General features: G+C 46.6%; 9 protein-coding genes and 1 pseudogene across 16 annotated transcripts; 5 read left to right on the top strand and 5 right to left on the bottom strand.

Annotated features, from left to right (window-relative positions):
* The first annotated feature begins 13,893 nt into the window (after window positions 1–13,893).
* Window positions 13,894–109,493, top strand: Mulk (acylglycerol kinase-like protein Mulk). Of its 2 annotated transcripts, XM_076910597.1 has the most exons (9): window positions 13,894–13,899; window positions 107,517–107,674; window positions 107,783–107,902; window positions 107,980–108,370; window positions 108,457–108,572; window positions 108,663–108,850; window positions 108,919–109,065; window positions 109,145–109,263; window positions 109,342–109,493. In XM_076910597.1, exons 2-9 carry the CDS (start codon window positions 107,565–107,567, stop codon window positions 109,453–109,455), a joined length of 1,305 nt encoding a protein of 434 aa, XP_076766712.1. In that variant the 5' UTR covers window positions 13,894–13,899; window positions 107,517–107,564; the 3' UTR covers window positions 109,456–109,493. The 2 variants fall into 2 exon arrangements, with proteins under 2 accessions (XP_076766712.1, XP_076766711.1); XM_076910596.1 differs by lacking the exon at window positions 13,894–13,899 and having other exon boundaries at window positions 107,515–107,674.
* Window positions 50,986–53,763, bottom strand: LOC143433311 (uncharacterized). The gene is made up of 4 exons (XM_076910609.1): window positions 53,039–53,763; window positions 52,896–52,977; window positions 52,317–52,695; window positions 50,986–51,341 (listed from the first exon to the last, which is right to left on the bottom strand). Exons 1-4 carry the CDS (start codon window positions 53,422–53,424, stop codon window positions 50,986–50,988), a joined length of 1,203 nt encoding a protein of 400 aa, XP_076766724.1. The 5' UTR covers window positions 53,425–53,763.
* LOC143433310 (mitochondrial pyruvate carrier 1 pseudogene) lies at window positions 95,220–96,409 on the top strand (annotated as a pseudogene). The gene is made up of 3 exons (XR_013103108.1): window positions 95,220–95,278; window positions 95,741–95,841; window positions 96,219–96,409. The product of XR_013103108.1 is annotated as a mitochondrial pyruvate carrier 1 pseudogene (transcript).
* Window positions 105,598–106,739, top strand: LOC143433304 (BOS complex subunit TMEM147). The gene is made up of 4 exons (XM_076910602.1): window positions 105,598–105,733; window positions 105,919–106,057; window positions 106,123–106,344; window positions 106,411–106,739. The coding sequence occupies exons 1-4, from the start codon at window positions 105,657–105,659 to the stop codon at window positions 106,660–106,662; spliced, it is 690 nt and encodes a 229-aa protein (XP_076766717.1). The 5' UTR covers window positions 105,598–105,656; the 3' UTR covers window positions 106,663–106,739.
* Window positions 109,494–109,591: 98 nt separating the features above from the next.
* L(2)dtl (WD40 domain-containing protein denticleless) lies at window positions 109,592–112,758 on the bottom strand. 2 transcript variants are annotated; one of them, XM_076910588.1, is made up of 8 exons: window positions 112,590–112,757; window positions 112,156–112,400; window positions 111,872–112,052; window positions 111,563–111,791; window positions 111,283–111,488; window positions 110,978–111,180; window positions 110,689–110,896; window positions 109,592–110,611 (listed from the first exon to the last, which is right to left on the bottom strand). In XM_076910588.1, exons 1-8 carry the CDS (start codon window positions 112,630–112,632, stop codon window positions 109,938–109,940), a joined length of 1,989 nt encoding a protein of 662 aa, XP_076766703.1. In that variant the 5' UTR covers window positions 112,633–112,757; the 3' UTR covers window positions 109,592–109,937. The 2 variants fall into 2 exon arrangements, with proteins under 2 accessions (XP_076766703.1, XP_076766702.1); XM_076910587.1 differs by having other exon boundaries at window positions 110,689–111,180; window positions 112,590–112,758.
* Window positions 112,759–112,915: 157 nt separating this feature from the next.
* Mtpbeta (mitochondrial trifunctional protein beta subunit) lies at window positions 112,916–115,608 on the top strand. The gene is made up of 7 exons (XM_076910594.1): window positions 112,916–113,009; window positions 113,236–113,398; window positions 113,478–113,853; window positions 113,936–114,110; window positions 114,175–114,455; window positions 114,528–114,833; window positions 114,929–115,608. The coding sequence occupies exons 1-7, from the start codon at window positions 112,955–112,957 to the stop codon at window positions 114,971–114,973; spliced, it is 1,401 nt and encodes a 466-aa protein (XP_076766709.1). The 5' UTR covers window positions 112,916–112,954; the 3' UTR covers window positions 114,974–115,608.
* Ski6 (exosome complex component Ski6) lies at window positions 115,107–116,278 on the bottom strand. Its single transcript, XM_076910601.1, has 3 exons — window positions 116,023–116,278; window positions 115,641–115,943; window positions 115,107–115,569 (listed from the first exon to the last, which is right to left on the bottom strand). The coding sequence occupies exons 1-3, from the start codon at window positions 116,194–116,196 to the stop codon at window positions 115,225–115,227; spliced, it is 822 nt and encodes a 273-aa protein (XP_076766716.1). The 5' UTR covers window positions 116,197–116,278; the 3' UTR covers window positions 115,107–115,224.
* A 206-nt stretch (window positions 116,279–116,484) lies between these two features.
* Mrps31 (mitochondrial ribosomal protein S31) lies at window positions 116,485–118,651 on the bottom strand. The gene is made up of 7 exons (XM_076910608.1): window positions 118,435–118,651; window positions 118,187–118,328; window positions 118,028–118,091; window positions 117,838–117,967; window positions 117,101–117,781; window positions 116,828–117,033; window positions 116,485–116,738 (listed from the first exon to the last, which is right to left on the bottom strand). Exons 1-7 carry the CDS (start codon window positions 118,458–118,460, stop codon window positions 116,503–116,505), a joined length of 1,485 nt encoding a protein of 494 aa, XP_076766723.1. The 5' UTR covers window positions 118,461–118,651; the 3' UTR covers window positions 116,485–116,502.
* Window positions 118,652–119,593: 942 nt separating this feature from the next.
* Window positions 119,594–124,985, bottom strand: Wapl (cohesin release factor wings apart-like). Its single transcript, XM_076910581.1, has 11 exons — window positions 124,307–124,985; window positions 122,237–124,080; window positions 121,899–122,147; window positions 121,533–121,781; window positions 121,228–121,452; window positions 120,915–121,137; window positions 120,609–120,824; window positions 120,359–120,538; window positions 120,198–120,286; window positions 120,034–120,135; window positions 119,594–119,947 (listed from the first exon to the last, which is right to left on the bottom strand). The coding sequence occupies exons 1-11, from the start codon at window positions 124,488–124,490 to the stop codon at window positions 119,798–119,800; spliced, it is 3,711 nt and encodes a 1,236-aa protein (XP_076766696.1). The 5' UTR covers window positions 124,491–124,985; the 3' UTR covers window positions 119,594–119,797.
* Window positions 124,986–125,607: 622 nt separating this feature from the next.
* Window positions 125,608–133,462, top strand: LOC143433287 (ral GTPase-activating protein subunit beta). 5 transcript variants are annotated; one of them, XM_076910574.1, is made up of 24 exons: window positions 125,608–125,906; window positions 125,988–126,408; window positions 126,600–126,626; window positions 126,733–126,947; window positions 127,038–127,221; window positions 127,322–127,582; window positions 127,811–128,002; window positions 128,184–128,288; window positions 128,363–128,503; window positions 128,567–128,805; window positions 128,899–129,129; window positions 129,216–129,369; window positions 129,429–129,536; window positions 129,910–130,011; window positions 130,251–130,391; window positions 130,484–130,498; window positions 130,575–130,735; window positions 130,814–130,987; window positions 131,069–131,478; window positions 131,547–131,958; window positions 132,041–132,353; window positions 132,440–132,700; window positions 132,782–133,031; window positions 133,099–133,462. In XM_076910574.1, exons 1-24 carry the CDS (start codon window positions 125,871–125,873, stop codon window positions 133,223–133,225), a joined length of 4,680 nt encoding a protein of 1,559 aa, XP_076766689.1. In that variant the 5' UTR covers window positions 125,608–125,870; the 3' UTR covers window positions 133,226–133,462. The 5 variants fall into 5 exon arrangements, with proteins under 5 accessions (XP_076766689.1, XP_076766691.1, XP_076766692.1 ...); XM_076910576.1 differs by lacking the exon at window positions 126,600–126,626; XM_076910577.1 differs by lacking the exon at window positions 129,910–130,011.
* Window positions 133,463–134,481: the final 1,019 nt, after the last annotated feature.

The raw sequence follows: 134,481 nt of genomic DNA, 5'->3' as shown, positions 1-134,481 counted from the left end.
GGACGTTGGCTGTCATCGGGAATTGTTGCTCGAGGCACCGACCGCTCGCAGCGCATATAATTGGCCCGCTATTCCAGCTACACCGTCGCCGATCCTACGCGTGACATCATCCACGTCGTAATTAATTATCGCGGGGAACGCGCAATTTCTTGCTGTCTTGTTTATTAATAACTTTATTATTCCGATTCCTTGCCGAGTTAACTAGAATTGATTAGTAGACGCCGGGCGGTCGAGCGACGCGCTCGAAACGCTCGCTGCTACCTCGAAACGATACTTAACGGCGTCTCTGAAGTAACGCAACTCGTCGCTCCTCGTTCGTTCCACGATCGAGAGACGTCCGTAGGTGGAGGACGCGTAGAGAAATTTCACGGGACCAACATCTGGCTGGCGCGGCGTCGACGCGGTAAGGACAGATCCTTTAGGACGCGGTGTACACGCGGCTGGTGTCCCATCGGGGACAGAGACAGGCGCGTCGTGTGGCAGGGATCGTTATCAGATTCGATCCAGCTTCCTGATAGTTAATTAACGAGTTCATTATGCACCCTTGCCCTCCGCCGGGGCCCTCTCTTCTTTTCAGGGTACCGTGCAAGCGAGCTCGTGGATCGGCCCGAAGTGAGGCATTACGGAGATCCTCGGTAGATAGCGGACGGACCCGGTGGGTGGCGCTATTTTATTGCATCACGACTCCAACGGGGACTCCGTGCCCCACTGCACCGGCCCCCAGACGCGGCGATGCGCTTTCAGAACTCTTGGCAGACGCTCGTGAATCTTCGCCGGCTCTCGCCTCGATGCGCCCCTTCTTGGTCCTCCGCTTACGAACCAAGCTGTACGCGTTCCTCCCGCGATTCGGTGTACCGTGTCGTGATCATCAAGGGTGCAAAAGTTGTCGAGGGTTTCGGTTCTCGCATCGAGCCGGTAACGTTCGACGGTGTAGTCGGAACCGATTGAAATGAACGCAAAAGTAGCAATTCACGTCAGCCAGGCTAAATTGCTCGCTAGAGAAATTGCAGCCCATTTTTAAGAGCTCCGACGGAGGCTACGGGTCATTAAACAATCATTTTACTATATCCCAAAACGGCCGCGCGCATTCGCCTTCGTTTCGAAGATTGTTCCACGGTGAAACGAAACCATGGGACCGCCCTCTCGATGCGTGTCGGCCGCCGTAAAATCTGTCAGTCCGAAGATTTAGTTAGGCGATCCGTGGAAGGGCGAAACTGGCGCGATTAACGCGGTGTTTGCGCATACCTAACCAGGCTAGAAAGAACGTTTTAAGGACTTGGTAAAAGCGCCCGTGGACGACCTCTCCGAATCTCTAACGTTCCGCAGCCCTCCGCGCGGTGGACCGTTCCTCTACCCCCGGGGGCGCGCGGCTACTCCCGATCTTCCGCCTCCATTTAATTTCCTGGAAAACGCCGTGGCGGTTGCTGGCTTGCGGAGGCATCAATCACCTCACCTGACATGGAAGCTGTAATTTGGCTAACCCGCCACGAAGCCCTTCTCTCGCCCTTTTACCGGCGCCCTTCGCACCCTGCGACCCAGTCCTCGCGTCCACTCGTTCACGACCCCTTCCACGCGATACTTCCACCCTCCGCAGGAACGCTCCGGCTAATAACCGATTCCCGATAGGTGCACCTAATACGGGATATTAGAGTCGAGATTTCTTTTTCTCCCGCTTGCGGAGTTCTATTAATGATAATTAAACCGTCGAGGCGGATTGAAGTTAAAGAGGCTAATAGAGCGCGGATGAACGACTAATAGGCGTGAAAGAGCAACAAGTTCGCGGGGCAGAGGAACAAGACCCGGATCGGAAATAACGATCGAGTGCTGGCCGAAACAATAAGGACCACACGTGTGCAACGGGGTTCTAGGCCTCGAAATCGTCCGAGCAGTTTGTCGGCGCAAATTTCACCGCGCCGGGAGATGCCCGGTCAAGGAAGCGGTAGAGTCTGGTTCCAGTGATTATAGGGGTGGCGCTAGAGAACTCCGAATGATTTACATCCCGACGAGGCCCGGCTAGCCGTGGCCTAGTCCACTTCGAAATCTCTATCCCTCTCACCCTCTCTCTCTTTTTCTCTTCCTCTCTTCTTCCTCCCTGTTTCTAAATATCGCTGCTCGGTTAGAAACGGCTAGACGCGAGCCGTCCCTCCTGGCAACATTCAAATACGCGTCTCGCCATTCATAAATTCGTCAGCATACACGCGCAGAAATTACCGACGCGCCCCTATGGAACCTCGTCGGACGGACTCTTCTCACGCGTCGCGTTTGACGAACAAAAGGACGCTCCTCCACGAGGATCGAGAACGGTGGCCGAGTCGAGTATCGAACTGGAGGCAAATTTGTTCGTGGAACTCCGTAATCTATGGCTTTGCGGCTACCTAAAGCGACTGGTTGTCTAGGAAAGGTAGTCTGACTGTTTGGTGATACAAACGTGCAATTCTATCTCAAGGCTCGAAGAAGTGGCTTCGCGAGTAGTAAACGGGGTGTAGGTTGAGCGCGATTAATTCGTTGAAAAAGCCGGTTAACGGAAGCTGACCCAAATACCTTGAATAAGCAGCAGAGATCCCATGGACGATGGGAGGGAATGGTCACGCTATGACTTACGCGGCTCGTAAAGGCCGCTAGAGGTTCCACGAACACCTGGACGGAGCCTAGCTGCGTTTTTTCCGGCCAGCGCACGAACTGGAACAGTATCGTTGAAAGTTGTAGCTGGTCGAAGCGCGAACGCAACAACGCTTCGCCAATTAAACGTACCTACCGTTTCGCTTTTGATAGTCGGCTGTCACTATTGATGGAGTTTCCCTTCGACGATCAACGTCGACTGTCGATCAACGTGAACGCTCGCGATCAATCTGCCGTGGGAAGTTCTGCATAGACGCTCGATCGACGTCGCTGATACTCTACCAACAAGCTGGTCATTAACACCGAATAACATGCAATCAATAGATGACGAGCCAATCGATCCTCTTTAATCGCGACGCTGGGGTACCTTTTTACGAGTACACCTACGTATCGCGATCTCGAATGGGACTCCTTAATTGAGGTACACGCGCAGAGGTAAACGGCACCGTCTCAAGGCCCAGCGTGCGATACCGTAGCAGTTTCGAGGAATCGAAAGGGCGGGAAGCATTGTTCACCGCGGCGGTGAACATGCAACCGAGCGGTAACGCGCGACGATGACCGATCCGATCGCGACCCTGTCGAGGGGAACGTGATATCTCGAATCTGGCGCAACCGATCCGAGGCTATTATCGGGCTGAAACTCGGGTGCGCGCGGATAAAATCACGCGGTTCGTGTCCAGATAACGCATCATCGGTGCGCCTCTTGCCGCGTACCCTGTAACTATACCTCACCTCTGAGAAATACATACGATACCAAGGGAACCGCGATGCCTTTTTACGCGTACGATCAAACTTTTCCGTACAATTTCCATACCGTTCGCTCTCCATTTTCCCCTCGAAGGAATGCGTTACGTATTCGCGTAAGGTTCGCAGGGCTCGTTACGCGGGACGGCTTCGTTTTCCATACAATCGCTTTTCCATTGACCGTCCCCGACGTTATGAAGAGATCGAATCGAGAGATGGCACGGGTATTTGCATAGAGATACGTATCTTAACGCGAGCTTCGCGGCCCTTACACGTGTACCACGCGGTCGTCGGGGGCGCGCCATGCCATTATCTCTAATTCGCCATTACCTCGAATTCAAACAACGATCGCTGTAGATGGGAGGAAACGCAGCGCGGGAGTGCAGAACAAGAATCACGCGATTTTCACCTAATAAAGGTTGTCATTCTCGCGCGAACCACGAACGTTGTGCAACACGAAAAAGATCGCTTCCCCTTTTGGGGGCGCGCGAAATTAATTCGCGTAAACGGCTGATCGTGGAATCGTGGAATTCGCGTCGCATGGAAATCGAGCGTGCCTGGAACACTCGCTGATGAAACCCGCGCGGGTCAACCTCTCGACTGTTCGCGTATAATACATAAGCAGATGCGCGGTTACGGCCGCGACACGCGATGAATATTTGCCACGCGCGCGGTTTTCACCGGTTGAACGCTGCGACTAACGCTGCGCGATGGGGCGTGAGTTTTACGATGCAACTATCGCGCGCCGATTTGCATGGCAATCGCGGCTGGATCCCGGTTCTTTCGCCGCGTCATCATATCGCCAACGGCCTACGTTTATAACCGGCAACGTCAGGTCTATATATAGAGGGAGCGGGAGCCGCGAAACGGAATATTACCCGACGAACGAACCGGCCGTTTAGCGAGCGAGAGAACCGGCGATCCTCGGTTGAGAACGGTTAACGCGATGAAACGGTCGATTTCCCGTCACGGCGGCGGCGGCGGCGGAATGGAAAGTCGAGGGGCGATCGCGCGCGACCACCGCGACTCGCCCCGTCTCGAAGGGGAAGAAATTTTTCGCGTCGACCGCCTTGGCAAGGGTCATCGTCCAACAGGCGTGTGCACACATCTCGTTGTAATACCGTGGCCGCGCGCGCACGTTGGCTACGTCGGTTCGGAGCACGAAGTAATGCAATAATAGGCGTATACTAATGATACACGGGGGCCTGGGCGGCAAGCGCGGGGCGGCCAGCCCAGGAGGATTCAGTCACGTAGTTGCATTAAACTTAATATAAATAATAGCGGTTTGTGGAGCGTTCGTCGACGAGCCACGGAGAGCGGTGCGCCCCGGCAAGCGTGTTCTACCCACCTATCTCCATCTTCTCATCCGCCACTCCGCGGGACCATAATACACCCGGCCTCTCCACGTCCGTGGACTCGCCTCCACTTAATAAGCGGGATCGTCCTGAATCACCACGGCAGCCGGGCCTCACCTCCGCGCGCTCCACTCCGATGGGTCGTTACCGTTCCACCTTGCCACGTACGATCGTCCACGCGGGGGCTATTATTGCTTTTGGATAGGAATAGAAGATTTCGGCGCGGCCAGACGCGTCTCGTCCCCCGTTCTGCACTGTCGATGGGTACCAGCGCGAAACTTTTCTGTCACTCGCAGAGATGAAACGGGGTTCGGAGCGTAACGAGGAACGTCAGAGTTGTCTCGAATCGATCGACGAGAGAGTAGAGGAGCAAGGGAACGGTTGTTAGGAAGCAGAAAAAGAGTTGGAAAGTCCTCGAGGATGACGGACGGGTGATCGATGCCAGGAACGTCGCAAGACCGACCGAGTCAAAGGCGGGTCGTCCCGTGGCAACGGAACACGCGTGCAGGCAGCGTCGTCCAGCGGGAACAAACATAATTCCTCTCTCATTGTAGTTGGTACACGTCTTGACTTAATAACAAGCCCCTCTCGCTCGCGTCGGGAGGTTACCACACCACGGACTACTACCTCGAGTGTAGCCACTCCTCTTCCGAAGGCGGATTTTTATCGTTTTCCTGACGGCCCTTCTGAAAAAAAACGCCACAGAAATGATTTGTATAGCCACGAGGACGCGTTCCTTTAACTATCACGGGCCGCGGCGAGGCGATTCGTGTAGTCGTCCGCGGGGCTGATCTCCGGGAGCGGACGCTCCTCGATCTAGGCACGGACGGGAGGAAGCATCGTAGAAAAAGGGACCGAACAGCTCGGAGCGGCGGCAGTTCGTCATAATTGGCCGGCGATGCGTACAACGTAACACGATAATTATGACGAGACAACGACGTGAAGCAAGCGCGCCTAATCGGCCTCCCCTTTTCACCCAGAAATTTGTTTGGGGAAACCATTTTTCACGGACGGACAGTAATAACAGCGCCGATCCCGATTGCGACCCGTGATTATATCGAGCCAAACCGGGGCCCCTCTATCTTTCCCCCTTTTACCCATCTGTCTGCCTCTGTTGCCGGCTCGGAATGCTTGCGTGGATTATTTTATTCCGAGGAATCCGGCCGATCTACGCTGGATCGTAATTGGGTGTGCTTGATGATCAACTGTGTTGGTAGAGACCGGTACCGTGGCGTCGGACGTCGCTGGCCGGCTTTTTCGCCGGGTGAACGATTACGAAATGTTTACATTCGCCTGGCATAAAATACTTTACGCGACGTACCAGGGTACAAATCTGACCGCGCACGCAACCCTTAATACCCGCCCTACGAAGGTTTCGCATTAAAAGCGTATTCCACGTCGGAGGAACTGACCCCGAGGTGCAGCCGTCCGGGGACACGGTATAATTTTCGTCGTAAGTCACCGCGAGGATGAAAAGCGTCTCGATTAATCGGTGCGCAAACTGGCCCCTAATTCACGGGATCGTCGCCATTATTTACATCCGGTGGATGGCATTAAATCCAGCGTTAACGCTCGCTGCCGTTGCGCGCCGCGCACATATCTCTTCGCCGTCATTTATTCCTTTATTCCCGGTGCCGCCTCTATCGGTAATTAAGTTACGTACATTATTTCTTCGTGGCTATTCGTTTCTGTCCCGCGCCGCGCCCCGCCAGGCCGGGGGCGGCCGATAAGGGCACGTCGGCGGATGCGGCCGAACTTAATGAATCGAAAGGAATAACGGTAATCAGCGAAATATAAATGAGGGACAGCGGCGAGGCGATCGTTGGCTTGCGCGTCACGCACGCACAGTGACTCACGCCGATCCCGCGCCAACTGAGAAATCGGCCTTAATTATGGGAATATTCGTTAACCGTACTTGCAGTGCTGCGTGGACAAAAGCGAGTCCGCAACCCTCGAAAAAGGATCCGCGATTATCCTCCACTGGACCACCGGATACGATAAATTCGCGGAAGAAACGGACGAATATTCCTCCAGAGCCGCGAGTAGAGATATCGCGCGACGTTTTCCGCAACCGCGGAGGAACCGGTCGAGGAAGGTCGCGGCAAGGCGGAAACCCCGAGGACAGTGCCTGCCGCAATAACTCGGCGTGGCTACGAGATGTGTTTTTAATTCCGCATAAGTCCGCACGGTCCAGCGTGACGTGGGCTGCAGGTGGTGTGGGTGGGCTTTCCCCGGGGGAGAAGACGTTATTAGCGGGGGCATTAATCAGAGCACGCCTAGCCAGGAGGAACTCGTATCAGAGGACGAAGGCAGGGACGGAAGGAGGAAGGGAGAGGAAGAAAATAGGTGCGAGGGAGAGCGCCGGCTGGGAAGAAAGAACGACGAAGGGCGGACGCGAGAGGGGTTGGGGCCGAGTTGAGATATGAAACGAAGGAAAACTTAGCGAAGCCATCCCCCTCTTTGTTCGTTGTTCAGCGGGGTGTCGTTTCTCTCCTTCCCACGCGCCCGTTCACCCTCCGTGGAGGAAGGGCAGCGCCTCGATGCGGCTCACAGATGAACCGTTTTAATGAAAAGATGGCGTCGCTGAGAGCGGGGGTGAAACGGAAGCAGCACCGTGGGTGTCGAGAGCGGGATGCCGATGCCCCCGGTGTCTCGGGCCGCGGGCGGCGGGAGAGAGGGTTGCTTCGGCTCGCTCATCAGAAACCACTGCATGAGTCGAGGCTCAAATGAAATTGCCGCTATAAAAATGATGCCCGTGTATATGCCCCGGGTATTAGGTAGCCGGAAAGGTTGCCGCTGTACGCGTCTCTTTTGGGATTCCGAAGTCAGGCCGGTGCACCGTATATCCTTTGATAAAAATTGATTTCCCGATCCCGGGTATGCTGCACGGATCCTTTATCGCGTCGTACCCGTGTCTTTGTCATCCTTGCCCCGTGTTACGTATTATATACGCCGCGATTTTATGTATGATAAAAATGAAACTTATCAAGAGCGGATAAGAGAACGGAAATACCTCCGAGATCTAGGCTTCACATAAATTATTAGAGGAGGTTTGGTTCTCTAATTGATATCAGGAACAACTGCTAACCGTTTCTGATAATTATTGATCCCGTCGTTACTGTCCAACGTCAGTGGCCACTCGAGTCACCCACGCAATCACCCACTCGCCGGTAAACAGGTGGACATCGGCGGCGTACATCGGCGTCGAGGCACGGGCCTTGGGGATGGAAGGGAGCACGTTCATTTTTCTTTTACATTCGCGGGCGCGGAAAGAAAAATCACCGGTTCTCATTACGCTCGACACGTAGGCAGCTTTATGAGTCTCTCACCCCTCCCCGTGGACGTCCAACCCACCCTGGTGTATCCTCTTCCGTTGCCAGGCTTGCAACCACGCCGCCGACCTCCCCCTTCGCGCGGAAGCCCCGCACACAAGAAGAAGATATTATTTATTTCGTAAATTAACTCCGGCCCGTGGCGAACGTGACTGGAAAATCCTTCGTAGTTTCGCGCCGTGCTTTTCCGCTTTTATTAATCGCTCGCCATTCGTCTGGCTGGGAACCGACCCGATCCCTTTTTGTCTCTCGCGCCGCCCTCCCCGCTGCCCGCCGGAAAAACCCACCCCCGCCATTGTGACGCGTAATTAGAAGGGCGGACTCGACGTCTCGCTACGCTCAGCTGATTCCGGATTCTGTGTAGCGAACGTATAAGATATCCGACTATTTTCTTGGACAGGTTCTCCATTCGCTTTCTAATCGCCCACGTATTTAGAACTGAGAAACCGATAGCAGCGAGATGGATGGAAATTTTTAATCAACCGTTGAACACCGTAAATGTTACCGTAAATTATAGCTGACTGGAATTTTTGCGACCAAACAGAGACACGAATTAATCGTCCTTCGTCACCGATTCACTTTACCCCCGCGACGCAGAGGGATGACAGTTTTAGTTCCACGCTCGCGTAACGTTTCGTGATATCCCGCGGTGACACAATGCCACACGGTTTCTTCTGCTCCGCTTCCCCGTCTTTTCTCTTCCTTCTCTCTCTCTCTCTCTTTCTCTGTCTGTTTTTTTTTTAAGAATCCACCTCTTTCACGGAACACGTGGCATTCCTTGCAAAGTGCAGCGGCCAGCCTGGGGATCTGCGAGGTATCCGAGGTAAAATCCAGAGGCGAGTGGAGCAGAAAAGAACTGTCAGACTGTCGTCACCTCCGCGACCGTCTGTCGTTGATTAATGGCAGTAATATTCCGCCGTATACGGTGACCCAGGCATCGGTGACACAAGCCTCGTTATATAGAAACGCCACGGCGGCGTGTACCCGTGGGCTGGACTGAGCGCGAGGTTTCTGCTTTTACAGCATCCGGAACCGACACGGCAAGAACTTCCTATCGTAGAATTAGCGCAAACCTTCGAGCTTCCTGGAAACCGTCGCGGCTACCGCAATTTCGCCAGCTTCCAGGCGTCGCTCGTTCACCATTCTCTTCAGGGAATATCGCTCGACGGCTCGTGACGCGCGACGCTTTCTTTAAATCGAGACGCGACAGTTCGAGCTTGGATTATCCAAATCTGAAGATCGATTGTCAAGGTTCGACGATGGAAAACTGACAGTCGCACCGGTACCACGCGATCGATACCGTAGTAATCGATATTTGAATAACCGATAACCGCGTGTCCATCGCTAATAGACGTCTCAGCGTCCAGCTAACGAGAACCGTAATTCATTCGCCGTAACAAGACGTTGCTCTCGAGCCGTTCGACGTGTTCTCATCGTCGGACAGCCGAGAGGTAACACGCGTCGAATACAAATCATCCGATGCGTTTGTCCGCGGCGCGTCTCGCGGCGCAAAACACCGGCCGGCTCCCGCCAAGGACTACCGAATCGACTCGCGGATAAATTCCCGGCAGAGCTCCCGTTTTTGTCGCAGGTCGTGGAAGCAACGACGGTGGAAAAAAAGTCGCGCGCTGGCCAGTTTCTTGGCGAACGCGCGACGGCAAAACCCGGGTCCCCCGGCAAAACATCGTCCGCGTCGAACTTGTCCGCCTCGTCCTCGATCCGCGACAGTTCTATTTTTCGCACGGAAACGTTGGATCGGGGCTACGAGGCACACGCGGACACCACGTCCAATCAAGCCCCAGAGTCCGCGCCGCGGACCACGGGACCAATAAGCGATGCAATCATGTCACCTTCGACTGCCACGACCAGTCCGCGACGAAGCTCGCAAAGGACGAAGGAGCAAAGTGGTGCGATCGGTTGCGAGACCGATGGAGGTGGTGCCGCGAGGACTATTCCCGTGTCGTTAACCAACCGGGTCATCCCGCCTCCGTTTCTCGTCGAGCTCCTGCTTCTCGTAACTCTCGAGGATGATCCCAGAGAGTCCTGGGGCGAGAGAGAGGCGCAAACCGCTATTTTTCTACCGTGGCTACTTGGTTTACGTAGTTTGCCTTTTCTAACAGGTCTGCTTACCTACCACTGCGGTATCCCGTGTGGTAAATTAATTACGAGGAAACCAATCGCGATGCTGTTCGTGCGTGCGAGGTTCGGTAATTGTTCGCGAGTCTGGTAGCATAAATTTTCTGTGTTGTCAAGCGAACAGCAAAAAGTGGCGGGGTTAGGCGCTGAGGATCTAAGGTGAAGGATCTCGTTGCCGTGGAAAAGGATGATTCCAACATCGTGTTCAGGCAGGCGTGACAGCTCGTTAGCCATAATATTCGATTGGATCTCGATCGATTAGGTATCGGCATCAACATCGTACCTGACTCTCGGATGTGTATATATATATATAGTATGAAAGCGAGATAGAAAGAGACAGGATGCACACGCCATCTCTTTTCCCTCCTTTCTTCTTCTCGATGCGCCACTTTTCTCTCCAAGCCCGATAAGTGTGGTATAGAACGTCTCTCGATTATTTCATACCTTTATCGCGAAATAATGATAATAAGCTTGCGCTCGGGAGCGATGCGGTGCTCGGAGAGGCAGAAAGAGGACGGAGGGGAAGGGTTTAGAAGGAGGATGGTGAAATAAGGAAGAGGGGTGGTGCAGCGTGATAGGTGATCGTCGGTGCAACAACAGATCGTAACGAACTCCGTTTAATTTCGGTAAAAAACCTTTATTACGCCTACAAACCTTCTATCGGTGACCGTGGACGGGCGAAATTGCATCTTCTTCTCCGTCTTCGTCCGACGATGAAATTCCTTTTCATAAAAACCAACGTAAAACGTGATAACGTTCAATTACGAGCCGAGTAAAAGTTCCTGTGGATATATGAACGTTTTTCCTTTTTTTTTTTTTTGTTTCGGCGTTTCTTTTTTTCCCCACCGCTCGTCGCGTTCACCCGCGTATCCGACCGGCTACGAAACAGGTTTATGAAATTTTTTTTCGACCACCCGTACTCGGTTGCCGATCGAACGATTTCTTTTCCACCCCTCGCGGGTGTTCGCGCGTCGACCGCGAAAACGCGCGACGCGCGTGATTAATTGTTTCGCGTCCCCCGTAAATCGATTTCAACGCCGGTGGGAATACAATTAAACGGCCTTTCCCATCGCGGTGTACCCCCACGGAAGAAAAATCCGTCGCAGCCAGCGTGGAACGAACGGCGAGATGCATATTACCCTGGAAGCGAAATCACCATCGACAGCCATCAGTGACGCGGTGGCGATAAGGAATGCGATGATATTCACGTTCGCCAGGCCGAAAATAAACGATCGTCGAGATAAATATTCCTCGACTAGGCGCGAGATACAAGCGGAGAGGATTTTTCCAGCTGCTCGCCAGGCTGCCGTGGAGCATTGCGCATGTAGAGAGCCGGGCGGACCGACGCGATCTCTATTAACCCCGCGTCGCGTCCATTCTCAGCCGTTCCTCACGGCTGATAGGCTTCAATTCTCTCGTCTGTCGGCTACCGGTCGGCTACCACCGCCAGGAGACCCCCGACGTCATTACGCGCACGTGTAATCCATTCGATCCTCGTTACGACGTCCGCCGTTGCGTTAACACCCGCTCGCCTGCATCAACCGCCGCCGATTATGATAGCTTCGGAAACCGTTCGAGACTGTGAGAAGCGATCACGCGACGATCCTCGAGATTTTCAGGCCCCCTCGAGTTCCGAGAACCGGCGTAATACGCTTTGCATGTTCGGTGTTCACCTCTCTGTTCGCCGGGTACGCGTACGGCATAGCTCGCGCACGCTACGCGAGGGGATGAAATTTACGAGCCGCGGGACATTTAAATCAACGTAAATTTTCAATCGTGATCGCGCCGCGCCATTAGAAGGCGCGGCTCGTCCGCTCGAGGAGGGACGCGTTAAAGAAGAGCTCGGGTGCGTCGGGTTTTTCACGGGTTTTTCCCGCGGCTCGCCTGCCGGGAAGTTACCTCGCGTGCCCTCCAGGGAGACGACGCTACTTCCGCGGCAGGCGAAGCGTAATCCGGTACATAAAACAAGAAGGAGCTCCTAGCATTGAACTTTGCCCGCGGGAGCGGCTTGTCAGCGAGCCGAGCGAGCAGGTTAGCCGCGCGGCTGTGCGTGCGCCCGTTGCACGGTCAATTCTCCGCGGGATTCTTTCTCGCGTTAGACGCGCGACACGGCGAGGTTTCAAATCGAGCCAGGGAGCAACGGTACCGATCGATGTCCAGGTGTCCGGGATCAGCATCCTCGACGAGACCGCGCGTCCACGTAGCGCTCGATCCGGGACGAAGGTTCTTCTTCCCAGCAGACATTTTCATTCAGCGAGAGGCGCGCGCGTTTAGTACGTTTTTCCCTGGGAAGAGTAGGTATTCAGGGATAGCCTGAGTATTCGTAAAACGCATGCACGCGTTAGTAAGGCCGCGGAATGAAACACGTGGAGGCGGGAGGGCGTAAAATCGTCGATGCACGACTCGAATGCGACAAGATCGAATCGATTAGTCGCAAGCCTGTATACCAAATAGCTCGTTCCCTGGAAAGCAGATCTATCAAGAACTTTATTGTGTCAGACGTTGTGAATACGAGAATTGATCCAGGCACGGCACTCTGTTGCGAGAAACGCGGGGTACGTCCGCGCCATAAATTTGAATAAATTTAAAATCGCGCTCGCCGCGTGAAAGCGAATCGGGGATGCTCGCTGGAGCGCGCGATTTTTTTCCAACTGGATTCGATGATACGTATATTGTATGTGTGTGTGTGTGTGCGTATTCGGGTTTGTTAAACGAGTTACGCAGACGATTTATCGAGTGCGAACGCGATAAATTCGTCGAACGGAGGTGGCACGGGAGAAGGGACGCGGAGGAATAATAAGACGGTACGCGTAAAATGAAATGAAATTAATTAACAGGCAACCACGCGGCGAATACATCGGATATTAAAGTTCATGAAGGTGCATCGCAAATAAAGTTCATTCGAGTGCATAACACTTCCTCTTAGCACCACGTTAACGCAGTATTTATCGGGTGTTCATCTGGCGCGCATAACCAGGCGGCTGCCTCCTTGATATCCTCTTTAGCCTGGTTCGAAGGAGTAACGCCCGGTTATTGTGGTAGCATCGGTTCGACGGCTCCTATTCCAATTGAAATTCACGTCGTAAGACGCGCGCCGCTGTTCATTTTCCCCATAAACGGTGCATAAATAAACATTAGCCGACGCTCGGTGGAAAAATTCAAAAACCGCTCTGCCCGCGATGAGGAAAATGATGAAGTAGAAATTTACAAATTCAAATCGGAATTTCCTTTCATAATTCATAACAGACCGCCCCGTTAAACCGGGTCAACGTTCTTGAAACTGTACGGTGATTCTGAAAAGGTATATCCGTACGCCGCGCGGCCACGGTCTCGATTCGTTTCGAAAAACGCGTGCCTTTTCTTTTTCTCCGGCAGTCGTTGATTCTCGTTTCACGGGCAACCGATCCCGTGGCGGACACGAGCGAGCCGTATTTCCATCGGTGTGAAATTCGAAGGCTGCGAGGTTGTTTCCGCGGTCACGCCGCGCGTTCGAGCCGCGCGCGATATCCGCCACCGAGGAAAGGGACGAATCGAGAGATTCCCCCGCGACATTCGTTTCCACGACGGGGATAAAGTTCGATATCGTAAATCGGGCCGGTTTGAAACGAGTCGTCATCGTTGCCCGTGGATTCTCTCTTTCTCTCTCTCTCTCTCTTTCTCGCTTGGTAAGCCAGGATTCGCGAATCGGCTGTTTAAATCGGTGTGAACCGAACGTCCCCGTATAAACAGGCTACGCGCACCGTGCACCGTGCACCGGGGTGCAGAAATCGTGTGAGATCGGGGAGAACGATAAATCGCTCTCTTACCAATAAAGTTCGTTACCTCGGAACACACGGGCCCCGTGTAACGAAGGAGAAACGTCAAATTAAGTGAATTACGTGCATAATTACGACGGCTGCGTTTATCGCGCATCGACAAACATTCGTAATATGGGGTTGCGGTTTGCGGCCGTGATACCGCACGGTGGGACCGGCACGAACTTCAGGAATGCCTTCTCTACTCTTAACCGACAGCCGACGCTGTAATTCAACGGACTGGAATTCTTTGGCTGCGCGCGAAATGCTTGTTCCATCGTCATCTACGTGTGTCACTGTCTAGTCTGTTCGTCTTCGTTGAAATTCGTCTCGATTGGAAACTCGTTTTCACCGGGCGCAAGTAGAACTACGACGAGTGGACACGATCACGTGGGAAAGCCGATGGGTTATTTCATAATGCCGTTTATAGCGAGGCGTCTTGTTGTGCGGCCGCGCGCATATCGATTGGCTGTTTCCATTTCTAAAGGCGATCGTTTCCTGAGTTTCACCGTGCTATGCGCCGCGCGGCGTCCACCGTGGCACGGCCACGCTCGTCCGTAGCGCACGCCAGGCAGGCCGATGAATATCTATGGGGTATGCAAAGTATTTCGTGTTCCCCATAACAAGCACCTCATTGACCCATTGCACGCCCGGTATTACTATTGTCTACACGACGGTGCATGCTATCGGTTTACCCGGTGGGTGGCATCGGAATCTGAGACGGTTACGACTTTCCCTGGCTCGAATGCTTCCCGGGGCTCGCGCTACTCTCGAATATTTCTCGCTCCTCCCGGGTTCCCTTTTTACTCTTAACACTCGCCACCCGACTATTATCGTACGATGGGCTCGAATTCGATCCGAGTCGCGATCTAAATTGACAAATGCCTGCACGATCGCGGGGACGGTAGGAAAAATCGGTTGCCCGAGCAGGTAGTCTAATAGAGGGTCGCGATCGATCCCGTCTATCCGCGAACGCGCGTACCGGGTGCGGCCGTGCGATCCTCGAGGCGTGTGTGTAGTCGCGGGTGCGAGGATCTCGATTCACAGGGCCCCGATAGGATCTCCGTTGGCCTCGGCCAATTACACCCGCCAGGCCGCGGAGGCATCGAGAGGAATCGAGCCTGCCTGCTCGGGTTAACGTTAGGGGCCTTACGTTGTTCCTGCATACGTTTCGCCTCCACCGTGACCCACCTCTTCCTCTCTCTCTCTCTCTTTCTCACTCTCTCTCACTCTGTCTGACCACGCGTCCTCGTTCCCCTTAACAGTCCCTCCTGACCGCCTCTCCGTTTCATTCTCCCCTTTCTTCCTCTCCTTCTTCTGCTGCCGCTGCTGCTGCTTCTTCTTCTTCTTTTGCTTCTTCTTTTTCTCTTTCTTCTTCTTCGTCGTCGTCGTCGTCTTCTTCTTCTTCTTCTTCTTCTTCTTCTTCTGGATGTTCGCGGAGGATCTTATCTACGCGTTACGTTACTCGTTCGCTCCTCGTGCAGGTCGTACGTGTACCTTAAGCAGACCGTTTACTCCCGCTGCGAAACGGTAAGCACCTCGTTGACTGCAATAGCGATTTCAGATCTGCCCGTGGCGATGTAACCGGAGGGCAGCCGCGGAACGCGCGCCCCCCCTCGAGTTTCCCAGCGGCGGCGTGGCTGATGCATCTGAGAGCGTATAATGCGAATGACAGCCAGACGTGAAGTATCCAGGGTGGTGTATCCGTTGGTGCGTGGTTGGTCCGCGAGAAGATCCGGATCGATACGGAGCTCGTGCGGCTTGCCCGCGATCGTCTCGGGACACGAACGCGCGTACTAGCGCTGCGCGGTAGACGGGATCGTCGGTAGAAAAATCGAACTTCTCCCCCACCCCCCTCCCCGCGTTGCCGCGTAATGGATTCGTAATTTCAATGATGACACGGTAATTAGTCACGATGATTTCCCAAAGTATGAGATTCGCATAAATTTTTTACTGCCACGGATCGAAAAGAAAGGAAATTCCCTCGACCCGTTCGCGAGTTACTGAACACCGTACAGTTACACTAATAAGCGGGAACGCTCGTCTGCATACGTCATAAATATTTACGGCGCGTTCATACGTAATAATTACACACTTACGCGTTCATACAAAATAATTACAGCGACGGTTCCGCGCGCGCGTCAGCTCGCACGTATCTCCCGGGCGAAATATAGCTTAACCTAGGATTTAACATCGCGAATACGGGGATACGCGTTGCGGGGGAGGTGGAGAGAGGCGAGAGCAATTTCAATTCACAAACCAGAACCAAGAGGGATACCCATTACGAGGCACCCTCTCGCGATGCGGTGAACGCTGTTTAAATATGCCTATAGGGCTCGCGTGCGCCACGAAAATTGCGCTTCCTGCTTCGTTGATGCCGATTATCTCACGGGATCCCTTCCTTCCCAACCTCGACCTCCCTCCTCGCCAGTCCCTTCTGTGCTGTGTTTCTTTTCCCTCCCCTCCTCTCTCTCTCTCTCTCTCTCTCTCTCTCTCTCTCTCTTTCTTTCTTTTTCTTTCCTTTTTTCTCTCCTCTTTCTGCTGGTTTCTTTTCTCCGAGCGTCCATTGTTGTGTCACCGTCTACGCGCGGCGGTTACTCAAGCCTTTGCCATCTTTATATTTAAGTAAATCTTCCATTTTATTCCCGGGCGTAGGGGCTCCTTGAATGCTCCGGCAGTTCCTCGAGTTTCCACAGGATGATTCTATAATTCTAATTGAATCAGCGAATGCTTCACCTTCCTAAATTCCATATTTAAGGTGGTTAGACAGTGCATCGCACCTTTAATCACGACCATAACGATTCATAATCGCCCCGGGGTCTCCGTTTTAATTAATTCAAAACGCCAGCCAGAGGCGAACATCCTTCTCGGCTCTGGTGTGTTCCGAGCCCACATGATCGCCGTTCAACCCGAAAGATCCCGCGGATCGTTCGCTGCGATAGCGTATCGAGATGCTCGGATAACTGGAATAATTATATATATTTTTATACAATCCATATAATTGCTCCGGTACTCGCGTGCGCCGTTCGAAATTCGTGCTTCCTGGCTATGCTAACGATCCACCGTATAGATTACGCAGTTCGCTCGTTACCAGTGGCCCATTGTCTGCTCGCCGGGATTATTAGGCAAATATCGTTTTCTGTCTGTACACCAGCCGTATATCGATAAGCCGCGGTAGACGTCATTTAAATATTAAATCATATCCTACGCGGTTAATTAATCCTGGTGAACGGCGAAATCATTTTCCAATCGCGTCCGCGCGATCCCCGCGTCCATCTGTCTCGCGACGGTTGCGCCCGCGAATCATCCCCCTGGGTGAACGAATTCTCAAGGACGCGCGGGTTAGCACGTCGTGACGTTAAACAGCTCGCGTGCGCTGCGAAAATTGCGCTTCCTGCCTCTCTATGCTAATGATACCCAGACGGCACCGATCTCTATCCCTGTCCCAGTCCCACGTCCAGGAGGTTAACCTTTCTCCCGGTACGGTTCGGCCTCGCGCGAACCGAAGGGAGAACATATGGAGCATCGGTGGGCTAGCGTGCGCGTTCGCAATGTATCATGGAAACGGCGCGACGGGCCAAAGGGTGGTCAGAGGGGAGGAGTGGAGAGGAGTAGAAGGGAGGAAGAAGGAGGAGGCCCCGTCGTAACCGCTCGTGCGGCGTCTCGTTCGGTGGGGCCCCTCGACTCCGCTTCCTATCGGTCCCAGAATCGACTCGCGTAATTGGCCGCCTAAGAACGTACGATATTGCACCATGCAAATGCACGGTGCGCGCATCCGCCACGCTCGCCCCGGTAAAATAAAACGTCGTCGAGCGACACCCACCACCCTGGCGACCCCTTCGCGGTAAGCTCGACGACGCACCGGGTATTCGAACCTTCGCCCGGTTCGGCTCTTCCATTCCTGGCCTTCCACTCCGAACGCGTCCGTAGGCGCGTTTATATCGAGGGCGTAGAAAATTCGAGAGAGGGTCGGGTGTTGCAGGTGCGTAAAAACCGAAGGTCGAGGCATGAAGCCGTCATTTTTACGATCGTGAAATTCAACAAAGCACGGCGGCGCGGCGAGAGAGAGAGAGAGAGGGAGAGGAGCCGCGGCTCATTAGCGGCTCGTAACCAAGCGTGCACGAATGGGGCGCAGAAAATGGGTGACGTTAACGCGGCGTGACAGTATAATTCGCGCGCGCTGGTTACCGTCCCGGGCAGCCGGTCTCGCGATTCCCGCACCTGTCTAAACGCGAGATCGTACATTAAAACGCGGTTGGCCCGCGGTTCTGCGGGGCGAAAAAAGCCCCGCGCTTACGGCCGAGCGGAGAGCGGCCCCCGGTTCTCCAACGGATCCGCCCTGTCCCCCCGGAGTTTCTCTTAATTGGTCCCTTTTTATCCCGGCTGGGACTACAAATTGTTCGCGTTGTAGGTATGCGAGCGGAGCGTAGCCTGTCGTCCCCGGGTACGAGCTCTCTCGGAACAGTTGAAACGCTACCGCGTACCGAACCTAGCGAGATGGTGATGGACGAGGGGAAATCGCGACCGAGCCATTTTTCTTCTCGCCCGCCGCGATTAGATCGCCGCTTCCGGGAAAAATCTTAATGCCCAGGCCTGTCCGACCGGTGTCATGAATCCATCGCCTGGACGACGGCTACGCCCGGCTGTCGCGTTTGCTCTCCCGCCGATCACCCGCTTTTGGCGCGTCGTTTTCAGTGGAACTGACGATTGCGATAAACAGCGGCCTATATCGTCGCGCGCCCCCCTGCAGCGTAACACCGATTCCTCGCATGCTTCTGCGTTTGTTGCAAGCCTGCGCGCACCAACTGCGCTACTTTTTGAGACGGTTATCCTCGGCCACATTTGGACGGGCTCGAGCAGCTGCCCGCGACGTATACGCTTCGAGGAAGTTCCGATTAGGCGCGAACGAATATCATTGGAAAGTTATTAGAAGAAGGATCGAGGGGGAGGGAGGGTGGGCGCAAAAAAATCGTGAAACGTTCGCGATCTCTGTATCGGCCCGCGGCGGCAATTTGCGAGAGTCATTAATAAAAATCGACGCAGCCCCGGCTCTTTCGCCGGGCAAAAACGAGCGTATCCCACATACGCGCGGTGGGACCGGAATCGCATTATCGCCGCGCGCCTCCCCCTTCTCACGGGCGTTCTCCATTCGCGATCACGAGGGACGGGCCCGAAAGATGAGGCGAGGCTCACCGAGTCCCAACGAGGATCAACCGAAAAGCGGAGCGGAGCCGTTCCACCGGCCGTTTCGACGACAATTTCGTGTTCTCGCTGCTCTTTGCCGACGCTCGCTGCTCGGGCCCGCATTATTCCGCGTGCTTTTTCCACCGGCTGGGATTTACTAAAGCAAGATCGGATTCCACGAATGGATTGGACTGCATTCCGTTCGCACCTGGGTTTCTGGGCTCGTCGCTTCTTCTGGCTCTCTCGGTCTCCAACAGACGCGACACGTCCCCTCTCCCCCTTTCCCTCTCTCTCTCTCTCTCCATCAGCCTGGTTCGACCCTTTTCATCGCGAGAAAGGGAGAGGACGGAGTGGCCACCACCGGTGGTGGTTCGTCGATCGGTCCGCGGGCAGCACGCGCGCCGCTCCGTCTCGCGCTTCTACGTACACGCGGGTAACTAGCTGCTGACGATTCGACCTGGGTCGCGCGATCTGTATCCAGAGATATATCGGGGGAAGGCTGTCGGCTAGCCCGGGAATTACGAGCGGCCCCGATACCATAACTTTCCGACTCGGGGAATGTATCGCGATCGATCGAGAACGCCTCGCAACGCCGCGCGTACCAGGAACGGTGATCCGGCGATCGGATACAAGAAATTGATGTACATTTCAAACAGGCAACGGCGATGTCGCGGGCTCGACGGGAGGAAAAATCGTTGATTGCGACGACCCACGAGCGGAGTGGGCGTGTTCCCTCGACGATTTACGTCATCGGGGATCAATGAAATCGCGACGGTCACCGCGGCGGAGATGGCCGATCGGGAGATGGAACCGGGACGAGTCGGAATAATTCACTAGGTTATCGCGAATGACGGACGTATAGCAAGATCGAACGGTGGCCTCGGATAGGTGCGGTGGGTACGGGCTGACACGGACGGGGGTTTATAACCGGGGATTTCTATTCAACGACGCGCACGCGGATCGATCGATTTTGGAATAGACGACGCCGCGCCGGATACGGATCAAAGAGCCATCGGGTATCGGGACATTACGTAGCGCGCATAAATATGTGCAATTCAAGAAGACAACGAAGCGCTCAAACTTGTCCACCGACGGCGAAGCGGCAGCTGCGTTCCCGCCAACTCGCTCGCGCGCCAGTGGTTCACATGGCTGCGACCTCCGCTTCCCTCTGGTACCGCTCGAGACGGCCATCGTTCATCGGCAGATCGTTCGAATCCTTCGACGAATCTCGATTTCTCTGCGTAATCTCTTCTGCTCTTCGTATCCAGGTGTTTCCATGGTCGTAATTTATTCGAGAATAACATGGAAGATCGTCTAACGATCCATCGAATACTGGAAGCTACCTTGCTATTCAAATTTCGAAAAAACGAATCGGTCGTTTCTCGCTCCAATTCCTCGACTCCTCGATCAGCGTCGATCCTCGAGTTTCAGCCAAGTGATAGCGATTTAAATGTCGAAGGAAGCGGTGAGCGTCACTGCCGAAGGACAGTTTCTTGCTTACTGGGTGCGCCCGTAAAAACAATCGTATCAACTCAGCTCACTCATGGCTGGCCGGTCCAGGCCGGTGCACGCGGCTAAGCGGGCCGCGTTGCAGTCGCAACGACTGCATCCTGAGACACCAGGAGAGGCCAGGACGTCGCCGCTGGCGTGCGTGGCAAGGAGGACGCTCACGGCCGCGTCCGTGGATTCGTCGCTATGCCTGGTATTTTCACGAGAAGTCTTTGATTCAGTAGCGGCAGAAATGCCCGTATCGGGTTCGCGTCGCGTAGGTTTTGCCCGCAGCGCACGCTGCCTTCTTCTTCTCTCAGACGGTGCTCCACGTCGAATCAGCCCGTTTCTGCTTTGCTACCGTTGATTTTCGCTCGCTTTCGATCTCTGCCTTCTGCCACGCCAGCTCGAGGATATCGTACCGCTTCCTCGAGCAGCACGAGCCCAGCGAGATGTAGTCGTTACCTCTCGACAATTCCGTCCTCTCGTTCGGGACAAGAATTTTGTATCGGCAATTCGCGATGCTCCCGAATAGCATCGTCGATCGGTCCCCAAATCCAGAACCTCAAAGTCCCGTCGATCATTAAAAGGTTAAACTGGCCCCGCAACTGTTGGCGGCTCGTCTCAATCCCATCGTAAGCGTCGGTCCAGAAACAGACGAGGCGCAATCAAAGGAACGGCAACGTCCCTACGAGCACCCTACCCACCCTCCTCCCCTTCTATACACCCAGACGAGTCGTCCTGTTCTTTCGAGAGCCGAATCGAGAAGCAGCGCGTATATGAATACGTATCAGGTGCACGTTGTTGCGCGGCGTTGCGCGGCAGTACGTGACCACGCATGTGCCCAGTTTTTGCGCCGATGGAATGCCGCGACGGCGGTTCGTTTGAATCGGCGGGTATCCCTCGATCGTGGACCAGGCCCGATTGTTACCGGGGCCCCGGGAACGGGGACCGTTTCGTCTGATTTCGTATGAGACGCAGCGCGACCGGTTGATCACCGTGGAATTTGTAGCTCAATTATACCGGCAGCCATTGCGAACGGATCGAACAGCGGCGGCACCAGCAACAGCAGCGTCCGCGCCGTTCGTCCTTTCAGGAATAGCGCTACGAGCTCGACGCGGACGAGGAGGATCGGTTTCTTTTCGTCGCGGGGTCCATCGTCGGCGGGACGAAACTGGCACTGCGCTCGTTACCTGGAAACTCGAGCGAGCGACTTCGACGGCCCAGTCTCTCACGCTCCTTTGATTGCCACGGCCTTTTTTGGAGGCCCCGTGGAGTGGCGTGTGTCGTTTGTCGGGTTTGATAGGATTGTTTGCGGAGGATCTTCTCTCGGGACGGTCGATGGCTTTCGGTAAATTAATAACAACCGTTGTTTGGGTCAAACTTAGAACCATTCGAATCCTTCGTTCCCGTGAAAATTCCCCAAAGACATTTCTAACGAAATCAAATATTCCTCTCGATGCTCTCGAACGAGCTCAGCCATTCGAACCGCAATTTCGCGGCTTTAGTCGAGGCAGAAAAAAAGGTTACGCGAACTCTAAGACGAACGGCTGACCGCGGAGCGAAACTGAAAAGTTTCACGGGGAGAAGGCGTATAGTATTTGCACGGGACGGTTCTCCGCGGCTGAGCGCCTCAGATGCTCGCGGCTCCTGCCGGGGTGGCGGGTTGATTTATCATTGCCGGGAATGCAGATACTTCATAAATTATATACATCGGACGTCGGACGTCGGACGTGCATGCGTTTCGACGAGACGAGACGTCGGATGGAACGCGAGGCACGAGGCCTACCGAATGCCGCCCCCTTTTCACTGCCACTCGTTCCCGTGGCTTCTTTCTCTCGCCGCCCCGCGCCACTTTCCTCCTTGTCCTCGCGAGGCACCTTAATCCACCGACAACGGAGGGAAGGAAGCGTCCGCTAGATCGAAGATAATCCCTGCCACCCAATGGTTACGTCCGACCGATTTTTCTGTTTGCCCCTAATTAATTGCCTCGCCATGGGTCACGCGTAGGTGTCTGATTCGGTACGATCGCTTCAGAGACCCCTGCGATCATCGACAGACTTTTTTTACTTACGATCTTAGCGATATCTTCCTATATTTTCTTCGTGAAATCGCTCAGACTACGAACGTTTACTCGCCACGAAGTGGTAAGCGCAAGCGATTCCAATCATATCTTTCTTAAGAATTACGAGACACCACCGATACTTTGGTGGACGACAGAATGTTTGAAAAACTGGAAACAATAAAAATCCGTACGAAAGCGGATTCAAATGGACGATAGGAGCGTACGCGGCGCGGAAGGCGAGCGCGATCGCAAGAAACGGGTCCGCGCGCGTACACGGTCGCGTAGCCGCCATCTTTAATAACCCGTGAACGCCATACTGCTGGCTAAGCTTCTCTTTTTGTCATAAATGAGAGGCGACCGCGAGGTTAAACGGGTTGTCAGGTGTCCCCTCCGCCGACGGTAGCTGCTGCATAATTTTACAATCCCGGCGAGTCCCGGCGCTCGTATAGGTTCGCCACGGAGGCTGGAGCGCGCGTGTACGGACGCGCGTTCGCCTCCGTGTGCGCGTATACACCTCGAGCCTAGTCGATCGGGAGAATAATCTCTGCGAGCGGACGCTGCGCGCCGCGACGGAGTTTATCGTGGCGATCAGTTCATGGTACTTTGCTCGGTTCCATGTTGCCGATATGTATTCCGTGGAAGTTCCGCTGGACGTTCGATCGTTTCTTTCGCATAGGGTATTTCAATTAAGTTCTTGCGCGGGTGGTCGCGGCGGTGGATCGAAGCGTTCTCGAACGTGGGAGATAGGCTTTGTAATTTTCTTTAGATTCTTAGATTTCACGGAGCACTCCGCGACGCTTTACCCCTTCCGATGTCCGCGACACGGATGCGTGCGCGACACCGTTCAGAAATGGAACGGAGGAAGGAACGATTTTTTGCCGGGATTGCGGAAGCGTAGGGGACAAAACGAGGGCGAGAACGGTTCGCAGGAGTACCCGGTCGATCGCGTAGCCATACGTCATCCTTGACGCAAGGAGTCAGCCGCTCCGCAATCCCCGTGGTCCTTCTTGCGCGAAGAAATCGGCCCTTCTTGCCCATCCCGGCTGGATACATCTTTTAGCTTGTAGCGACGACACCACCTCTCGGCTCCTCTTCGCCGACGCTGAAATCGCGTTCTCTCATCGATATGTATGGATGGACATGCCGATGGAATTTTAGTTGGTGTCGCCTCTACCTACCCCCGTGGCACGCACACACGCGCACAAGCACAAGCAAATAAGTAGATCGACGGAGGACGTGAAAGAAGAGCGACAGGGTCGATGAATGGCTCGAAGCGACGCGGCGATCTCGATCATTCTCGCGTCGGTTAATCGTGAATTCGTTCCTGTTTGTAGGCTGGATGGGTTCGAAGGAATCGTTTTTCGAGCGTCTCGGATCTCTCCAGCTCGTAAACGAGCGAAACTCGTAGCCAGCGAGTCGCTCTTGCTCTCACTTTTCACTCTCGTCGTAAAAGTATGCAGCAACGCGCGAAATTCAACATTCGCTCCTTGGCCATTCCTCATTTTCGCGACGCGAAACGGAGCGCAGAGGCGCGAAATACCCGAGCGCACGCTCGCCCTGTAACAATATGTTCGCAGCCGCCAGAAAAGCAACGGTTGACGTAATAAAACGGTGAAACCGAGGCAACCGGGGCACGTGAACAGTAAAGGCCTCTGATTTATGAACCCGTGGCGTAGCTGTGATCTGGCCTGAATATAATCCCTCTGGCACGGCGCTGCTCCCTGAAACCCGGTGATTTCGCCGCGAATTCGAAGGCATACGTTTCCGTATGACATTTAAAAGCACCCGCAAAAACCGTCTAAACCAGGAGGTGGTTATTTATGTACTTTCCCTAACAAAACCTGTTCGACGCTGCCGATAAAGGCCACGGCTCTGGCTTTTGTCCGTATCGGAGCGTAACGCTCGATCTCTGGTATCACGATTTTACAATAGTCGCTCCATAATGGAGAGGCGTTAGAATATGTCGGTTACAAGCTGGATCGGAAGAATGAAATTTCCAAAGGAACAGGACGTGACTGATCGACTGACTGGTCGACGAGCCGCTGAACGCGTTTACCGATCCGCGGGTACGATCTTCGCATCGTTCCCAAGATCGACCAGCCTGAACCGCGGCGTATCACTGGGCAATTGACTCGAATCGAGGGTAGCCAACGTCCGCGATAACGCGATCGTGACTTCATAATCGCGAATCCGGCTATCTATCATTGTCAAGGCTCACCCTGCGAGCCGGATAGGGCAAAAAGGCTTACCTGTACCTCGCTGTGTAAACGACTCGCCGACGTGTATCACCGAGCGGGGCAAAACAATTATAAATTATTTAATATATCCCGTAGACTCGTGGGTCTCCCTAATTGTAAGGCAAAGGGCCCAAGCGGCCGGGTCGTTTTTTCGACCTAGCGGTGCGCCCCGCCGCCTAACCCCTTCTCTCCTACCTTCTCTCTCTTTCTCGCTCCCTCTCGCCCCGGTAACTTCTGTCAACCATCCCGGTCCCTCCTTTGCTTTCTCTTTTTTCGTCCGCTCGTCTTATTCCTGGAGAATTACGAACCTCGACGAGGCACAGAGGAAGAGAGAGAGAGAGAGAGAGAGACGGAGAGAGAGAGAGAAAGAGGCACGAGAGGAAACGGACGTTGACCCGTCGAATAATGCGAATCGATTCGATGATACGCCCGTAATTTAACATCACGGTGGAAGATAAGCATCGAGAGGCACAGCCAGAGGGAATGCAAATATTTTAATGACGGAAAAACGGGGCTGCGATGGGAACATTTTTGTTTGCGATCCCCTGGATTTATCGACGGCTGCTCGCGCGTGGCCGATCAATACGGCGAGCATTGCGCTTTTTGATTGCTCCAACTATGCATACGAGCGGCAAGTTCCTCGTCGATCGACCGTTCGACGTCCTATAATCTGGTGGCGGGGGTTGTTTTATGACTCTATCCATCGCTAACAGCGCGCGCCGATTTTCTAATTCGAACGATCGCGTCGTGTGCAATCGAATTTGTCGTTCAGCCTGGCTCTCCTCGGGACGACTCGCGCGTCTGACGCGCGCGTAGGATACACCGGCGATAGAAGCGATCGTGGACGTATATTTTCGCTGTTTCGTTCCGCAGCGGGGGCCGCGGAGCGCCGCTTTATCGCGAGGGAAAGCGATAGATTCCAGGAGCGAATGACAAACTACAGGAAGCGATTCTAAACTCCTTAATACATCTGTGTCCGGCTCAGGATACCCTCTGCAAGCGTGCACTTAAGAGCAGCCACACGCTCGCTCGTCGTTCTTTGCTCGAAAATCGAATACAGGAGGAGGGTGCCGGACTCGTTTAGACTAACAGAACGTCCCCGATTTAAAGCGCAGCGTTAAAGCACAGGGGAAAAATCGTTCGATCGACGGATTGAACGGTAAATCCTTCTCTAATCGAAACGAATTCCAAGACCTCGAGACGGTTTTTACCCGGCGCGGAGAGGCTGCCCGGCAATTACACACACCGGACCAGGCTGCGTAAGCGCAAAATCAACGCTCGTTCCGTGGCTACGATAGGGGAAGGTTGTTGTGCGTAGCGGGGAAAACGCGTGGCGATTTGCGCGGCGGAATGCGCCGACTGCAATCGCAGAAGCAGCGACGACCGCGAGGACCAGAACGACCGTGGGAAGCAAAAAGTAGCTTGAGAACCCGTACGAGCTACGATAGGTCGGTGTATATACGGGGCTATTCCGACTCTAAGGAGGTGTCGTTCTATCCCTACCACGAGCCCGCCTACGGACCGGCCAGTTTATCATCGATTTCGTATTTATCCCGGTATCCCGCCTTCTCCGCGGCTCGGCTCGTTTCGATGACATGTTATCCGACCGGCGGCTGCCGCGATGGCCACGAACGGATCGCGAGCAAACGTGCCTCGATGTTTCGTTTCTGGAAATCATCGTCAATGCAGCGTCGCCTGATGCTCTCGATGTAAGGAGTGGTTAATTGGATTTCAGATGCTCGAGACATTTGTCGAGACAAATCGTGCGAGAGTTTCTATAGATAGATTGTATTCCAAGCAGATTGATTCCAGTCACTGTCTTAGAAACGAGCAGAAAGCGCTACCAAGATCAGAAAATACTATAACAGCGCAAAAGCGCATGTGATATCGTTTGGAGATGTGAGAGGAAGTTCGCGTCCAGAGCGCGATCGCGGAAGTAGCTTAAACCCGTCGCTAGTCAGACGGCGAGTCGCGAGTGCGCTGAAAAGACGACGAGATGCATCAAAGGGGGAGGAGAAGCTAGTGGGAGCGAAAGAGTGCGAGGAGAGCGAGGTAGGGAGATGCAGCGAGATGATTCTGGACCAATGGAGAGGCTGCACCACCGTAACCGTATGCAAACTACATCACCGCCTCCACCTCGAGTGCTCATCGAGTATGCAAAGTCCTTGGTACGCGCTCCGCCCATCCGCGGACGCTCGGTACAGATCTCTTCTACGCGCGCTCTCTCGTCTGCAACGGCACTCGCGAATGGCGTGCCGTCTCGTTACGCTGTCCAATCTCGTCTCTCCCCGGCTCGATTTCCACCCGATAAAAACTAGAAAAATGATCGACCCACCCGTGCAACCGCGATCCTATGGTGGCGCGTCGCCGCGTGCGTTGGTAATTTTCAACGTCCCTCACTGAAGGACCCGCGGACGGCCCCGCCGGTGTTCCATTTTCGATTACCATACAAAGGTGGCCGACGACGGATAGCGCATCGCATGATCGAACGGTGGCATGCGCACTCGCGACATCGACAACGTAAATCTCCACCCTCTGGGGGCGCGCGGCCGCGCATTTAGGGAAACTAATGGCAAAAAGCGGCATAATAATTCCGAATCGATTTCGCTCGCTGCTAGCCCTTATCCCGCATGTATGTATACAGCAGCTATAAGGCATCTCGCGATCACGTGACGGAGGATTCTCGTAAAGGTAAGGACGGGTTGAAAATCCATTATTAACCCGGCTCAGAGGGATCCGTAATAAACGTGCCCGGCTGCCTTCGAAACCGGGGAGATGCAACGTCCGAGGCAAAGGGAGGAAAAAAAGAGGAGCATGGGAAAAATCGTTTGCTGATCTAGCTATAAAACCATCGATTTCATATTCATCGAAAATGCCGCATTATTCTCTAGAGGGATGCTTTACAGTCTATCTCGAAGCAATAATTACTCGCTTAACTCTCGAATGTTCCATGGTAAAGAAACCGCAGTCTTGCGTAGACTTGCGTTCAACGAGGAACCACCCCTCGGTGGGTGTTGCGGTTTCTGGGCAACATTGTCGATTGGGTTCAGTCGTTGCCCGGTTGATCGAAACTGTGGTGGATCCACTTTTCACTACCGCGAGCGAAGTCACGAGCTCTGAAGCTCTGCAAAAATGAAATTATTGGCTCTCGTCTGTAGAGCCAATTGACGAATAGGAAATATTCAGCGTGCAAGCAAAGGATCGAGCCAAGCTCGGAAGAGGTCCTCCGTCACGAGGAATTGAAAGGCGAGAGGGAAAGAATACTCGCGCAGGGGTGGCAGTTCCAGGAGTGAAAGACCGAGGGTTTATGGTGGTCGGTCGGCCGTTATCGGAGTTATACGGGCTGCGGGGTGGTCGGTCACCGGTCCTCTCTCAGATATCAACCGCTCTACAGCCTCGTTCTTCCTTCCCACTCCTTTCCGGAACGATTTACACCGGCTGGCATCAGTGGTGGTTCGTTCACCCACGCGTCCACGCGCGGCGAGCCTCTCAGCCGAATCCTGTCCGCTGTTACGACGAATATCTCGCGCGAGCTTTACTATTTATTCGCAGGCGGGGATGGTAAACGCCGAAAGTTCTCGTCGGAGCGTTGAAGGATCGAAGAAGAGGAAGGCGGACGACGGGAGACGGAGAGGAAAGGGAGAAAGAGGTTGGCGTTATGCCTGCTCGTTAGAGCGGCGAGATCGGTGTCGCGATTCCGGCGATCGAGCAGATTAATGGTCATCGCTGTCACTTAGCCTCTGAAAATCGAGATTTATCTCGTTACTTTACCGGCTGTCTAATTGTTTAAGCCTGTATACGCAGGAGGCTCGCCCGACTGGTAAAACCCTCCGGTTATAAGGCGCTCGACAACGTTTTGTTGCCCCCTCGGCTTCAAGAGGCTCGTTTCCGTGTATCCCCGGTGATCGGTGATTGCTTTAAATCGAGAGGCGAAAGCGAGAGTTGCGTTCGGGGATAAAGGCGGCGGGAAGTGTTGCAATCGAACGATCCGTCTCTGCGATTTGTTGGATTATGCGGTTAGGTGTCCGGGCTTGACATTTGCCTCATTTGTTGGCCAAGATCCACCGCCTCGTACCCTCCGTCTGCGTGTAATTAGCTTCTTTTTTCGGCGCGCCTTACGTAACACGCTTCTTGCGGCAAATCAGTCGAGGAATATGCGCTTTCGCTGATGCCCACTGTGAAACGAGGAGTTTCTTGCGAGGATCCCGTTCAATCCGCGGGAGTTGCTTTTAAACGGAGTTGCGCAGTCGGTCGTTCCGAACGAATGATTCATCGCGCAACTTTGTTCAGGAAATTGCTTCATTTTTCTCTGGTCGATGCCTCGAAGAGATGGGGTTCATTTGAATTGCGAGGAGGCGAATCGAAGGGCTCGTCCAAGGGGTTTACGGTGGACGCGCTCACGTTCGTGCGTTTGCGTTAAGAGTCGAAGCGGCGGCGAGGATCAAAAGACGCCCCCACACGCGGTCGATCGTCGCAAAAATGCCACCGTCTCGTTTCAACAGCCACCGGCGTGCACGCACCGCGGACGCGGACGTGCACACGCGTTGCATTACGCCATTACGCGGTTGACGGCTGTAGCTGGAATCGATGACGATTCGCAGCTACACCGATCCGTTGTCCGGCGATTAAAAACCGGTTACAGACGCGACGATTTTCTTTCTCGAGAATGTTGACTTTGCTCGAATTCAAGGAGTCCTGAATAATAAGTAATCTGCGCGTTATTTAAGAAACAGCGAACGAAATCGAAAGGCTCGTCGATTAGATAAGAACGCGGCGTACGGAAATGACGTCGGACGTGTACGGAGATCTACGATCGAAATTCGAGGTAAAAGATGCCCGAAGATAAACGCGCGGTGTTGCACGTGCGCCGCGTGCAAACGTGAAAATTGTCGTCGTTGTATGAGCGCAGGCGTGCGTGAGGGTACGTGCAAGATGATGCGCTCGTATGCATCGAGGCCCCCCGGCTAAGTGACCTGCCCGGTGCATCTGCGTAATTCGCAGCACGTGCATCTCTCCCGTGCATTTATACGGTGGCGAGAGCGGTAATCGCTCGCGAACGGCCACTGGCCAACCGATGGAACGGGAATCGAACGGGGCCCGACGAAAACGTTTTTACCCCCGTTCGAACGCAACGCTCGGAACGATCGGGAAATGCTCGTTACCTCTTTTTCCCTTTTCGATTGTGCAATTTGGGGCAGGCGAATTTTTTCACCCGCTCGAACCGAGTCGTGAAAGGAAATTTGTAGGTCGAGCGGTCGCGGTTTCAGGAGGCGATGAGTCGTGAAAAATCGACGACTCCGCGAAACACGATTTGTTTTGCTCGGGACGCGGTTAGGGGGTGAAATTATTCGCTCCATATTAGAGGAAGGAAGCGGCTGATGCGGCGTTGCATTATAAATGCGCCACTAATTGATGAGAATTTGCTAAAGCGTCGAAGCTGGTATTATGCAACGAAACGGTACAATGTAATTCGCCCATTGTGCCCAAGGTGGAATTATATGGCGCGCAAACCTGTTTTCCCATGCTGGGCATGCATAACCAGCCGGGATAACTTTATTACGTACCGAGTCGATGTCGGCCCGATAGCTTCTTCGATCCGATAAGATCGCGATATCTCATCCGGATGTTTATTTCAAAGGCGGAATTACGAGTCTGGAGCGACGCCAGCCGTCGTAAATTTCACGTAGCGAGAAAAATGGCGTGAATTCCTCTTCCCCTCTCTCCATCTACCGCGTCCGCCTTCCTTCTCTTCGTTCGACGCCTCCCAAGCGCCGTTGACAACGCGCGACGGCCAAAAATCATCGATAATCGAAAATAGATGGATCGATGAAAAAAAAAAAATGTGCCATCCTCCTTTTAAGCGATCGAAGAGGAACAACCGAATGGGATGAAAAATGGGATAGAGTAGAATCGCACGGGGTGGGGAGAATCCTTAGCAGGGCTGTATCGCGGAACGATTCGTATTTTCACGTTCCAGGACAAATTACTGCTCGTCGCGGCACCGGGGACGATGAAAAATGAGCAAAATCCACTTCTCGAGTCATTAATGTCGCGATATCTGTTTTACGGTGCCGGGTCTGAAACATAACTTCGCATGGTCGACTTGTCCTCGTGCACGGTTCAGTAACTTTTCCTTTATCCTGCGAAACGCGGAAGTCGCCTCGAATTCCTCCGCTCCTATTAGCGGCGACGGTACCTCTTCTACCAGTGTCGTAAAGAGCGACGATTAGAAGCGGATCGCTTACCGGGAAACCCCCCCTCCTCGCGATATTTAATAAATACTACGTCAACGCGTCCCCTTTGTTCCTTTATCACTTTTTGCTTCGTTTAGATCATTAATGTCAACGTCATAATGGTAACGCGATTAATTATATCGCAACCAAAGCATAGATGGTACCGCGACTAACGTCGAGATTGACGTCGACCTCGCGAAGACACTCGCAAAAATGAAAGATTGTTACACACAACGACTGCGTGGAAGAAAATCCAGAGAAACGATAAATTTCCAAGAAGAGAGGAGGGTGAGAGTACTTCTCATTCGAAGCAACGCGGACAGTGACGTCGCGGGGGTGGCAACGAGGTGGAAGAAGGTTGCGCACCATCGTCTAGGTGGGGTGTTGTACACCTCCGCGATCCATATTTTACAATATGGCCGGGGGGGGGGGAGGGTGGCTGGCAGGTTAGGGGTGGCCTATAGGCGGCACGCTGATGTACGCAGGTCTGGCAACGATTGGTCGATAGTAACGCGACGATTCTCTCTCCGGCTTTCTCTGCCCTTCGCGACGGCCCTGTCTCTCCTCCTCGTCCCGAGATTTACACGCGGCTTGCGGGTGCGTGCGCGCGTGGCCGTATGCAGATCCACTCCAGTGGTAGCGGAGCAACCCCACCAGCGAGACCCCGTTTCAACCCTCCGCGAAACCCTTCGAAATACTCCACCTATCGCTCGCCTATCGCTCTTCGTCCTCCTCGCTGGCCGATCCTCAAGGGTGGATCTTTTTACATTCACCGCGATAAAAAAATGGCGGACGGCTGCTTTGCACCCCTTCGCGGTTGTTCGAGTGAGTCTCACCGGTTCAGCATTGGTGGCACGTTTTGGATACGCGCGATCAATTTTAGATCGAGTTACTTTCGCCGTAATCAACGTCCTCCGTGTCCCAAAAACGATCTCGCAAGAGCAAAGTTCCAGCGATCCAGTCTCAGATTTCCCGAATTTCCCTGAAATTCAGTGGAACCGTAAACTCGCCGGATTTTCCGATCGCGCGTCCCAGCGTTATCAGCAGGGGTGGGTACGCGTCGAGAAGGCGAGCCGCGAAAACTTCGCCATTCCCGTCCACGGGGATGGCCCTCTCCCGTGGAGCAACGAGAACGTCAAAGAAAGGACTCCCGTACGGGTGCATTATGTCCTCTCGAACTCATAAGAAAACGGGAGTTCGAAATAGTAATGATATTATGTTCGCGTCGGCCGTCGCCTTCCGGGGGTTGCAGCGAGAACAACGGGGTCCGGTTCGAGGGTGAGGCGAGAGGATGCGGACACGAGGATCAGAGGGTGAGAGGGAGGGACGAGTGGCGTATAACGAGAAACAGAGAGAGGGTGGACAGAGAGAGCGGTGCGGCGGGGTGGTTTGTAGACGAGGTCGGTAGGAGGATAAGGAGAGAGTGGAATCCTCCGACGTAACGGGAGGGTGAGGCGTAATATCCCGAGTAAAACTTTTCACTCAACGCGAGAATAGGGTTGGCTGGCTGCAGGCTAGGAGCTGGTGGGGGAGGTTGGCTGGACGTACGACGGAAAGAAAGGAGGCAGGGGCCAACTAAGTACAAAGAATGTAATGTCCTCCTTCTAGCGGCCGCTATACCTTTCACCGGATTTCACCCGGAGATGTCCCGTGGAATAATAAGGATAAGAATGCCGAGGAAAAAGACTGGAATGGCCAGCGTCTAGGTACGGCGGGCGTTAGTCGCGCGGTTTACGTTGCAGAATCCGCGAATCTCGGACGTCTATAGGGTAGAAGGGTGGCAAAGGGGTGGGAACGACTCGAGGTTCTTCGGAAAATCGACTTGGAACGGGGCGCAATTCTCGCTTGCCAGTGGAAATGGAAGTTAAGTCCTTCGTAGGCAAACTGTACATATATACGTGTATATATATATATGAGAATGGAATTCACCCGAGGCCTCGCGACTGATCTCTCTCACCTGAGACGACAAGAAAAACGTCCATCAACGCGGAGGGAAAAGAGGAACGCACTTTCCTCACGGTCGCATCGTTCTCTCCCTCTCCGATGGCGATCCATCTATTCATTCCAGACAACGTTGTACAAGAAACAACGCGCTTCCAGCGCAACAACATCCGCGAAACAACGGAGACAACGAACCGTACGTTAACAGAAAATAATCGCAATCGACCATCTACGAGTCGAAGCGTGTTAACAAACGAATGGTAATTGTTTAGCCGTACCTCGACGGCAACCAAGCGTTTTTTCGTCTTTTCGCTTTTTTCTGCAGCCGTCGACGAGGAGGGAAAAATAGACTAGAGGGAAGGAGAGAGGGAGAGAGAGGGAGAAAGGCGAAACGAAAACGTTCGAGGGCAGAGGGAAAGAGAGAGAGATGGAAACGGGACGGGTGGGAGTCAGCCCATGAGCGGGTTCCATAAGGGACACCGTGAGAATTGGAACTGCGTATGCGCCACGGGGACAACGGGCCGAGAGGAGCTCTCTCGACTAGGCTAGCTAGGAGAAAAACTCACCTTCATTATGCTACCGGCATCGTAATATAATGGTTAAAATCGCCGTAAATGGCCGCGACTGGCCGCCCGTCCGAGCATTATACCGCGTAAGCACGCGCTCCTATGCGTGAGACACTCTGTGCACGCGCAGGGTGTTGCAGAAATAACAGCGGCAGATTAGAGTTGCCACTTTTTGCCGGGCAATCGCCACTACGGACAGGTGCCCGCTTCACTTAGGTCCCTCTTGCCCGCCGGAGAATATTTCGGTTGTTCCACTTGAACCTCTTTGGCGTTGGGACCGGCGAACAGGGGGTGAGAGCCGATCCGTATGGAAGATAGGGCCTGGCCGTAGGATTTAATTAATTTTTTCATACGTCGTAAACTCTCCTTTAATTTCACGGTTTAGGGAGTACTCTGATTAGGAAAATGGAGGCAAGTTCGACACGCAAGATACGCGGAATGTAAATGGTGGTCGCGTTGCGAAACGGAGAAAGTTACTCGGGCGAACAATCGCGTTGATTACGGAACGTTAAGTCATCCTCGTTCGGTGGAAGACGAATCGAAACTGAGATCGTAGGGCTAATGATCGACTCGTCGATCCTCACTGTCGAGGCGACGCCAGGACCAATTTGGTTCGCCGGAGAACGATGACAAATGCTGACGGATTCCGATCGATCGGCATGCAAACGAAATGCAAACGGTTGTCAACGGTCGCGGGTATCGCAATCGTAAAAATTGCGAAAGCTGGTTGATAGCTGCGCGGCGATTGGCCGGCTGGGCTGGCACTAATGTGGGAGAGCTATGCCAGAACCGCGGCGTGCCAGATATTCCGACCGTCAAAGTCGCACAATCCGGCCTATCCGGATCATAAGCAGGTGGTTTGTCAGGAATGCCATAGGACTTGCTCGGGGACTAATAATCGAACGCGTACCGGCACGATCTCCGTCGTTTTTCGTTTAAATAAGGAGAACGCGTTCCGGTTTCGAGGGCGTTCCCTCGAAAATAATTCAACCGGCTTTTCCATTCCTCTTCTTGTCTCGCTGCTTTTTCACCCGCGTTTCAACGCGGTGGCAAAACCGCGATTTAACCGCGGTGTCGCAATCGGTGATACTTCAACAATGACCGCGTTCTTCCTCCTCTCGGTTGGAATTAACGATGTTTTCCACGAGCATATTTGGCCAACGCGCAGCCAATAATTTTATCGCTTAGAAAGGGAATAATTAGCCGAATTACCCGTGTTTCTTCGAAACACTTTCTACGAGGTTGATCACGATCGTTCGCGAATGCATATAAAAATTGTTTCTCCAACAATCTGGCTCCACGATGTTCCTAGTAATTTCTCGTCGCCTCTCGATCCGCCCTGGTGTCAAACGGATACCAGAAGCGAATAATAACGCTGGTTCGAACTCGAGCTTGCTCGAGGGAACAGGATTGTTTACCACTATTAAAACGTTTCGCACTATATAGTGGAATGATCGATGCGTGCTCCACGATGCGATCAGAGATCGACCACCGAGCAGCTCTGGCAAACGGAACGGCGTACGCATGCACGAGCACGTTCCATGGCTAATGGCGGGCATACGCGCTCGTGCATCCGTGTGGCAAGTAATTGAGTCAGCCATTGCGAAGCGTGAAATGCTCAATCGTAAGTAAATTACAAGGTCTGACTTATTGAATAACACACTGCATAAATGTAATGAATAATTATTAGGCAATTATGCCTGTTGCGCGGAACAGCCGGAGGGGTTTTCTAGCTTCGCCACCGCGTTTCCTCAGGATCTCGCGTCCGGCCGTGGTAAACCCTGCGCTCGAAACGATCCCTGGCCAAAATCCTCCCGTTCTCCTCGAACTATCTTTGCCCAGGCTAATCTCGAATCGCTCGTGGCGACGTTCGAACACCGCGCGCTGCTCCGATAAACGGAGATAAACGCGTTTGCACGAGCCTAGTACAAATAAGCAATACGTCCGATTAGAAGCGAAGTTATCTTCGATCGGCATTCCGACTCCTCTGCCACGGGCACCGGTGCGCCGGTTGCACCTGTGCATCGGGTGATCCAGGTGACACGGTCCGACCCGTTTTCTGACGGTGCCCACCTACGTCGGCGGTACCACGTGTCACGCTTCCCGCAGGAAGTGACGTCACCGTGTCACGGAGCTCGATGGAATGCGCAGCCGTGATAGCACGTCCCCGAGTTCTCCGACGATCGTGCCGTCTTTGATAATCGAAGCGATCGATACCACGGGGAACGCGCCTAGATTTCGTTTCTTCGTAGCTGCGCGAACTTCGAGGAGATGCGAGTTTCGTGAAAAATCGATCGACGATCTCGTTCGCGGTTACTGTTTTCGCGGTTTCTTTTTTTTTTTCATTCGCGACTGACGATATTAATTTTTGAAACGAGAGGTTACTATTTTTATCGATTGTTTTAAGCTGAGACGGCAAAGGGGATGATCGCACAGGTATCACGTGTTGCACCGGCCGACAGAAGAGGAAGCACCCTTCCTGCCATCTCCTGGAAAACACTCGTAACCGGGCGAGTTCCGTGACGGTTGAAAATCAATGAGCCCGACGAAGTAGCGGACTGGGAAATTTATACGGTTCCACTTTTATGAGCAAATGCGGAGAATATGATTAAATCAGAAACAGGATCTTTATGGAAAAAAAAGAGCGAATCAGACGATCTACGATCGTATCCGCTACCTGTGAGGTAATGACTATTCAAGGTATCGCGTTCGCGTTCCTACGCAACGAACGAGACCCCGAACGTTTTACCAACCAGGAGTGTTCGCGAAACGACGAGGATTTTCCAAGCTCGCGGCGGAAAAGCGGACGTTTCGCCGCGATGTTTCACGGGTACGTTGGCCGCGGATCAAGACTTCAAACGATGGAATTCACGGGGTCGAAAGATCGGTACGGAAGGATCCCACGGATCCGCAGGACGACACTGGCCTTGCAACTTCTTCGCGCAAGACACGTCGAAAAAGAAATCGGCCGGGGACTGCATAAAGAATGCAATTAAGCGAATCGTGTATTGTAATTAACGGCCATTCTCTTCTTCCGACGGATTCCCTCCTCGTCAGGTGCGTGCAAACGTGCTCAGCTGAGTGGACGTAATCCGTTCTCCACCACCACCACCACCGTCGCTTCTCTTCCCCCTCGTTTCTTTCTTCTTCTTCGCTTCTTCCAGTTGGGCTGCATTGCGTACGTTTGTCCCACTCTTCTTTTTCTTCCTGCTTTTTTACCCACCCCCTCCTCCATCTTCTTCCCCTGTCGTACACCTTCCTCGATTAGCCTCTCGAATTAGCGGCTACCGCACGAACGTGACGAACAAATTAACAAATCGAACGGGACGCGACAATGCGCTCGAAATTTCCGTGATTATCGGCCGTTCCTCGTTTCACCAGCGCGGTAATTGATCGCGGGAAACAATTATCGCGTCGTATCCTTTCTCGCCGCGGCGGATTCGTTCCCTGGCCACGGAAAATCGAGCTGTTAATAGATATTTTAATAAACGCGATAGAAAGGTCTGCGAGCCGCGATTAGCGTATTAATAATTAATTTATTATAACGTAAATCAACCCAATTACAGACTCCATTCACGTCTACTGCACTTCCGCCGCGGTCTGAGTCACTCGTTTACATAAACACCCACCCTAATGCCTGTGAACTTCTTCGCATTAAGCGCGCCATTCTTTCCCGATTAAACATTCCGGGCATTCGGCGAACTCCGTCGAACGGACGTGGAAGCAGGCGTACACGTACGTCTTCTCGGGGTATCCTGAGCTCGGGCAGGTTCGATCCTGCAGGTGAGTAATCGACTAGGACGGCCGCCAATCAGTACGAGGCTGAACGGGGCGAAAGTTGATTCGTGCCGGTCGCAAATTCAATTAAAAGTTGCGGTTATTAGGTTGGACAATGAGTCCCACGAGCCTCTCCTCTCGAAGAAACGTTCCGGTCCCAGGGTGGGATCGAAGGAGAGGGAGAACATCGCGCGCGGACGGCGCTCAGGGGTAGATAAAAAAGGACGAAACGTAAAACTAATGGGGTCCTTGCTGATTCCGCTCGGCTGCCACCTTGATTAAGCTGCTCGCGACGCTTCGAGAAAATATAATGACTTCTTTGCTCTGCAAACGCCGCTACCCTCGCTGGGAGGCTAGAGCTTCGTCTCACATTGTCCCTCCCTCTTCCTCGCTCTCTTCTCGTCCGCGTTTCTCCACCTTCCCCGTCTCGAGCAACCCTCTTACATAGCCCATAGATAAGTCGACGTCTGATATCAAAGATTAATTAACGGTAGATGCGTGTGCACGCCGGACAGAGGCGAAGAGGGAGGCAGGGGAAGGTACGTTCGCGTTTAACAACAGTCACGCGTCAAAGCGATCGCGCCACGCTGGAAATGTGTAAGTGCAACCCGGTTGGTAACCGTCTATCGTGGCATCGCATTAGCCGCGTTATCGCGGACGTTAAATCGACGCAGCCCATTAAAATTGAACAAACAACCGGCTACGGGATCCGTAATTAACGCAGACGAGGTATTAGCCCTGATTATGCATGCGTATTACGACGCAGGAGCCTCGGACGGTGCGGTGCGTTCAATGCTGAAGGTCCTTCTCAGGCTTTTTTTATCACCGTCGAGCCACTTCTTCTGCTTCGATCCGTCTCAGGAATTGAACTCGCACCTACCACCCACCACCCACGAACATCTACGAGTCTCTGTAGCGCAACGATCGTTACCAACTTTCCCATCGCTCGACGCGGATCGTGAAATCGTAAAGGTTCGATCGAACGTTAACGATTCCCTTGCATACCGCCGGAGGCTGAGCAACCGCGGTCGCCGTAATCGATTCTGAAAAGTGGCTGCCGGTCGATTCGTGGATCACGAAAATCGGGTGGCGCATCAATCATCTGGAAGTATACGGGGCCTGGCGGTACCCCGGCCGACTTATTATGATAATCGAAGGCCTTAATTAAGAGCTTACGGTATAAAGGTCGCCGTATAAAATGCGGCAGCCGGTACAATGGTCCACGGGCGAGAAACGCGGCCCGGGAGAGTGAACAGCGAGCTCTCTCTCGAGCGAGCGAGCCCGAATTGCTCGTGGCCCCCAATCACCGCCGAGTCCCGGGGGCCGAGATTAAGGGAATAAATATCCAGGCCCGATAATTGTGTTGGTAGTTTCAGTAACTAATGATCTAAAAGTCGTTAGCACCGCGGCCCGATCGTGAAGGGTGTTACGAGCCTTCTACTTTCGCTCTAGGTGGCGACCGAGCCGAATGAAACTACGACCTCGCCTACCTTCCCGCCACGACGCACGACCAATCCCACGTTTGCACGATGGTAATTCACGATCGGGTACTGCGGCGGCCACGGCGAATTGGAGGAAACGAAATCGAGATGTATCGCCCTGGAGCCTTGCCCCGTGTGATCAGCAGGAGTCGATTTCATTCCGTCTTTGGAGCGCCACTGACTTGGGCGAACCTTTCCTCAACTATTTCGTTCTACTTATGTAGATTTTTAGACAATTTTTAATTCGTTCCCTATCGACGGATAGAATAGCTTGCCTGCGAAATTTCATGGAAACCATCATTCACAGTAGCGCGCGATCGTTTAACACATTCCACGGGCGATACACAATTCAACAGCAGCTCCCAGGCACGCGGAGAAGCTATTCAAAGAAGGTCGACGTCCTGCTGGGCCAAGGATCTAGCACCGAAAGCTCGCGAAGCACCATCGTTGGACGCGTTCCTCCGGCTCGCGTTGCATAAAGGCCCTGTCGTCCGATTATATACACGCGGATATATGCAGAACCAGTCCAGCGTTATTTATCGGCCCGCGTTCGCCGCGCGGATACTCGCGTATCGAGCGCGCGTCCTCCTCCCCGTGATCGAGGATCAAGAGGTTACCACCGGACATCCCGGCGCAGTCGGCGGCTTGACACACCTCCCTCCCGCCCGCTCGTGTGTCGATATTTCTCTACCTCGAAAACACTCGATTCGAGGCAGGAACAATGCGCTCCTCCGCCAGCAGCCTCCCGCTCTTTTTCACGCTACCTCGCCTCCACCACGGTGGAAAACGAATGGACGCGGACTACGGTCACGCACCCGGAGTGCGTACCTCGCGTCGATCCTCGAGGGCGCAGAAACGCGAGTGCCCGGCACTCTCGATCGATTCTGCGGATAGCGTGTTCCCTTGACTATAAACTGTGCCTGACCTAGGATCTCTGTCGAGGGAACAAGTAGCGATGCCTGGACCTCGAAGCGTCTTCGTTCTCGTCTCTCAACCGTTTATCGTCGAGATGTCGACGGTGGTACGGAAAATTTCAGACGAGCCATCGAGGCTTCTACGTTGTCGAGGTGTTAACGCGAAATCGTGTCGCAGGCACGCGAAAGTGGTACAAACCAGCCGTGAGGCGATAAGAAACTGTACTCGTAACCCGTCTAATCCCCGGGACCGATCGATTTCGCCGTGTGGAACCGGCGGAGAAACGCCGGAAATCTTATCAGCCGCGAGCCGACACGTTCCTCCGGAGATCATCCATTAGATTCGATCGGCCATACGCTCGCTCGTATCCGTAGCAGATCTAATGCACACGTGCTCCCCACGTCCAGGAGGATCGTGGCGTGGCGCGGCGCGGTGAATGGGAAGGCGGGCGACGACAGGTGGGCCAGTCTCTTGATAAATGAAGTGAGAACTCGCGGCTACTTATCCGTCGATGCATCAAATCTGTCCGGGGCGAACGGATCGCCGGTATTAAAAGTGCATCGATGATGTACGCTTTGTCCCGGGTGCCAGTTCGCCGCGCGGCAGAAACGCCCGGGATAAATATGTCTCGCTGGGACCAGGCGCGACGACGCGCCGCGCTCTGACGTTTATCTTGCGCTGCTTGCCTTTTTTATTGGGACACGCTCGCGGTTTACGGGACGGAGCTCACGAGCGGAGAGCGTTGGACGAGCGTGCTCGGTTTGCACCGGCTGCAACGCGCGATGCGTGGAAACCCTTCTGGGACTTTCTAACGCGCGCCGCGTATCGTGCCCGTAACGGATCCTTGCCACCTCGGTGCGCGTGTAATTAGAATTTTTAAACGGTCGTACAGCGCGCTCTTAATTAAGTTTTCTTCGAGACACCCATAGAGGGGACCATAAATTCGAACGGTAATAAAAATTTGTTACCAATGCTGTTATTAAAAAAATCGGGACGGCAGTAAAGTCGACGGGACTTGGAATATAAAGCACCGGGGGCGGATGAAGTCGTCGAAAGTAGTAAATTAACCGGAACGATTTGAACGTAGTTCTGGATCCAGCCAGCAGGAATTTTTTAACTCCCCCTTCAACTCTAAATCTTAGCATCTGCTCGCCCAATAATTATCCCAAGGTGTCGGTAAACATTCCTCTCATTACGCCCGGGCGAAAACGTGTCTTCTAGCCCGGTGGATCGTCTTATGTAATATATTGCTAATATTTTGTGCTCGCGCGAGAGATTATCGGACGTATCGGCTCATGTCCGCGGTACGTAACGACCCGCGCGCGCGAACGGATATAACGAGGAGCCCTCGAGGAGTCCTGACGAGGAGGCAGCCGCTCGCCTTCCGGGACAGCGCGCGCCTCGGATCCTGGCCCGAAAACCGACTGGCCGCCGCGTAAACAGGGGTAAAAAGAACGAGCCGTGGAAAGGTGGAACGAAGAGGGACAGAGAGTGGGAACGTAGCCGACGCGCTGGCTGCGTAAATTATCTCCACGGTGTGTATTTATCCGGAGATTTACAAGCGGGCAGCGCGCGTTTGATTTACACGCCCGTAGCCCCGGTGAAACGGCTAAAAGGGTTCTCCGCCGGGTGAAATATGCAACAGGATGCGCCCGGGACCCTTCGACTGCATCCACCGGAATCGTCCACCGATGGGTAGCTCGGCTCTCGTGCGATTTCGCGAGCGCACCTGCGCTCCTCTGCCCTCGACGCGCGAGTCGAGCCTGCGCCTACTTTTCGACCTCGCACGCCTCCCCTTGTAATTTCGTTGCGCTTAGAGCACGACCATTTCCACGGTCTTCGTTCGAAAATTTGCACGTTGCGCTATGCAAAATATCGCTGCGGATATCACTAATCTTCCTAATGACCGTCGATGATCGACGATCGATCCGACGATCTCCAAGTGGGCGTGCACCCAGTCGAACCAAGGCCCAGAGGGAGGGGTGCAAAGCGAGAGTACCGCGGGAACACCAGTAAACGACGGTCGTTCGTACATCGCCGGGCTATGAATCGTCCGAGCGTGAGATCGTAAAGTCCTCCTTATCATCGTCTGCATCTTAATGCAGGCTACATACGTTACGTACTGCTCCGTCTCTTCGTTGTACACGACTACGTGCGCGCGTCTGGTTACCTGCCAACAACAAGTCAGAGAGGGAGAGAGAAGAAGGTAGGGAAAGGGAGTACTGTACGTTATGATGTTTCACGGGGCGGTAGAAAGGACGCTAGAAGAGGCGCGGAAGAGAGAGAGACGCGAGAGAAACAGTCCATATGCAGAGCCAGCAAGGCTGGGGCACAGGTGTCCGACGCCTCAAACAACATCTTTATACCCCTTTCTTAACCCTAACCAGCTCGCAAGCGCAAAGCCTTAATATATATCCCCGCGTGCGCGTAGCTACGTGCACGTCGCGCGCGTTTCACGTGTTACTCGTAGTTGCCTCGAGCTGCTTCCTGAAACCATCGAGGATCGAGGGAGTGCTGGGAGCTCCGTGGACCTTCCTGCGATCCACCAATGGTAAATGGAATGGAATTTATCGTTTTCAATGAAGCGACTTGCGAGAGTTAAGTGTGAGCTGAGGAGCGTCTGACCAGGGAGGATGATTCTACTTGCTCGAAGGCTCCTCGCTGGAAGACTTCGACGTAGACAGCGATGTAGGACAATTAAAAGATTATTATACTCCGCGGCACATTTTTCGTGGAAGATAGAACAGACATTGCTCGCAGAAAACAAATTCTCGCTGAGACGCATGCAGGTCAGACTTCGCGGAATCCCTCGCTTTCCCTTTCGACTTCCTCGGCGGGCAGTTCGCAAATCTCTAATGAAAGCTCGGGGCACGATCCTCGGGATCGTCCAACATTCCGAGTGGCCCCAGTTCCCCGGAACGATCCGTTCAACGGTCGATCGACGGCGTTCCGCGCCGCTTTACCCCGAACTGGCCGCGTCTCTCGTATCGTACTATCCGAGCGGCGTTCCACGACTGGTCGAAAAAAAGTTTCGCTCGTCATCGTCGCGCGTACCCCGACGAGACGACGATAGCGCATTCAAATAAAGGCGAGGCTGGGCGGCGAGGCGCTCTCGTAGCTGGTGACAAGGCCCTGACGCTGGGCCCTTTTGATGTCGCCGCCACGGTCGGCATCTGATTAGCATCCTCCGCCTCCTCCTCCGCCGCCACTCTGGCTACCACCCCCGTCGCTCTCCGCAAACTCTTGCCTCCCAGCCTTCTTCCTCCAGGCTGGCTCCTCGAGAGGGAACGGGCGAGGGAATAAAAGTCGCGCAGGCGGTGAACGGTCGTTGAGAGGAACGAGAGAGGACGAGAGAAACGAGGAGGATCCAGAGTCGCGGGACGTCGGAGGCTGGACCGTTGACTGAGCCTCGTCCGTCCATCTCTAACTCGTCTCTAACCTTGCGGAGGAAGAGGAGAAATCAGTCGGTGGACGCTCGCCGCTGAGTTATTCCCGCGCGGCGGCCGCTCTCCTTCTCCGTTGCCCCCCGTAGCCGCGCGGCGACATCATTTAAATGACCCTTTGCGGAGCGTCCGCGGGTTTTTAGTCCCTCATCTGAGCGGCGAGGCAACGGCCCTCGCGCTACCACGGGAATACGAGAGGAGGATACTAGAGACTCAGCTGGTATGCGACCGAATACCGGCATACTAAGCAGCCCCGGTGTTTCCCCGGCGTTTCGGGATTCTACGCCGCGCGCGATGGGGTTCGATGCTCGTCCGCTAAAAGTGGATCACGCGGAAACACCGCGAGAGTACTCGGCTACGAGAAGCTAGACCCTGTTTACAGTTCGTTCCCTTGACTCGATCGTTCCCCCGGAGGCTCGCTCGGCAGACTTTACACGCGGTACAACGACACTCGTTGCACCCAGGAATGACATCGCATTCCAAGCGTGTGGACGCGGCCGCGCGGAGGCACACAGAGGAAACGGGGCGACGGGGAGGGGTTCGAATGCGCATTTAGCAAGGATCTTCGGTAATTGTCATTTCTGACCAGCCAGACATACCTACTCCGCGCAGTAGAGGCCCGCTTCTCCTTATAATAATATGCGACCGTGGCGGTGCGGTGTCTTTTCTGTGCGCGCCGGCCACGAGAACGAAGAGGCTTCCAGTCGACGGTCCGGTCGCCTAATAAAACGATCGTCGATTATCGTGCAATTATGCCGTCTCATTAATCCACCAGCAATTATGTCCTCCCCCTCCCCGTGCACCCTGTCAACCACAGCAGCGGGGCCTCTCCTCTACCTTACGCGCCACCATTTATCCCGCCTTGGTCTACTCCTCTTTGTCGCCGTCCCTTTTCGTGCGTTCCCTCCCGCGGAGGTAGCCCGGCCAGGTCCTTATCCGCCGTTTCATAACTTATGAACGTTGACAAGCGCACGCTGCAATGTTGGGACGAGTCCCCGTCACTGCCGGGCAATTACACCCTACTTGGAACCCGAGTTGCCGCCGCGAGGCAACCGACACGCGGCATCCGCCGAACTTTTCGGTGCGTTCCTTTTTTCGAGAACGCCCGCTCGTTCCTTCTTGCTCTGTCGCTCGAGGAAGGATGGGGTGAGCCTAGACACCAGCGTCCACCTCCTTGATCGAGCGTGGATTTTTCGAGCGACATTTTTCTTTCTATAATAATTTCGCAAGCCTTCGAGGAAGGTACGAGGAGCCCCCACGGGGAATGGTATTGAAACTTCAAAAGGTTCGCGGTGATTCTCACTGGATATATTCGCTTATCTTCGCGTTCGGATCTCGGGCGCACGAAGCAAGCCCGAAAATCGAAAGAAACGCGAGAAAGTCGCCGCCAGCGTGCGTCGACCGGCCTCGACAAATCGTCAGTCCACTTAAGAGTCGCGACTGTGGGAGGAGACAGAGGAGAGACAGAGGAGAGACACCGGCGGAGACGGGAGGATCTCTCGCGATCAGAAGAACCGAGCAGGGTGGCTTCGAGGGGGAGGAGAGGAGAGGAATAAAGGATCAGCGGGGGCCGCTGCGACTCTGGCTGGGATGATTGAAAAAAATATCCGGCAGGACGTCGGAGTCGGCCGTGACGAGGTTTCGCTCCGAGGCATCGGCCGGTAGCGGAATAACGTCGGTTTCCTCTTGGCGGCGCTTTTGCCACGATGTAGATTTGTTTGCATTTAAAAATCAAATCGACCGCGGTACGTCTTGCCTTTTCCCCGTTTCCCTCCTTGCCCCCGTCCTTTTCTTCCTCCTCTCCTCCTTACCATTCCCGTAGCTCCTCGCGCAGCACAGAGGGCCGAACAGGAGCTCGCGGCACCGCGCGCCGGTTCTCTCTTCTTTTCTCGGTAGGATCGTCGATGCTGCCGCGGGAAGGTTGGTATGCATGGATCCAGGCGGTGAACATAGCTTCCTCCGGTTCTCTCGCGGTGTCTCGCTCCTTTCTCTGTCCGCGGCTTCAGCTTCGGCTCGCCTCTCGGTCGGGGACAATGCACGCCAGTTTTTGCGTCGTTTGCTTCCAGCGAACCCGCCAGGAGACGATGGATCTGCTTGGACTCCGGCTACCATCTCGTTTTCTTCCTCCCTCTTCTTCCTCCCGTTCTTTCTTCCACCTTCTCTTTTCACCTCCGCCTTTTTCTTCTCCCCCGTCTTGTTCTCTGCCTTTCTTTCTTCTTCTGCACACTCCGTCCCCTCCCCTCTACTCTTCTTCTTCGTCTCTTTCTCTTTATTCTGCTTCTTTTTTTTTTTCTTTTTCATTCACGTTTCCCTCGTCCTCCTCCGTCCTTCTCGTACCGCCTGCGTCCGTCTCGTCCGCTCTTCGACCCACCCTCGCCGTACAATGAAACCGAAAATCTTCTCCGGCACCCGGAGAATGCGGCGCATGATTACCTACATCGAACCAGCCAGGCGGACTCGCAACAAGGACCAGCGGAACGGACGATTCCCTCGCGGACTGTCCGTTCAAGGAGACGATCGATCGACGAGATCGTCGTGAGACGGCCGCCTCCACTTCTGCGCGCGTTAGGTGTTTCAATGCCCGATATGTAAACGAGGAGGACCGTTCTCCTCGCGAGGAATTTGTCGCTGAGGCTTCAGCTTCCAGGAATATTTTACGCTCGAATATAAGCTCCTTACTACTCCTGTAACGCTAGATGCTAACAATTCTTCAACGCAACTTTCTTCCAGGTCTACGAGGTACATGCTCGTCGAATCGAATCCATCCGGAATTAAGTCGGATTACGTAGCTGAACTGTTGGAGATGAAACGAGTCGCGAACAGATATATTAAGGCTGTCAGTCGAGACGGAAGGCTACACGATCGGGGACCGGCGAACAGAGAAGGCGGACGCGAAACGAGACCACGAAAACCTTCGCTTCATTCACCGGGAGACGTCGACGCCGCGACGGAGCACGCGACTGGTCTTCCTGTCTCGTGGCCGTGAACCGTTAACGTCCAGGGAGCACGATGACCGGCCGCATCCTGTCTAGGATCGTTCATCGATGCCTCGAGACACTCGGCTGGGAAAAACCGTTCGTTATCCGCGGCACAGAATGTCGTACGATCCTCTTCCACGGAATGATATCTTCTTCTTCTCGAGAAGAAGGCCTTCTGTTCCCGTCGATTCCCAGCGACAGCCAATGGACTTCGCGTCGGACGGTTGAGAAGGTAAACGCGCGTACGTAATGCAGGTTCGATCGCGATCGATCAATCGGTTGCGCAACCAGCAGTAACGTGACGCGATTCAGATTCGGAAACGCTATGCTCCAATTAATTTTCTCACGAGACGCTGGAAACAGGACGGAAAGAAAGGAGACAGCCGTGGTGGTTTTTCGCGGCGCGAGCGCGATCTATAATTGGCCACGAGATAAAGTCGACGAAATCGCCGGCAAAAATCCACCGCGGCGGGATTTGAAATTCATATCTTCCGGCTGCGCGAGAGGGTGCGTCGCACGCGCATCCGTCATCTTTTTCTGCCGGCCAGGAGAGCGCATAATTGCGGTGCTGCATAAACCGCGTCCTCCTTGGGTCGGTCGTGTCCGGGTCGATGCCACTGACCGACCAGATCGAAGAAATCTTTATCACGGTGGTTATCACGGCGACAAGACGCGGCTGAACATCTCCTCCTCGATTTGCACCGATCTCAACGAAGATACCGCTCGTTCGCCACTTTATGGCCAGTTCCTGGTGGTATCCAGGATTTTTGAAACGGTAAGAAACGTAGGAAAAAGAGAGTAATTGAATCGTCGGCATTGACGAAAGATTTACAATAAAAGCAATTATTGTAACGGAAAATAGTGGCAATTAAGACAGAAGTAGATTCTATGCCCTGAAAGTCAATCATCGGAGCAATCGACCTCCTTTTACTCTTGCTAAACGTAACCTACTCTAAAGTGTCCAACTAATTTTCAACGAAGATTAATCCGTACGGAGAGTCCCACCAAACGTCACCAATGATTATTGATGATCATTCGTTCACCCTCTCGCTTGGCATTCTAATGTTATTTAACGAGCGATACTGTTCACCTGTAACGATTTAAACGAGCGCGTAACGCTACGCAAAGACTGCCGAGGATTGTTATAATTAACGATGATTAATAATAACACCAAGTAGGCCCCCCAGTTTGATCTTAATTGCAATTAATTTCTAATTCACCTGTTTACTTGCAGCGGTACGTGAATCTGCCCCACCAGCCGTACCCGCGCTCTCTCGCGATCCCCCTTAACCCCGCCGCCTGGCTGTTTCATTTATGAATTAAATAAGCGTTAACTTTAGACGATGTTAACGATTAGAATCAGGGGTCGCGCTAATTAAAGGCGCAGCCGTCAGGTCGCTTCGCGTATAATTCCCGCGTATATTTCCCGCAAAATAAGACGTAAAGTGACGTAGCTTGTCTGCATTACTGGAATAATTATCTCGACGGAACGCGCGGACTGCCCCGAGTTATAAAACATCCGATTTCTTACGAAATATGATTTAATGAAAATTTAGCGGAACTAAATACCGGAAGATTGTTTAAAAAACCATCGAGAGGGACCTCGAACAGGCGAGTATTAATACCCGTTCGATAACAAATCGACACTGATATAGTTCCACCTACCTGTAATCTAATAATCCCCGACAACCTCGAAATTGCCGTGAAAGAGGAGCATCACGACGTGGACAGGAAATTGATATAATGGAATAATTTCTTTAATGTAATAATAGAATCGTGTTGAAAGAAGAAAACGACGCGGGAGACGGGAGAGGGTTGGGGAGGGTGCGGGGACGAAGGAGTCGGTGAAGCTCGTAGCCCCGATTTCGGCTTAGCGGGTCGTCGATTAACCAGAAGAGGCGATGAAAGAGTTCGATGAAATAATGACGGGACCAGCTCGATAAATAGTACGCCTCTGCTGGTCCCACGGGGCGGTAGTGAAGGAGGCAGGTGGAGAGGGGCTCGATCGGGGGCCCTACGGGGCCCGCGTTAATGCCAGCCGAGGGAAGACAGCTATCAAAAGCCCGTATTTAAATATTATCAGTGAAATTACAGTGCTCACTGCTCGCGAGGGCTGCTCGGTCATTACCGACTGGCAATTCGGCCTCTTTAATCGCCGTTGTCAATACTAATCGACATCGTCGTTATTTAATATTCCTCCGTCTGTATCCCCGCTTCTCGCGGGAGCCAACAGGGCCACCCTTTCCTCTTCGCCGCGCGGCGGAACGCGGTGAAACCTTCGCGGAACAAATGCTTCCAACAATGAAATTTAATTAACAGCAATTATCAAATAGCGTTGCTACCCCGTGTGCTCCGCATCGACGTTAAAACGCGTATTAACGTTAATTTTCTTCGATCTGATAACCGAGGGAATAAGTAGAGAAAGCTAGCGGTCTGAACAAAAACTAGACTATCAATTACAGAACAGCGACTGCTACCGGTTGAACCCGCCGTTCAGAATATTCATACCCGGAATGCAAACTACACGGAATCAAGGAGAATCTGGTTCATTTTCTAGCTGAATATACGCCTATCGTTAGAACGATCTTCAGCCGGCGTCGTGGAGAAGAAGCGCATTGTCTAAAATCTACAACTGTACACTCGCGTTACGCTTCTTCTCCTCGTGACGTATGGAAGCATCGGGATATTACACGGGGTACCCAAACGCGGCGCAGATTAGGTGTTTCGCCGGTTAGCGGTGTTTTCAGCGTGGCAGCCGCGTAACAACGCGGCGAGTCGCAATTAGGAATCGTCTACGGTGAAATAGTATCGACGGTGGTTATCTGCGCGGGGTCCTCGTTAGCATAGCGAATTAGCGGCGAATAGAGCAGCCGCGAAGGAGGGCGAGCATATAGGCGAAGGAAGGAAAAGAAGAAAAGAAGAAAAAAAGAAAAAAAGAGGGAAAAAGAAGAGGGGTAGAGCAGGGGTAGGAGACGCGGCGGTGGCGGTGGAGACGGTGAAATAATTAAAGCTCTACGATCGTTATCGAAATAATTAGAAGTTGGCGTGACTCTGCATAAGGCCGCGTGTATATGCGCCGTCTGAATTGTCAGATCGTAAGATTCCGGCGTGGCGGGCATAATTAGGCGAGAAATATGAACGCGAAATCAGCGTGTATTTTGAATGGCGAACCGCGCGAGGAAACGATGTGTCAAAATCCAGCCGGGGATATTTTTCCACGACCGCGGCAAATCGCGAATCGCAACGCTTCCTTAGACGGCCGTGAGTCAGCCCCGACGCGCTTTCGACTTCGTTTCGTTTTGCGCAATCCGCCGCGGCCGGAGTTCGCCGTATGGAACCGTGAAGGCGTTTGGGAGGAAGCATTGCGAAAATCTGACGCACGCTGGTTATCGAGAAGCAACGATGGAACCGATCATCGAACGAAAATTATCGGGGCTCGTCCGAATTCCGCAAGTTTGGACGCCGCGAATTCGCGGGCAGAGGCGGAAGAAGAACGCAGGTAGGAAGCGACACGTCCGGCGGCATTGTCAAAGGACTCGACCAGGGAGGCTCGCGAATCACAGATGCAATCAGATAAAAGGACGGTTCTTCTTGGATTACCGTACGCGAGCCCCCGCTGCGTCCACGCACCTTAAACTACCATTCTCACGTGCGGCGACACAACCGTGCTCGAGATACGGTTGAGACCGACCAACGGATCGGGTCTTCCTCCGTTATCAGGATCAAATTATATAATACACCCTCGACGAGGATTCCTTGGACGCGAGGTCCTCGTTAAACGCACAATTTGTTCGATTAAATCGATGCTGACCAGAAACGTTAAGCGTCTCTGGTAATTGCACAAGCCCTACTGACCTGGCTAACGCGGACGCGTGACGCGCCGTCCACTAGCGGTTGAATCTACTGCCGTCGTTTCTCACTGGACGGCCGCGCGTTTCTTCTGGGTCTACCACTGACTGAGAAACATTTTCTTTCCAAGCTGTTTCTGGGCCGTACCAAGATATTAAATGTTACTTGGTACAAAAAGAAATGAAAAATGAAATACATTGAGAAACAGTGTGTTTGGAAAATGAAATCGTTTCCTGGCGCTCCTTCGTTCGAATCAGAAGAACATGTCACAGCGAGAGAGTACCAGAAAACAATCATCCACGTAGGCGAGATTAAACAATCACTCCCGCAGACTCATCGCGAGCGAATTCGATCACGTTCCACCGATACCGAGCAACCACTATGATTACGCGAGCCACCTCGATGACGAACCTAGGTCCGTGCTAGCTTCGAGGTAGGCTGCGTACGAAGCCAATCCGAACCGAGCCGGACCAGGCTGGAATTAATCGAACTTTTGTTCCGCGGCAGAGTGCTTATTAAGGCTGATTCTTTATCGAGCTTCTATACGCATGCAAACACGAACCAAATACGGATCGCGCGCGGTATGTAGTGATTAAGGAGAAAAAGACGGCGTATTGAAGCCTCCATTAGACGCAGACGTGATCGACGGGTAGCTTACAACTCAATGGGATATCGTATTTTTCCGTAACGCTGATGAAATCGTTGCGATCGATGTGTCTCGAAGCGAGATTCGATTCCCGTGAATAAACGTTTCCATCGTTGGGGAAGAATATTATTTATATCGGACGAGGAATACTCGACGAGCGTTCCACGACGAAATATATTGTACACTTTGCAGGTCTTTCGTTTCATCGACTCGTGGCATTCGAATCGTACAAGCTGTCCGACTTGGAACAGAAGAACACGATCTGCGTGACAGAGTTCGAGAATGATCGATCGATTTTCATCCTCGAAGAGGTCCCGCATTTGTGTGCCCTCAACTGGTACCGTTCCCCGTATTGTCGACCGCAGAAATCGCACTTGTACGGCTTCTCGCCGATGTGCCCGTAAATGTGCTTGGCGAGCTTCGTCTTGACGCTGAACCTCGACTTGCAGAGGTCGCACTCGAACCGTTTCACGCCTGTGTGACGATACCTGTGCACCTTCAGACCCCAGGACCTCCTGTAGCATTTCCCGCAGTCCTCGCATTTGTACGGTCTCACTCCTGCGAACAAAACACGTCGATCGTCATCGAAATTTGTCGATCGTTTCCTTAAAGCTCTGTCTCTACTCGTAACGAGTGACGTTCTATCTATCGAAAAACTCTCGCCAAGCACGACACGACCATAATCTTCGCCCCAGATACTTGATGGTTATGCATCCCAAGTGGGATCTCGCTTTCTAATACGATCTTTACCAAACACAACGAACGACTCTCGAGACTCTGGTCGAAGTTAGTTGCAACGCTTACGGAGCATGGTTTATACCCGGAAACCTGCGGCGTGATTTCCTTAATTGACCACCGTTCCACTTGTCAGTGGTCGTAAAAATGAAACAAAGAGTTGAGGATAGAAGTAGGATAGAATAAATAATAATAGGAACGAGCTGGGCTCTTTAAAGCGATCATCCTCTGGCCCATTATATTCCAGCGTTTACAACCGAAACGTTACCGGCGTTTAAATACGCGCGTACACGGAGCACCGTGAAAACCTCTCGTGACGAGAAAGGGTTAATTGGTAGCGGGCGTAACACCCGCTGGCCCGCGGCTAGGATCCTTGATTTTCTAATTAATACGACCACTCCCCGTCCGGTTAAACGCCGTAGCGTACAACGCGCGCTTATCTCCGGCGATTTTTATATCTCAATACCGGCCTCGAATTCATATGAGAACGCAAAATGGCCACGGCGGAGGAAGTCGGCGCGGTTTTCGTGCGGAGAGGCAGTTTCACCCGCGCCGCGCGACGCTGCTTCCTTCCGCACTTATACCCGCGCGTTACGTGCTTGTGAGAATATTCACATTGCCTCTGTCTGGCTACCTTGTCCTCGTTGGCTTCCTGTCGTACCCGGTATGGTACTCCATCGATCCTGAGACCAACCGTTGCGAGTTACCACAATTCGAATTGGAACTCGCAATTCTGATCTACTGTTATCTATCTATCCGCAGTCTACGTTTCTCCTTCTTCCTCCACCTTGGTCTTACCGTAGTGCGAGAGAATGTGATGTTTCAAAGCGCCCTTCAAGTGAAAACGGTGCTTGCAGATGTCGCACTCGAACCGTCTGACAGCAGTATGCGTCAACTTGTGCGTCTTCAACACGGAGGACCGTTTGAATTTCGCGGGGCAAAGGTCGCACTCGAACGGCGAGTCCGCTGTGTGAACGATCATGTGCGCCCTGAGGCTGCTCGGGCGCAGGAACCTCTTCTTGCAGATCGAGCACTCGAACGGCTTCACGTTCGTGTGCATCAGCTTGTGGTCGCGCAGCGACTGTCGATGCAGCAGCTTCTTCTTGCACACGCCGCACTCGAACGGCCTGCGAACCGAGTGCGCCTCTACCTGGTGCGTCCTCAGCTGATCTCTCTGCTGGGATTCGAACCGGATAATTCATTACGTTCCGCTGAAAAACTAGCGTCGATCTCGTTCGACTGTCCTCCGCTTTTATACAGAATATCGGATAAATTGTACCACGATCAACAAGAAGGTGATTACTCGCTTCCTTATCGGTCGCTCTACGGTTTACCATCCTACATTAATCGCGGGAGAATGTGGACGTACGAGCATACCTGAAACCGTAGGCCGCAGTGCCTGCACACGAACGTCTGCCTCGTCTCGTGGAGTCGAAGATGATCCTTCAGGGCCGACGATCTTTAAATAAAAACAGTTTACGGTAACCAGAAATAATAGTGGAGTTACCGATTCGCGTTACCGTGAGAATTGCCTCCCGCAAAGACCGCACTGGAACAATTTTCCATGGCTGTGACCCACCATGTGCGTTTTGAACTCCGTCTCGTCAGAGAACTCTATTCTACAGACGCTGCAGATCAACCGGTTTCCGCTAGTCAGCGCCTTTATGTACTCCTCGAAATTTACATACCCCTTCAAGGTAATCCCTCTCTCAACCAACGAGAAGTTTTCCCCCATTTTCTCGTCGCGTTCATTTCGCGGTTCTCGCGTCTTCGTACCAGGCTCGAGCACACGGGGAATATCGATCAGCAACTCGTCGTCAGCCGAGAAGCTCTCGATCTCGTCCAGCACCTCGGTCTTGATTTTCACCTGCGCGAGGTGGGAAACGTCTGATACGGTGATTTTCATATCGCACGCACGGTCTCGCTCGGCGTAATCGCGCGCACCGATCTTCCCCGGTTTCGTGGACGTTGCATATGCAGGATATTAGATAATTTCGCGGCGCGTTTCCGCGAGAAATGGCGGGGTGCACCCCCCTCGTCCCCGGACTTCGCGAAAGGAGGAGCCGCGCGCGATGAGCGCATTAACGACTCGACGAAGGGGTTACGTAAAACTGCTGAAACGAAAGGGAGGAAAGGAAAAAGGAACGGGAGGCGAGCGGGAGGAGGGAGCGTAAAAACGCTAGCTTTTATGTAATCAATTATGCAATTAGTAGATCGCGAACAGATATCGCGACGAAATAATAAGGCGGCCGTTGATTGGAAAGATATTCTACCGGGCTGTTTTTATACCTGATTGCGCGCTATCATAACCTCCTAATCGGAGGCGGGCTTTCTTTTCAAGTTGCCCAACAACCTACTTCTTTGCACCGCTTGCAACGCTTCTGCGTGTCTATTATCTCCACCTCGACGTCGATCTCGGTTGCCACGATATCGATGCGAGGCCGATCGTTGTCCCCTCGAGTGTGCTCGCTCTCGTCCGACATCGCGCGTCCATGAGCGAGGAGAATGAAATTAGTCGGGAGATGAAAGTGGTTGGCACGCGAGAAACAACGAAGCGACGAGGAATGACTCGCGACCAACTTATTCGCGTACATTTCACCGGGATGAAACGGACTTAAATCTTGGATCGCGTACCGTAAAGCTTGCGACATTAACTCGTCCGTTTTTTCCGCGACGCTAAAGATACGATTCCGAGAAAAGCCAATAAAAGTTTTTCTCTCGATTAGTCACCGCTTTGCCTTCAATAGTTTACGCAAACACAGGCGCGGCAACGCGATCGACAGAAATCTAAAAAATATTTTCCGTCGATCTCTCGTTGGCCTAGAAGACGAGATCGATGCGCGTCCGACGACGAAATCGGTACTCCTGCATCGAGAGGAGAGAGAGGAGAGGAATGAACGGGAAGGTTGCAGAATCCATTGGTATCCTTGCTGAGCTGCAAGTTCGAACGCAACAAAATCGGGCATGCGCATCGTTTAAATCGTAGTCTGGGATCTGTGTTCGATAGGCGGGCATCGATGTTTGTTTTCTAACGTAATCGCGACGGCTGGCTTAATTAGACGATCAACGATCCCGGGGAATCGCGTGTAAAGTATTTGTATCCCTTAATTACGAGACTTGTTAGGGGGGGGACGGCGGCGCTCGGATACTTTATTGCCCCGTAAAAGGCAAATAAAATCTACAATGAGACGTAACTATGCTGAAAATCGAGGAAGTTTAAGCTAATACAAGCACATAATTAGCGTGCAGTGACGTGGCCGACGAGTTTCAGTGTACTAATCAGAGCGCTGCGAAAGATGCATAACGCAGCCGAGTTACACGTACGCCCGCGCAGTGTGCGTGCGCTCGCCTCGAGTGTGCGCGTGTGTCTGTGTGCTTAGCCAAAAGTGCGCAGCAGTCGCTCGTCTGTAAACTCATAAATGGTTATCTCGATATTCGTGAAACGATCTAGACCAGACGAACAAGCTAATTAATTAGAATATAACACAAAAGTATAGAAATTCAATTGCTCGCTCGATGGAATATAGCGGTTCCGTGAGGCTCTTCCCTCGTCACTCGATCATACATTTGAATATCCTTATCCTAATTATTCTAATTCGCGAATAGAAAGGCTCGCATTCATTATCCGACATAATAATGGATCGAGCGTGGAGCAGGAACGCGTAGAGTTTAAATGATCGCGCGCTGCAATAATAATATATTTTGCGAGTGTATTACAATTTTCCTCGACGCTTTATCTGCTCGTAATCTTATTCAAACATACGTTTAGAGTTTATCTATCGTAGATTGTACGAGGATAAAATCATTAAATGATAGCCGAGCGCGGGCAGGGGGTTCACCGAATTTTAAACTAATCATCGTCTTTACGATCAACGATCTTATCGGGTCTTATTAATCCCAGGAGGTTCGTTAGTTAACCCTTCCTGGGTAATCTCCGTTTCAGAACACGGAACAGCGTCGTTACGCTAAAATCAACGATGAAGATGAGATCTCGCGTGAATGTTGGAAACGAACGGGCGAAGATCTCTAGCCGGGCCCCACTTCAAGGACTGATCCGATCGGCATTATTCCCCGTAAGTACAGAAACTCCTTTACAAACAACGAACGATGGCGGGCAAAAAATCGGCGAACGGATTTCAATCGGGCACCGAACAAGCCACGCGGTTCTTCCATCGTAACGTCCCCACCAAACCCGGCATTCTCGACCACCATCGACGCCACCGTGGAACGAGAATTTCAGTGGAAACTCCTTAGCAGCGATCAGACGCGCGCGGCACGATTTCCAAGTGCCTTGAACCCGCCGTGATCGCCGCGAAACGGCGAAAGAAAATCGGCGGGGAAGGGAGGGGGGGTAAAAAAAAGAGGAAGAGACAGGGGAGGGCGCCGTGAGAAACGTGGCCTGAAATTTCGAGCCCCCGCAGGCTATGCAAACGTCGCGTTTTCCTCGCGAAATATTCCTTCCTCATGTAATATTAAAAAGGGATCGGTTAATTGTGATTCCCGGGGGCTTCTTAATTAGGGAAATTCAGATTCCCAGCTTTTGATTTGTTCCCCATTCAAACCGCTAGCTATACGGGTTTGTGTAATTAGACAATGTTGCTTCCTTCTTCCCGCACGAAACAATCCTCCATCATCCGAAAGAGAATATATTCCGCAGCCCATCAAAATTCGATTAAAACATCGCCGATGCGATGCCTCGGTTTTACATCGAAAGTAAACCAAAGCACCGGCACTCGCCTCGATCCGATCTCACCCTCTGCCCGCGTCGTTTCGACCGGTCAGCGTCCGTCCGTCCCCCTTTTATTTCCCCTCCGCGCGATCGGCGTGTTGCGAAAAAAGAAATCGCGGAGCCGCGTCGCTGGAAATAAATCCGCGACACGCAGCGTGGTCCCAGCTGATGCATGATTTCATGGAATCGCTACGAGGGCCAGCAACGCGGTCACCCGCTCGCGCGAGCACGCGTGTGGGAAACTCGCCGGATGCATTATGTATTTATTGCTTTACTTACTTAGTTGGGAATTACTTTTGCCAGCGTAATGACTTTCAGGCAAGCACGCTATCTTAGGAATGCAATAGGCCTGATTTATCGGCCCCGTCGTCGTTTTTCTCGGGCCAGTTTGTCGTTATCGGGTGTACTTGTCCAGGCAGTAGCGTCCGTCTGTCCGTCGCACCACGTCCACCACCGGTTCAGACTCTGTCCGGTGACCTCGAAACGTCGATGAAGAACGATCCCGCTCCTTCGCCAGCTACCACGATCCCCGAGAAAATCTCGCTCGAACAACCGGGGATTCCTCTAGATGGTGAACAGGGTTATCGTCGGTTGTGTCTCCTCTCTTCTCGTCGAATTAACGCGTCGAGGTGCACCGCGATACGGCGCAAGGTTGTCGATCCATTAATCGTTCGAGCGACAATTCGAAGGAAGAACAATCGGGGAATTGAACAGAAGGAACGAATCTGGCATCAACGAACTAATTATCGCGAGGATATGATCGTTCGATGTCTGGAGTGCTTGCAGCGAGACGACGGCCGTGGAACACGGGCCAGTGAATCGCGTTAAACGAGGAATCGCACATATTTTTTCCCTCCTTTTCATGCAATAATTTCGCTAATTGCCTTCGAGATAGACCAAGGCGGATGAGCATGTGAGTAACGCAATAAATATTCGTGATTAATTAACGATGCCAGATGCGTGGATGCCGTTTTAGAGAGGTGAACGGAGAGAGAGGGAGAGAGAGAAAGAGAGGAGGAGAGAGGGACAGAATGGCAGGCGAGAGAAATGGGAGAAAAAAACGGAAAAAAGTATAAAACGAAGAAACGGCCCCTAACGTTGGGAGGCAGTTTTAATTGGAGGTATCGTATCGTTTCTCGGTTTTACACTTCGGACAGCCTACACTTTTGTAGCCACGCGTCCATATCTCGCCGATTATCTGTCTGCTTATATCTGTGGTAAGAACGATAATTTGTCGGGAATATTTATCCCTTCCTGTTTCTAGCTGTTCACGTACGGAAAAACGACTCCCAACGCAGCGGGTAGCTTTATCTAACATTAGTTTAAACGCGCACGCGGAAACTCTTTTTCCCTTTTTATTTATATATACATCGATTTTTTTTAATACGTTACTTGCAACAGATACACAAGTTTGTTGACCAACGATTGGGTAGGCGTATCGATAACACCGAGCAACAAATTGACGCCTCGTGCTCTCGAATGGAGAAGAAAAAATCATGAAATCAAATTGGAATATGTGTATAAAATAAACGTTCTTATCGCGCGAAAGAAACTGCGATTTATACAAAAACCTTTAACGGCCGTTATCGTTCGGTCTTATCGCGAATTCGTGTAAAGATTTGCAAACACACGGTTTGAATACCATATTCATATCGCGGTGTATGCTACGTGCGCGCATGCACGAAGATACCCTTTCGATTTTTATGGTCGTACGCTCCACTATTTATCGAGCGACGCCTTGGGACTGTTATCGCTAAATTTAGTCAATGCAACGCAAACTGATATTAATCCCAACTCGTAACTCGTCGCTGTAAAAAATCGCAAGAACAACCCTCGACGAGGTAACCCCGAACTCCCCTCCGTTCTAGAGCTAGTCGAACGCTTGGGAACGAACGATGCCTAGATCGTTCAGCTAGATCTCGTCCGATGAAAAACAACGTTAATGCACGTAGGCAGATACAGGTACGTGGAACGGACACAGAGACAGCCACGCAAGCATCCGGCGAGAGATCCGCGCGCGGAATTTCCCTGGCGGCGCCGATAAATCAGCCGAGGCTGCCCGCTTAACGACAATGGGAGCCGAGAAAACTGTTCCGCGCCATGACAGGCTGTGTCATTACTGCGTTACTTATAAGCTCGTTCGCGGCCACGTCGGCCGCATACGAATGAGAGCCAAGCGGTCCACGAGAGACACGTCGATTACAAAACCGTCGCGTATGAAAAAAGCATCCGTGGCCCCTGCTGGCACGTCGCGTATGCGACGATACGGGAGCACCGCGACTATTAATTGCCCATTAACATGCACGTTGAATATTGATCGATCGATCGCCGATCGGTACCAGTTTCTTTTCGCATTTCATAGATACTGTCTTGTTCCGATCTTGTTTTATATCGAGGCTGACCGTTTCGATGGATAGCTTTAATTGTTGCGTGAAAGGTGGAACGGGGAATGGTTTAAGTGGGGTGGCACCGGAGGCCTCTGTTGCGCGACTGGAATGGCGCTTTTCTCTGAAAGATGACTGTCCGCGGAAGTCGTGCACAGAAGATCTCTCGTTCGAAAATGCATAACGATCGAGTGGCACAAGAATACGATCAAAAGAAGACATTTTCTTGAATCAGTCAAACTTCTCCCCTTTCGTCGCCCATTTTCCCCGCAGCGCACGCAAGAAAAACCAACGCATACCATCGCGAGCTTAACGCGCCGCCCCAAAAGGAGTCCCGCGACTTCTCGAGGCTCACAGCCGAGTCCATAAATAATCCCTGGCTCGAAATCCGTTTGACGGATCCATCGATCGACCACGTGTTTTTCCCTCGAGCAGGGTGGCGTCGGTGTCACCAACGTCATTCCCCACGCTCGTTCTCCACTCGACGACGACGCGGAGGACGGCGACGACGACGACGCCGGGACGACGACGATGCCAGTGGCAACGGTGGTGGTGACTCTGTAGTATATCTGTCCAGGCGGTGGCAGCCAGTCGGACAGGTTATGGGCTCCCTTCGACGGCCGACAAACACGTCGTTTCTTAAGCGAGCAGAAAACCGAGCCACGCCGACAAACCCATCCGTAACGCCGTCCACCCTTCGATCACCTCCTGCGCGACACACCGCGCGCGGGGGCTGAGAAGCTCTGCCAAGGGGAGGATGAGGACACGAGGGAGAAAACAAGTCGCGCCGCGGGGGTTGGGGACGGGTTAAACGGACTATCATGCCACTGTTTCCGCCGCCAAACACGTATAAACCGGGCCAGCGACTCTTTCCAACCCCCGCAACGACCGCGCGAGACAGTTTTTCCTACGTTTCCGACTGGTGGACGCGAACCACTGTGTCTTGAGGAAACGGACAGGATGGGAGGAATTATGAGCTTTCGTGTGGGTTGGTTGCTTGCATTGTTTGGTGGCGAATTGTTTGTAGAATAAGGGTGAAAATTGCAGAATCGTACGATTAGGCGAAGGAAAGTTATTGGTGGTGGAGTTATTACACGGACGGAGATTGCATCATCAACATGGAAGTTATTGAAAAGGGAACAGCACGGGACCGGAAGCGTTTGTGTTCCCGGGTAGAAGTGGAAGAAGAAAGGCTCGCGATAACATCGTGATCGTCGTAGATCGCGGGATAATTAGTAATTGTAATAGTTAAACAGATGATTATTAAACAATGTTATGCAACGCCGCGAGGAGCCTCGTACAAGATGTTCCACGCTATCGCGAATTAGCGTAGCGACGTTAGATGATCTCGTCTGAAATTATCTGCGAACGAGCAAACGTTTCCCGTGTACTACGCGTGTACGAAATTGTTTTGATCGTACAGATTGCGATAACGATCGTCCCCAAGAACAGTCGCGCCCTTCGTCGTTCGAAAAAGATGGCGAAGATTGCAAATTCAAGGATTCGATCACGCGTCGCGAAACTGGTAAACTATCGACTCCTTCGGCTTCGAAAAGTTCAACATTCGCTCTGGGTGGGCTTTCATATACGCCATAATGCAACATTAAAGCAAAGATCAGTACTTCCACGATTCAAAATCTACAATTATTCTGCTCTAATTCTGTTAGCTTCGCTTATTTATTACCTTTATTAGATTCGCCTGCGGTGGATTATCAATTAAAAAAATCACTGTGCCTCTATACATTCGACAATCCGGCATTGAACTTTCCTGTTATTACCATCTCTAATCTTACTCCACTTCCAATAACAAAAACCCAGATCCGTGTCTCCGCATTTGCTCAGATACAACAGTAAACGTATCGAACGTATCAAAAATCCGACGCGCATCGTCTTCGATCATAAACGAAACAATTATCGAACCAGCGTCTACGAAAAATTAAAGAAAGACACCTCTTCTTGAACTCTGCGCGAGACGATCCTCCTTTATCGGTGGAAAGAAGACGGTGTTCGCGTCCGCGAGAGAAACACGGCTCGTCGGAGGCTCGTCTCTCCTCGCCATTGCTCTCTTAATTTCACGCCAGCGAACGCACTCGAGGTAGGTGGATTTACGGCCGGTTCCGTGGCATTCTTTCATCCTCCCGTAAGGCGGTGAGCACGCGGATTGGTTTCTCATTGTCTTACGGTGACCGTCCGCCGGGACCGTTCCCATTGCGCCGCGCGTAAACGCGCGAGGCCGCGTGGAGAACCGCATACTGGAACGCGCCCGCTGTCCTACATTTTTTCATTTCTTTTTTTTTTCTCTTTTCCTTCGTCCACGCTCCCTCAATGAGATTCTCTCTTAGTCGAGGCGCTGCCCCGTCGCGTTCTTTCTCGCGTCGCCAGATATTTGCATGAACGGAGACGGAGGGACGACGGAATTTAGTCTTGGGTGGGAAGGTATCCCTGGAATTGCGGCATCCTCCGCGATAATGCTGGAGTTTCTGGAATCCGTAATTTAGGCGGTCTGCAAGCGTGCCCTCGGAATTTACGTGAATCAACAAGTTTCGAATTAGGTGGAATCATCTCGCTTGATTTTAACATCGTTCTTTACGTAGATTTCGGTTAACCTGAATAATCCGTAAGAAATTCACTTGTCAGGATCGCGTTTTTATGAAACACGGTGAAATTATTGTGAAATTAAGGTGCAACGAGCGGCAAGGTGAAATTGGATGAATTTTCGAACGTAGAAAGTGGATAATAATCGCGTACGCGATTTTATTCCGACGGCGTAAAAATTGTTTCACCCCGACCACTTTTGCCGGACGTTTTCAAGCAGCCGCCCGGCGAACCCTGCGAGACGCGATACCGGCGTTAAATAATTTCAAGCGGAATGACGGGGAGTACTTTAAGCCAGTGCTATCTTCGACCGTTCGCGGCGCACGAACGTACCGGGGAAGAATCGTTCGACAAGAAACCGATGAAGGGTTTATCTTAATCCACGGTTCACCGAGCAGACGAGCTGCTCGCCAATCCGCATTGACCACCCCTTCGATCGAACCCCGCCACCCACGACCCGCACCCTTTCGCCATAACCGATCACACTTCGCTTGTTTTACTAGCCACTTTTTACCCGCGGAAAAACCTGACGCTAACTAGAACCTTGACGTTGTCGTCCCTATCGAGGTCGCTGGTAGCGGCGGTCCGTTTCATTCTGAAATCGTAATAAAACCACCTCGCGAGGGGTTGATCCAGCGCTGTGCGCGATTGCAAAATACACGTCCGTGAAACTTGGAAAGTTTCCACTCCGCGGAACAATAGCTAAAGTAACTCCACGACGATTTCTATCATTAAACTCGCGACAAGAGCGGCCGCTAAAAACGAGCGAGCAAACCCGCGGATCCGAGACGTCCGCGGACCTTTGACGAACGCCACGAAGCAAAACGGGCCGGGGCTGACTTTCGGCGGGCGGGGAAAAAAGGCTAGGAAGCGCAAGAAGAGAGTTTCGTAGACGGAACAGCCAAGTCGCGGGAAGTAAGAAAGAAGCGAAACGTTGCGGTGGAATTCGCGGTAGAGGGGAATTAAATAAAACATGAGTCCACGGCGTTGGCGTTGAGAAAAGTTGCTAGGCCGCTGCGGCCGTGGCGTTAATAGAACGAGAGCCGAAAGGGCATAAAAGAATTCGAAGACTCGAGGATGGGCAAACACCTGTAACACCGTGTTCATGGTCTCACGTGCCCGGGCGTGGCCGTGACGAAGGTGGCGATGATCGCGCAAAAAGCAGTCACGGCAAAAAGCCGATCAGCTCGTGCTGATCGAAAACTTGGAATATCCACACCGGAACGGAAGCGTTCAAGCCAAAGACCTGCCAACAGAGGAAAATCTGACGCCCCGCGCGTCTAGATACCTCCAGTTACGCAAAGATTGCCAACGAATTCCTAATCCTCCCAACCATTTTTATTTGATTCGTTTGGAACGTATCCAAATCGATCAATTAAATAGTGGCCTGTATTAGATCGGATATCAGACTACATATAGGTAACACGATAGAGAGGTTTCAAGAGTGGTAGGTATACGCTAAATTGTGACAAATTACGGGTAAACAAACGTGTAGAAAACACGTTCCCCGAGCCTCTTACCACATGAACATTGTAAGTAGCACGTTCGGCAGAAACGCTCGAAAAGAAACGCGAAACCAAAGCGATCTACCAACATGGTCACCGCATTGGATCCACGCGAGAACCAACCGAACCACGTAAAGAAACCCACTGGTATTCGAAAGAAAATCACGAACACTCTATTATCAAACCATAGGGCAAAAACCGTATAAGAGGAGTTCTTAGGCAGCAGCGTAGCTGGTGTTCGAACCAGTTCGAGCGTTCCTCATCCCCTCTTGGCGCGCGAGGGAAAATTGGCAGGCGTGCGTGCTGTCGAGCTGTCGAACGCGCGCGTTAAGCCGCTTTCCCGCGCGCGCCGAACGAAATCTCTCGCGCGGGCATCCGGGAGATCCTCGAGAGCCAGTCAGCATGACTACGCGAACCGCGAACCCCACCGAACCACGGTGTCCCGCTGACTATTTATCTTGTTACATCGAAGTGATTCGATTCTAACCGGAGATCAATGACGGCCGCCGACCTCCGCGGCTTTCCGGCTTCTTGTTCCGCGCGATGGAGCCGTGAGAGTTCCCCGACACGCCGATCGAACCGAGCCACGGAATGGTGGCTCTAGGCTCCGGCGCTTTTGTCGTCGACGCTTGAAATCGATTCCGTAGTTCGTTACGGTCCCCGTGGCACCTAAAAAGATCGTAGTTATTGATTCTTTTTTGTCGAGACTGTAAACTCTTGATTATTAAATTTGACCACTTGAAGCGGAGGAGGCCTCGAGAAGAGAAACTGACGCGTAACATTCTTTTCTTTTCTTTCGAAGTTTTTTGCTCGTTCGCTTTCAATGGAACTCGAACGAAGAGGAAAATTGTAAAACAGCAAGTGTACTAACTTGAATATCCGCCGGTTTAATTAACGTTTCTGGAGCAGGGAGATGTTCCATCGTGACTCGAGAGATCTCGGCTCGTCCACTCTTAGTACCGTCACAATCCTGGAACGATGAATCAATAATGCAAGGAATGGCGATATCACGTGCGAGAGAACACTTAGCTAGGACGACAGAGGCACGTCTATCGGGCCATGTGTTGCCTAATGGTACCGATCGACAGTCGGCCAACAAATATTTATCGCTGCCTACCGCCAGTCGAATATAAACGCTCCTTCTTTAATGGGGGAACACCTAATTTCACCCGTGCCACCATCCGTTCGACGTTTTCTCTTCGTCGAATTCATTTCTACGCCTCGTGGTAGCATCTGGGGAACGCTGCAGTTGGTACCTAAAATAAATCATACCTTCGATTCACGAGTGTTATCAGCGCGATGCTTGAAATTTGCGATTTACTTTTAAAACGAACGTCTCGAGATTAAGGCCACCTGCTAGAGAGACTGTCAACGCTGACGGCGTGCAAACAAGTATCCGGGGTGTTTTGCTAATCAAAGAGCACGTCACGGGGTGAACTGTGCGTCAAGCAACGACCACGAGCAAACAGAGAGGGCGGTTAGGGATGGGAAACGGAAAGCGCGTCACCGTAGCCAAAATGCTGGCAGATGTTTGCACAGCTCGCTAATGTAATATCGTTTGCCCGGCAAGTATCGAATGTTGCTGAGGAAAAGGGGCGCTCCGCCGGAATACTTAACCAAGAGACGACGAAAATGCAACCCTTTCCGCGACTGACGAGAAACATTGCGCCTGAACAACGGCTATCTCTCCTCTAAACTTACTCTTTGTACTATAGCAGTAATAATATGAAAGATGCAGAAAATAGCAGCGATATTTTAAGGAAACTACAGAGCCATTAGACATCTAATTTACACGGTCCAGAACGTTCCCATTAATCACGCCAGGCTAATTAACTTATCACCCAACGGACACACCCGCGGCGCAATACTCGCGGGAGAAGGATTATCTCGCGGAAATAATCTAATAAATACGAAGGTATCGATGCGATAATAAATATAGCAAGCGCGCGCCGGGGCATAAATCGCTTTCCCATTAGCCAACGCGAGGATGCAGACCGCGCTCTCGCCGAGCCTCTATTTCACCGATTTCCCGGGGATGCAATTTGTTTATCGTTAATGGCTGAAAACCTGTTCCAGGCGCTAACTACCTCTCGTCCTGCCGCGGCGTTACTTCGCATTGTGGCGTTTTTTCAGAATAATATCGGGATTTACGAGGCAGCCGCATGGAAATTGCGATACTCCTCGAGCCGTCCGTTTCTTCCACCCTTTCTTGCCAGGTATCATGGCCGAGCTTCTTGGTTCGTTGCTTGGCGCATGCCAGCGGGGCTTTTTAGAATTAACGAGGAAATTAGCCTCAACCCTCTCGCGTTTTATTCGTCAGTTTTCAAGGAAGCTTCGAACTCTCGTAATCGTACCTTTTCATTTCTCTCCTGGATGGTGACACTTCTCCTCGAGAAATGGTTCTTCTCGTAACTGGCTGGATCACCACTTCCGGATGCAGTCACAGGCTGTTTCATGGTGCTATTTGCGTGGCCGATTTTGTGGGGAATGCAATGATGGCGACAATTTAGACATCGTCCTTTGTAATTTAACGGAGCGCCGACAAATGGTGTCTTTACGATCGGTTGTTCCCAAGGCGTTCCCTGAAAATAAAATTTAGATTGTAATAACTAATAATATCTGATACTTATAACGAGGAATAGTATGGCATAGTAAACTGTACCGTCTAGTAGTTGGAAAGTTTGGTTCTCAATAATAATCGAATCGATCCTTTCTCTAGTCCTGAAAGAAAAGTTGCTTCGTTAATAAATAATTCATCAGATTTCTAACTTCGATACGCAGGTATTCTAAAACGATATATATTTATTAATTAATTCCTCTGTAACGCTTTTACGAATACAAATTTATCGAGGAATCGAGTATTACAGCATCGTTGGCGCGTCTCGTGCCGCTATTTTTCACACAGTAGCCCCCGTGGTAATTTAGTAAAACGCTCGGCGGAGCATGGCAGAAGAGATCGACTGGATCGAGAGCCCTGAACCGGTAAAAATTGAATTACTACGTATTTTAATCTCGTCCAGCAATCGATTAGTCACGATCTTAGAGCAACGACCGCCCAAGCAGACGGTCATGCTATAAATACCAGCCAACAATTATTTCTATTCCCTTAATTCGTAACCGCTGCGATTCCTGCGCTGGCTGCTGTTTTAAAACAATAGCCGTCAAATTTTTCATTCTCGATCGCCATTCTGTACCATAAAATAGCCTCACTTCTTATAAAATTAACAATGAAAGCAATACCTCGGTCCCCTTGTTTCAAAATTCCCGATTTTCATGCTTCGAATCCTGAGAGCCATCGTCAAATCAACGCCTCAAGTGTCTGATTCGTTGTTTCTGGTTCGTCATCCTTAATCAAGTCCCACGTTGCTCCCATATGGAGCCTCGGCGAGGAAGTCCCGTGAAAACGTGCCAAAGGGTCCATCGAAGCGTTCGCCAGGTAGCACGTCTTCTAAAAATGGCCGTCGATCTTCTGAATCCGTGCAGATCGGAAATTAGATCGTGCAAGGAGGTCTCGTCGAACGAGTCGCTCGTCCACGCTCGTCGTGGGAAGATTTCCCCGTAACTGTATCCCTGTCCACGTCTGGAAAAAGCCGTGTAACACGGACAGCCGGATCAGAACTGGTATTCCCGAATCAATATTCATCGGTACTTCTTACCTGCGGTCATTACGATTTGTTTCTCCGCTCGTCCCCCCCACCATCCAACCATTTTCCGCGTTCCGTGGCTCCTCTTCTTCGACCTGCCTTCTTACTCAACGACATTCCTCGATTCGATCGACTATCGTTCCCTGAAACCGTCCAGTCGGTCGCGATCCATGAATAAATGCAGATCTCACCTCTTCGCTCTTCAACTTTTCCTGAAACGTGAGATACGAAGTTCTGAAGACCTTGCGTGTACTGTGTCCAATTTAGTTCGATGGATTCCTCGATCGAGCCTGAATTTTCTTCAAATGAAAATAATTCGAAAACTCTGGGGGGGATGGAGGGAAACATGGGATTGCAAACGAGACAGATCGCATCGGGGGGCGCAGTACTGTCCACCCAGCGAGGTAACTCGATGACGACAATGGACGGCGGCTAATTGATTTACAACTCGACGGTGGTGTTCCACATTCTGCTTTATTATACCTGCACGCCCGGCTCAATTGACCGTGACGAAATATTTTCCCTTAATTGAATAATCAACGGTTAATCAAACGGTCGGCTCGATTAAGATAACGATCGGACGGCCCACTTAGCGCGGCAAACGGGCCGAATAGCAAGTAATTATTCACACAGCCATCTGAATAATTGGCCGGGAAAATGAAGCGGGCACCGGCGTTGCCTCGTTCGGTTTATTAATAGCGACACGTTTTCGACGGGAACCCCGTGCATCGCCGGACCCGATGCCAACCGATTTGCTTACGCTCCGCGCGGCTTGTTTCGGCTTGATAAATTGCCGCGAAAGTCCTCTCGTCGTGCTTAATTAACCGTTCGCTCACGAAATCGAATTCTGTTGCAAGTTTCGAGTAATTTTCGAACCAGTAACGGTCAGTATAATGAAACACGGTAGGCCGACGTAACATTCATGAAATTGAGCGAGGCGGGGAGAAAAAAATGAACGGGAAAAAAGAGGCGATAGAGGAGGAGGAACGAGCCGGGATATTAACTAATTCCGTTCGATTAAAACAACAAAGTCGGGGGGTGCGGCAAGAAGTCTGGGACCGTCTCGACAGACTTGTTCACGTGGCGGGAACTCGTGCTTGCTTCGTCACCCTCGAAGCCACAATTTCTTCACACTAATTACCGATCCGTCCCGCCCACCTGACAAGCGAGAAAGTGTGAAAGACACGGAGAACTCGATCCGCGACCGAACTAGCCGCTAGACCTCCTCGATCGGCAGCCATTCCGCTCATAATTGTTCCATAATCTCGAACGATTAAAATACTAAATACGTAAACCAACTACTACGATCGTTTGTGAATTTCTACGATGAAAATGTTTCGCGAAGCTTGCTCGATACGTGGAAATCTCGGAATCAGCTCTCGGATGAACGGAGAGATTAAGGTTTCAAATTTAAGCAAGTATTACCTATTTTATTCGAGTGTATCTAGGAGATCGGAGATACCACGATAGAAATATCTTGCAGAAATGGTGTAAGATTATATCTGTAGAATTTCTGTCGCTTCGATGCGCCATTACTCGATAGCTACCCGCTACCCACGAAGAAACTTACTCGACGCGATTCGTTCGGCACCGTGATCCAGATAGAGAGATCGATTTACGTGAATAATGAGACGGGGAAGAAAGTTGCACGTCGATAAATTTAACGCGTTACGGAACCGCGACCGGCGCTCCCTCGAAGAACAAGAGTGTTCCACGTCGTTAGACGCCGAGGTTACGTCCTGGGCCCGTACAGTCCCATGGTGGTCCCCCTCGACCAGGTGGTCAGCCCCCACCGATGCTAACTAATTAAATCATGAAAAAGGCGGTGAACGTGCGTCCTACAGTTTTTACGAAATTAATAAACCGGAACCACCAGTGGTTCTCAAGGGTTCTTCGTTATCCGCGTGCAGCGAGAAAACTCTACGAGGAGGGAAAACGAAATTACCCCGAGAAAACCGCACGCACGTTCTACGCGCGCGTCGACTGAAATCCAAAGAATTACTGAACGCGAGATTAATGTAAAATTCAGTGGCTATTTTTAAATTCGTGGTTAAAGACACTTCCCGAGGAAAGTGTTAAAGTGAAGCCAGCTTTTTACAGACTTTTATTCGGTCCCGTCGATGGCGAAACAATGGCGGGAGGTTTATAAGGTACAACGTAGCTGGATCAATCGCGAAATCGAGGAATTTCAAGTATTGTTAGAAGCGTGACAAATATATTTAACACCTACTTTCAAATTACCCGGCATGACGCTACAGAAAGATCCGATCCCAGGCAAAAACGATCGGTTTCTTCGTCCGTCGATCATCCGCCTGGTCGTTTGCATCCCCTCGGTATTAAGAGCTTTTTGCCGCGGATCTCCTCGCGCCGCGGCGCGTCGAATCGATAAAGAATTAATCGAGGTGACCATGGTTCCCCCATTTCTTGTACGAAACCATTCGTCGGATCACCTCCTAACGCCTAGCCGATCCACCGTGAAATCTTCGGATCTACGAGCCTGTAACGATCGATTACGACTGTAATTTTCACAGGCCAAAAAACCTCCATTCGAAACCCCACTCAGAATCCTCAATTAATGCCTGGTAATTATTAAAAAAAAGCTACAAAATTGATTGAAACCGGAATCGAAATGATCGCGACGCGACCAGCGATACCCCAGCATCCTCCATCCAGCGAGCAAGGACGTCGAACGACACACCTCTGCCCTGATGTTCCGAGCAGCAAGATGATTGGCGGGGGTGAAACAAGTTTATCCTTCGCCGGCCATCCGTGAGTTGTCGAACGCGCGATGGGAATAAAATGTGAAACTGTAAATTGTGCGTGGGAAGAATCGGTCCCAGGGCGGTCGTGGCGGTCGACCATGCTTCTCGTGGGCCGTGGCTGAAAGGTAGAAGCCACCCCATTCGCGAGGGTTGATCCGTCGTTCGATGAAAAAAGAAACGGCGAGCTTCCGAGGGAAAGCGGCGGGAAATGAGAGAGAGAGAGAAAGGGAGAGTGGAGCAAGGACGATTTAAATGCGCGTTCGAGCGATCGAACAGCGGTTCGAGGGTGGAGAGTGTGAGCCTCGAAGGAGCTGGAAATTTGTTACGTTATGTCGGACGATCACTCCCCAGCGAATATGAAGAAAGATTTCTTGGTTCGACCAGAAAGGGGAGAGAAAGGGAGCGAGAAGTCGGTGGAAGCTGCTCTTTCGACAAGCAGGTTACCGTGGAGGGGCGGCCACCGGACCATCCTTACTGGAAGAGGAAGCTGGTAGCCGAAGGGTGGTAGGGATGGAATACGGTGCCAGGAATATAAAGCGAGGGATAAAAGAGACGGCGGTCACATATGCGACTCGTAAAAGCTCTTCTGAAAAGCTGCATCCGTCCAGGAGGGAACCCGGCCGCTGGAACTCGGCCTCTCCTACATTTCAATGACGCGACCGGGATATCGTGACCACGATTTTCCATTTGAAGGAGATCGGGAAAAATTCTCTGCTGCGTGCGGTGTACTATATCTGCACTCGTCGTCTGTCACGCGTGTACATATTTTCTTCTTTGCAAAACGGGGGACCGTTCTCGTTGTACTGTTCGACCGCTTTGACAATTTCAGTCGATACCTACGTATATAGCGACGAATTTTTTACGATGAACGCGACACGGTACAGATATACATATAACGTCGTTGAACGATATATCGCGTGGTCATAATCGAACAGTGGCGCACGAAGACGTGAGAGCCAGAATCCGCGGCGACATCGGCGTTTCTATGGAAACGTACAAAAGGCACGTTCAACCCCGGGGGATCTAGCGATATCGGCGAATATTAAGAAATAGCTCTCGACCGGCATTTCCGTACATTTGCGGGCAGAAAACGAGCCATTCGTTTGCCGGCTAGAACGAGGTGCTGTCTATGCATGGCACGCCGGCACCACCATCCGACCGCCCCATAAATAATATCTCCTCGCTCTTCCCTCTTTATCGTCCTTTCCAGGACCCCCTTCCTCCGTTCATGCCTCTCTAACTCGCGGCTTGCCCTCGAGCCGTATCTCTCTTTCCCGTATATCGCGATCCGCGTGTCGTATTCCGCGCGAAAACCACGTAATTCAGAGATGAAAATCGAGATACGTGCCCCCCTCGATCGCTGATAACGCATCGGATATTTTCATTCCTCGCTTCATATCTGCCGACATATTTCTGGGTAAATAAAAAAAGATTATGGGCTACGTTCTTGTGTTCTTTCGACGAACGATCCCTCTCTCGCGCGATCCCAGTTGTCAAAAATTGATCTAAAAAAGTTCCTCGGGATGTAACATCGACGTCCGACGAATTAATCATCGAACCGCGACACGTCGCTCGTTTTTCCCGCGACGGAACGCTTTCAGACAATTCCTGACGGTATTGTCGGCCACTTAATCGTCCATTTCCACCTGTCAGTCCCTACGACGGGTCTGTCCCATTGGACGGGTTCTGTAATCCGTATCAGCGGGGAAAAAACTGCCGGGCAATAAACCTCCTCGCGATCGGAAGAGTCAAGGCTGGTTACCATGCGTAATAATACCGTAGCCTGAATCGATTATAGGGCGGCGGTGCAATTTACCCCGTTCGGTACCTCTTGTTAACGCAAATACCGATGGTAGACCACTGCAGTCGACGTTGCTGGGGCTCGTGGTATGGGTGAAAGCCAGGTTGCACCTGAGTGCATGCTCGCAGGCGGAACAATAACTGGCAGCCTGTGGCGATGGACGTGCAGGAGGCGATCTCTATCCTAAAAGAGAAAGTCGCGAGGAAACGCGGCGGGGGGAAAAGAAATTCGACCATTCGTGGAGACTCGAGGCGGATTATGAAGCGCATACTACCGCGGCAAATAAAAATCGCTTCCACGAGACTGGACAGGCGGAGAAACAGGGAGAGAGAGAGAAACGTAGCCCGTCATAGAGCCGGGGAATTACCGGAAGATGTCCCGTGGAAGCACGAGGACGGGGATGGCTGACAATAAGCGTTCCATGACTACTGCACCCACTGTGCGCGGCGTGTTCCACTTCGTTTAGAATAGACGGCAATTCGTGGGACGTAATTTCTTAATACTTTGCCCGGTTGATGCGGCGGCGGTGGTTTTTGTCGAGGAACTCGTGGAGAAATTAATAGTTACCGTAATTACTATAATAAGAGGTGTCTTCTGAAGAATGTTGCAATTAATGTTTCTCTAGTTGTATCGCTAGTTCACTTTTTTAACCCTTTCCAGGTTAATTGCAGTGCAGACGATATTGTACATTGCTAAATCAAACGAAACGGAAGAGAGTGGTGCCGAGAATTAATGTTATCGTAATACAGCAACCTCAATAAATGCACTGAATGTACGATCGAACAAAGTTGAGTTAAAGAAAAGAAATCTGAAGGAACGCAATGAAAAGGGGGCGAGCGTGGTCGATTTTCGGGGGTGGGCGCCGTTACGCTCCCGCGAGGCGCAACGGGGGTGCGCCTTTTCCCTCGCAACGACTAAACGTCGACGTTTCTCTCCGCCATTCTTCTCCTCCCTCGCGCGATATTCCGTTTCCACGTCTGTGGAAATCCCTCGCGGCGCTCACTCAATCATACGCTATTTGTGTCGCGGCGAGTACTCGCCGCAAGAAAAGCCGTCCATCCAGCAAGAAACTCTCTCTCACCCTTCCACCATGCTTGTCACTCGTCTCGCCCTGCCGCCCAACTCTCCGCCTATCCTCTTCCGTTCCTTCTAATCGCTGTTTTGCCGCGACTCCCGGCAATCTCGCCGGATTTTTGCTCAACCTCGCCTAACGCGATTTCGATCCCCGCGTCCCGGTTAAATATTTACTGTCCGCGGGCCGATTAATGAACGTTTTTACCACTCTGACGTGTTTTGTTGTACCCGTGAAAGGGTGGATGATTACAACGCATAATTCGCCTATCGTGCCTCTCGCTTTAACATTTATGTTGCTTCGTACAAATTATATAACTCGACTGTACGATGTATCCATTTCGCAAAATTGTATTCCGATTAACTCGAACGTGCATTACTTGGCGCCATTGGTAAACCTCGTCTCCTACTCCTCGCCCACGAGGGGGAATAGCGAACGAAACGAAATCGTTCGTTTCTACAGAAAGAACATAATTTTAAGTAAACGTCACCCAGGGGGATTCATGCGTTCGTAGCATCGTCGTGTGATCCGCTTTTTGTGTCTCAATGCCCGGACTAAACGAAATCATCGAACGGGGGAGGAGAGCGGGCTCGATCAACCAGACGCAACCCCTAACTCTCTCCAGCGGCCTCCATCTTCGTCGTTCTCGTTTGATCGACGGAAAAGCAACGAGGGGTGGTGCGAGTGTACCCGGTTTATCCGACTGGCGTTTCCGGCGGCGTATCGCGCTCCTATCGTATCGATATGACGGCTCCAAGGGTCGCCCGAAGTAAAATCATTAGTAATGCGATTGTGCCGCCCTTCGGACCACCATTATTTCCCCAGACCCTGGATAAACATTTCCAAGTGTATCTGCGGGTTTTTGCAAAATTCAGGGGTGAGACTCGGCTCTCGCTCTCGTTCTGGATCAACTTTACTCTCGATGGTATGTAAACATGATTAGAACGGACGCGGTGGACAGGGTTCCTGTCCAGTGATAAATGTTTCTCGATTTTGGTGGCGTCCTTTTTAAGTTCAACGGGTGGGCAAATATTAGCTTAGGTGTACGTTTGATTCAGCCGAGGAATACTTGCGCGGGTAACGTATCTAATGCCAATATTAACATTATCTGAAAGTGGATTGTTGCGTGCGGCACAATGTAGCAAGCCCATTTTATAGTCCTCCGAGCATAAAATTTATTAGTATTTAGTTGCAACCTAAGGATCGTAAATTTTCACTCGCGCGTTGTTGTTTATTTCACTGCAGCCATGAACTGGGATATGCTCGTAAGCTTTTACACCGTGATAAAAACAATTTAGATAGTAGCTATTTTACTTGAAATACAAGTGTTATGAAATATGTACGTGAAAACGTTCATCATATTAACGAATCAAGGAATTTTCATTCCAGTAAAAACATCAAAGCTCACGTTATCTTGCACAAGTAACGTTGCAGAAAAATCCAAGTTCCGTCTGCGCGTAATTGGCGCGCGATAACGCGACGAAATGAACGCCGCTCATTGCCATAAAACGGCACCGATCTCGCAACGTCGACCGCGGAACACTTTGCGGGAACTCAGTTTTCAGCCCGTAAAGCTCCGGCCCACGGAAACGGGTCCCAACTTTTCGCTTCGATTCCAGTATTTATCGGCGCTCGTTACGATCACTGTAATCGACATGCAATTAGCCCGGCCGGATTAATACCGGTCGAATGCTGGTAATAGGCACGTCGCCGGTGTACACGGACGTCTGCATGGTCGGCGAACACACGTACGGCTTGGTAGAAGTTTCAGACGAAGAAATTGCCGAGGATGATGGGGACCGAGAAAGGAAGTGGTTAAGATCGAGTATTTAATTAATTATTTTGTACAGCGATCAGTAAAATAGAACCTCGAGGATGAGAATAAAGGTTGGATTTTTCAAAACTAACCCGTTCGTTTTCCTTCCATCTACTGAAATAAGACACCCCTTCCATCCATCATAACAGGAAAATAAACTAGCTTAAAGAGGCCATGAAAATCGATCAGGCATACCGCGGGTCCATCCGAGACAAACAAGAAACGTCGTAGAAAAGATCGTTCGGGACGAACCTGTGTCCGTCGCGGAATAAAAGGAACGGAGAGAGGAGGAAACGCGGCGTCCATCCGATATTTCGCGGGATATAATATTGATACACGTACAAGCTTGGACGGGTGTGTACATACGTGTGTGTGTCGTACGAAAGAAGACAGAGGGAGTTATCCGGGTGGGAGGAAATGTGATGTGGTCTATCCAGATATGTGAACGACGCAGATATAATACAGGTATACGTGGCTATATGGAAGCCAGAGCCGGGATTCTGGCGTGGACGTCCGCCTCGCGATAAGATACGACCGCAGCCTAGTCAGAATCTCTCTAGTTTCGCAGAAAATTCGCGGACTCCCTTTATCGAGTTTCCTGATAAAGTCCCGTCTTCGTTTTTTCTCCCCGTCTCTCGTCCACGTCCCGCGCTTATCGTTGCCTCGCGAACCAAACCGACGGAGCGAAGAGAACAGGAAAGGAAATTAGAAGATCGCGGCCCAATGACGTTCCCTTTCGTGTCTGCGACTTGGAACGGCTGGAGATCGGCTAATTAAATTCGATCGAGAGCGTGGGTTGTTAATCGAATAACCGTTCGACGCTGTCTTGGGGGTAGTTTCCGCGATCGTACGGTATTCGGATGGGTTTGCAATCGAAGTTCATAATCGACCCTTTCTCAACCTTGGACCACAAAGAATCGTCATCTTTGCGACTGACAAATCTTATGGAAGTCCTCGTCACGATTTTTATTGAGATACCAGAGCCGAACCCACCCTCGATTGGATTCTCATTCTTGGTCCCTCGACGCGCGGTTAAAAATTCTTCGAGGACGGTTTTCGACGGACGTACCGAGAGAATCTACTTTCAAGAGATCACACCGATGGCTGGAACAATGGATCGGCCCGATTACAGGCCGTCTCAAAGACAGAGGGCACAGCGACAAAAGCTGTTCGAAGGGAGGGTGGCAAGGGGTTGCATAGTGCGGATTGCGGATTCTCCGTCGGCGAACAAAACAGCAATCAATAAAGACGAAGTTACGAGATCCGTACTGCCGGATTCCTTCAATCAAATTAGGAACATCAAAGTAGCCAGCAAAGCGAAGGAAAGAGGACGAGGAGGACGGAAAGGTGGACACGAGAGGAGCTCGTTCCGACTGGACGTCGAACATTCCACGAGGGGTGGAAGCTGGGAATTAGCCTTCTATCTCCCAGAATCCGAACCCTCGAGACAAAGAACTCCCCCGTTACCCCTCGTCCCCGTCCCTTCGTCGTTGATACCCTTCGTCATCTCCTAGCCTCCTGGCCAGGACTCTTTGCTGCTTCCTGGTGCCGCTGGCTTTGTTAAAGAATCATCCTGGGCGTGGTCCCTTCCTCGAGGTCCTCAGTAATTCGTTCTTGGTTGAACCCACCCTCTGTCTTAAATAAATCTTCAATTATTATGCGTCTACACGGTGGTAGAGTGTGGTACGATTGGTTGAACGTGAGAATAAAATTTTGTCACCAAGGTGATGTCACCGAGAACGCGTTGTCAACAGGAACAGAGAAGGAATGCACGATATCACGTTCGAACCGATGCTATCTGATAATTGCTCGGCACGGAGTAATTAGAATGAAAAACTCCCGGTCTGTTTGATCTTCTTCCGCACGCATGGCCGCCTGACGAACGATATCGCGCAAACAGACGAGAAAGAACCGGCGAATTCGCGTTCGCGTGAGGTATATGGTGCGTGCCGTCATTGCTTATTTATTTATTTATTACGGCTGCGCGCGTAATTCGCGCTGAGCCGCATAGTCGGGGGAATTCTAAATCAGCGAGAAATAACACTTCTCGCCGTCGCGTCGCTTTACATAGACCGCCTTCTGCTCAGCAGCATTTGAAAATTTTATGCCGACGCCGATGCCGAGCTGCACAGTCGATGAATAATGACAAAATTATTATTTATCCGTGCTCAGACACGGTTCAGATTTCTTTCGGTACTATTTAGTTAGCCGAGCTTATGATCGTAAGATCGCGCGATAAGGACGATATAATTAAAAAATATCATTACAAAGTTTGATTCGATCACATCTACCATCAACCATTTTTACTGCCACCTATTCTATGAGAGCAAGTATTCTTCTATGTACAGTCTCTCTCAAAAGACTGATCATCTACTTCTCGCGAATTTCAAGCATCGACAATACTTGAATCACCACACGATTATCCTCGATGCGCGACCGATATCGTCGTTCAGACGAGCGAGTTGAGATTTGACGCGTAGACAATGGCCCGTTGCATCGTCCTTCGTGAAGACCAGTGGCGAAGGACGCCGCGAGAGGAGGGGTAAAGGAAGAGAAAGGAACGGAGAAAAAGGGGAGCTGAAAATTGCGGAGTGTTGGTTACGGGTCCGTCGTAAGGGACGAAAGGGAGGTGAGGGTGGTTGCGCGCAGGCGCTCCCAGGAAAGTGGCGGCATAAGCGTCTGCACGGGAGAAAACCACCCTCTCGGATGCCCGGCTCGGTCGTGCGATGGAAAGAGAGGGAGGATCGAGAAAAATGGACTGGCGAGAGGGAAAGGGACGACGCGGCCACGAGGGGTGGCCACGGCGGGGATGTAAATGCCCCCGTGATGTATCGGATCGATGCGGCAGCATCCAGACACCCCCTCCCCGTCTTACTACGCGACCTAAAAACGTTCTCCGTGCAGGGGAGCACGGTTGAATTACGAGTGCCCTTTTCCTTTCATCGTAATTTCGCTGTCGCGACAAATTTTCACCAGGACCAGCCATGAATCTTATACATAAGTTACGAATCTTGCCGGGGTTTATGACTGCAAACACAAGACACGCCACCGAGTAGTAAATCCAAGGATTCGTCTTACGTTTCAATTGTGTTTGAATACCAAGTTGAATCAACCAACATTTCAACTCGAATTTTTATACACTCAATTCGAATCGCTGTTCGTAATCACCGAAGAAGGCTAATAACCAGCGATCCCGCCCTGTCCTCGAATATTGCCACTTAATTACCCGTTCTCCAAGGGAAAAAACGCGCCATAAACCATCCTAATCAAGCACCCAGAGGCACGAACGCGTTTTCTCCTGAAAAACACCGGTATACATGCAGTGTCCTGGCCCGGGACCACCCATACGGTCCTTGCTAAACGACGTTTAAGGCGAAGGTGAAGCGGCTCGTTGCGGAAAGTTGGCGAGTCGGCCGCCACGAGATCCGCTCGTTTTCACGACTTTTTTTACCAGAGCGAATCTCGACAACTGCTGGGACGACTGTTGCCAGAGTACATATACCCGCGACGTGTACCTACGTACGTCGCGGCCGAGTTTGCGGACAGATACGTTTCCTGGCGACGCGGCTGGCGGAGAAGTTACTCGGGGAATTGCTAGAGGAGGCGGCGATGTTCGTGCTTTTACTCTGCAGGCAACTTTTTTTTCCGAAACCGAAAAAGACGTAGGGAACGGCGGGAGGGGGTTGAAGGAACCAGCAGGCGACGTCATACGGGCCAAGAACCACCGTGTTCTATTAATGTGCACGTGCGAAATCCCATCTACTCGCGCCTTTACCATCCCCTCGACTTTCTACCTCTGCTCGTGGTTCGTCGCGGATTTGCCGATCCTTTGACTCTTCTCCTAGATTACTTTGTATGCAGCGAAATAATTGCTTTACGATACAACGTATTAATATTTGTAGAACACCGTAGAACATGTTACGTGAAAAAAAAAACTTGTATATAACTAATACGTGGAGAACGACGAATAAACAGGTCATAAAACCAGTCCATCCGCGGTGCGGACGAGGGTGGGGAGGGTAATTTTTGCAAGCAACTGTCGCGAAAAGACACGCGGGGAAACAATTAGGATGATTTTCTAAGACCGCAACGATCCGTGTACAGTGATAACATTGACGTTAAGCGTAATAAAGCAGCGGTAATTGCCGACGTAAAGTTATGGCTGCGCCTACTCATTAGCACCGGTCGAGGCTACCGGCTTAATTAGTAAACCAAAGGAGAGCCCCGTAGCGCACGTTCCGTATTAAGCAGACTTTTATACCACCTTAATGGACGCCCACGATACTATTTAACGGATGAATTTTCATATGGCCACCTGGTATCACGCCATCCAACCGACTGCCGATTATTTTCAGCGAATCTTCTTTCTCCAGGTAGACTCTTTTTCTCCGAATAAGATCGATCGTACTCAACATCCTTTCCTGGCGATATTTTTTTTTGATAAAAGAAACGAATAAAGTCGTTAAGCAGGAAAGAGGAACAAGGAGCATAATTGTACGTGTGCTGGTGCACATTCACGCAGGAAGGGGCTCGCATCGAAGGAAGCGAACAGCGGGAAACTCGATCGAATTGCTGAGCGTAGCTTATCGTCGATCGGAGCATTAACCAGACAAAAGCATGCACTTACGGAAAATTAAAGAGCTCTGGTAAATGGAAAAAAAATTCTATTCTCGTAGTCTTAATTACCCCCCTGACGGAATCAGCGGATGATTTAGAGTCGGCCGTCTAATCGGAACGCGCGCTGGAAAGGTAATTAATGCCGTTCCTTCGTACGCCTTTGATAAAGTTCACGGCTATGATATGTTCATCGTGGGCGAGCAAGACAAAAGAGCGTACGGTATCGCGTGCACCGCAGCTTATATCGTTTATCACGGGAACCATTGACGCTAATTGTTCCAAGACAATCGATTAGTGAAATTAACAAGTTTTTGTCATTTTTATTCCAAACTGTTTGCACTCTAAATTCATAGAAAGATAGTAAAAAAAAATGACTTCATTTATCTTTATTTACGCACGTGCAAATTTATCTACGACAATTAAAAAGTTATATATTAATGTCGCGAAAACAGTAGCGGAGGCGTTATTCCTTTTGCTTCACCCTTTCAAAACGCTTAACCGAGTTCGCCGCAATTAGACCGCGAGAGGTTAACGCGATTGCATTCTAACATAGTGGCAAATTGCACGGTCGAAAAGAAGACATGGTTACGGCTCTAAAAGGCCGGAAACGGAAGGCGTGCCGTGAACAAACAAACGCTGCGATAAACCACAAGCAGGCGAGCCGCATTTGAATGTATCAAAACAAGCTTCATTACGTGGATTGCTGGCAAGTTCTACGAGTATATAATATCCGCGCCTGTGTTCCCGCGCCTTGCATCAATTACGACGTTAACGACGGGGCCGCGTAAAATTGCCGCGCCAAAGAAAAACATTGCCACTCGCGAAAACGCCCGATCATTGTATGTTTATTCATGGTAGCGAGGGAAAACGCAGGCCGCGGTAAATTTTATCGACTTCCTCGCCGCCTTATCAAGAATCGCATGATTTGTGCAGATCGTAAAGAGAAATATATACACCGTTCCGATAAATTAGTCAAATTTGCAAGAACTTTTCCCATAATGATTGTTGAATAAGTCATACTGAAACCTAAGCGAAACAAATTGCAGTGGGAGCACGAATACAAAACCCCAGCCAACTATTTACTTAAGAACTGACTAATCCCACCCTCTGTGCCTTTATTCTTGTCCGAAGAACCTAACTATCCTAACACTCAAATCTCAAAGGACAAGGCGCGATAATTAAATGCGTATCCCATCGGCAACCTTCTTATCTCGCGTTCCCATGTACGCAGAGGGCTTTGCGCGTGCCAGCTACTAGCCCTGATACTCGTTAAAGAAGGGTATTAAAGATAAAGGAACCAGAGCATCGTCTCTAGTTGAAGTCGAGCGACTGCCCCCGAGACAGGACACCTTACTGTATCTTAACGAGTCTTCTCCGCGAGCATCAGCGTCGGGAACGGCGAATCGTTTTACAGCGTCTGAAATAATGGCAACCGTTGCACGTAATGTCGCGGTAATGATAATTTATCGCAAATTTGGACGCGTGCTGCCGACGACTGAGAAGCTGGAAAAAATTGCCGGGTGATTCGACGGCACGCGATCTTCCGGTTACCGAAGGCACCCCTAGCGCTCGTGGAAATCGACCAACTACCACTCCTGACACGCGAGTCGCTGATTGTCTCGTTTTTGAGACGGCTATCTTCGCGTGATTGGTGGTACGGCTGGAAATTTTGTAAAATCATCCCGTTCGAGAGGAAATCTTTAAGCAAACATTTTCTTCGGTAAGATCAACGTTGTCGTCTCGATGCAGACCGTCTAACGAACCCAGCGTCCCTTCCTTTCTCCCGCAGCATTCATCGTAAACGGATTTGGCTTCATTAACCACCCGTAGACTCACCCCCGCAGCCACCCTCGCTATTCTCCCCGACACGATCCTAGCTTTCGCTCGCATGGTAACTATGGCAACAATGGCAAAGGCAATCAAGCGCCGCATGGAATTAACGCCAGCCAGACGTTGGATACTCTTGCTACGGAAACAGACTGAATACGAGATAAACGTTATTTCACATTGGTTGTCGTGTTAAGAGGAACACTGTGTTTAATTCTTTGCAATACAATTATTAAAGATAGGCAAGAGTATTTAAATGTTATCGTATCGACGAAGACAGCCTCCATTTTTAAAGTCCAATTTCGATTTGGAAGGGTAAAGCTCACTCTATACAAGGGGATTCTTTATGCTAGTGCGCAAGTCCGTATGCAAAGCGATAGGGTTTGCGGCGGCCAATGGCAAGCTTTTAAAGCACCCTTTCACTTTTGCTCAACCCTCCTTCTTATCATAACCACTCCTATTCGAAAACTAAAATCTTCGCAGAACGAAATAACAACTTCGCGACTGTACGCGTAACACGGCTACATAAAAATTCTACAAGCGTGAAAAAACAACGAGCGACGATAATCAGGAAACCCTCGTGAGTCAACCAATGAAAAGGAACAAGCCTCTCGAAGCTATCCTCCGGCCAATAAAACGAGAGCACCGGTTTTTAAACCGGAAAGGGGAGAAGGACGGAGGCCACCCTTTCTACAAAGGGTTGGTCGCGCACATGCGCGATCGGTATGCAAAATCAAGGGGTGATCTCGACCAATGACGAGAGTTTAAAGTTCACGCAGAGGCCGTCCCACGGGCCAACCGGAATAAGTAGAATAGTGTTCGAACGCGGGATAAGTAGAATGAGGGAGTCGTAGCGTGGCTACCGCGGCCTTATCGAGACGGAGCAGGCAGCGGGACTTAAAAAATGATCTATCGCCACCACCAATCACACCGCGGGTGGTGTCGGGTCCCTCTCTGATTGAGACGAGCCCCGCGCGCGGCTGGAAAACGATATACCCGTAGATCGTGCGGGTGGAAAAGTGTTAGCCATAAAACACGCCGATATATCAGGAGGCAAAACACCATAATCGATCGATGCTGGAATTGCTGTGAATCTACGCTGTAACGCGCATGCAAATATCCTCTGCGTGGGACGACTGTCGGGATCGCAACGGAACGCGAATGAGGCGGATCACCGAGGGAAAAGGTTGAAAATCGATTCGGGTCAACGGTGGCGGCGGACGTTATTACTCATTCGAGCGATCGATGAACAGGCCATTCGATAGTATCGTCGATATCGGGGTCACTTTGTATGTGACAGAAACTGACGTAACTACGTGCCAGCCGGAAGATTAAGCAAGCAATGAAACGGGAGCGGTTCTAGAGCGTTGTTATAGACATTCCGGGTATTGTGCCGCCACCCAACCCTCTCCCCACATCCACCCCCAAGGAGCCACGGCTTGCTGCCGGGTAGTTGGCGTCCATTTCTTCTTTCTTTTAATCTTACTTTTCCCGCAAACGACCAGCCAGGCGTTAATTCAACGGCATTGATTGCTACACGAAACCCCCACCAGGGCCTGACTAACCCTCCCCTCGAGCCCTCTGTGCGCCCTCCGTGCGCCCTCCTCTAAGAATCCGACGGGTTTTCCACCCTACTCTCTCCCTCTCTCTCTCCCTTTCCCTCTTTCCTTCTGACTCCCTCCCGTCTTTCAACCTCCTCCCTGAACCGCTCGTTTCCTCGGCTACGTTCAACTCCCGTCCGCCTCCGGACTCGCCTCAGAATGATTATTTCTCGAGTGTAACGCTTCGGCTAACGTGTTCGTGAAAGTCCAGTAAAATTAAACGCTCGATAAATGGCGAGACCGGCGCGGGGCGATTCGACGCCGCAGCGAACGAAAACGGAGGAGAATGGCTAGAGGTCTCGATTATTAAAGAATTAGATAGGAAAGAATTTTACGATCTTTTACGCGATCTTTTTGAGAAATTCACGCTCTCAACATTGTTCATTCGACGCAAAATTGATATGTATTCGCTTCTACCGAAACAAAGTATTCCTGGTGACTGGTAAGACTATGAAGAGCGAGGTCGAGCTTCCCTTGGTTCGATGCAAACGATCGAGATAAATGGTCCAAAGGGTGTGGACCTCGGGGCGAGCGAGAGAATCCTCCGGATTGGAGTAAGAGACAAAAGGGGGCGAGAAGGGTAGCTAGGCGGAACGGGGGGTCGAGTGCGGGGGTCAATCTATAATAAAGCTCGCGTTATCTCCGCTGGGTAGCGTGAACGAAGGCCGGAGCCTCGTAAAAAAAGGGGAGGATGCTGCTTAAGAACGGATTAGGAGAATGAAACCGGCCAGCCGATGCTTAACCCTCGACGAAACCGCTGGATCCTCGCGCTTTTATCTGACAAGGTGGCTATTTTGATTAGGAAAGCATTGGGTGGAAAAGAAGATTTTCCTTGTTCCTTCGCCTCCTATTGCTCGATGGAGAAATTTAAACAAACGTGTACGAATAGTGCTGCTGAAAAGAAAAAGTTTTGGCACTTTGTGCCTTTTTCTGACAATTGATATCGCGAATGAATTGGATCAGAAACGCGTTTCTTACACGGTCTGGGCATCGTGAAAAAGGCAGGAAATGAATTATTTTCCTCGGCGTTGTGACGAATGATTCGTACGTGCTGACCCTTTTCACCGCGGTCTGGTCATCATTATTCCGAACGATTGAACGCAGTTGTTGCCAATTGGTAATTCAGTACAATCACCGGAATGTAACCACGAAAGGGGACGCACGCGTAAACTAAAGGTAGCGGAAATAAAATAGAATACGAGAAAGCCTACACGCGTACACGAAAAATGGAGCAATTAACAAAATATAATTAAATCTTCTTATTAATTCTCGTTCCCATATAAATATAAAAGTAATTATGTCTTTCGAAGGGCGGCAACGAAACGATTAATCTTTCCCATTAACAGGTAGCATGATAATTACTCGGGGCTCTCTCGTCAACCCTTAGAAGGGGTACGTGTGCGAGCAGCTGACGTTTTATTGCATCACGGCTTGGAATCACCGATCTACCTGTTACTCGACACGTCGGCCATGAAAAACGTATGGTAATTCAAAACGATCGAGGGGAGAGAACGCGATCTAACCCTTTATGCTAATAGCGGTTGGGACGAAGGGTGAACGCGTCGCACAAGGGTGATTTTTATCAGCCACTTTAAAGCCCATTTGCTTAATGAGGCGCGATACAAGCCCGCTTTGCAAAGTCAGCGGAGCACGTGAAGCGTGGCCCGGTCCCTCTGAGCGTGAAGAGGCTATCAACGAATTAACTCGTTACGCGTCGGTCCCCGTATTTTCACCTGCTCCACAGGGCGGCATTATGCTAATCCCGTTTAACGTACTTTTCACGTGCCTCCCCTTCGCGTGATTCGGCCGCGATCCTCTAATTAGAATCATCATCTTAAAACGGCGCGTTCAGATCTCTCGTCGAACCTCGAAACGCTCTCCTTTATTATTTTAATGTGCCCAGTTAAAACGAGCCGATCGCGATCTCGAGAGGGACGAATAAATTTGACGGAAGAAATTACGCGATGGATAACGAAACGGCGGGAAAGAGTTCGGTTTCCAAGAATTTTCTACGTGAGAAGGGGTCATTGTTTCGGTTATTACGATCACGGCTGGATCGTACGGCCTTTTCGGTGTTTCTTCCAGAAATCGCAATGGCTCGCGGCAAACAATAGAAAAATTATGTTCACGAGAGTTTGCCTCAAGTTTCGCAATCTTTCCTCGCGATGCTCGCCGTTTATTCAACGCGCATGATGAGCTTTACACCGTAACGTGGTTATACGAAGGGCCACGGAGATATACGAGCTGGCTACACGCGGCAACTTTCTCGATTTAGGGATGATTTGCGAGGAACGCTCTCAGCACCTACCCTTTTCTCCGTCAGTGGAAGTCCAAGGAACCTCGTGTTTCTCGTGGCATCCCCCGAGAAATTTTGCATCGATTGCATCGAACATCCATAACAGGATGAACCGTTATTGCCGTTCGAAGCAATAAAGCGTACGATGAAATTTTCTTCGGGCAAGTTTGCTCGAATATCACTGTGCAAAGTAATCTTCGGAAGAAATCTTCTACATCGCAACTTCCCGCCAGTACACTCGTAGGGGTGCTAAATTCGAAGCTCGGCCAATAAAATTGAAACATCAAACGCGCGATAAATTGTTTCTCGAAAGTGGGACGACGAGATTCTCCATTGCTTAATAATCCGAACAGGCCATTAGGCCTATCTCGCGGGCCCAGATGTACCGAAAGAAACGACGAGGGTTGGTCCCGTCATGAAGACCGCCGCCAACCCCCCGGGTAACCGGAGTTCGAACCATCTCGCGCCGTCGAACGAGGAGATTTCTTTTAATTAAACTGCCCCCAAACCCTCTCCGTCGTTCCTCTTTCTTTCCCTCTGGCCGGTTTCCACCGAAAACGGGACTCTCAGGACATAACAGCCGACAGGCACGCGTTATCAGCGTTCGCCAGCAGTCCAATCCCCGTCAGTTAGCTGCTTCGCCCTTCTCTTCGTCGCTGATCCATTCCTGGCTTTTGCCTCTGGAACTTAACGCGTTCCGATGTCAATGTTTCGCCGTTAACGACGGTCAGACTGTAATCAAAATTGTTATACCAAGAGTTAAGATCAGGGAAAAGTACTGGTGGTTGTTCGCGAGGAATTTCGTTGCAAACGATCCATTATATTAGATTTGCAAATAACAGCGCTGCGATTATTTATAAAAAAATGTCCCGCTGGAACGTAAGAGTCTAGAACAAGGTCCATTAGCAATAGCTCAGTAGGTAATGAAAATATCAGAGTCGAGGACGTTTGCGCCGCGTCGTTCGCACGTACCATCGCGGCGGACAACACCCGGACGACAATTCCGTAAGTTGTTCACTTTTATAGGGGTGGGCCAGGTGAAGAAATAAAAAGACTAACACGTCGAAGCATAGGCGCGGAGATGAGTCACGTTGTGTCACGTTGACCGCTCGTAACAGCCGAGAAAACAGCAGGTACCGACTCGCCACCCCCGTTCCTTCTCTCCATCCTCGGCGAAATTACTTATAATATCTGTCAGCGAACAGACACGACCCGGTAGCGCTGTTACCGTCACGCTACAATCCCTTGGAGAAATGCCCGCTTTATTATCTATCAGAAGCAATCTACCGGACACTTTTCTCTCCTCTTCCTCCACGTCCGTCGCGACTTTCTCCACCGACTTACGCCTAAGACTAATTCCAGCACACGCGTTTCAAACGTTCGGAACTTGCCCTCGGAAGATAATAACGGTCAAGTGGCGCTTAATTACTCGCGTCTATTACAGAACACCAGCTGAACAGATCCCGCTGAATCGTCTGAAAGGAATTAGAAGACAAACAATTGTAATTTGACCGAGTAACAAACAGATTGCCCGCTAAATGTGGTCCTAATTGAGCCCTATCGGGGGATCCGCAGAGGCTGAAAGGCGAACCAGTTGTCTCCAACCTGAGGGAGCGAAAAAACAGTGACCGCCCCGCCGTGCATCCGGGGAGTCTTTCTCTATGGGCGATTCACGGAAGGATGGAAGAAATTTGAAGGCAGAATCAAGAGGGAGGGGGTCGAGCGTGGAGGTTGACGGCTTTTCAGGTTCGCTAGAAATGCCTCCAACGTCCAGGCGTATAAACTGGCCGGGCTAATTTAGACCGACTGTTCCGTGAAATTACGGGGGCTCACGAGTAATGAGAGGGTGGACGAGAGCCAGGGTATCCGCAACCCTTGGACAGTGGCCGGCTAATCACGACCGCTCGTTAGCGAATTGAATGCGCCTCGAATCGTATCCGATCGAATCACTGCGACGGCTGAAAAGTCAAAGAGCCTGTTTTCTGCCTTTAAAAAAGGACCACGCTGCCAAATCCCCTGAAAAATTTCACACGTCTCCGTACCATTGGACGCATGGGCATTCACGGACGTGCGAGGAGGGCGTGAAACGTCTTTTCTGTCGTTTAACTCGCGGTGGCTGCAACACACGACTACGCGGCGGTACGGCTTCAGAAAATCGTCCTTTGACGCTTTTAACGTTTTTGCGCCAGAAGAGGATAAAACGGTTTTCTAATCGATTTATAGCGTTGGAAGCATCTGAGGGTGCTTTCGAGGGGTAGAAATTTGTCTAAGAAATGGAGGAACGTGTTTAATAGCCGACGACAGTCCGCTTCGACGAACGAATCGCGAACAGACGATTGCAGGGGACTTAATGGACACCCTATATTTGCTCATTAACGGACCCTCTATCGCGAATCCGGAGCACTTCCACAAACTCTCCACGACGGAGGAACGACCGTAGAAGCAGGACGCACAAAGGGACTGTGCGCCACCGTGGAAGAAATCGGAGGACGAAGGAAGCAGGAAGAAAGGAAGAAGGAAGAGGGACGGGGATCCCTCATTAGGAGTTTTGCGAGAGGAAAAGCGATACGCTGCGTCGAGACGCAACTTACGCTTCTAGAGACGTTTGAAGAAATAGCCAAGAAAATGCACTTCCAGATAAAAATCTCCCAGACTCTCTTAATGCACGTTCGCTTCCTGTAATAAAATTGGATAATACAAGTTCTCGCGTAGATTTCAATTCTCGATATTTCTTCACCGTTCCTTTTTATCATAATTATCCGCATTTACCATAATTTCGACGATAAAACTGTTGCTACGGAATATTGCTTTCTTGCCTCTGGCACTGTCAAAACACAATGTAAAAACGGCAGGTTCGCGAAACGGGAAGTCGAGTTCGATTTCCTGAAAGAACAATCGGTTCCCAGGCGGTTGTCATTCATATCGTAACGCTTGGCGAAAAACGTTCCCGCGCGTGTCCCGTAAAAAGTGCGAAAATTTGCTCCCAGTCGATCTCGGTTCTCGGAACGTATTAGCGTGACCGGTTCACGGTGAAACGTCTACGATTAAATACGAGTCCCGGCAGCCTCGCTTCTTCGTAACAGCCAGCGAAGAAAATCGTTCTGGTTTCTCCCCTTTTTTTTTCACTTTTTTCTCCTTTTTTCACTTCTTTCTATCCGTCCCCCCTCTCGAGACCATGGCCGCGACGAGCATTAGCCACGATTAATATACAAGTCGTGATTCCCACCGAGATACTTAGAGGGCACATTAGATTTCATATCCACGCGCGACGATTAAATCTCCACGCAAGCGCCGAGAACGTGAACCTCGACATTGTTCCCCTTCGTGGAATTATTATCACCGGTGGTAATATCGTTTTTAGCCAATTCGCGGCCGGATCGGATCGCTCGTTAAGAGGCTGATCGAAGAACGACGGGACTTCGCATTTCTCCTCGTACGATCGGTGGAATCCCGACGTGTTATACGCGTTGATCGTTTTCGCTGACCAAGGGTGGGCAGAAGCATTCAAATTTCGTTGAGCATCGCTTTTGTCAGGACCACAAACCACCCACGGAAATCGTCATAATTCTCCACAGAAAGCACACAGCTGTACATTTAACTTTCCAAACTAACATAGTTTCCATAGTATCCTAATTCATAAATTACCATTCTTCGGGTTCTCCAATGTTCTCCAACCGCTTGCCTCACGAGTTACGGTAAAAAAGCATTAACGCTCTTAACGAGTAAATCGAAACGCTCGGCATCCGTGGACACCTGTAAAACTCGTTCGACTTCAACGAGGACTTTTTTTTCTCCCCCTCCTTCTATTTTTTTTTTTTTTAACTACCGAATAAACGTACGGAGAGTGAATTCCACCGATTGCGACGCATAGTTCGCCAGCAGAACGAACGATTGTTCGGCTCGATCGGCGTTCTAACCGGTGCTTACAAGGAGAACGGTCCGAGACGGAGCGTACGAAGGAGCGAGAGGGGTAGGAAATTTTTCAGGCGCGGGATTTATCTCCTTTCTCATCATTAAATTCACTGTATTTTACGTAACGTGGGAATCGACGGAACACAGGGAACAATGCCGCGGTACCAAGTGTTGCGCTGGTACTGGAATCGATCGGTGAATTATTCATCCGCGTGAACGGTTCGTCACCGCGCGCGCTCTCCATTAATTACCGATGCTCAGCAAGCGAAAGAACTCCGTTTATGTAAGGCTGGCTGGAAAAATGTCTGGTGGTAATAATGGAGTTACGTCGCGCGAAACACAGGCTAATCTGGCTCGTCCATCGCGAGGCATTCCTCCGGTAACGAAGAAGGTTTACACTTGTCATCGTTTCCCATTTCGTGCGTGCTCGTTTGTTCTTCCTACTAATTACATGGAATCGTGCATCTCAAGGATGAAGCTTTATAGCGAGATCCTATTGTGGCGAGCGTTGCGAACGGAATTCTTTCAAATCGTTTAAACTATTGCTAAACGAACACGATCGAATGCAACAGAAGAAAATCCGAAAATAATTAGCCGGAATACGATTCATGACCCTGCAAGAACCGTATAATCGCAATGAAAATGTAACATACCGATAGAATCAGAGGACGAATCGGTTCGAGGCGTGCCAGGAATCCGAAGCGCACTCATTAAGGATCCGGAATTCCTCGATCGCATTTGCGTCGCGATTATCGAGCGCGAGGCGTACGTGAAATTCTCTGCAGCTATTAAAATCCGTCTCGATCCAGCTTGGTTGATCGTCGTGCGACCACGAGGAACGGCTACGCGTCGATCGGCTAGAGAAGAAACCGAAAGTTCGCGATCCGACTTCTTCACGACGGATTCCACGCTGGATCGCTCGTTTTCTTTGCTCAGTCTCGATCGTAGCCATGAATATTCATGTTGTACTCGACTTATGCAGAACGTTCGCTCGTCAACTGGGCCTGGAAGGGGTGCAGGCCGGTCAGAGGAACGGAGACGACCGAACGGTCTCTCGTCTTTCTTCCCTGATCGCGGGAGTTTCTTGCACCACGATCGATTCCCCGTATTCCCCGCCGACCCTCGCGCGACAGCTACCAGCGCACGTTCCTACGGGGTCTTTAATTAACAAGGAATCAATCAATGGCGGTCTTCATGGAATTCCGAAGAAAAGCCGAGCCAACGAGCCAGGGACGAGCGCGGAGGAAGAGCCGGACGATCGTGATCCGCTCGTGGGAGGAGGAAAAGCGTGTTGAGTCTTCTGAGACGTTCGTGAAATGAACATTTTTAAGGAAACAGTGGTCAACATGTACGAGCAATTGTTTTTGACGATCTTCGTTCTAACGTAACGATTCCTCTATTCCCAAAAAGATCCACGGACAAATAGATTATCCAGCTCTCGAAATTAGTGGATTCTAGCTGACCTAACCGAGCGAAGGGGTGCGGACAGGTAGACACGGGATCAGATTCGTCGTTCCATCCAGTCGATCGGCTCGCTGAATTTCGAGGAGCCACAGTAGGAACCAATAAAAATGCCCGACATTCCCCGTAGCTCGTCTGGAGCCCAGCACGCGCGCCAGGACCATCTCCACGCTTCTCTACACTTTTCCATCCCCCTGTTCGGACCGCGTGTGTACCACCGGGCCAAGAAGCTGTCCCCGTCCGAAAAGCGCCGTCTGTATCCTCCGCTTGTACTTTCTCCGAGCCCATCAAAGACTAACCAAATATTTATCGAGGTCCTCGTCGGACCCTCCGACGGAGGGGATGGCGTGTCCCTCGTTTTAAACGCAACCGCGTGTGCGCACCCTCCTCGTCGCGTGTAAAAAGGGATTCCTTTGTATCGAACCTACTGGACTATCGCGAGCAGAGATCTACCGGTGACGCCACCCTAGATTCTTTAATTTCTGTAATTGCGCGGGGGTTGAAGAATCTTGGAGATCTTGGATAGAAAAGAGCGTAAGGGGGAGGTTTTCTTGTTTCTTGTATGCTTTCATTCTGGTTTCGTTAGGTTGGGGGAGCGAGGCGATACTTTTTGAGACCACCGTGCATCAGTCGTAGACACAGAGTCAGTTTCTTGTTTCGCCGCGAGGAATCGATTTTTATCACGGAGAAATATAATCAACGTTTTAACGTAATCGTCGAAATAGGATCGTTTCGTCTCGTCTTACCAATCCAAGGGTCCTCATTATCCTTATAGCGCAGGGAGACATAAAGGCGAGCAGAGGGATAAAGATAGAAAAAGATAGGAAGCGGGGTGGCGATGTTCCACTGCGAGCACCAAGGAATTCCGGAGTCAAATTACCCTCTCTTCTACTCGATGCTGCCCTTACGCCCCGACTATATTGGATTCTTAAACGGTGACATTTTGGACAAAAGTGGTCGAACAGAATGCGCTATGAAACTCTTCTTCGTTCCAGGGTTTCGTCTATCCCTGCCAAATTGGCCACCTTATCGTCTTAATCATTTGGATTCGAGTTATTATTGACAATTTGTTCCGTAGATATTTTCTCGTGAAAGAAACAAAGAGGATCGCTGAGCAGTACGGCGTATTGTTAAGTCTAGGAACGTTTCGAAATAGCCTGGACGAGAAAGAAAACAGCGCGGGTCTATTCGCGATACGCGTTCAGTCCAATATTCATCCATCGACGCGGACGCAAAAGTCGGCCGCAATCCCGTAAAAATACAAGGTTTTACCTCGGAGGTATATCAGCCCTGCAGTTCTACCCATTGATGCTACCGACAGCGTACAATAACATCTCTCTCCTTCCGCTTTTGTATTTTGTAAGTCAATTCGAAACATGAATCGTATAATAATTCAACGAAGCTAAGGAAAACACCCCGGATATTATTCGTCCTACCCAGGCCACCCCCTTAAACCGGACTCCATATTTATCGAGATAGAGCACGATTTTGAGCAAGATGCTTCTCTATATGATTTAAAATATTATCGATACGGTGGCTATCTTAGGGTTGAAAAATTACGTTCACCACCACCGTGTGGCTGTTTGCGTAGAATTATATCGGGTGAGAACGGAATAATGTATGTAGTCTGCGATGGAGCCGGGGCTGCTTGCAATTCCGATGAGAAAACTGAGTGCTAGGTGAAGCTTGCGCGTATCTCGACGGATTTCTGTCTTCTCGCCTCTCATACATATTGTGATTACTTCTAAAGGAGGGTGGGATAGATGAAGATGGAGAACGGTCTTGTCAATGGGAAAAGAAAGCGCAATTTTCCTCGTCTACGTACGTCATCGCTAAATCACAAACATACGAAATGAAATTAATACTATTACAGTAATTTCTATCCAACCATTCGATAATAAATGTGCACATACAAAAAATACTTTGAAAATTTCAGATCATCTGCGCTACTACTACTACTTTTAATCCAACTAATTCCTAAAAGTAGCCAGTGATCGATCGGGTAACGATAAAGAATCGTTCAACGTATGAACCAAGAAACGATCTTATCGCTGTTTCCATTTCCGTTTCGCTATCGACTTCTCTATTCGATCCACGCGAACTTCCCTCCCAGACATTCTGCAACGCGAATTTCCCCCGATTCCGTCGTCGCGACGACTGGCCGATGCTAAATAGCAGAAACATAATTTCGTGAGTGCAGGGGAATTGCTTTATCGCGCGGAATAATGGCCCCGTATTCACGGCCGGCTCTCTCATAACTCTCCTCCTTTCCATTGCACTTTTCGGGGATTGCACGTGGCGTCGATTCATCGACGATCATATTCCGAGCCACGTTTTGCATCGCTGTTTCGCAAAAAATATCTCGAACCGTTAACTGTTAATCGGTGTAGAAAATCCCAACGACTCTATAACGTATGCCTCGAGAAATATCGCAAGATTGCGACGTCGAATAAATGATACACTTCATCCGTTTCACCTGCGTGAAACAAGAACGAGGCCCAAGAGAAATTGTTAAAAGGAATTTTCCTGACTCTAAGTGATGTTGATGTACGAGCTTGAACAGATCTTGCAATAACGTCGGGTCCTCTTTACGCTCCTATGAAAGGGTATCGAGATCAACACCCTCTCACCCTCGCCTCTTCGTTCACTTCGAGGGTTGCTCGATTATTTCAACTCCAACTAAAAAGGAACCGACAATTTGCATATTTACGATTGATCAGCGATTAACGTACCAGGTCCAATCATCACGGACCAATTAGGAGCAATTATGCACCGCGTGGCGGGGAATATTTTACCAGGGTAATTACGTCCCGTAATAAAGTCTCATCGGGCGGACAGCAATCTGCGAAACGATCTGGTCCACGAGCTGGATCGACTTGGTAGGGCCGCAGAACGTAATTAAAAGCATTGTCAGAGTACAAAAGCCAGGAGGGGTACGAGCGGCGTCGTGAGACGACGAAAGAGACAAGAAGCCAGGAGGTGTGCACACGAGGAGACACGATGGACGCTCTCGGCTCTCGTACCGGCCAGGCCGATTCGTAATTACAAAGTGCGATCTAAATCAATCTTGATTACACACGGGGGACGCTTCGTCGCCAATTTACGTAATAATACAAAAGGCCAGCAGATTGCATGTTATTCCGGAACGATTGCACTTAATCGTCCAATAATTAGAAACGGATCGACGAAACGGATTAAATTGTATCCTCGACTAGTTCGATAGTTTATTGGAATGTTTATTAAATTTCCTTCTTTACGAAAGGTTCTCTGGTACGTCTGATTGCCAACGAGCATTGCGCGCTTCGCGATTATCCCCATTAGAACACCCCTCGAAAAATAGAAAGAGACGCGCAGAAGTCATCATATGCTGGCAATTATACGAGCACGTTCCCCTCGAATTCCGGGGACGCGATTGATCCCAGTACGCGAGGACGAGGAGCGTCGATTGAATTCAACCGAAACGGGCAATTAAAAACCGTGCCGCTGGAATCCGCTCTGGATTCCGCGCGGGAAAAGACCAAGAGGGGGCAAAGAAGTTGACGGGCGACGAAACGGGCGACGAAACGGGCGAAAGAGGAGAGACAGACGCTTCCGCGGTTGACACGCGCGGATCCGTGGCTGCCTGGTTCCCGTCCAGGCTACGCGTCAGGGCGAAACGACTTGTCCGCTGCGAGGGGAGCAATTACTTCGGGAGCGAGTGCATAAATAAGGAGAAAGGGAAACGGGCGAACAATGGCGGGCACAATGCCTCGCCGGGTGCTGACTGATTTGCATCGACTCCGCGATGAGACGCGGTGATTCCGGCTGCGGCCGATGGTCTTCTGCGAAGGACATCCGCTGCTTCTTGCTATTCTCATTTCACGCTGCACATTATCAACTGCAACTCGTAGCAATCTTCCTGTTATATTCCTGTTTCTGGAATTTCTTTTACATTCCTACGGCTACAATAAGCATTGTGGAGGGTTGTCTGAGTTTATTCGAAGTCACATAGCAAGACTTTTTACCCGCGGAAGGGGGAGAGGAAACGTGTGTCAAGGGGTGGCTGTGGCTGTCGGCGGCTGTTCCGGAGAAAGGAGGAGCCAGAGGGGAAGGGGGGATTGGCAAATACGTAGGACGCATTCAGATCAGTCTCCGAAGGAGAACGAGGGGAGGTATAGAAAAGGTTTTCGGGACGCGTCAGCAAGAAACATCAAAGTCCGTGCCATTTCCTCCGGTCGAATACAAATGAAACAGTGTACGTACTGGCGACTGTATCGTTTGCTCGTCGATACGTAGCCATTTGCGAGAGATTCACTCGTCTAACGGAGAGAAACAACGAAAAGAAAGGAGTAACGGAAACTAGCTTGACACGAAACACTGGCAAAATAAATATCGATGCGTAGCGATTAGGGAGGGACGCGTGTGAACGTCGCGATCGTGGAGATCGCGAAATACACCGACCATAATACGCGAGACGGAAAATAGCGGCAATACTCTTGAGTGGCCGGAATGGTGGCCTGGGGGACCAACGGGAATAAGGATTTGCTCCAAGGGGAAATACTCATGCGAGTGGCACATGCGGGAATGCATATGCAGGGAGCAGTGAGCGCAGGTGCGTCCATTTCTGGCGCTCCCAGGGCTCTTCCCGGAAAATCTTAAATCCCTCTTACCATTCTTATACAGAGATAATCCTTCGCGTGACGTTCGTTTAAAATAATCTTTCACTGTCGTGAAAACGTGTAGAAGAATTAAAAGAATTATCAAGGCTGATCGTTTCGTATCAACGCGGGTAATTAGTAAATTCCATTCCAGAATGAATCTCGGTTGAACGAGCATGTAACGTGGAATTCTTCGAATCGTATAGCGATTCAATCGCAGTGAAATTATCGTACTTTGTTTTAACATAACTTTGAATGGTTCTCTGGATCTCTTGGAATATTCTTTACGATCGCACGATCTTCATGGAACAAAGATTCCCCTGTTTTCTCTTCTTTTTTAAACGTCTTCATAGAGATAGGTACCAGAATGGTAACGACACGCCACTGGGACTAACCGTATAGTCCGCCCCTTGCGCAGATCAATAATACCATTCCTAGTCTCGGCGCATGTGCGACATCCCCCTATAAGCGAGCCGGTTTCCACCCCCAGATGAACTACTCTCCGAACGCCTTGCACCCCTCCATGCAACATTCATAACGCCATCAATATTATACGCGCGAAATAATAACCTGTGCATTTATTATGAGGAGGGTGGGTGCCGGTTTTTGCTCGAGAATTTCGTAAAAAAAGAAAGGAGAACAGAGATACACCCGACGAGGGATGATAAATTATGCGTGTAAACTGTTATGCAAATCAATTGGTCGAGGGTGAGAAATTGGTGATAGTGATGGATTGCTTTTGAAGGAGAATCTTCGACGGAAAAGCGACGTTGACACGGAATTAATTATTTCGAGACGTCTGTCGAACGATACAGGGATTGATCGATTCGATTTCTTCGCTGTAACAGATACACGTACTCGTCACGCGAAGTACGCAATGGATATTATAACAATCGTTCGAGCAAAATGCACGATCGATTCGATTCGGAACACGCTCGCGTCAAGATTAAAGGTTACAGTACCATTTTTCGAAAGATCTCGCGCCGCTCGAAATATTTCGCAGTAGCAACGATACAAGGAGGATACATCGTGAGGGGAGGAAATGGCAAATCGATCGACGAAAGGGCTGTTCAACAAGAAGAGCAGGGATTATTTTATGAGGTAATCGTCGCGATCGAGCCGCTTTCAACGGCCGCACGATCGACGAGGAGCGTAATCCCGCGATATCGCCGTCCGAATACGATGTTTGCATTGCTCGCGGACGAAATAGACAAAAGCGTGAGACAGGGAGGAAGGACCAGTCACGTCGTAAAATCTTTATTACCAAATACGCCAAACGTCCCCAGGAAAAAAACGATCCTCTCTCGCTTATGTAATCTCGGATCCTTCAATTTTCTCATACATGTCCCATTTTCTCTTTCTTCCTATACTTTCTTTTTTTTTTTCTTTACGATCAGTGAGAAATACGAGGTAGCTACGTCGTTTTCATCACTCGCCTGCCCAATACGAACGTTGCACGCACGGCTTCTCAAATCTAATTCGTATCACGGAAAGGAATAATTTATATGGAAAGCGAACTACTTCCTTTCTTCCATTTTTTTTTTTCCTCCTTTTCCTTTTCAGCACGCACTTCTGGGGACCAGCGTTCAACTGGATGATACCCGTAGCAGCCATAGCCGACACGCAAAAGCATCCGAGAATCATTAGCGGCAAAATGACTTTGGGTGAGTTTCGCAGCGCGGACGCGCTTCGTCGTTGGGCCTTTCGGGGAATTCGAGTTTCGCCGGTCATAATAATCACGTATCGCGGCTACCACGACCACGGCATTGGACAGGGAACGGGGACAACGCGAGGATAAAGGGTGTAGCGGGACAAGAGGCAGAGAAACGACTCCATAAAATAATTGCCGCTCGAACGCACCGGAGTCGCCGTTTATTTCTTAATGAACCTCCTCGGAGCATGCGGTCGAGGGGACACTGCCTTTTAGGAAGAACGGCGGTGCTAGGAAACTTGGAAATTTAACCACTTTGTCTGTAAAAGAATGGAATTTTCCTGTTTCATTTTCCTTTTTGTTTTTGATGCCTTCCGTTTTTATTTCCAGCGCTGGCTCTGTACTCGATGGTGTTCATGAGGTTCGCAATGAGGGTGAAGCCGCGGAATTTGTTGCTGTTCGCGTGCCACTTCGTCAATACCTGCGCACAGATCACACAGGGTTGCAGGTTCATTGACTACCACTATATCACGCAACGAGATGCAGACGACCAAGAGGCGTCCACTGACAAACCAAAGTGACATGAAACATTGTAGAAATAATTCTTAGTCTAACTTTAACTATCGGCTAATAAAAGCCTCCATTACTAGTCTTTGAAACTTCCGAATCAGCCCACCCCGTGACATTTTTTCTCAACTTCATGAAAATGTAAAGCAATTCCACGCGATTGACCAGCCGATGCTCGACATTTTCCCTGGTACTTTACCGTGTTTTTTTTCCTTTTTCTCTGGTCCCCATAGCGAATCGAAAAGGGCACTAAGTTTATTCGTGGTGGCCCCAATTCGATGGACGAATGTATAAGGAGAGCAATAATTTCCTAGGGGTCGGCCATCTCTCCCTCTCGCTCTCGTTTCTTTTCCCGCGCCTCCAGCAGACCCACTCGATCGAGGCTAGGGTCATTTTATGGGATCTGGCACGGATCAGAGGCACGAATCTATTCCGGTTTTTCCGAACGCTAAGCCACGCTATACCTCCGTCCCGTTTCTGTTCTTTGCATTCGCTCTGGCCAAAGGAAGGGACGCAAGGTCCGCCCTCGCACGTTCCTGAATAAATATATATGGGCTGATTAGCCCTGCTTGGCTTCGATCATGCACCTCCTCCCTTTATCGGCTTCCTTTGCATCCGGGAGGGTAGACCGGTGACGTCACCGATGGTAACTACATAGTTTCCTCCAGCAACGCGTTCCAAGGCCGATTTTCACTTTTCGCGCGTGATTCCGTCAATTTTCAAGGACAATCGCAGGCCCAACGTTGGAACGGCGAGGAGGAAGATCGCAGAGGCGGGACAAGGTCCGCGGGATGAGTCCTTCGGGACTGATTTCACAAACAAATGCCGACGATTGAATGCTGGCATGTCGCAAGATGGATCGCTCTCTTTGAATCACAGATTACCCGCCGCCTTCCTTCCACCGCGTCCTGCGGCCGCCGTTTCCAACTGCCCTCTTCCTCCGTGTGGCTCGTCCTTCCTTTTCTTGCCCCACCTCTCTTTCGAGGCGCCTCTCCACCTCCGCGCTTAACGGACGAACAGAAACGTAGAGAAAGAGGGAGAGAGAGAGAGAGAGAAAGAGAAAGGCACCTTTCGAACTGGCTGCACCGGCAATTTGCCACATGCCTACGTAGCCTGCCTCTCTCTTTCCTCCGCCGCAGGAGGGAAGCCACCGCGTCAACGACAGCACGAATCCGCCGCGAAACCTCGCCGATCTATCCAAGATCGGACGCGATCGCGATAACCGGTGACGTTCAGGCATTAATCAGAGTAACCGCGGATAAAATCCCCGCCTGACACTGATACTATCTCGAACTAGCTCTCGAGAGTCAAATTTACTCGGAACCTATGTCGCTTGGCAATCTTTTAGTATAACCGCGACGTTTTCCACTGGTCAATCGCACTGGTAAGCGAACGATCGAGTGGAAGACAGAAACCGTACGCGCGATTCGACGAAGCGTGCCGAGGAGAAGAATAAAAATTAAAAGAAATTTCCCGCCGGAAGGCAGGGGTGGAGGAACGGGTCGGCCAGCAGCAGGAAGGATGAAATGAACTGTAAAGCGGAATGCACAGACTGTAAAGCTCGTCCCCGCAGAAATCCATGAACTGACGAGGGGAGGGAGAGAGAGAAAAATTTCTGGCTAAAAAAGGACGACGAGGGGTGAGGTGGTAGCTCACCCTCTGGTTCCCCGCGACTTTTCCTCGGTCGATGATCTTTAAATTAAGTGCACCGGCTTATGACGCTCGTGTAAAGTCTTTCGGGGTGGATTTTCGCGACCTACCAAACTGGCGGGGGAAGCGGGAGAGAAAGGTTCTTGAAACGCGTGGCGAATGCGGCCTGACGAGCAACCCCCTCGACGAAATGAATCAAACGCACCCTCGCGATGCAGGACATACATTAGGCTGACACGCATGGCACGGGCCATTCCGAATGCTGACTATCCTCTGAGAAAAAGAAAAATAAGGATACGTTTAGTTGGAGGTGGAAAAAGGGAAGGAAACCCCGGGAAAATGTCTGGTCCCGGCTGGGAATGAGATGAGGCAACCCCCCGAGGCTGTCACGAATTTCAAATATCATAGATATGTAAGAAAAACGACAAGAAGAGAGTGTGACTGTTAAAAAAGTAATGGCTGGCGATGCACAGATGGAATATTCCTGGTGGATTCATAAAAAAAAAGAGTACTCGAGCCACCCCTAAAAGACAACAGGAAACCGAAGCGCAAGCTCGCGCCATAAGGCCGTGAAAGCGTTTAATGTTAAAAAATCATACGGGTGTCTATATATATATTCGAATTCCCAAATTCAGTCTGCGAAACTCGATCTAAGAGTTCAGAGACCGACTTACTCGCGTTACGATCGAAATTTTAAGTTTAGGAATATTTCTCGGCGGAAAGGAGAAAGAAACGTGAGCGTTCGCCAATAGAACGCACGAAAGCGCAAAAGGTTAAGGGATTCCAGCTGGTCGGGGAAGTTCGTCGCGATGTTTTCGTTCAGAGGGTGCGCCATCGTAGATGGCAACATAATCCTCGATAGAAGACCGTGACACATGGGAACATGGGGGACATCTTATCGTCATATTACACACGCGCGATGGTTCTCAACTTAGATTGCATGTTGAATAACAGAAAGTTCAACTTGTGCAACAAAATTATCAAAATAAGATGCATTAGATTAGAGAGTTCCCAAAGAGGGAAATTGAAAATGTCTAGTCCTCGATTTAATGTGAGAACGAAACTTCTCCCAACGTCCCCGAACGAATGACAGCATTTTCAACGTTAGAGAACTTACCGTCAAGTTTCTTCGATCGCGAAATCGAGATTCTATTACTCTAAAAGTGCACAGCGGCTAGTAAACAAGCTCGCAAGGGGAAGAGCCGCGTGGTGAATCCCGTGGATCACGCGTACACGACCGGAAGACAGGATGGACACGCACACTCACGCTTGGACGGGACGATTTCAGTGACCGGAGGATGGTTTATGAGCCGTAACCTTTCTATCGGACCACCTACCACCCACCAGGCTAGAGCAGCATCCTTTGCACAGAAAACGTGACTTCATCCCCCTCTAAACTCGATCCAATATATTAGGGTTAGCTTCCGCGAGAAGAAACCATCGGTCTGAACCGCGACTCCTCCTCGAACTCTCGTCGAAAAATATGGAAATGACTAATATAAAAAATATTTCTCACGAATTTATTCCCTCTTAAAATAGAGCAACGAGTGAACACAACATTAACTAACATTCGCGTAAAATTTCACAGCCAAACGGATCGTAGTAAAGAAATTAGTATACCAACGGGGGGGTGATAACGTAGGACCTTTTTCTCCCTTCGTCCCCTTCGACTTCCAGCATCCCCAGTATTCAGGGTTTCACGTATTCTCCGATTGATCGGACCAAGGGGTTTTGGCTCACTCGTCCAGACGCTGGGGTTGGCAACTTTGAAGGATATTTTTTATTCATGTGACGTGTTTGAGGGCGCGGAAAAAACACATTCTCCCGATCGGAGGCCGAAGATCGAACCGGAGAAACCGTAGGTAGGTATGTCCTTCCATCCTGCGAGACCTTCAATTTTAAAATCCCCTTCGGTCCAGACCTATATATTCATCCACCTTACCATCGCGTCTCCTCCAATTCCACCGAGGATTTCGATGAATTAACAATCGAATAACTTGGCATTTTGTTTTTTTTTTTTTTTTCGTAAAAACTTAGAAATTTGTATCTAATGAAAAGGAATTAGATAGAGCCGGGCAGGCATTCGATTGGGTCGCGAGCGAGAAAAGCTCTCCTGTTAATTGGCCGGTTCAAAATCGAAGGGGAAGGAAAGCCCAGAAAAGTTGCGAGACGCGACGGTATTCCCGCGGGATATCAACGAAATTCTACGGATCGGGCTTCTTTCAAATATTTAACAGCAATATCCAATTTCCCCGTGCACACCCCCGCGTCTGTTCAAGCCCGATTCGTTGTTCAGCCGAACGCTATACCTCGTGACTTAATTGCGAGCCCGTTGAGAAGTTGCTAGAAATTTTCAATAGATTAATCGAATCTCGAAGCTTCTCAACTTATTTCCCGGCGACATTATTCTTCCATTCCTCATCGTCCCTTTCTATTATAGTTGGATTGACGTAAGTTCGCTGGAGAAGGTGAGGATATCAATGACGAGTCGTATTATGGCTCGTCAACGAGTGACAAGCCTACCGGTTCGGCTCGACGCTGGAACAGGCCAAATGGAACTTCTAAATGGATAAGATGTAAGAGTTAACACAGCACCGAAGGAAAGAATTAGGTGTCTGATGTATGAGACGCCGTCATCCGGGCCGGTTCTTCCGGCGAACGGTGCCCGGCCGTAAGTGAAAGAGACATTTTCCTCGCGTCGGTTTCGAAAACACGATTAATCTTGCCAGGGCCAGCCAGTAGGTAAAGCTGAATTTATCCGTAATTACCGCGCCGGTCAGTTGGAAATTCTCCGTTTCTTTCGCCGACTTCTGTTCCACCGGAACGGCAATCTAATCCCGCGTAAAGGAAACGTTCCGGAAACGAGGATAAAAGATGTGGCGAGAAGATTAAGTCCTCGATTATATGGCTTTTTAATCCGAGTGTTAAAAAAATTCCTATATTTCAGCAAATATTTTTACACCAACTTCAATCGAACGCGTACCGTGCACACCTCGATGGTGATTAATCAGAAGCAAAGAAATTTGAGGAAACGGTCGTATCTCTTCTCCAGTTGCGGCAACTTTGCAGATTCGATCTCGCGACGGCGACGAGTAAACTCGTCCAAGGATTCGAGGGTTAAAGGAGGGCGGACAGCAGTGTGATGCATGTCCCGTGTATCAGGGGGTGGCGGACGGAGGACGCAGGGGTAGAGAACGTGATCCCGTGACTGATCCGTGAAAGCGTGAAAGGGTTTCCACTCCTTTTTCCACCCCTTTATCCACTCTACGAGAAGACGGGGGTGTCGCGAGGCGACGATCAATCACTCCGTGCCAGCGTCCACCGATGCACCCTTTCCTAACGCCAGCTAACGTTTCTCTCCCCTGGCTACCCCTCGCCGGACTACTATTCACATATAAAGGATATCTCCAGCGATATGGCCAAACGAACATCCCACCTCGTCCGCAAATACATCCCCCTTCCAACGTCCTGATCTATCCACATCATTGGAGATGGTTGTTTAACGTTGCGCCGATGAGCTTTCAGCTCTTTCTCTCTTCTTTCCGCCACGATATCAAACGTTCTCGTTGCAATACGCTGGACTTCACGAAGAGATTGATCGTCCGTAAAGCTTCCGTTTCCTTCTACATACCGTCGTGAAAATACAATGAATGCAACGGCTACGCGAAGGCAAACTTTCCGAGCAAAGCTTCAAAGTTGCGCGACGAAAAATCGCGCGCTTTCGTACGGATTTCGAAAGGGTGGCGGCAACCAGTGGCTCGCATCTCCATCGAGACGGTATCAACGGGTTGCGACGACTACGAGGGAGATGGTCCACGAGTACGTTACAGAGAAAAAGGGGAAAGAGGGACGAACGATTGAGGATCGCAAGCAAATGGGCACGCACTGGAAATCGGCATGGGTCAAGATACATCCGACGCCGATTTTACGGTCCGTGTCCGTGTCGGAGGATACTAAAACTAATGTATTCATGAGATAATTATTTCTTGCATTCATTACGGGGCTGTAAAGTTTTTATTAGCCCGTGGCTTGCCTCGCGAAGCACGAGGCACCCTTACAAAGTACTTTAGGTAGCCACGGTCCGAGTACCGCCGCCGCCTCCCTTTCACTCTCCCTTCCTCCTCTATCGACACTTATTTCCCTCTTTTACCTTCGTTTACGACGAGCATTTAAGGACAATCATTAGAACGCGGATCACACGGTAGTATCGATAACCGAAACTCCTACCAACCAGCGCGATATCGACGCTGCTAAAAGCATTCTTTAATAATATTTAACCGCGTATGGTGGATAATTAATGCGCACCCCTGAAGCAACTGTCGGTTGAACTTCGATATAAACAGCCCACCTGGCCAGTCGCACAGAATTCGTCGTATAAAGTAAATAGGGAGAACGTCTCACGATCCGTCCATAGCATTCGCGAGTCGGTATCTTCTCACACCTTTTCCCGACGTATGTAACACTGCACGGGGGACAAAGGAGAAAGCTGGAGAAAGGAGATGGGCAAGAGTGTCCCAGAAGGACCGAGTCGCCAACGGAATATCAATGAGCGCGACCATCGTACATGACGAAGGGCGTTATTCCTTCCGGTACCGCTCCCGGAAAGGGGAAGATACATCAACTGCTGTGTCATATAAAAATGTGTTTACGCGTCGCGCACCGGGAATGAAAAGATGCTAGTAAAACCGACGAGCTGAAACTATAACTGGGTGCCGGTAAACAAACGGCTACGAGCAAGAAGATGTACAGGGGGCGAGAAATATCAAGGAATTATAGAAGAAATAGAACGGTTGGAAAATTACGCGATTCTCGGTGATTCTGGTTCGCAGTGTGGTCACAAAGACGAATCTGGCAGGAAGAGAGACGTAAGAAGAAAGGTGTACGACGGCAGCGCGAGGAAGAATGGAGTTGACGGTGCGAAAATCATGGAGACCGGACCCGGAAACGAACCTCGTCGTTATACATCGTTCTGACGTTGAAAGAAACGACGAATGCGCTAGAAAAATCTATCCTATAAAAGATAATTCGTTTGAAAAGATAAAACGGATGGGTAGAACGATACGGAACGTAGATTTCCCTTCGACCAATTCTAACACGAGTAGCAAATAGTTCCACGAGATACCATAAGACTTCGAGGATAAAGGTAAATAAAAAAAAGTTTTTCCACGTTCGATAATAAAGGAGGGAAAAGGGAGAGATCGCGAAAGGAAGAGAGAAGATGGATCGATGCAAAGGACAGAGACGCCAGGATTTCGGATTTTCGCACGTGTTTCCAGCCCCATCCGCGCGATTCCCGTAATCCCGGGTGGCTATTCTCCCCTCGAAGAAGGCCGCGCTTCAGATTTCTTTCTCTGTGTAAAAGGAAACGGAATTGAAATCGGCTTTTCGAAATTGCGCACCGTCCACCGCGTAGCCCCAGCTTCTCCCCGGAAAGAGGAATGCAAACATAGCCCTGCTGAGCGCGCAACACGATCGAGAAACAGGGAAAATTGAGGACGATATCCCGTAGGTTTACAAGGGCAGACATGAAGAGGAAAGAATGCAGTCATTCTCGGACAGTCCCAACCCTTAGGTTTCGAACCAAGAACGCAAAGGTCCGACGAGATTCTTCCCTTTGAACTTCACACGATTGCTTTATGCTTTCAATTTTCCACAAATTAATATTTTTATCATTTATACCTATAATTATTGTATTTGCTGCTACTGCATATTACCAAAGATATATAAATGAATCACTCGCACACTGTTCTGATCGAGAGGAGCATCTTTTTGATCGACGGATACATCGATCCCTTACCCACCATATGACAATGGCGCCATCCTACGAATATTCGTGGAAACTCGACGTATGATTTATATATTACCTACATTATAAAAAAATTGTTTTTATAAACATTTTAAAAAAATTATTTTTACCAAACATGCAACTCATTTAAACATGATTATATTCAAAATGATGTATACATGTATATACATATACACAAATTATATTGTTCTTTATTAGGAAATAACTTACGTTCTCACACAACTGTATTAATTTCAATTTTTATCACTCACAGTAATCCCAGCAAGATCAGTAACAGTAAAAAAGATACGTATGACATGGACAAACATTAATTTGAAATGCTCAAGTTTTTTAAATAATATTATCAAATGCTTGCACTCGCTATTAATTTATGTACAAGTATAAATGAAGCACAGTACCACAAACAGATTTTTATTACACTTGTACTAACATTTAAACGAACCAGAAGATGTGTGTGCACTCAACGATAGCTTCAGCTAAACTGATCTTCCCTACTGCACTTGCTACGGAGAACAGCTACACCAGCATATACCCAATATATCCCAGAACCTACCCGACCAATCATGAGGAAGTTCTAGCCAATACCATCGTAGTAGGTTCTCCACAAGTGTTAGAAAGGGAACACAGACTGTGACGGAGGTTTTGCAGACGGAGCATGCTCCATTGGAATATTCTAAATCCCACGTCAAAAGGGGTGTGCCCTACCGATCCCAAATGGGAGGAAAGGAAGGGAGCGTATGTGCCATCAACAACGCTGAAAAGGGTAGATAGGTTTCACATGGTAGACTGAAACGTTAAGGAAGACGGAGCATGCTCCGTTACAATAATCTAGACCCCACGGTTGAAAGTGTCCCATCAATTCTAGCTATACACAAGAAAAAGAATTGGCCTATTACATCCATAACATAAGCTTAACAGTAAACTTTCCAAATTACATTCAGGTTCTGCCTTTTTTCCTCTCACAAAATCCAAATTTTCTTAAGCAAAATATACTATTACATTATTCTTTACCATTATGATATTATAACGAAATTAATAGTGATAAACAAGGACAACAGACAATCAAACATGTTAAAATGTGTGGACAATATCTATCCAGCTGTAACACCCTTTTTTTAGCAGCTACCCCTTTTTTTGAGATGAAAGGGGTGACTGGTACCCCTTTCAAAGGGGTTCAAATACAGAGGGTGATTTAATGCAGCATAAAAAACATTTGTGCCATGTGAGACTACAGCCATGTGGTACATATGCACTGAACAAAGATTTACTAATGATTTTCCATATAACAAAATAAAACTTATGCTATTGATTTCAATTATATAACTAATAATACAATTTTCATATAACACTTGTACATCGCATTAGCACGATTTGTTTGTAGAACTGTCACCATCCAGAACAATTTTACATTATTCGTAAAAAGAATTTATATAATAAAGTGAAAAATACCTGATATAAACTAACCCATAAAGGAATAAAACATAACCTAAAAAGTCCAAGGAAACGTCAATGAGTAACTTCTTGAAAAAGCATCACGATATTAATAATGTAAATTGGTCACTACAAATTAACACATTCGAAACAAATTATTTATTGTCCACTTAATTGAAATATTTCCTAAAGTATAAGTTTTTCTAATCAATAAAAGGCGTAAAAGTTTTCTTTATCGACAAAGTACATACTAATCGCCCACTAGCGTCGTCGAGATACAACTACAAAGTATGACCTTGTCAACAATACAGGTGATACTTATCGCCGTTTAATATAATGAATAATATCTAAATTGAATTATCGTAATATAAAACATGACATTATATCATTTTGGAAATTGTTTAGCCTTAGTTTACGTTCCGTATTACCTTACCTATAAATATTCAGGCTTGTAAGTATATGAAACTGTTCCTAACCTATTTCTGATTAATCTTACAATTGTCCTTCAAATTTCATTTCATATCACTTACAGAAGTATATGTGATTGTTGAATCGTTAATGTTAACCATGTTTTAAGTCATAATACATCTTATATCATAGTGTAAAGTGTATAAAAATTTACATACAAATTTCCAGGTCCGAATATGGAGCATTTTGGAAATGTATTCAAGCTGGTGGTATTTATATATTTACACAATTAGTAAAAATGCTGGCACTTGCAACATTTTTCCCAACAACGGACAATGTTGGAGATGAAGACTTTGATATAATTGGGGTATGTATACATATTCTTAATCGACGAAACAAATGTTATTTATTAATAGAGAATATACATTGCAGGAATTTCTAAAGTCTTCGATAGACTTAGCTGACTTAGTAGGAATACTGTTAGTATTAAATAGTATTCCCGGTAAAGGACACGCAAAAGTTTTAACTGCTGGAGTTGGGTGGGCAGCGGCCGAAGTATTGCTTACTAGATTTCTGTTGCTATGGGTAGGAGCGAGAGGAGCAGAATTTGATTGGAAATATATTCAGAAGAGTCTTGAATCCAATATTAATTTAGTGAGTATAGATAATATATAGTACGCGAAAACTTTCAATTAGAAACTTGATTTTTCTTGTGTACAGGTACAACACATAACCACAGCAACACTTGTATGGTTATGGTCAAGGCATGACTTAAAAAGAAGTTTAGTTCCTGTTGTAGTTAGCATGCTTATACTTACAGTCTACAGATCACTTATTTTAGATTTTCTTGTTGTATTTTTCTTAACTGGCCCATGGTCAACTCTTATTGTTAAAGCTATCACTACTTTTATTATGGGCATCGCAACATTGTATATGTATGCAGGTCTTGCTCATTCTATTGGTATATTCTGAAAAATATACATGTATTTAAAAATACTAATATTTTCATCATACTTTTTTATTTTTCATTATACGTATTAAAAAATGAAATAAATATTATATTCTATTCGTATTGTATCAATAACTTGGTAAAATTACAAATAACAATCTTTTCTCTATGTAAAAATATTAATGAACAAAACTAATCCCCGAGTAATTTTAACACCTTCTACAGAAAAGGCATCACGAGTAACAAATATCACAGTGCTCTTACTGTGACAAAATTCTGTCGTCGGGATGTATATTTCAATAGTTTTATTGTAATTTATTTTATATTTCCCGCTTTAGAGGTACGAAAGAGAAAGATATATAAGAAAGCTATAAGGAAGAAAGAGACAAACGATACCGACCCCACTCAAGAACCAGTGGCGCCATCTCTGTGAAAAGTGCTCAAACTGGTCGCACATAATTATCGACAGCGAAGTAAACTACTCAAAAACTACTAGTGCCATCTCTACGGAAAGTACTGAAACTAATGCCCAAGCAGTTTCAGCACTCCTCCAAGAGAGGAGCTCTGATGTTCCTCCTCACTCTTTCTTCTAACAGCATTGAACAGCACCGCGTGCTGATCTGGTGCATTTATATACGTGTAACCCTGGTGATACCCCTGTGGCGTTACAGAACCTGGGGGACGTCACCGTAATACGCTGATGTTTTTTGAAGTGTTATATGATGCGTTGTGTTGCTTGGGTAATCTAACCTAACCACACATCTAAGTTTAAATAATTGATTTGTTTTCGCTTCACGATGAACAATTTCTGGCACTATAAATCAATTTGGTTTTATAATATTTTCACGATTTTGAAAACTTTTTACTCAAATTGAAGGTTTACAAAGTTTATTCTATTAAGTACACGCATAGAAGTGTAGTAAACATGGCGAAAATGTTTAATTTTTTTCGAACTATACGAAATAATTGGAAAAAATCACTTGTAGGAGTTGTAGGTTTATCATATGGAACTTCATATAGTAAAGAAGTATACGAGTAAGATAAAAATTTGAATTATATGAATAATTTTATTACTTTTTAATATGAATAAATATGAACTCATATTTTTACTTTTACTGGTATTAAATATATTGTTACTTTTAGCACCAATCAATTAATGAGACAGTATTGTGAGAATGCATCACAATATGGTGATCTTCCTCTTCCAACAAATGTGAAACCTCGTCATGTTACCATTATTCTAAATCCAGTTGCTAAAAAAGGGTTTGGCTATATTCTATTTGCTCATTACAATTTTGCTAATATTTTAATTATGGATTAATTGATATTAATGTTTATAGGAAGGCAAAAAAATTGTTTCAAAATTATTGTGAACCGCTCCTGCATTTGGCTGGAATTGTTGTAACTATAATTCAAACTGAAACACAAAACGATGCTCGTAAAATTATAATGAACTTGGATGTACCTACTGATGCCATAATAGTTGCAGGGGGAGATGGTACTTTATCTGATGTTCTAACTGGATTAGTAAGAAAGTATGATTGTAATCTTAATTCAGTTAAACAATGCCCTATTGGTATTCTTCCATTGGGACAGACAAACAAAATTGCGAAATCATTGTATCACGAATATGATGATCTGTCTGATGTAAGGCAAATGATAGAGGCAACAATGGCAATTATAAATGAGGAATCTAAAATGATAGATATGATTGAAATTAAATCTGTTGAAGTATGTTTCCATTATATGTAGAAAATGTTTAACTTATTCATTTTAATTAATTTAAGTCTCTTACTTTTGTTAATTCATAATGGAAGGACAATTCTGAGGAACCTGTAAAACCAATCTATGCTATGGGAACAGTTGAATGGGGTGCTTGGAAAGATGCAGATGCTTCTGCAAGTAAATATTGGTACCTAGGACCCTTAAAGAAGTATATATACATTTTTTCTCTAATATTTTAAATCTTTAATAATATTTGAATTAAATTTATGTTATTTAATAACGTGTATATACTATACAGATATGCAACTTATGTATTTAATGGTTTTAAAGACAATTTGAACCAGTACTGTGATGCAATATTAAAATATACACTACCTTGTGAAGGTTGTTCTCGATGCAATCGAAATAACTCTTTCCTGAGTGGCTCATCAAATTTAAATACAAGGTGGTGGCACGTATTTATACCAAAAACTACTCCCAATATAAGTATGTTTAAGCCTCTACAAAAAATATAATATTAATACGTAAAAGTAACTGAAATATCTTACTTGTAGGTAATATCGACTACAGTAAAATAATAAATGAAAAATGTGACATTCTTCATGAACTACCCATATCAACAAGTGAGTTGCATATAGAAACTTCTAATTTAGACAAGTCACAAGTTGTATCGTCACCATCAAGTTTGAAAGTGAAAATAGGTAATTAAATAAGTATTACATATATAAGTTTTTTAAAAAATAATTATGATATTGAACGACTATCTCTTTTATCACATAGGTCCCAAAGATATTGATTACTTTTCATTTATACATAAGGGCTGGAAAAAAGAACAGAGTAATCAGTCATTATGTAAGCAAGTAGCAGAGGCAAAACATATTGAATTATCTCCTCAGAAGGTAAAATCTTAATTTAAATAAGGGTAAAAATTAATAAATTTAAAATATTTATAACTATATGCATTGAATAATTTATAGGTTGATAAAGACTGTACATTATACATCGACAATGAAGAATACGAACTAAAAACTGTTGAAATTAAATTACTTTCACGTGCCGTAAAAGTATTTTGTCCTCAAATAAACAGTTAACAAAATACACATATAATATAAATAAAATATAAAAATTATTAATTATTTGTTGTAAATATTCAAACTTACATGTTTCAGTTCCTCATACTATGCAATGTTTAACACGCCAAGTGTTGATAAAAAAAATTTATTTCAATACTATACATTATAAAAAAATAATTTATCATTACATGTACAATATATCTTATACTAATATAATTCGAAGACACACTTTTGAGTATATAATCTATTTTTACATACTTTATAATACTTGTATGTCATACAATTTGTCTTGCATTATATGATAATTATCATTTTAAATTCTATAAATTTTATGTAAGGTACCACATTTTGTAAAAGTCAGAAAGCGCGCTCGAGTTGTTATCACATCTATCGATCATTTAATGTAAATTTTGTATTATAAAATGAGGGCCTGATAAAAATGTTGCACATTTAGCATAGATAAAACATAATCTAGTAACCAGAAAAATTCACGATTACATTTACGATTTTGTAGATGATACTACATTCACATCATTACAACACATATTCGTTTCACAGTCTTTTCCAGCGACTTTAAAGAAATGTAATAAGGAGGGTACTGGACTTTTCGGTATTTTCGATACTTTTTGTGGTTCTGTCGATCGTGATCTGCTATTTCTCCTAGCAGGCGTTACATGTGAAGGACTTGTTAATTTTTCTGATAACGTCTTCCCCATCTTTTGTTCGTACTTTTCTTTTCGTATTCTCGTTAGCCAATCAATATTTTCTTTATACTTTTCTGGTGATAACTGAAGTAAATGTGGTGCTGTACCATCGATTACAAAATTTGGAAGATTCAACGTAGGTGAAAAGTGTGCTTCGTTCTTAGTTTCTATACTGGTTGAACTTGTAGTGGGTTCATCAGATTCATAACCTCTGTTCAGTAGTGAGTTATTATCATTACAGGGACTAAATAATCTACGTGCGCCACGATTTTCCAAATGAATTCGTTTTGTAGCCGATGTGAAATTCTCTTGTATAGGCGATAAAACCGATTTAAACTTTCCATCGGACCATGATCCACTTAGCATCATGCGAGAATAACTTCTTTTCATTGAGCTATTAATATTACAATGACTTTGATTATCCTGCATTTGATTATAAATGTCTGATGAACTTGGACCAGGTGTGGCATCTAATGAAATACAGATAATAATGGCATTAACAATGATATAGATGTTACAACGTACTAACTGATTTATGATTACGCACTAGGTGTGGTATCGGATCCTGGAGTGTGTTCCTGAGTAAGCCAACGCCGTGTAACAGTTGGTGTGGTTTCCAATTTTAAATTTTCTAATGGATTTTTATTACAAATAGCCTCTGCACGACCACGTATTTGTACTTCTTCATTTTCAATCTTATGCTCAAAGCCTATTCTCCAAATTCGATGGCATGAATCATCTGAACATGTTACTATCTGTAATATTTTCAGAAATATTAATACTAACCACGATAAATGCACTAACGCAATGAAAAGTTTTAAAATTTTTATTAATACTTTAGTTTCTCCAACATTACACCAAGCGATGCAAGTAACTTCCTCTGTATGACCAGAGAGTTGTACAACTGGTGTTCCTGATTTATTTGTGCGCCATATATATGCGAGTTCATCACTCGAACCGCTGGCAATATATCGTCCATCAGGACTTAAACAAGTCTTAACATAATATGTACGATTCTGATGTCCATAAAATTCTGCAACTAATATACCAGAATAATAATAGTGGTCATGATAATATTAATGGTAATATCTAATCGATTTTAGTATCTAATATCTACAATATCATTTGCTGTTATACTTACTTGGCTTGGGATTGTAAGATGATATATTATATGCATATATAATGTTATCCATACAACTTGCATACAGTGTAATTCTAGCAGGGCATATTAATAACGATGAAAATCCATTTCTTGTACTATTGCCAGTATAATTCATTGTGTGTTTAGCCAATGGATCTTTTTTGTGAACTGTATAGTTTTTACGCAAATCCCATACTTTTACCAAACTGTATCAATATCTATCATTATTTTATTTCTTTATGTAACTAGTTCCTATTTGCATATCAATATAATCTCTTACCCATCTCCAGCAGCACACGAAAGTAAAGTGAAATCATCTTGAAATGCCAAACCAGTAATACTCTGTGCTCTAGACGCAGGATTGATTGTTCTACGCTGTCGTACACTGCTTATGGTTCCAACGCTATGTGCATTAGCGATACAATTATCTGGTTTAGGTCGTTCATAATGATTAGCTCTAATATCCCATATCATTATAGAACCATCTCTAGCTCCAGTTGCAAATACAGCTGAAAATGTATATTTTTTTAAACGAATGTTTCTCTTTATAAGAAGCAAAGAACATAACAGATATTAAAAGATTAAATACCTTGATCCTGATAACGGAACACTGCGGTCTTGACACTTCTCGTGTGAGCATGAAAACAATCAATTTGTCTTATTTCAGAACCAGATACATCCCATAATCTAGCAGTGTGGTCTCCAGATGCTGTAACTAATTTCAATTCACCTGGCATCCAAGCAACATCAAATATTGCATTGCAATGCGCCTGGAATATAATAACTAAATATAATATCTCTGTCAGATGTTAATAACATGATCTTATAAACTTCTAGTTTTCGTAATACTTTAATATAACATAACGATAATACCTGAGTTCCTTCCAATGGCTGATCCGATGTACGCTTGGTACTAGTATCCTGTAAAGCTATCTTTCCATCTTCGTTTGCCAGAGCAATTATTTGCTCGTATCCTTCTGTAGTACAGAATCGGCACGCAAAAACTGGTGGTTCCGGATTAAAATCAAGCGCATTTGTATTTGGAGTAATACCGTGATAGACATCGTTCTCATAACATTTTAAACGATATAAAGCAACGTCATAATCACGAATCGAGGCTGAAAATGTTTGCCATTCTTACAAAGTTCATGTTACAGTTTAGTTTACAAATAATTATCACGAACGAAACACATAAATATTATACTTAATATTACGTTCAACATAATGTTACGTTCGTATAACCTATCCGCCTTACGAGTGCAATATATTTACATGTTTCGTTATGTGAAGCAGAAAGAGTAAAGTACCAGATCCTTTTTCACGTTCCACAATAGAATGCACTAAATTCATTTTGATATTGCATAAAATCGACGCTTACTACACAACGATATAAATTGTTCATACAGAAAATTGTACGCGGGAAAAATCTGACAGTTTTCGCGCATTTCTACGTCAAGGCAATTTCTATGTAGCGATAATTGATCGTGCCGGAGAGGCATGCAACTACGCAAATAATAAAAGAATCGTCTTGGAAACAAGACTGAACAAAGGTCAAAGTACATGTCATATTGAACACTTGCTGGTGTGTCCACCAGTGGAAAATAATAGTGACAAATAAAAAAGTAAAATTTTTAATTTATTAAGAAGACAAATTTTAATTAATTAAAAAAAAATGTTGCTCCTTAAACAAAATAGTACTTTTATAAAAGAAGGATTTGCTAAATATGGTATGTTATTATGGTAATCTATATCCTAATGGTATAATATCTCTAGTGTTAAAACAACAATGTTTTCTACTACTTACATTTACATTAAAGTATAAAGTATAAAGTCTTCAAATAAAATATTCCATTTTTCATTGTTACAGTACATTAAAATAAATATATAATTCAATAGGAGTCTACATAATTTTCTTAATTGTATATTAATTACATTATATTACTTTTATACTAGGTTTTACAGTAAATTATTTAAAATCAAATAAATCATATGCAACTAAAAGTAGTAATGCTGCTAAAAATATTGTATTTATCGATGGTGTTAGAACACCATTTTTGCAATCGGGAACAACTTATAAGAACTTGATTGCATATGATCTAGCAAGACATTCATTAGTGTAAGTCAATCAAAACGTCAAATTTTCTATAAAACTATCTTAATTGTAATGACATAATTTATTTTTTATTTTTTATAAGGGCCTTACAAAAGAAAATTAAATTTCCCAAAGAAGTTGTTGACTATGTTGTGTATGGTACAGTAATGCAAGAAGTGAAAACTTCAAATATTGCCAGAGAAGCAGTGTTAGCAGCAGGATATAGTGAACGTGTTCCTGCGCATACAGTAACTATGGCATGCATCAGCAGTAATCAGGCTCTTACTACCGGTATGGGCTTGATTGCTTGTGGTGTATACGATGTTATTATTGCGGGCGGAGTAGAATTTATGTCAGACATACCAATTAGACACAGTAGACGTATGCGTTCATTGATGTTAGAAGCCAATAAAGCAAAAACAGTTGGGCAAAAATTATCACTTCTAAGTAGCATTAGACCAGCGCATTTTGTACCCGATGTACGTTACCTTTTATTGCAAGCTTCCATTTTCAACATATCTATATAAATATTGCGTTTAACTATATTTATTACTATTACAGTTACCTGCAGTAGCAGAGTTTTCTAGCAATGAAACGATGGGGCATAATAGTGACAGATTGGCAGCTGCATTTCAAGTAACAAGGAAGGAACAAGACGAATATGCTCTACGTTCGCATACTTTAGCTGCTCAAGCACAAAGACAAGGATATCTTACAGATGTGGTTCCCTATAAAGGTAAAAGAAGGCAGATGAAATTGAATAATCAGAACAGATTAATTGATCTTTGTACTTTTTTCAGTTCCAAATGTAAATGAAGTAGTAGATAAGGACAACGGAATTCGTGTATCAACAATGGAACAATTAGGAAAGTTGAAGCCTGCATTTGTTAAACCATATGGAACAGTCACTGCAGCCAATTCTTCATTTTTAACTGATGGAGCATCAGCAGCTCTGATAATGTCAGAAGAGAAAGCACTTCAACTTGGCCTTACTCCTAAAGCATATTTAAGGAATTTTATTTATGTTTCTCAAGATCCACTAGATCAATTACTGTTAGGACCATCTTATGCTATACCACAGGTTAGAATACAGCTATTTCTTACATATATTGAAAATTTTAATACCATACAAAAATTTTTATATCTATTTCAGGTGTTGCAAAAAGCAAAATTAAGTGTAAAAGACATTGGAGTGTGGGAAATACATGAAGCTTTTGCTGGGCAAATATTAGCCAATTTGAAAGCATTAGATTCCGATTGGTTTGCACAAAACTATTTAGGAAAATCTTCCAAAACAGGAGTACCAGATCTTAATAAATGGAATGCATGGGGTGGATCTTTATCAATTGGACATCCATTTGCAGCAACTGGAGTACGATTAGCTACACACACCGCTAATAGACTTATCAGAGAAGATCAACAATTCGGATTAATTGCAGCTTGCGCCGCTGGAGGACAGGTAACAAAAAATATTGAAATTAAATCTAATTTATGTCGCTGTCTTGCATTTGTATCAAATAAATTTACCTTCAATAAATATTATGTAATTCATAGGGTGTAGGTATGATAATGGAACGGTATCCTGGAGCCAAGGTTTGAAACATAAATTAAAAACAAATAAAAACAAGGGAAGTATATAATTATTTTCAATGCAATTCCAATATTGTTTTAAAATAAAATAATTGTTTATATAAAATACGTTTATAATTTATAGTATACGTAAGTAAATATATATATATGTATTATTTTTTATGAAAAATGTATAAGAAAAACTTTTACACGTGATTTTTTGTGAAAAAAAATTGTTGAAAATGTATTTGACTACTTTGTATAATTCCTTAACAGTATATTTAATTTAGTGCGACATGGAAGAGAGAAGGAAGAGATTGCTCTGTTAAATATTCTCTAACTGCATGATCTAAAATAGTTTTTATGTCTTGGCATCCATGTAATACGCGAGTTTTTAAGGATTCAAATTGAGACAAATGCAATCTCTGTCCTGCTCCCTGTGCTACTACTATTAAACCATCTTTTGATACACCATCACTGTTTGGTAATGCAATAACAGATAAAGTAATGCCAGGAGAACATTCTTCTACATAATTTGCATCTAATACTCCTCGTCCTAATGTGTTATCTTCATCCTCTTGAGACAGAGTGTTAATTAATGTTACAGTACAGCCTATAGCATAATTCTATGAAACAAAAGTTTTCTTTTAGTTAAGATATTTATATACTTAGATATTTCACTTTGTATACTCGTTACCTTAATTGGAATACCAGCATCGATTAAAGCAAGTGTAGCTGCATTTACAGATGCACAATATTCACTTCCATCGACTTGTAATGCTTCTACATAAATATCTATCTGCGAACGTGGGTATAATTCTAGATGTATTATTGCTTCCATTGCATGTTTTAAGTGGAGGGATCTCTCTTGCGATTTTCTATCACCTCTTGGTTTTCGTTTACGTTCTCCAGAGGATAAACTAAACACTGCCATGCTATATTGGCAGTTTACTATACCTTTTGTTACTTTACTCGTACTTCTTCCAGTGGAACCTCGTGGCTATACAAACATAATACTAATTATAAAAGATTTTACATGTTAACAATAAAAACACTACAGATATGATAAAATCATTAACCTGATGAGGTCCGTATACTGTAACCAAAATCTTAGTATTGCCATGTTCAATGTAAGCACTTCCATCGGCCTGACCAAAGACACCCATTCTTACACGAATTTGCCTTAATTCTAATGCTCTCCTGCCATCTGAGCGTAATCCATTTTGATCTTCAACATCTTGAGGCTCAATCATAGCTTTTTTTCACAAATTTAAAACTTACGCGTACACGTACACTAACCTATAAAATTAGACCAAGCGTAGACCAGTCTGTTTCAAATCGAATCTCAGACAATAATGCAAACTTCAAGTTATATATTCGCGCGCTTTTTCTTGAAAAAATTATTTTTACGATTATAACGATTCATACATTTTTTGTATAAGTTTGAATAAAACGCAGGGAAAATAATACATAATAATAACTAATATATGCATGTACTGTTCTATTATATTTTTATTTTTTAACAGCAGTAAACTTTTTTTACATGTACAATTTCTATTTCATGCGATCTCAAGCCCTAATTTTTGTAATAAATCTTTTTTACCACTGAAATAATCCTTGTACCACATTATATGATCATACTTTTCATCAAATGTCATATATGGATTCTTTGAAAGTCCAATACATACTAACTCCATAAAATGTCGTATTGGACCTTTTGCAGGGCACCATGGTGACAAATGACGTTCCAGAAACACGTGTTTCGAGAAATGCACATTCTGCTCCATTTCCATCCCTACAGCACACAAGAGACATATTTGTAAGTTTAGACTTACAGGTGAGATCAATAACAGCGGACTTTCGTAATTTTTTTTATTTTTATACCTTGTTCATTATCAATAGGAAACTTCCATACTTTTCCTTGATTTGTCCATTCAATCATTTCGTGAAATGCATTTTCAGGATACTGTGTTACTATAGATTTCAATACCTTTTCTTCACATGAATTCCATATTTTAAGCTCGGGAACATCAGAACTATCTAAAAATTTACTATCAAAAATGTTTTCATATTTCACATGTTGCTTGTCCCTGTAAAAATTTCATACATGTTTTTTAAATTACAAACATTTTGAATTTGTTTATTAAGATGTATTACCATTCAGTGGTTCTTTTCTCTTTAATGTACCCGTTCTTTTGTTGCAGTTGATGTTTTAACATCTCTATTACAGATGATTCTGTTTGTAGTTCACTATCAACACTTCCTTTATGTTTTGCTTTAAACTTATCAATATACTTGGTTTCCATTGCTTGAGTTTGTGGCATCTTCCATCTGTATAATTCATCGTGTCTTGCATCAAATTTATCATAAACATCCCTCGATATTTTCTGCTCATTTAGTAATGTTCTAGTTACACTTAATTCTGGTGATGCAACCTTTGTTTCCTCCCCTTGTCTTTTTAGCATACTAATTATGGATTGTCCTTCTGACATGTCAACCTTTTTTTCCTCCTCTTGTCTTTTTAGCATACTAATTATGGATTGTCCTTCTGACATGTCAACCTTTGTTTCCTCCCCTTGTCTTTTTAGCATACTAATTATGGATTGTCCTTCTGACATGTCAACCTTTGTTTCCTCCCCTTGTCTTTTTAGCATACTAATTATGGATTGTTCTTTTGGCATGTCAACCTTAGTTCCAAATTTATGATCATTATATCTTGTTCTTCTTTTTCGACCCTTCTGCATTTTGATCGTAAATAAATCATCCTTTTGATACTTTTCTTCATCTATATTCTCAATATATTTTTTGTTACTTTCAACTTCATTTTGACTTTTATTACTGTAAACAATATATTATTAATGTGACATTAATTTAAAAAAATGTAACATTCAAACCTTTTGACTAAAGAATTAGTATCTTCATTTTGAATCTTCATAATGGTATCTAATAACCCGGAGAGAATTTCCTCTTTATCTTTTCCTGATGTTAGAGTTAAGAGTTGCGCTGTTTTAGTCAATTGTTTCTCTGCAATAAGAAATTTCTTATCTTATTATGTACTCATCTTATAACAAATCATTATCTTACCTATTTCTCTTTTTTTCTGTGCTATCTTTGCAGTATTTAAATAATTTATCTTTTTGTATTTTTTCTACAAAATGAAAATAAAGTATGAGTAACGTATACATATATATAGATATATATGAAAATTATTTCTTTTTAAATAGTAAGCAATAAAATATTTACAGTACTACTTTTGGGATTATCGGAATCGGAATCAGAATCAGAAGATGAAGACGAGTCAGATGTTGTCGATAAATTAGATCTTATAATATTGAATGTGAGGTTAAACCATTGATATGGTAATACAATTGGAGTTTTAATATTCCTGGAAATCAATAATCAATTTCCTAAGTCATTATATTTATAATGAATTCCATTTATTGTTCACAAATAACTAAATGAATTAAAATACTATGCAAAGGAATACTTACTTTGGAAAAAGATGTATAGCTATCATTTCGTTAGGTTCGTTATTACTTTTATATATTATTTTATCTTGTTATTAAATTTATAACATCCATCAAACTTATATTAATTACTATTCTTTCGCGTTACAAATTGCCATCGAATAAATCCATTTTGGAATCTGTTAATAATGTCAGTATTTCCTTTGTATGTTACAAGTTCGTTAAAGTTAATGTTAAACTTAAATCAGTAATATATATCGTTAAAAACTTAATACTTAACGTGCATAATATGTAAGTGTACGCATAAGTAATGTATGGTTAGATTCATAAAAACGTATTTCAAACGTTTAAGTCCGGTTTACAATTCACTATGTTTCAGGGACCTCATACTCTTGAAGTTATATGCTTTAAATTGCATTCGTTACTTTTTTTTAAACTTTCTATTAGGAAAAAGAACTTAGGAACAAAAAGAAGTTATTATTCTTATAAATATATTCTTATAAAAATATAAAAGGAAAAAAGAAAAAGCCTTTTAAATTATATTTTATATCCACTGGATATACAACACGTTCGACTTTTATGAAAAAAATAATTTATTTTACAGACTTGTAATTTGCGAAGCTAGTTTATTACATACACATAACAATGTAATATATATATATATATTTTTTAATTGTCAGTAAAATATATGTTTAATAAGATGCAAGAAATCTTACATATCTTAATGGGATCCAATAATTTGAAACTGGGAATTGAAGATACAATTATAATTTATAAATTTACATTTACAAGACTCTTATAGTATAATTTTAATATTAAAATAAACTTATAAAATAATACTAACTAAGAATTTTAAACGGGTTATAAACCCCAACACCGCCAATCGTTTAATAAAACTTAAAATGTAAAGTAAAATGAAATTTCAAAACAATACAGTTTTAAAATGTATGCATTATTATACAGCAAACCAATTAATAAACTGGCAAGAAGTTTACAATTTATCACTCTTCTTGACAGTCGCAAAATTAAAAGAAAAAAAAAGAAACGATCGAAATAGCGAAGCAAGTAAATTGATATTACATACATGACATTAAAGTGCGTAATTACAAGGCGCGCTGCTCTCTTTATCGTTATTAATTTCTGGATAATTAATTAACTTATGCTTAATATCTAACCGTGTTACTGCGTTTGGGAAAATAAGTCAATTTAATGAAAGATACAGCAATAAATTACGTAAGTGAATAAATATATATCAAAATATATGGTCAATATGAAACAGGTCCACTCATGCTGCGATAGATAGAATTTTCTTCGTTGGACACATAACTTTGGCTCTTTTTGCATGCCAGGGTAATAAAAAATATCAAATGTGTAAATGTGATATCAATCAAGACGAAGATAAGTGAAGCATTATATTCGGATCTTCTAACGCTGATAATGGTAATTCACTTTTCTCTTCTTCAATCCGGGCATCTGACACTTTTAGGAACTTAATCACCTTTTCAGTAGCAGCAATCCCACAGCTGCTTACTTCGTTCTGAAATAAAATTGCTTGCACGCTTAGTAAACAATCGATCATATGCGGAAATATTTCTATAAAGAAAAAGAACTGCAAATAATTACCGATGCCGTTAAATTCATGAAATTAAAGAATTTCTGAAGTACAGACACCATAGTAATAAAATTATTATCTGGAAGTCTACTGCGTACCAGAGATTCGTAATCCTAAAAAATATATTATATATTTTATTATTTTCTTTTAAATATCGAATTTTGTAATTGATTACCTTGTTATCCATTATTAAGTAACCAAGTAAAAGCACTACATATGCTCCTATTAAAGTATGCTCCATATGACATCCCGCTTTTTGTAATACTATAAAGAAATATGTTGTAAGTTACGCTGTAAAAAAAAGACAGCAATATTTTAAGTAAAGATTGTACAAACATTTTGTGACAGTTTCTTCGATAAATTCTTCTTGAGATTTAGTTGTCGTCGATACAGTCTCTGTCTGTTCAGAATCTTTTTTACCATCTAAAATAGCATCTGTTTTTTGTTCTTCGGCACGAGCCAGTTCTTCTTGTTTGTAAAATAGGTCGATCAAACATTCTACTCCGCTTTCCTCAGCTACTTTGTACGGAAAAAATGTATAATAATCGCATCTTGGCCAAATAAAGCAACGTATATATATGCTTACCATCAAAAATATCCTCTGACGATGGTGGAGCTTTAGAATCGATGAGAAGCTGCTTGTTATCGTCACATTGCTCTACTAAATTTATTAGTAAAATCAAAGCCAACATCATCATATCAAAACGCTTCTCTTCGGGAAGTGACTCGGGTACACGCAACAAAAGATATAGACTACAGTCTAAAACACCTGGTTGCGAGCCTAATGATTTGCTGCCGAAAGCTGAAACAATCGTAAAATATTGTATTATTAATTGTAATAATAATTTGTTAACAGGATTCCTGTAAGAGATAATATGTAATAAAATCTTACATTGTCTGTTAAATCGATGTGTAAGATTGATAAGGACTTTAATAATAGCAAATAAACATTCTCTAATAACAGCACCAGTGGATGTTTTATCACTTGGATCTATCGTAGGATAAATAGGAATTTCTTGCCCACAGAGATGATACAAATTAGCTAAAGTGTTGACTAAAACTCCGTTTTCGTATTTTAATAAATATACTTGATTCTCTTCGTTCATATGAGTAACCTGAAGCAGTATCATATACATATAAATGACAAAATAAGCATACATATTATAAGTATGAATTACATGTATTATTATATAATGTATACTTACATTTTCTAATACACGTAGACATCTATCAACTTTGCGTAATTTATCTAATAAAGGATCTGTCCAGCCAGATTTTGTAATATCTTGGGTATTAATATGACGATGACAATCTCTGATTGTTTTTACAATGTGTTCTAAACCTCCTAATTCTCTAAGTTCTTCTTTGAACCATTCACCCGCACGTTTTGATGTAAGACTAAGAAGTGTCTCCATAGCAAGCTGACCAACCTAATTAAAAATCATTATACATATTTTATTTATTCATGTCACATATTTCTTAGTAATTGTTAAACAAGAAAAGTACTTACGGTTATATTATCAAGATTTAAATGTTTTGCATGTCCTTGAGCTTGAATATCAGCACATAACTGACGTACTTTTTCTTTATTTTTTAAAAGTTCTGCCCGACTAAGGCCACAATCATCAAGTGCATCTTTGTGACTGGCATCAGATTCTAACAAACTTAACATTAATTCTAAACAATCACGGTCTAAATCCATAGCTAAACGATCTTGACTTAATACAAACATTACCGTTGCTGTACATAAAGCAAGACTCTACAAAAAAAAATAATAAAATTTCATTGTAATATTAATTTTCTTATATATCGTAAAAATTAATTAACATTTGTGTTACTGTATAAAGTACTGATTATAAAGAATAATACTTTATACCTGATCTTTTGTTGCATCGTGAAGAGCTTTGAAGAATTTCGCAACAGTTCCATGTGCTCGCACATGCATACGAAATGCAGGTGCCATACATTTGCTTGCCAATCGTATAGCTGAAAGGCAACGAGTAGCATTTGGATTATTTTCTCTTAAAGTATCTAATATATATTCAACATCATCATTAAACTCTTGAAATTCTCCACTTTCTTGAATTTGATGAGCTTTTTTCACATTTTTTACTACAGTGTAGAACTAGAAAATAAATATATAATTTATTTAGTAATAAATTTTCGATAAATTTTAATATATTATAATATATAAATCATACACAATATACATACGCCTTTAACTTTCCTTCCACAACGAACACTTGTTATAGCATCAGATTCATCATCAAAGCCTGTATCAGCTTCAGGATATGTTACAACTCTCGTCAGTTGTGAAGGATCGAATTCTTCTTCATATGCCACTGGACCTGCTCCGCTATGAGATCCTGAAGCAGTAGTAGGGGTAGTATTTCCGGCGTTAGAAGTATCTGTTGTACTAGATTCTTTATCACTATCACACCACTTGTGTTTGTACAATGCTCTCCTTTTATTTCCGTTTGTTGCACCTGTTGAGCGACTCTTAAAAATGCTACCTTTCTTAGTAGCAGGTTTCTGAGTAGTTGTGCATGGAACATTCAATGGTTGTGATTCTGTAACTGTACTTGTCACATGTAGGGCTATATCATTTTCAACGTTACCGCTTACACCTTCGCTATCGTCACTGCCAGAAAACCAATCCTGATCAACTAAAGTTTTAACTGTAGCTGTATCATTGTCAGCAGTATGTGTAACTTGTTCTACTTCTGGATCAGGTTCCGGTTCAGGTTCTGGATCTGGTTCAATTTCTGGTTCTGGTTCAACTTCTGTTACTGACCTTGCTCCTGATGCTGATCCTAGATCTGGTTGTAGTTCTATTACTGGTTCTAGCTGTACCTCTGATTTCGTTTCCGATTCTGACATCTGTTGCGAGGCAGGTCCTGAAACCACCTCATTTGTAGGAATATCTATTGAACGATGTTGAACTTCATCTGGAGCAACTTCTGCATTTTCATCAGTCTCTGAAGTATTTATTATCATTGGTCTTGTTTGCATAGGATCAGAATCACTCGACAATATATCAATTAGTTCTTGAGTTGTAGTTGGCAGTGGCTGATCACGCCCAATTAGCGGTTCAATTGCTGGTTTACAAGAATATGTTGAGCCGCAATCAGTCTTAACAATATCATAATGAGATATCAACGTATTATTGGAATCAGTAACAGACTTCCTAAGGGTTAAAGAAAGACCAGAACTATGTGTATTAGGTGTTACCGGTGTTGCGGATACAATAGAAGATGTTGTTAAATCTAAATGCAGATTTTTCGCTCGACTACGAGTGGTTCTGCGCATCTCAGAATTTTCTAAAGGTATCGATACAGTGGAGATAATGGGTTCGTGAGAACGAACTGCTTTATGATCAGATTTCATTGTGTCCATGTTAAAGTTTTTCCGCTCCATGTCTACTTTTGTAGGACTGATAAGGGGTGTAGAAATTCTATATGTTTCAGGTTCTGCCTGTTGAGCATTTTGCACATTTCCACAGACTAGTCGTGCTGTACCTTTACAAATTCTCAATACAATAGGAGGTTTAGCTTCTTCTTTATTAGGATCATTATTGGCTCCTTCTACTGTATCTGCTACTTTTTTAAGCGGAGCACTTGACACTTTTGTTAGAGATTGTTTTGGCGGTGTTGGTGTTGATATTGGTGTTGGTGTTAATGTTGGTATTGGTGCTAGTGGTGATAGTGGTGGAGGTGGTAGTGGTGGCGGCGATGGTGGCGGTGGTGGTGGTGGTGGTGGTGGTAGTGGTGGTTGCTGTTGCGGAGAGGTCTTTTGAGCACGAGCTCTACCATAATGTGAATCAGGTACTTGTCTGTAAATTGCCATATCCTGGCGAGATTCTTCTATTGGAGGTGGAACATTTCTACTCTTAAAAAACTTTTTAGGTTTAACAACTGGTGGTGCAACATCCGATTTATTGTCTGGATCAGTTTCAAAGGAAAAGGGATCTTTTCCAGAATTTACACGTGCATTCTGATTTCCATAATCAAGCTTTATTCTCTTTGCGCCAAATGTATTATGAATATCATCTCTCCTGCCTGTAAATGAAACAATACTATTACAATCTCATAAGAGATCTTTTAGCTATTAATTATCATTATACGTATAGTCAGAGCTTTTGAAAAATCTTAAACTACTTTTTCTTTTATCAACTGATCACTTTTATCAACTCATCAACTGATTTCTTTTATCAACTGTATCACTAAATATAAAATATGTTCAGCATTTATTAATTTATTGATTATACAAATAAAAGATGCATACCATTGATATTCGTACTTCTGATGGATGTAAAAGATGTTATACCCCATTTTCCAACAGTGCCTGCTGACTTAGCAGCGGAAGGTCGATTGCTATTTTCCCTAAAAAGCTTATCAAATTGAATACTTCCAGGTGTCACATTACTGACCTTGCGGCTGTATGATTTTGTGTAACTACGAGACGTCATACTGTATTCCTCAGTATTTCAAAAGTGTTCCACATCTCAAGAGACACAAATAATAATATCTCTCCTCATTTTTTCAACTCAAGCATATAGAAAATAATCATTGATCGTTTGTACACTTGCGAGGAAGTGTTATGAGGGGGAAAACCTTAGCGCATCGGAACGTTATTCGCGTCGATAATTGAAAACTTGAAAGAAAAAAATCAAGAAGCAATATCTTCGGAACATATGAAAGAAACAAACGCCATGTTTCATTTACTATTTACTCTCGATGCACAAATATATACGAAACTGTAACTTCAAATTCGATTCATATTCGGAAACATTGTCTTTACGTTAATTATCCTCGGTCCTCTATTTGCACTTAGCTTTAATTGTTATAATCTTTATGTGCCTGCATCAGCTCAACTAGAAATATTAGTCATAACATGATCTTGAGCCATCTGTCGATGTTATTCGTGTTTCAAGATTTAGATACACACACACATACATCGTGCACAAAAAAACGAGTAATACAATACATAAGATTGTAATACTTGTCGCCCTATCCAGTAGATAGAGCTAAAGAGCTATCTTCTACCCTTTATCTACCTTACCGGTTGATAATCGTCCAATCAAAATTTATTTTATATAACGAATGAAACAACTTGAGCTTTCTGCAAATTTCAAATTCAAGACTCTCCACTGTTTAGAGTTCTAGAAAATAATGTTGTATAAATAGATAATGAGTTGAATTGAATCTTCAGATACAGACACGCATATATCCATACCTTTCAATTTTTTTATTTCTTATCATTCTATTTTACATTTGTCCCTTGTATTCTTAGAAAAAGTAATTCATAAATTATTCTTCCAAAAAATGTACATATAACATGTACGGTGACAATTGAATTAAAAAAAATTAATTTTGTAAATTAACTCTATAAAACTTACTTATAACAAATAATTATAAAATATCACAATTAATCATTTATTGCATTCAATATATGAATATAAAATTTTCTCTATTTTAAACATTTTTTAATGGTTTAAATGTATGTATCACGTGGGATTTTTTTTTAGGGAAGAAAGTGATATTCTAATCTACTATGTAATATCATTACGCGATAGCCAATAAAAATCGTATCAACGGACCTTACTGCACGGTAGTCATAACCTGTCAAACAATAACTGTCAAGTTTCGCACACGCATATTTACATATTATTATACAATGCTACTTTGGTATTTTAAAAGTTGGAACTCTAATTCTGCGTTCAATTATGCTGTTTTTACACGCAGCACATAAAATTAAATATATTTTTTAATTAAAGTTGAAAGGATATACATAAAATTTTACCTTCTCATTGCTAATTTCTGAGAGGCATTAAACTGTAAAGTAATCTATGAATTTAGGCGTGTTTAACAGAGTTAATCTTAAGGTAATTTATTATAATATGTATATTTTACATTATTAGATGGTATTTTAATTATAATTATTTAAATTATATTTTAATATTTAGGATTCCCAAGGAGGAATGTATTCCGAATGGGCGTCTCTGAGTGTTTTAATACAACAAGGCTCGGAAGAAAGCCAAAGTGTGCTGGAAAAGTTTTCTCCTGGAGCAGGGAAAGAAGTTGCTTTATCCATTGTGCGTCAATTAGCGGCAAATCTTGGCATTACGCAAGCAGCAGAGCCTAGTCCATTATGTACAGATAAAGAAGTCCAATGGTGTATGGAAGTGATATGCTTTGGATTATCATTACCATTGGCTGAACATGATACTGTCAGAGATTGCGTTAACGTATATTGCGAATGGCTGTCTGCATTATACTCCACGCCAAAAATTTGTGTACCCAGACCAATTGTAGATGATCCTAATTTTTATGCCAGAAAGATAATCAGTCATTTTCATAATTTATTTGTTCCAAGAAAAGGAGAAGGTATAATGAAATATTTCTATTTTTTATCTTATTTTCCTTTCTTATTTTTGTAACACGTGATTATGAATAACTAGTTATAAATAAATTATAAGTAAGACAAGTTATAAGGAATTTAATATCAACCAAATACTTTTTATATGGAATAAACTTTCACAAACGTCTAACAGTTTATTATTATCTTTTCTTTATAGTCTGGCCATTTTTATATCAGGATTTAGGTAATTTTGTAGCTAAAATAACTATAGTTTTGTGCATCGAAAATTTTCATTTTAACAGAAATTGTAAGTATTTAATAATTGTTGAAACATTCATTATTATTTACAGGGACAGACACAATTAATCGACAAGCAGTCTTATGTCATAGAGTACTCAGAACATTACAACAAATTGCAAGAGGTCCTGCCACTTTAGAAAGGGAGACTTGGGAAAGTTTGTTATTGTTTCTTATTGGCATTAACGATGCACTGTTAGCTCCTCCAGCAACAAGAGAAGATGCTGGTGAACAATTATGTGAAAGAGTCCTTGGAGTACTGTTAGAGGTATCGTGTTTTTGTAAGAGTAGCATTATTATCGAATAAACAAAAATTATTTAATATAAGAGCTATCAATTTTATACAAAATAATTTCAGGTATGGTTAGTAGCATGTGAACGAAATTTTCCGTCACCACCATTATGGCGTACACTGAGAGAATCGTGTCTCCGATGGCGACACAGATTAGCATTAGTAGAACAGTGGAACCGTGTTTGTCTCGCTCTTACAGCAAGACTTTTACAAATTATGTATGGCCCAATGTTTCCAGAATTAAAAATAAGTTAGTTATTCTATTGTATCATTTGTTTCAAAATGCATTTATCTAATCTGTAGTTTATAAACCATGTACATATTATTATCATTATATATTTAACACTTAGGTGAAGAAGACTCTCAACTTGTACCACTTACAATGTTAGATGAAGCAGTGGCACAAGCATGGTATAGACTTTTGCGAACTATAGGCGATCCTGTTGATTTATGCAGACCAGCTGTTATTTCACAAACACAAGCATTTTTACAGTATGCTATTGCTAGTCCAAATGTTATAGATCCATGTCAACATCCATGTCTACAAAGTTTACCACAAATATTTTTGAAAGCTATAAAAGGTATAGCTGGACAAGTTGATGCTTTTCTTGGTAAGTATAAAAATGTGTAATTAAATTGTACAGTTTTATAATAATTAAGTACAGCTGAGAGGCTCATGTCTTTTTCGGAATCATATATATGCAAGTTGTAAAATATTTCACAAAAAATGAAAACTATCTTTTTCTATACCTTTCCTACTTTGAAATATCCACAAATAGGATATGGATTTTCCAACTTGCTTTGTCGGTGATGGTTGCACGCAGTCACAAATGTTTTAGGAGTTTCACAGGCATGTTGCTGGGAAGAATGTTGCGTATCTACCATCACATCTGGATCTACTAGCACTGGAAGTGGTGGTGTAGGGTGGGATAAGTCAAGTAACAAGGACATGAACCAACCTTCTCCTACACCTCCAACACAACGCAGGCTTGCCAAAAGTTTCAGTGTAACACCTTCTGCAGTGACTAAGGGTATTCTCAGCACTTATCTCCTGGCATTTTTCAAAATTGTATATATGTTTATCACGTACACCTTCAAATTCTTAACTTTTTTTATTCTAAACAAAATTACTATATCTTAACAATAAAATGTTAAAAATTTATACTAATATTAAATTTATACTATATTTTATAACTATTTTATCCAATATAGGAATTCCAAAAGCTTCTTTGATTGGTTTAACAACAAGTCGTGTTTCTAGTACACCACCTATGTTGGTATCTAACTCAGGTCCATCATCTGCTTCCAGTACAGCATGTAAGATTTTATAAAGTATCTTCTTTAAACAATGTAATTTACTTAATATGATATAGAAATTGTTACGTTTGTAGCTACAACTTCGTTAGTCCAAGACATAAGGCCTCCGTTAGCTCCAGGGCGGCCAAAATGTAACAGTATACTGCATCTTTTCGGTGAATGGTTATTCGAAGCTGCATTTGTCGGCACCGATGGATGGTCACAAAATTTACCACGTAAGGATCACTTCACGACATATTTATTTCAAATAAACAAACATTAATATTTTTAATATATAGAACCATCTGGCGCATCGAAACGACCATCTTCCGTACTTGTTGAGGGTCCCAGTTCTTTACAAGAGGCTGTTAATGACGTACCACCAGCTCTTTGCATAGAACGTTACGAATCTGGCCGAGCAGAAGCTTTAGGAGCATTATGTCGAATATTTTGTGCTAAAAAAACTGGAGAAGAAATCCTACCAATCTATCTAGCCAGATTTTATCAAGCAATGCATCACGGTCTTAAAATTGATGAAGTAATTATTCACTATAGTTTTGCAAGAGAGAGTAAATCATCTATTAAAAAATATATATGTATACATAATACGTACTTAAACCTTTTCTTACAGACTCGAGAATGTGGTGAAACGTTAGCGAGTATTCTTTTAAATTCTGCCGATTTATTTCGTTTAGATTTAAATGGCGTGCAAGTATTAGTGCCTGCAGTAATATCAGCATTAGAAATCGTACTTGCAGACAGAGATTTGAAATTGAAATCCAATGTAGTATCAAAACCAGATTTGCGAAGAGCCTCAATACATTTATTAATATCGATCTTAGCATTACCTTTGCACTTCCAAGTAATTAATATAGATACTTATTCATTGGAATGATTTATTTACACGTCAGATAATTTCACGCAATTTATGAAATTTTTATATTATAGAATCTAGCTATCAAGGAACTTCCAACGTTTGCAAGTCCAATGATAATGGAGAAGAATCATGTAACGTTTGCACAATTAAAGTCAAGACTCATGAACTTGCTTATAAATGCACTGCAAGTTGAAACTGATCCTCAAAATACTCATATGTTGTTAGGTTAGTTGGACACTTAATAAAATTAATACTGTATCTCTAGAACTAGTTTTTTCTTTTAGGAGCTCTTTTATTGAGCGTACAAGATTCTGCAGCAGCAGAAGAAGTTGAGCAAGTTACACAGCCTGATACTATAGCACATGATTCTACTGTCAATTTATTATCGTCAGGTTTGTTATATCATCTATTAAGTGAATGATATTAAGTTGTATCTATAAATACTGAATGTCCTGTTTAAAGTCTTTTAATTAATTATATTCTTGTATTGAAATTTGAAAAGTAAAAGCATTGCTCCAGTAATAGTAACTGGAATTAATATTTCATTATTCAAGATGGCAACTTATTAACATTTACCAGTCGCTTGTAAATAAGAGTCTAATAGTATTTAGCCTGATATGCAATGTAAAATCATAATGCTTAACATCACGTTTTATCGTATTTGCTTTGCGCGTGCTTCTGTAAAGTGTCATTCATTTTTTTATTATTATAAGTTGTGTTTTCGTTGTACGTTCACCATTGTACCGTCTCATCATTGCTTGATAGTCACCAGTGATTCTGCCAGTCAAATAAGTATATCCAGCGATCAACGCTCACTCGGCGAAACCTCTGATATTACAACTCTTCAAGAGGAATGTATTGCATTTGGTAAATACAAGTATATTTTTTATATTAGTTTTTGCTTTTAATTATTGTACGTGTAAGAAATATTGTACAATATCAGTTTTATTTTTACACTTTTGTTATACATTCAAGCTTTTTTTGGATAACATTACGCGAAAGCTTGCGTTTCAAAAAGTTTGTGATGTACACGTAGTATCACATTTCTTATAATCTAATGAATTTCATCTGCATATAACAGTCTAAAATCCGGATTATTGTTACAGATTCAGCGCACGCTCTTTTCGTGAGAGCAACATATTTAGTCTGTCATAGATTAATATCATCATGGAAAACAGACTTAAACATTTCTCTAGCAGCTCTCGAAATATTATCAGGATTAGCAAGAACGCGTATTCGCGAAACAGGTAACTCTAACATTTCTCAAAATATGATAGTAATTTGCAGTTTAAAAATTGTCAAATGTCAATTCAATCAATTTCAAATATTTTGTATGCAGCAAGGAAACTTACAGGTTCAACCATATTTTCTAATATAATTTATAGTTTAAAATATTTGATTATGAAACGCTACCTTTTCATATATTACAGATGCTTTAGAATGTAAACGTGCTGTAAAGTGGCTTTGTGATTATATCGCGTATCAGTGTTGGCGTCCACCTCCAGCTCACTCAAAAGATCTTCATTCCTCGATTGTTGCTGCATTTAGCTGCTTAACAACTTGGTTAACTGCTCATCCACAGTTGTTACAAGTTACTATTTTATCTATACTTAATTGTAGTAGATGTTTATGTTCATAATATAGTTTATACTTGGAATTAATTCTTTAGGACAAAGATTGTTTAACAACAGTTCTAGAAGTTGTTGAACTTGGCGTGTCTGGAACTAAAAGCGTGGGAAAACCTGGTGAGCCCATTAAAATGAAAGACGAAAAAGAACTGAAGCCAGCATCTATGCGTGTGAGAGATGCTGCTGATGCACTTCTTACAGTTATTCTAGAACAAGTATATATTAAAGCTGTTATAATTTAAAATGAATTGAATCTACAGAAATTGTTTTAGTACAATAAATTCATTTGTTTATAGGTTGGTTATTTCCCTAGTGCGTGTGGAGCGCAATCGTTATCGTCTTTATTGGATGAAGTATCACTTCTCCGACATTGCAACAGTTGGACCGGTGGTCGAGTTTTACGGCAAGCGGCAATTGAAAGATTTCGATATTTCGTTGCTGAAAATGCTACCATATTAGCTTTACTAGAAGAACCTCTCGGAAATGATCAGGATCCACAGCCTACCGTGACTGTATTAATACGTGGTCCATTTGGTAGAAACGCATGGACGATGCAACTTCGACATCTACCAAGGCATAGATCTAGTATACGAAGTGTAAATACAAATCCAGGTCGACCTTTGCCGTTGGCAGAAGCTGCTCCACGAACAGATTATAAACCTAGATTTTTTCCTGATAATGTGGACCGAATACCGCATTGCAAAGTGTATGTGAAATTTTTTATCAACATGATTAGGAATGCATAAGAATCAAATTTTATCGGACCTTTTTCAGAGATGAATCTATACCAAGTTTGGAAGCAGTTATGAATGATAGCGAACTAGTAAGGAACGAACATCAAATTTTGTCACAATTGTTAGAACGTCAAATGAATATCGAAACGAAATACTGTGATGGGAATGATAAAGTTTTGGAAGAAAAAAACGAAGAATGTGTACCACCACAAATTTGTCATGAATTTCAAACCGCACGCCTTTTCTTAAGTCATTTTGGTTTTTTAAACATAGAACCTAAAGAAAATGATGAGTCTAGAAACAGCGGTCTTACCGCTTTGGATCCAACCGTTCCAGGATTTTGCTTAGATATAGAAACTTTAGATAACATTAGTCCAAGAACTTGCGATACTGTATACATATTTTATGTAAAAGCTGGTCAAAAAACCTCCACAGAAATATTGTCCAATGTGGTAATTACTTTTTTTATTTTAGAACATTTCTTTTTTGTTATATATACATTTCTTATATGAGTTATTCTTTTTATGTTATTAGTTGCACGAATCAAATGTGTCATCGAATTTCTTGGAATTTTTAAATTCTCTTGGCTGGCCAGTTTCTGTATCAGCGCATGCTGGTTGGACTGGTCATGTCTCTACTTCGTGGAGGGTAACACCGCAATTAAACGTGCCACAACCTGCCCATAGTGATCACGGCGGGGCACTTTATAATGGTGATACTCATGTACTTTACTGGGCGGACGTTAGCTCAGAAGTTGCTTTCATTGTACCCACTCAGTCCAATAATATGGTAAATTCGGATTCGTTAGAAGAAACAAGTTACGGTAGCGATACTAGTGCTAACCAAGGTAAAAATAAAATGTGCAACACTATATTAAAGGACTATACATAGTATGAATATGCATGAACTATATACAATAATTAATAATTGCAGTTTGGTTTGAGAGGAGTATTAGCGAAAGCACTTCTTCTCGAAATAGCGGCACAGGACAGAGTACAATGCAAAATTCGCGAACTATGTCACTTGATTTAGAAAAGCAACCATCCAGTTTGACAGGATCTAATCCATATAATTCTAGCGCAGAATTAGTTAAACCAAGAAAGTCAATTAAACAAGTTTTACCTATACAAAATGATATCAAAATTATGGTTGTTTGGCTAGAAAGTTTAGAAGATTATGCCCAATTTCCAATTGGTACTACTATATTTAAATAAAGATGCACTTCATATACACTTCAATTAAACAATAATTTCGTAAATTTTATTTTACGCATAGGTGAGCTTCTTCCTTGCACCCATACCGGCTTGGAACAATCAAGAGGGATACAAGTATCAGATGTACAAGTAATTTTTCTTCAAGCCCTTAGCAGTGGGTTAATGAGAGTCAGGTTACAAGGTCCGGTTTCTAGAATTAATTTAGCCACTCCCTTAATTGATGGAATGGTTGTATCCAGAAGAGTACTTGGAACCCTTGTTAGACAAACAGCATTAAATATGGGTCGTAGAAAAAGGCTTGATAATGATAGGTATGCACAGTTACATTTTATCTAATTATACAGATGTATAATACTTAATATATTTAATATTTTACAGTTATCACCCACCACATGTACGTAGACGTTTGAAAATCCAAGAAATGGTACAAAAGTATAGGAAAAATTTAACTGATCCAGAACTATTAACACTTTTATTCAGTAGTACACAAACCTATCAAGTTTAGTAAAACTAGATGAAGTGAAATTTATGTTAAATTACACATATAACAAAAATATATTTATGAGTAATGCATATATCCGCAATATATTTAATTTTTCATATGTAATTTAATATATAATTAATATCTTTATCTGCATTGCATATATGTAATACACTATTGTATTTATACTTATAGCATACAAAAAAATATTGTAATACATATGAAACAAATTTCTATTTATAGCATAATAAATGTGCAGTAATAAAATGCACTACTTCATTGAAAATAATGTTACTAAACGCTAATAATTATAAAAAAGAACATGTGCTTAGTAATATTGGCTATAGATATATACACTAGAGTACTAAGAACAATGGACAGATGCAACACAATGTAATTACATAATCACATCACTCTTTCCTTCCTTTTCGATTTATCTGTATTGGTACATTTATGTAACTTCTTCTTTAACAACTAAAATTGAGGTCAAACTGATTCATCAAAATGATCTCTCTCAATACATTCAAGGTCTTTGTATAAATCCTGGTCTAATTAATGTCATATTTTGACAAAATTTAATAAAATAAATTCATTTATAAAAAAATTACATACATGTTTATTAATTGTAATTATATATAATTATATATAAAAAAGATTTGTTTAATTATTTATATTTCAATGGTAAAAACGTTGAAGATATAGAAATAGAATAGAGATATACATACTTCTAAGAATTAAATTGTTTAGAAAGATACAATATCGCAATATTTCATATTACATTGTAGTAAAAATAGAGAGATAATCGGGATAACAATTCCATTCAATTTTATCACAATATAAATACATTGCGTTAAATTGAACGGCATATTACACCATGTTACATTATACATTGCATTACACTATACTATATAGGCTTGCACGTATAAAAGAAAACTCGGAGTGAAAAGAATCAAATGTTTATAAATATTTTAACAAAGAGATTGACGTAAAAGGTATCTACTTAAATTTGCTTCATCTAATGCCACCAGATCTGTTTATTTCTAAGTACAATACGTGTTATCGCTTATAACATCACGAAAATTTCGCTGTGTCATTTGATGGGTTAGCTGATATTACTGTACTTCAACGTCATCTCATAAGATGATAACAGACAGCGATATATTATTACTCAGAACAGCTTTGGAACGTAACTTTTTATGACTTTACTACATCCTGATTGGTAACTTTTTACTATATCCTGGATTTTCCTCGTTATAACGAGCAAATGTATGAGAATTGTA

The sequence above is a fragment of the Xylocopa sonorina genome, chromosome 2 (assembly GCF_050948175.1).
Source record: "Xylocopa sonorina isolate GNS202 chromosome 2, iyXylSono1_principal, whole genome shotgun sequence".
NCBI classification, from domain to species: Eukaryota; Metazoa; Arthropoda; class Insecta; order Hymenoptera; family Apidae; genus Xylocopa; species Xylocopa sonorina.
This window is presented reverse-complemented; position numbering and strand designations above follow the sequence as displayed.

What these genes read in the sequence shown, in the direction of transcription:
- LOC143433311 (XM_076910609.1), bottom strand. Translation starts at nt 53,424, where the DNA reads ATGAAAATCACCGTATCAGACGTTTCCCACCTCGCGCAGGTGAAAATC. An exon ending in ACTGCGGCCTACGGTTTCAG is followed by an intron (nt 52,696 to 52,895) that starts GTATGCTCGTAC and finishes TTCGAATCCCAG; the next exon opens with CAGAGAGATCAGCTGAGGAC. An exon ending in TCACATTCTCTCGCACTACG is followed by an intron (nt 51,342 to 52,316) that starts GTAAGACCAAGG and finishes TTTTGTTCGCAG; the next exon opens with GAGTGAGACCGTACAAATGC.
- LOC143433304 (XM_076910602.1), top strand. Translation starts at nt 105,657, where the DNA reads ATGACATTATATCATTTTGGAAATTGTTTAGCCTTAGTTTACGTTCCG. An exon ending in AAGACTTTGATATAATTGGG is followed by an intron (nt 106,058 to 106,122) that starts GTATGTATACAT and finishes TATACATTGCAG; the next exon opens with GAATTTCTAAAGTCTTCGAT. An exon ending in TTGAATCCAATATTAATTTA is followed by an intron (nt 106,345 to 106,410) that starts GTGAGTATAGAT and finishes TCTTGTGTACAG; the next exon opens with GTACAACACATAACCACAGC.
- Mulk (XM_076910597.1), top strand. Translation starts at nt 107,565, where the DNA reads ATGGCGAAAATGTTTAATTTTTTTCGAACTATACGAAATAATTGGAAA. An exon ending in AATCCAGTTGCTAAAAAAGG is followed by an intron (nt 107,903 to 107,979) that starts GTTTGGCTATAT and finishes TAATGTTTATAG; the next exon opens with GAAGGCAAAAAAATTGTTTC. An exon ending in TTGAATTATCTCCTCAGAAG is followed by an intron (nt 109,264 to 109,341) that starts GTAAAATCTTAA and finishes AATAATTTATAG; the next exon opens with GTTGATAAAGACTGTACATT.
- Mtpbeta (XM_076910594.1), top strand. Translation starts at nt 112,955, where the DNA reads ATGTTGCTCCTTAAACAAAATAGTACTTTTATAAAAGAAGGATTTGCT. An exon ending in AGATGTGGTTCCCTATAAAG is followed by an intron (nt 114,111 to 114,174) that starts GTAAAAGAAGGC and finishes TACTTTTTTCAG; the next exon opens with TTCCAAATGTAAATGAAGTA. An exon ending in CATCTTATGCTATACCACAG is followed by an intron (nt 114,456 to 114,527) that starts GTTAGAATACAG and finishes TATCTATTTCAG; the next exon opens with GTGTTGCAAAAAGCAAAATT.
- Ski6 (XM_076910601.1), bottom strand. Translation starts at nt 116,196, where the DNA reads ATGATTGAGCCTCAAGATGTTGAAGATCAAAATGGATTACGCTCAGAT. An exon ending in CAGTATACGGACCTCATCAG is followed by an intron (nt 115,944 to 116,022) that starts GTTAATGATTTT and finishes ATGTTTGTATAG; the next exon opens with CCACGAGGTTCCACTGGAAG. An exon ending in ATGCTGGTATTCCAATTAAG is followed by an intron (nt 115,570 to 115,640) that starts GTAACGAGTATA and finishes TTTGTTTCATAG; the next exon opens with AATTATGCTATAGGCTGTAC.
- Mrps31 (XM_076910608.1), bottom strand. Translation starts at nt 118,460, where the DNA reads ATGATAGCTATACATCTTTTTCCAAA. An exon ending in ACAGAAAAAAAGAGAAATAG is followed by an intron (nt 117,968 to 118,027) that starts GTAAGATAATGA and finishes TTCTTATTGCAG; the next exon opens with AGAAACAATTGACTAAAACA. An exon ending in TCCTATTGATAATGAACAAG is followed by an intron (nt 116,739 to 116,827) that starts GTATAAAAATAA and finishes TGTGTGCTGTAG; the next exon opens with GGATGGAAATGGAGCAGAAT.
- Wapl (XM_076910581.1), bottom strand. Translation starts at nt 124,490, where the DNA reads ATGACGTCTCGTAGTTACACAAAATCATACAGCCGCAAGGTCAGTAAT. An exon ending in CAGAAGTACGAATATCAATG is followed by an intron (nt 124,081 to 124,306) that starts GTATGCATCTTT and finishes TTTCATTTACAG; the next exon opens with GCAGGAGAGATGATATTCAT. An exon ending in CGAAGAAACTGTCACAAAAT is followed by an intron (nt 120,287 to 120,358) that starts GTTTGTACAATC and finishes ATTTCTTTATAG; the next exon opens with TATTACAAAAAGCGGGATGT.
- LOC143433287 (XM_076910574.1), top strand. Translation starts at nt 125,871, where the DNA reads ATGAATTTAGGCGTGTTTAACAGAGTTAATCTTAAG. An exon ending in TCCTTGGAGTACTGTTAGAG is followed by an intron (nt 126,948 to 127,037) that starts GTATCGTGTTTT and finishes AAATAATTTCAG; the next exon opens with GTATGGTTAGTAGCATGTGA. An exon ending in CTCATCCACAGTTGTTACAA is followed by an intron (nt 130,736 to 130,813) that starts GTTACTATTTTA and finishes TTAATTCTTTAG; the next exon opens with GACAAAGATTGTTTAACAAC.